General features: G+C 45.5%; 9 protein-coding genes across 13 annotated transcripts; 4 read left to right on the top strand and 5 right to left on the bottom strand.

Annotated features, from left to right (window-relative positions):
• Positions 1-13963: 13963 nt before the first annotated feature.
• mmp14b (matrix metallopeptidase 14b (membrane-inserted)) lies at positions 13964-30438 on the bottom strand (the record flags this gene model as incomplete). The annotated part of the gene is made up of 10 exons (XM_083659506.1): positions 29791-30438; positions 21537-21685; positions 20740-20862; positions 19665-19972; positions 18407-18571; positions 17725-17885; positions 17498-17636; positions 17163-17313; positions 15282-15397; positions 13964-14427 (listed from the first exon to the last, which is right to left on the bottom strand). The coding sequence occupies exons 1-10, from the start codon at positions 29887-29889 to the stop codon at positions 13964-13966; spliced, it is 1875 nt and encodes a 624-aa protein (XP_083515632.1). The 5' UTR covers positions 29890-30438.
• Positions 30439-33924: 3486 nt separating this feature from the next.
• sall2 (spalt-like transcription factor 2) lies at positions 33925-41057 on the bottom strand (the record flags this gene model as incomplete). Its single annotated transcript, XM_083659496.1, has 3 exons — positions 33925-34325; positions 34558-38432; positions 40982-41057. The coding sequence occupies 3 exons, from the start codon at positions 41055-41057 to the stop codon at positions 33975-33977; spliced, it is 4302 nt and encodes a 1433-aa protein (XP_083515622.1). The 3' UTR covers positions 33925-33974.
• A 5735-nt stretch (positions 41058-46792) lies between these two features.
• On the bottom strand, positions 46793-47791 carry LOC310796800 (C5a anaphylatoxin chemotactic receptor 1-like; the record flags this gene model as incomplete). Its single annotated transcript, XM_083659034.1, has 1 exon — positions 46793-47791. One exon carries the CDS (start codon positions 47789-47791, stop codon positions 46793-46795), a length of 999 nt encoding a protein of 332 aa, XP_083515160.1.
• Positions 47792-49328: 1537 nt separating this feature from the next.
• trim110 (tripartite motif containing 110) lies at positions 49329-54616 on the top strand (the record flags this gene model as incomplete). Its single annotated transcript, XM_083659517.1, has 7 exons — positions 49329-49808; positions 50038-50133; positions 51503-51736; positions 52426-52448; positions 52722-52867; positions 53875-54146; positions 54347-54616. The coding sequence occupies 7 exons, from the start codon at positions 49329-49331 to the stop codon at positions 54614-54616; spliced, it is 1521 nt and encodes a 506-aa protein (XP_083515643.1).
• Positions 54617-57356: 2740 nt separating this feature from the next.
• On the top strand, positions 57357-58814 carry cbln12 (cerebellin 12; the record flags this gene model as incomplete). Its single annotated transcript, XM_083659528.1, has 3 exons — positions 57357-57647; positions 58174-58293; positions 58617-58814. The coding sequence occupies 3 exons, from the start codon at positions 57357-57359 to the stop codon at positions 58812-58814; spliced, it is 609 nt and encodes a 202-aa protein (XP_083515654.1).
• A 3069-nt stretch (positions 58815-61883) lies between these two features.
• On the top strand, positions 61884-89730 carry chd8 (chromodomain helicase DNA binding protein 8). 2 transcript variants are annotated; one of them, XM_083659490.1, is made up of 40 exons: positions 61884-61993; positions 62782-62864; positions 63512-64545; positions 64709-65017; positions 65991-66104; positions 66242-66747; positions 66891-67002; positions 68838-69056; positions 69205-69273; positions 69381-69436; positions 69544-69661; positions 69856-69939; positions 70088-70225; positions 70360-70481; positions 70700-70943; positions 73018-73194; positions 74187-74330; positions 74521-74619; positions 75001-75160; positions 76051-76261; positions 76429-76624; positions 77496-77669; positions 77807-78097; positions 78237-78457; positions 78774-78976; positions 79202-79358; positions 79475-79564; positions 79674-79777; positions 80012-80135; positions 80801-80876; positions 81042-81316; positions 81573-81805; positions 82397-83068; positions 83159-83271; positions 83385-83606; positions 85422-85517; positions 85623-85736; positions 86157-86261; positions 86828-86932; positions 88818-89730. In XM_083659490.1, the coding sequence occupies exons 3-40, from the start codon at positions 63613-63615 to the stop codon at positions 89178-89180; spliced, it is 7749 nt and encodes a 2582-aa protein (XP_083515616.1). In that variant the 5' UTR covers positions 61884-61993; positions 62782-62864; positions 63512-63612; the 3' UTR covers positions 89181-89730. The 2 variants fall into 2 exon arrangements, with proteins under 2 accessions (XP_083515616.1, XP_083515617.1); XM_083659491.1 differs by lacking the exons at positions 61884-61993; positions 62782-62864 and having other exon boundaries at positions 64252-64329; positions 64411-64545.
• A 2091-nt stretch (positions 89731-91821) lies between these two features.
• Positions 91822-98750, top strand: tox4a (TOX high mobility group box family member 4 a). Of its 2 annotated transcripts, none has more exons than XM_083659503.1 (9): positions 91822-92225; positions 92316-92381; positions 92476-92778; positions 92950-93195; positions 93625-93954; positions 94244-94324; positions 94412-95131; positions 95459-95613; positions 97039-98750. In XM_083659503.1, exons 1-9 carry the CDS (start codon positions 92124-92126, stop codon positions 97094-97096), a joined length of 2061 nt encoding a protein of 686 aa, XP_083515629.1. In that variant the 5' UTR covers positions 91822-92123; the 3' UTR covers positions 97097-98750. The 2 variants fall into 2 exon arrangements, with proteins under 2 accessions (XP_083515629.1, XP_083515628.1); XM_083659502.1 differs by having other exon boundaries at positions 93622-93954.
• A 1545-nt stretch (positions 98751-100295) lies between these two features.
• On the bottom strand, positions 100296-107399 carry LOC310797173 (E3 ubiquitin-protein ligase TRIM21-like). 3 transcript variants are annotated; one of them, XR_014553714.1, is made up of 8 exons: positions 106888-107380; positions 106013-106330; positions 105391-105483; positions 105198-105279; positions 104553-104642; positions 104149-104205; positions 100904-101654; positions 100296-100434 (listed from the first exon to the last, which is right to left on the bottom strand). XR_014553714.1 is itself a non-coding variant. In XM_083659514.1 (8 exons), exons 2-8 carry the CDS (start codon positions 107143-107145, stop codon positions 101110-101112), a joined length of 1443 nt encoding a protein of 480 aa, XP_083515640.1. In that variant the 5' UTR covers positions 107146-107165; positions 107347-107399; the 3' UTR covers positions 100337-101109. The 3 variants fall into 3 exon arrangements, 2 of the variants coding, with proteins under 2 accessions (XP_083515640.1, XP_083515639.1); XM_083659514.1 differs by having other exon boundaries at positions 100337-101654; positions 106888-107165; positions 107347-107399; XM_083659513.1 differs by having other exon boundaries at positions 100337-101654.
• A 5284-nt stretch (positions 107400-112683) lies between these two features.
• On the bottom strand, positions 112684-118776 carry LOC310797163 (uncharacterized protein). The gene is made up of 4 exons (XM_083659501.1): positions 118440-118776; positions 117701-117825; positions 117464-117536; positions 112684-116001 (listed from the first exon to the last, which is right to left on the bottom strand). The coding sequence occupies exons 1-4, from the start codon at positions 118705-118707 to the stop codon at positions 114341-114343; spliced, it is 2127 nt and encodes a 708-aa protein (XP_083515627.1). The 5' UTR covers positions 118708-118776; the 3' UTR covers positions 112684-114340.
• Between the last annotated feature and the right edge of the window lie 841 nt (positions 118777-119617).

The raw sequence follows: 119617 nt of genomic DNA, 5'->3' as shown, positions 1-119617 counted from the left end.
TATTGTGAATAGAGGTTCTGGCTTCCATCACAGCACAGGTTCTTGACAGATTTGCAAGAGTGGGTTGTGTTGTGTTTAAGTCTGCTGTAACACTTACAGTCCACAAGGTGTCAGAAACGCACAAGTCTGGAGTTCAGCTCATTCTTGACAACACATTGTATTAAGAGGGGAAATCTCTCCACTCAGTTTACATTGAGAATGTAAGAGAAGAGAATGCCATAGTAAGATAAACTTGGCCTACATAGTCTAGACCGGATGTGTGCTGGTCTGCCAGCCACTGTCTGTGCTGGGAAATGCTCTTTTCACTCAATGCTGTATCAGGGTGATTGATTAGGCAAGGGTGTTATTACGGTAGCCCAGACGGTCAAAACACAAGACAGTGGGGGGGGGTCTAACCTAAGAGATTGCAGGCCTCCGCCATGGCCAATACAGTCTGCTATGATATGCAAATTTTGTGAGTCGGATCAGAACCCCTGGCCCAGCCACTCCCCCTACCCATGCCAGTGCTCGAACCCCAACTCTACGACCTTCCTGTCCCTAGCTACGGCCCCTTTTCGCTGACCACGCCATCTCCCACGACTTCCCACTTACCAGCTACACCTAGCCACTCCCCTAGCCCCTTTCAGGACTGTGTTGTCACTTTGCTCCGACACAGTTTTCTCGTTTTGGGTTTAAACCGAAAAAATGGGCCCGTTTTCTCGTTTTAGGTTTAAAATTGAAAAATGGATTATACTTTAGTACCCTGACTGATGTACACATCCCCCCCTCAGAATTCATGACAGGCCACTTAAGTTGGCCCGCAGGCCATAGTTTGGCCACCCCTGAGTCCTACCCACTCCCGGAGCCACCCCTGGAACCCCCAATCTTTACAACCTTCCTACGGCGCATTTTCCTTAGCCCCGCCCCTTCCCTCACCACATCCCCCCACCCACCCCTCGAACCCTGACTCTCTACGACCGCTTCCTGTCCCTAGCTACGGCACCTTTTCCCTAGCCTGGGTAAACCCAGCCTCCACGTGACCTCTATGTGCTATCAGTCACGAAGTCTTTGTGCTATCAGTCACGAAGTCTTCGTGACTGATAGCACATAGAGGTTACGTGGAGGCTGGGTTTACCCAGGCTACCTTTTCCCTAACCCCGCCCCCTCCCTTGACCAGAATTCGATCAGCCCCACTCAAAAATGTTATGGGTTCTTCATCGCTACACGTACCTTCCACGAAGTTTCATGGAAATCGGCCCAATCGTTTTTCTGTAATCCTGCTAACAAACAGACAAACTGGACTGAGAACATACCCTCATTGGTAGAGGCAACTAGTTTCCTTGGAAAAGAGTTGGCAACACTCTGGGCCATTTCAGTTTTACCTAGTCTTGTTTTTACAGTGGTCATGTATGCGGGCCACCCATGGAGTACCTCACCAGACCAGCCCTATTGTCTCACGTCAGACCCACCGTCGACGTCATCAAGCTTCCAGTGACGGAGGTTCATCGTCGAGGCTGGCACTGCAAGACTAGACCAGCCTCCACCTCAAAGTCCAAGATGGCAGCTCCCCTTCAACAGTAGGCTAGTGAAAGTTGTAGAAATACTCTTTAGCACTTATTATTTGTGTCTCATTAAATCAGTCGTACGCACAGTAGTAGAACTTCTATATGTGGACATGTTGCTAGGTGTTTGTATGCACAAAATACCACGTAGGGCGTATGCTAATGTGTGTGTGTGTGTGTGTGTGTGTGTGTGTGTGTGTGTGTGTGTGTGCGTGTGTGTGTGTGCGTGTGTGCGTGTGCGTGTGTGTGTGTGTGTGTGTGTGTGTTTTTAGGCTAATGGGTTGTTATCATCTCAATGGTTGTTATCAACTGTTATTGCTAACAATGGCCTAGTTCCCAGTGCAAGTGGAACATGGCTCTAGTGACGCCCTGACATCCTCCATCAGCTGTGCCGGTGAGTTGGTGACATACACGTGAAGTTTGCAGATGTAGCCTAGTAGCTAAATATGTGCATGGAAAAAAGATTATTATACACAGGAGTAGTGGGCCTACGTGACTATAGTTTCCAGAACTTAGTCAGGCCCCATGTTTTTCAGAGAAACGGAGATAACACTAGCAAAAAGTTTGTTTATTTGAGTTGAACAATTGTGCAGTTACAATGAAAGATAAACGGTACAAAACTTATAAAATCTGTTTTACAGTGTATGGCTGACTTTGAGGGCCTGTCATGACTTTCCTTAAACCATTTGGGTCTAAATGTTGGTGTGTGGAGGAAGTACACATAGGAGTGTTTTGACATAGAACTTGTGCGATTACTCTAAACCTTATAGGTGTCCAGTCAGAAATATCAAAATGTGTAGGCTAATATACAATATACAGCATTTGTAGTTAACAATGGCACATAATATGACATTTTTCATTATTATTTTGACATAAAACATTAGTATGAGTTTTCACTTATTGAATTGACAATTAAGTACCAAGTAATGGTTTTTAAAACAATATTTATACACATTTATAATATCTCAGTTCTATTTTGAAGGCTAAACTCTGAGCCATTGCTCTGATCTCACTTCCTGTTACCTTGAGTGACAACGGATACATCCAATCAGTAACGTCAAAGAAAGGACCTACCGGTACCTTTTTGCCGTTGTAGCTTATTTTGTGCTATGCACGCTCGATTCCTAGGCTCGCCTGCTATGCGGGCTCGCCCGTCCTGCAGCTCACTGAGCTGCCCCTGCAGCTTGCCAAGCTGGCCCTGCAGCTTTCATTCGCAGCTTGGGCGCTGTGCGGCCTTGCCCGCAACGTGGCTGCTGTGTGGCCAATGAGACCAGCATCACTGATGATGTCACCAGTGGGATTTATGACATCACTAATTATATCATCAGTGGGATTTTTGACATCACTGATGATGTCACAGTGGGATTTATGACATCACAGTGGGACAGAGAGACAGAGAAACAGACAACCTATTGTACATCATGTATCGCCCTCTCCCTCTCTTCAACCTATGTATCGCCCTCTCTCCCTCTCTTTCTTCAGCCTATTGTACATCATGTATCGCCCTCTCTCCCTCTCTTCGCCCTCTCTCCCTCTCTTTCTTCAGCCTATTGTACATCATGTATCGCCCTCTCTCCCTCTCTTCAGCCTATTGTACATCATGTATCGCCCTCTCTCCCTCTATTTCTTCAGCCTATTGTATATCATGTATCGCCCTCTCTCCCTCTCTCCCTCTCTTTCTTCAGCCTATTGTACATCATGTATCGCCCTCTCTCCCTCTCTTCGCCCTCTCTCCCTCTCTTTCTTCAGCCTATTGTATATCATGTATCGCCCTCTCTCCCTCTCTTTCTTCAGCCTATTGTATATCATGTATCGCCCTCTCTCCCTCTATTTCTTCAGCCTATTGTATATCATGTATCGCCCTCTCTCCCTCTCTCCCTCTCTTTCTTCAGCCTATTGTACATCATGTATCGCCCTCTCTCCCTCTCTTCGCCCTCTCTCCCTCTCTTTCTTCAGCCTATTGTATATCATGTATCGCCCTCTCTCCCTCTCTTCGCCCTCTCTCCCTCTCTTTCTTCAGCCTATTGTACATCATGTATCGCCCTCTCTCCCCCTTTCTTCAGCCTATTGTACATCATGTATCGCCCTCTCTCCCTCTCTTTCTTCAGCCTATTGTACATCATGTATCGCCCTCTCTCCCTCTCTTTCTTCAGCCTATTGTACATCATGTATCGCCCTCTCTCCCTCTCTTTCTTCAGCCTATTGTACATCATGTATCGCCCTCTCCCTCTCTTCGCCCTCTCTCCCTCTCTTTCTTCAGCCTATTGTATATCATGTATCGCCCTCTCTCCCTCTCTTCGCCCTCTCTCCCTCTCTTTCTTCAGCCTATTGTACATCATGTATCGCCCTCTCTCCCTCTCTTTCTTCAGCCTATTGTACATCATGTATCGCCCTCTCTCCCTCTCTTTCTTCAGCCTATTGTACATCATGTATCGCCCTCTCTCCCTCTCTTTCTTCAGCCTATTGTATATCATGTATCGCCCTCTCTCCCTCTCTTTCTTCAGCCTATTGTACATCATGTATCGCCCTCTCTCCCTCTCTTTCTTCAGCCTATTGTACATCATGTATCGCCCTCTCTCCCTCTCTTTCTTCAGCCTATTGTACATCATGTATCACCCTCTCTCCCTCTCTTCGCCCTCTCTCCCTCTCTTTCTTCAGCCTATTGTACATCATGTATCGCCATCTCTCCCTCTCTTCGCCCTCTCTCCCTCTCTTTCTTCAGCCTATTGTACATCATGTATCGCCCTCTCTCCCTCTCTTCGCCCTCTCTCCCTCTTTCTTCAGCCTATTGTACATCATGTATCGCCCTCTCTCCCTCTCTTCGCCCTCTCTCCCTCTTTCTTCAGCCTATTGTATATCATGTATCGCCCTCTCTCCCTCTCTTCGCCCTCTCTCCCTCTTTCTTCAGCCTATTGTACATCATGTATCGCCCTCTCTCCCTCTCTTTCTTCAGCCTATTGTACATCATGTATCGCCCTCTCTCCCTCTCTTCGCCCTCTCTCCCTCTTTCTTCAGCCTATTGTACATCATGTATCGCCCTCTCTCCCTCTCTTCGCCCTCTCTCCCTCTTTCTTCAGCCTATTGTACATCATGTATCGCCCTCTCTCCCTCTCTTTCTTCAGCCTATTGTACATCATGTATCACCCTCTCTCCCTCTTTCTTCAGCCTATTGTACATCATGTATCACCCTCTCTCCCTCTTTCTTCAGCCTATTGTACATCATGTATCGCCCTCTCTCCCTCTCTTTCTTCAGCCTATTGTACATCATGTATCGCCCTCTCTCCCTCTCTTTCTTCAGCCTATTGTACATCATGTATCGCCCTCTCTCCCTCTCTTTCTTCAGCCTATTGTACATCATGTATCGCCCTCTCTCCCTCTCTTTCTTCAGCGTATTGTACATCATGTATCGCCCTCTCTCCCTCTCTTTCTTCAGCCTATTGTACATCATGTATCGCCCTCTCTCCCTCTCTTCGCCCTCTCTCCCTCTCTTTCTTCAGCCTATTGTACATCATGTATCACCCTCTCTCCCTCTTTCTTCAGCCTATTGTACATCATGTATCACCCTCTCTCCCTCTTTCTTCAGCCTATTGTACATCATGTATCGCCCTCTCTCCCTCTCTTTCTTCAGCCTATTGTATATCATGTATCACCCTCTCTCCCTCTTTCTTCAGCCTATTGTACATCATGTATCGCCCTCTCTCCCTCTCTTTCTTCAGCCTATTGTACATCATGTATCGCCCTCTCTCCCTCTCTTTCTTCAGCGTATTGTACATCATGTATCGCCCTCTCTCCCTCTCTTTCTTCAGCCTATTGTACATCATGTATCGCCCTCTCTCCCTCTCTTTCTTCAGCCTATTGTACATCATGTATCGCCCTCTCTCCCTCTCTTCGCCCTCTCTCCCTCTTTCTTCAGCCTATTGTACATCATGTATCGCCCTCTCTCCCTCTACTGCTCCCTTGCTCCTTCTGCCCGCTCTTCTTCTTCACGTTCATCCTGCACAGCTCAGCAGTGCCGACTATGTAATTACAGACCCATGGTCGCTGAGCACAACATTTTTGTGCCCTGATGCAACTCGCTCTAACGGTGTGTGTGCGTGTGTGTGCGTGCGTGCATGTGTGTGTGTGTGTGTGTCTGGACTCTGCCAGGCCCAGTGAATCCTTCACCCTGCTGCCACTTCTCTGGCAACCCAAGAGCAATCTTCTAAGTAGAGCAACCAGGTTGGAATGAGGACGGCGGAGAAATGTTTCACTTGTGCTGCCGCAGGTACTCATCCAAGAGTTCATTTAGCACCAAGAGGTTACCTTCCCAAGGATAGAAGTGCGTGTGTGTGTGTGTGTGTGTGTGTGTGTGTGTGTGTGTGTGTGTGAGAGAGAGAGAGAGAAAGAGAGAGAGAGAGAGCCCCTGTGTCAGTGCGTGCTAGAGAGTTGGATCGTTTGAAGATAACGAGTTGAACTGTAGGGCAAAGTGATGATGTCTTGGGCGTATGGAAAGTTACGGATGATTGATTCTGTTGCCATGGAGGAGAGAGTCAGTTTGTTTCTCTATTCAAGCACAAGAGGGGAGGCAGGAGAAACGACAGAAACAGACAGTTAAGCCTACAATACTGTGGCAAGTTGACTTGAGTTTCCTCAAAATAAGCGTTGGTCCAGCATCTGTTGGAAAAAACCTTAAAGCAGCAATAGGCAAGACCTTTATGCAAGCATGCACACTAGCCTACATCACAAGAAGCAGCTGCAAGTGTCCCATTCCCCCTAATGGAGACACTGCAAATTGTACCCAAATTAAAGTCTTGTGTTGTTGGGCACCATCTGCGCGTGCACAAAAGTAATGAATCGTAAACCCAAAACACACTCTGTCCAGAGAAAGCTGGACTCATCAACGACACCGCCTCCACTCCCACCGGCCACTGAGACATTTTTCTCTGTCCAGGACAGCTCGCCGCAAAGGAAGGCCAATCGGGTCGGAGAACGTTCGTCCGCCCAGCCCCAACACCAAGTCCCCCTCGGGGGACGCCGGGCTCGGTGAACGATCCTCGAACCCAGCAAAATCTCTAGCGGTGAGGACTGACGGCACTGTTTTCTAGTCATGCAGAATGGACATGACTCAAAAACTGTGTTTCGACAGTTGTGGGTCTTCGAGAACCGCCATAGTGACCGCGAGGGGGAGCACGGCAGACCACCTATGCTCGGGGGTAGAGCCCAGGACAAGGCCCGTCTGCGTCTGATGAGTGGGCAGTAAAAACAAAAGGTTTCGGCCCTGTAAGCAGTCTCCTCCTCCTCCTCCTCCTCTTCCTCCTCCTTCCTCCTCCTCGGCGAAACCGCATCGGCCTTTGTGTCCTCCAGCGCACTTAGGAGCTCGGAGGCCTCGCCGAGCTCCGCTTTCAAAACCAAAGCTCTGATGTGGGCCTTCTGAACTCGCCCCGCACGTCCCGCTGACTTTACTCTTCTGACTGTCAAAGGCTTTTCCTCTCTCGGCCTGTATCCTATTTGCTCATGGTTTCCCTCACTTTAGCTCTCTCTCTCTCTCTCTCTCTCTCTCTCTCTCTCTCTCTCTCTCTCTCTCTCTCTCTCTCTCTCTCTCTCTCTCACATCCTTTCTCCCATACATTCTCCTTTATTCTTTATTGAAGGGAAGCGGGGCCGTGTCATGAAAACACTCGCGAGCAGCAGACGCCGGGTTTTTGCGAGACGATGAAAGACAGCGATATGTGGACAGTTCCTACGAGCTCACCAAACCTCCCTTGATATCTACACACCCTTCCTCCACCTTCCCCTCTCTCTCTCTCTCTCTCTCTCTCTCTCCCTCTTCTCTGCGATGACATGTAGCGCGCGCTTATGGAAACCAGATGTGGCCGCTTGGCAGATCATAATGAGAGGCGGCGGGGGGAAGAGAGAAAAGCCAGCGTGATTGGTTGTTTGGTTGTGTGATAGTTGATTATCAGAGGTGGGGGGGAGGGATGGGTGAGGAGGGTACGGGGGTCTCACGGCTTCTCTCTTGTGGTGCGAGTGGAGACAGATATAGATTTAGTCGCCAGATGAAACGTGTGTGCCCCCACCATCCTGGCCGGGCCCCGAGCGAAGCAGGGGGGTTTCCTCACGGATACGCCTGGGTCAGAGGGAGGGTAGCTGGGCTAGGGGTGGAGAGTCCTGAATCAGCATCTCCTGTCAGCAAAGGCTTTTCCTGCTTGCCTTGGGAAACCATGCCATATGTGACGGGCAAGCTAATGAGGTTAAAATGTTGATTGTTCAACTTTCTTGCACCTGTATTATTATTCTCGCCCACACACACAATACCTGGTTTCGCCCATTAAGAGAAAAAGACTACTCCCACTGCTGCACCACACCCACTCTAAAGTGCAGACTTTGTGTCAAAAGTGTAGCAAAAGCAGAGTCATGCAGCTTTTGAGGCTGATAGCTGTGTGGCTGTGTGCAGACTCAGCAGTGACTCGTGAGGGGGAGAGAGACGGGCCAAATAGCACGCGGCTAAGAAAACACAACAAGAGATCAGAAAGCAAATATTTGGCAAACAGAGGGGAAAGGGAGATTAGCATATCTAGGGCGCGCGCTACGCACACACACACACACACACACACACACACACACACTGGTGGCGAAAATATATTTTTCCATGCATTTTTCCCTGTCTAGCTATATGGAATAATACTGGTGTGAGATTTCTAGGTCAAAAATACCATTAGGTATTAATTATCCCCTATAACTCTCTTCCACTCACACTGTGTGTGTGTGTGTGTGTGTGTGTGTGTGTGTGTGTGTGTGTGTGTGTGTGTGTGTGTGTGTGTGTGTGTGTGTGTGTGTGTGTGTGTGTGTGCGCGCGTGTGTGCGTGTGTGTGTGAAGCTTGTCCATATACTGTACATACTGTAACACACAGGGAGCTCGGGCACGCATTGTGATTGGCTGTACGTCGGGCACGTGGTGGGATTAACGTGGGCAAAATGGCTGACAGCTTTAGATTAGCTAACAAGCTAACGCTAAACTACTGATGTTATCATACATGATATACATTAAAAATATGAATCCGGGTTAGGTTAGACCCCGTTGTGGACCCCCCCGAGCAGAGCACTTCCGGTAGGACGAGCCAAATCTGTAGGCCGAGTAGATCCTGTACCTACACCGGCAGCCTTCTGCAAAACAACTGAAGTCAATGGGGACCTGACTGTACTTTAGAGTTCCAAAACAAAATCAGACAAACAATCAATCCCACTGTGAATAGAAAGACCTACACACCATTATTTGTCGCAAATCAATCAGCTGTAGTTAAGATTTGCACTAAATGATGGGGTGTAAATGTAGGTCTTTTAGGAAACTGGTCCCCACTGACTTCACCTGTGTTTCAACTGGCATAAGGGTGAGGAGTAGATGATGGCAGAATTTTCATTTTTGGGCGAACCAGTCCTTTAAGTTCAGATAAAGGTCAACAAATGTTCTATATTAGGAGGAGGACTGAACACGGCAATGGGGCACAAACACAAGCCCCTTTGAGCCCAACATGTGATGTGTGTGTGTGTGTGTGTGTGTGTGTGTGTGTGTGTGTGTGTGTGTGTGTGTGTGTGTGTGTGTGTGTGTGTGTGTGTGTGTGTGTGTGTGTGTGTGTGTGTGCGACTACAGAGAACACAGATGGCAAGACCTCCTTTCCTGTTTGTTGTATTAGTGCTTGGTGCAGGATGTGGCACAGCCTTCTGATGCAAATGAAAACCAGGTGTAACCTATATAGCCTTATTAGCCACATACCAGCTCCCTTTCCATCAGCCCACATCACCGTTACCAGGCAGACTTGCAGCACCAGTCCGACCTCTCCGCGGGGAGAGTGATCGAAAAACCGCTCTTCTGCCCGGCCGTTGTAATTGCGATAACGTCATTGGGCTCGGCTATTATGTGGCACAATAGGTCGGAATAGGGACTTCCCCCATCCAAAAGTTTCCATTCATTATAGCCTCCAGGCTACACACACAGGAAGTGTCCAGTGCAGAAAGACAGAGAGACGGAGAAGGAATTTTCATGTGCCAATAAAGTTTGTTGAGTATAATGTAACCCAGACTGAGAGACAAGATGGATTGAGATGAGCAGATTTGATACGAGGCATTTGGCATGGAGGATGCAATGGATGATGGATAGATAGAGAGATAGAGAGATAGATAGGAAAGAGCATGTCTGCATGATATAGGTCACCCTTCATAAAGAAGACAGATTACAGAAGTGACTGATATACTGTAGAGCATTGGAATCGGGACTAGTGACTATTACAAACTTAGGTGAATGGAGAGAGAGAGAGAGAGAGAGAGAGAGGGGTGGTGGGGGTGGGTCTGGGGGTGGGGGTGGAAATGGCTGGGAAAAGCTAAGGCATTGTGGTGAAGTCTTTGTTGGGCTCTGTGAAAAAAAGGAGTGAGTCATTTCACAGACAGTGAAGAAAAGCTCTCTGGTTACACACAGAGAGAAGAGAGAGAGAGAGGGGGGGGGGGCTGTGGGGAATAATATGCTGAGGTAGATTTTTTTTTTGTTCTGCAGAATCAGCTGGGTAAGACAGAACACAGAAACATCAAATAGTGACACACAACTACATTTCTGACATAATGTATGCGGGTCATGGGGATGAGACAAGCAAGGAAAACACACTTGGACACACACACGCACACACACACACACACACACACACACACACACACACACAACACTGACAGGCAAGAAAACAATACAACGTTGGTATTGTACATTTCTGCAATCCACGGATATATAGAATGTCAATGTTCCTGAAGCAAAAATATGTTGCATATCACGTTTCTATACGCGTATATCAACATTATAGTCTGCTATGCTAGATAGCATGGTGACCAGTTGGGTGTTGTGGCCGCAGATGCAGTGGCTGGAGGGTGTAAACACTTGCCTTTCACCAAGAGCCACGTTTGCGTCCTGCCTTAACCAAGTTGTTTTACTTGTCTAAACATAACCAAAGTTGTTTTCTTTGCATTTAACGTTGGGAAGGCGGTGAGCTTTTCAAATTGACCACCGTGTTGTTTCAAATTTACGTTGAGATTCTGTGCACAGAACCGTAAAATGCCGACGTGTAAAATGTTGAGATCGTACGTATCCCTGCTTTGCAGACACGTAAAATGCCAACATTTTATTCTGGGTTGGACCTCCATATACAGCCTAGTTGAGACGGCCAATTAAACCTCCTCAAGCCGACTCCCATCCCCCGCCCCCCATCCCCCTGCCTCCCATCCCCGCTGTGCGTCTGGCCCTCAAGATGCAGTCAGAATTCCAGATGTTGCTCATGGAATTCTGCTCCATCTCTGGCCTCCAAATGTTACTTAACCCTCCTCCCTCCTCCTCGCCCCTCCTCCCTCGCCCCTTCTCCCTCGCCCCTCCTCCCTCGCCCCTCCTCCCTCGGCCCCCTCCTCGTGACTCGCTCCCCCGGCCCCCACAAAACTCACTGCAGCTAAATGGAAACAAATGGGCGCCCTAAATCATTTTAGCACAATAGGAAAATACCTCATCATTTTAATTGCCTAAACGCTGTTGCTGTAATCATAACATATCATAGTCACTAACAGCCCCCCCCCCCCCCCCCCCCCCTCTCTCTCTCACTCTCTCTCTCTCTCTCTCTCTCTCTCTTATTTATGCTCAATGCATGGCAGTGGTTCATTAGTGGGATCATTAAGTGGGAGTGGGGCGACGCCTTTTCTTGCTGTTTGATGACAGGTTTTTATTAGCTCATGGGGCATGGGTGTGCATACATATACAAATGCACAAATTAATTTACAGCTGCACACATGCAAACACACACACACACGCGCGTGCGCACGTGGAGACACACACACACACACCCGCGCGCGTGTGGACACACACAGAAACATGTTTGCATTACAGTATTTGTGAGGACCTTATGTCAGACATTCACTAACCCCAACTCTAAACTTAACCCTCCACTACATGCCTAACTTTAACCCTAAACCCAAGTCCTAATCCTGTTCTAACAATCTTAATCTGAACCTTTACCAAAACCTAAACCTAAACCCAAATATAACCGTGACCCTAAACTCAAGTTCTAACCCTCAACTAACCCCTTTAAGAGGTTAGGGCCATCAAAATGTCCCCACTTTGCAGGATTGTTCTCATCTTTCTATCCTTGTGAGGACATTTGGTAGTATGGAAAGACAGGAACACACATACCTTCTCCCTCTAATCCTACATCTGAGATATGTTTCCCTGCTGCTTTTATACAATCGTCTTCATCCCTGTTTCTACTTAAGCCTTGGATCCAGTCCGCATTTTCCGACCCAGTTTCGGGCCTGCCAGTTTCCGAGCCCCAGTAATGCGGAGCGGTGCGGTCGGGGGAGCAAGAAGCCTGGATGTCCAGGAAGAATGGGGAAGCCCAGATGGGAGAGACATGGTGATGTGGGCAACATCAAAGAAGAAGGAGGCAAAGGTGCAGAGTCCAGGTGAGAGCTGCACCACATGGAAGAAGTTGGACCCGGTCGTTTTAACTTCGTTTGAATGGTAGATCGCTAAAAATAAGTGCATTCTTTAAGCTTGAAAGAAGTGAATGATACCAGAAAGAGAGGAGAGGAAGAGAAAGGAAGAAAGAAAGAAAGATCATGTTTGAGTGGATTGAAAATGAAAGCACAGGAGTAGTTTTGAAATTACTTTATTTTGTAAGAAATGTAAAAAAAAAAAAAAAAAAGTGGAAAAAAGACAGGCACAATCTCATTTAGAAAACTAGGATGGTTATCATTATCATCATCAGCATTAATATCATTATCATTGTTTGCAAACTACTCATAACCCCTGACTGGTGATATAGGACACAGCACCGTGATTTGAAAACTGTAAACAAGTACAATGACAAAAAGGAGTCATTTTCAGATCTTCGATTTATTTTCATTTGAGATGGATTCAAGAAATAAAAAAACAGTCAAGTTTCAAGAAAACAAAAACCCCGTCCCATTCACTGTCCCCAAATATAAAATTAAGGCCACTTTCAAAGCTGTATGTCACTGTCCAGCAGGACTTTTGAATGACAATGTACAAAATAAAATAAAAAAACACATTCTATACACGGAGGACAACAACAACAACAATAGTAATAGTCATAATAATAATGACAACATCATTGGTAATAATAATTATTATAATCATTAAAGACATTGATATGACAAGGAAATGTTAAAGGCACAGTCGTATTTATCGGCTGACTCCATGAGTGATTCTCATGCTTCATAAGGACGTCAGGCTAATGTTTTCTTTCCCTTTTATGGTTCATACTGGCTCGGACATGTTGCCTTCCTGGAATAAACACAGTGACTAAAACACTGTGGTTTTCAAATACGTGTGTGTGTGTGTGTGTGTGTGTGTGTGTGTGTGTGTGTGTGTGTGTGTGTGTGTGTGTGTGTGTGTGTGTGTGAGTGAGTGTGTGTGTGTGTGTGCGTGTGTGTTTACGTGACTGTTTGTGTGCGTGTGTGTGCGCTAAGAAGGCGGCAGGAAAGAACAATCGACACGCTGTTTGTATGCTTACATGAAAGGGACCATGCTAGAATGGGCGACGTGAGGGTGCGGAACACGGCCAGTTCAAAGCTTAAAATTCACAAGGACACATCGAGACACTGACCACTGACAAGACTAAAAATGAGACGTTGGGGGAAAAATGCTAAAACAAACAGCGATGAGCTGGCGTCAACAACCACAAGGAGAAAGGGAGGGAGAGAGAGAGAAGGAGAAGAAAAGGCCAGACAGAGGGATGGAGCGATAGAGAGAAAGGGCAAAAATTAATCTCTTCAATGTTTTGTTGGACAGTGGTAAGAGTGATATAGGTCATTAGTGACATAGATAGTGACAGTGGTAGGAATATTTCAATATGGAACTGTGTCTCCCTCTCTCTCCCCTATTTCGGCTCTCTTTATCCCCTGTTCTCCTTTACATCTAAACATCTCTCTCTCTCTCCCTCTCTCTTCTCTCTCTTTAACACGTTCTCATCCTAGGGAGTCAAATTCCGCCGATTTGGGTTACGACCGCTTGGCCTCTCACCTCTTAACGCACTGGGCCTCATTTTTTCGACGCCATCGGTCACGTCCGTTAATTAAAAAATGTTGCCCGTTGGTTAACTTTAGGCAACTAAACGAACTTGGTTGGGTTGAGGCAACTAAAACAACTTGGTTGGGTTGAGGCAACTAAAACAACTTGGGTGTAGGCAACTAAAATAACTTGGTAAAGTTTAGGCAACTAAAACAACTTGGTTAAGGTTGGGGTTAGTTATGGTTTGGGTCGGGGTTAAAAAACTGAACACAGTGTCAAAAGCGTCGAAATTTGACGCGTTGGGAATGAGAACGGGCTGCTCTCTGTCTCTCCCTCCCTCCCCTCCTTCTCCTCCTTCTCCTCCTCCTCCTCCTCCCCTCCTCCTCCTCCTCCGCCTACACCTTGTCCAGTAGAGATCGTTGGCAGTAGAGGAGTCGGCGCGGCGTGCCGTACCGGCGGAAGAACACGAGCGCGGCCAGCGTGGCGATGACGCACACCAGCAGCATTAGTGGTATGACCACAGCCGCTGCACCGCTGCCCCCGCTCGCCCCCTCCTTGTCCACCTCGATGATGATCACTTCTGTATCCTCCTCTTTCTCCACATCCACCTCCCTTTCTCTGTCCCTCTCCCTGTCCCTGTCCCTGTTTCTGTCCTTGTCCTCGCGCTCCCTGTCCTTCTCCTTCTCCCGCTCCTTGTCCTTGTCGTGGCCACCGCCGTCCCGCCCTCCGTCCGTCTTGGGGTCCTCGTTGGGGCAGCCCATCCAGTCGCGGAGGGCCGACTTGGGGTATCCCGGCTCCACGCGCATATTCTGGTTGTTGAACTTCCAGTACTTGTTGGCTTTGTAGAAGTAGGTGTACGCTGAGGAGGGAAAGAATGGACGTCAGAATTGTACTTGAATAGGTAGCAGGGTTCCCACGCCTTCTTAAACATCAAATTCAAGGACTTTCCAATTTTTATGAGAACTAGCAGGCTCACAGATGACAATGAAAAAGAGAGGCTTATTAAGGCCTTGATTCCCCCTTCCTCAAATCAAACTTTCAAGGATTTCAAGGCCCCGTGGGAAGCCTGAGATAGTGTCAGTTTGACAGTTTGTTCAATCTGCAGGTTGGGAGCCAAGGAACTCAAAATCTGGATGATCACACAGAGTTTGATGGTGTTGAATATTCATGATTATGTTAACACAGAGGGTTAGGTTTAGGGTTAGGTAGGAATAAACCTACTGGTCAAAAGGTATAAGGTCATATGAACAAGACTGAACCAATGATAATTAGAGTTGTAGTACTTGAAGGAGATGCTTAATAAGAAGAAAACAAGTTATTTGGTCAATGTGTTCTATGAGATTTGGGCATTCGTACATTCCAGGCTCACAATTCAGTGAGAAACACACCAGATGTTACTTTATAGTTAAATCTTAACTTTGGTGAAGCAGATCCCATATTCTTGAGTTTTAGGCTCTTAAGCTGTAAATAGGGTCAAAGGTTACATAATAGGAATCTTTCCATTTCTTCCTCAACAATAGAAAAAGTGAAGAAACCTAAACATGTACCGTCACGCTGGGCTGTAAGAAAGAACTCTAAGCAAGAACGAAAGCACAAGCAAGAACGAAAGCACGCGCGCACACACACGCACACGCACACGCACACACACACACACACACACACACACACACACACACACACACACACACACACACACACACACACCACCCTTACCCTGGTCTTTGCTCATGAAGGCAGACTTGATGTTGTCCGGCACTCCCTGCCACACACTAATAGGTTTGGGATAGTCATCGTCGACGCTTCTCGACTGTTCGTTGAAGCGGTAATACCTAGTAGGCAGAGAATGAGAGGGAGGAGAACAAGAAGGGTGAACTTAGTGGCCGTACTTCCGCTGGCCTACACAGCACTACATTACATAGCACCAAGCTGAACACACAACCGCAGGCTGCACCGTGCTGCTCCTCCTGGAGCGTGACAGCTGCTGTGGTCTGGGTTCTACAGCCAGACTAGGTGGGCTGCAGGCAGACAAAAGCACTGGCGGAGGTGTTGCCTGGAGTGGAGCCATGTCCAAAGCCAGAGTCAAAGGGTTTGTTGAAACACCCGGGTGAATTGTTCTTTAATCGGCTATGATTAGGGAGGGGAAAACCACCAAAACTCACTTTACCCACTTTTGTATATGCAGAACAGACAGAAGGGACAGTTCACCCCATAATCAAAAATACATATTTTTCCTCTTACCTGTAGTGCTATTTATCCATCTCGTTTTGGCATGAGTTGAGCGACAGACAGACAGACACCGCCCACCCACCTAGGCACCATCGTGCAACTGTGTGCCATCGGCTCATACTACATCACAGTTGCACGATTGACATCACTGATGACATCACAAATGCCTGAGTGACATCACAGATGGGCAATCACAGTGCTCGAGTGACATCACTGATGACATCACAGTTGCTCGTGTGACATCACTAATGACATCACGATTGCTCAAGAGATATCACTGATGACATCACAATTGCTCAAGTGACATCACTGATGACATCACAATCGTGACTGATACCACCACAGACACTGCCACAGACACCACTTAACCAATTTTAACTAAGAATTGGCCATAGAGATGTCTGCATTCTCTCGAATACAGTGGAACTGCATGTCACTCGGCTTGTGGTGTTCAGAGCACCAAAAAAATAAATCATGACCCGGTTACTCACGATAATCCAAAGACCTTGTTGTGAACAGTTTCATGTAGGAACAATTTTCTTGGAGCTAGCTGCTGCTAGCTAGCAGCTAGCGGGTAGTTCAGTCGAAAGAAAATAGTACCGACATGAAACTGCTCACAACGAGGTTTGTGGATTATCTTGAGTAAGCAGGTCATGATTTCTGGAAAGAGACATTGCTGTTGAGTTTTTCAAATGTCTCTTTTTGGCACTTTGAGCACCACAAGCCGATTGTCATCATCCAGTTCCATTGTATTTGAGAGAAGGCAGAAATCTCCAAAACTCTGTAACTTTTTTGACTTTGGGGTGAACTGTACCTTTAACCTCCTTTTCAGGCTGACCAATCTTTGTCAAACATTCATGTATGCATCACAGTAAGTGGTGTTTTTGAAAGTTATTGGTGTTAGTGGAAGTTATATGATGAGGAGGATGAAGGCCTTTCAAGGTAAAAACTATGATGTACCAGATCGGTGATGTACAAATGAGGAGGCCAACAAGCTATGGGAAGGCTTGTAAAAGTTGAAGTTCTCTTGAGGCTTGTTCTCACAGTTTGACAGAGAAGCAGGTTTGCAATTCAAAGTGCTCAAGTAGTTCCAGTGTTCTGTACTTATTTGGTCAAAGCTGAAGCACGTCCTTTGATCAGAGTGGCTCGCTGACACAAATGGATATTTCATTTGTTCATCAGCTTATAAACATCTGCATGGCTTTGTCTTGGCATGTTGATGTGACACACACACACTGACACGCACACGCACACGCACACGCACACACACACACACACACACACACACACACACACACACACACACACACACACACACACACACACACACACACACACACACACACACACAGCAGGAATGTGACTGACTTGTTTGCTCTGAAGTAGTACGTCTGTCCGGTGGGGGTGTAGAAGAGAGCAGCATCTATTCTGTCTTTGGGAAGCCCAGTGCCCATTTCCTTCAGATTCCGAGGGTAACCCGAATCCAGATTAGATTCTGTAAACACCCAGTATCTGTCTCCTACAGAGAGAGAGAGAAAGAAGAAGAAAGGGGGGGAGGGGGGGGGGGGGGGTTAGACAAATAGCCAGAGACAGACAGGGAAAAAACAAGAGGATTATGATGTCCTGCCTGATCATGCCGATTGCCGTCCCGCTAAGTGGAAACAGCGTAAATGTTTTGGTGAAGCGATCAAATCCAGACTTACCTTTGAAGAAGACAAACTTCCCTTCTTCATTTTCAAAAGCAGCGTTGATGTGTGTGGGCAGGCCCCTCCAGAAGTGGCCAATCGGCATGGGGTATCCGTCCAGCACGCGGTTGTTCCGCACTCGCCAGAACCACTTATCCTGGAAGAGGAGAACGACGAGAGGTTTACTGATTGGTCTTCAAGTCACAGTTCCGCAGGACAGCGATAATCCTCCTGACTATGCTTACCTTGAAGACAAACATTTCCCCTCTGAGGATGCCGATGGTGTCAAAGTGCCCGTCGCAGATGTTGGGGCCGAAGCGAGGCCGGTCATAGGAGTAGGTGGGCTCGGGGCTGTGGTCAGGGGGCCCGGGCGTCACAGGAGGGGGGTCAGGGCCTGATCCAGACCCTGAGGCAGTTGAGGAGGGAAATATAACCGGTGAAAACAGTGGTGGATGTTAAACGGCTGGACCCTAACCATAGCTCTGTCTTTAACCATTACCTATCACCAACTGCCAATCATGTTAGATTAGATTACATTTAAATTATCCCAATGGAGAAAATGGGTTATTGCAGCAGCAGAGAATAGAACGAAACTACAGAGTAGTAAGTCATTACAATAATTGAATATATTGAGAGGCTTTGGTGCAAAATGTTGTATCATGGGAAAGCTGTTGTTGAGCTTTATCTGATGGTCAATAGAAGAAACATCGATGGATTACTGTACAGATTTGTTCCAAAACGGGTGTAAGTGCACTTAAAAACTTTCTGAGAAGGGCAATTTTAGTCTTACATGAATCGTTCCTATGCTTTGAATAAAAAAGATGGTTTTTCACTCCTATCGCTCCAGACGAGAATAAAAACGCTAAATAAAGGTACAGCGTCTTCACTGAGTGCCATTACAATAATAGTATTACAATAATAACCCACCACCGTAAAGCTGCTGTATCCCTCTGCGGTCGTCGTCGGGAAGCTGGAAGTTCTCGGTGTCCATCCACTGGTAGAAGGGAGCCATGATGGCCGAGGGATCGTTGGAGTGCTCCAGACCCAGAGCGTGGCCCAGCTCATGCACTGCCACCAGGAACACATCGTTACCTAGGAGAGAGCAGACCCAAACGCCACGTCAGAGCGTTTACACAGAGAGGGAGACAGGAGAGAAACCTCTGATGGGGTTTGATCCTATGCCAGCGGGGTTATACTTTGGGTTTAGCGGCAGGGGACCAATTTTCTATCATTTATAAGCTACAATTTTCTTTTGTCTATGGTCAGGTCACGGACAACAAAAGTCTGACAGTCAACATCTGATTGGTTGAATTAAAGTGGCAATAACTTGAGTTTCTGTAGGTGTTTCTCTTGTCTTTGTCTGTTTAGCCATGGTGGCTATCACTCGTCACGGCAACACCCAGTTGTTCTTCTTAGTTTATTCCAAACAAACCACTAGTGCTGCTCTCAGACACATAAATGATCACTAAAATCACTTCTTGCCAGAGGACTTTTACCCAGGAAAGACCTACCAGACACCGGGTGTTTAGAACAGCAAATGTAAAAGTTTCATGAATTGGTTATGTTGAATCAATATTGTGTTAATCTGCGATAAAGACGAGCAAAACATACATTTGTTTCCATGAAAATGTAACTTTAATGCTTCCTCAATTTTAAAGTGAAACAACAGCACACAAATTACATCAGTGAATGGAAAATAAAATGCACCGCGGGTCATGTGTGAAGATGTTTTTGACTCACACAGCTGACACTGCAGGATCACACCAAAGTCAGGTGTCTGCTGTACTCCAGAAATAAACCACTTCCCTGTTTCTCCTGTATCTCCGTACCCCGAGGACACGTTGCTCACTGACACAGGCTGGGACCTGTTGCTGCTATTTCGTTCTTGCTCACAACAGCAAAAGAACACACACTCCTGACTCCCCTAAACGCATGCGGGAACTCCAACAATTATCCTTTTCTCCTGTCATCGGGTTTAAAAGGGGGGGGACACACTTTAAAGTTTAAACATAAAATTCAAGAACTTTCCACACCAAATTCCCTCAAATTCATATTCAATGTTCCCTATTTAAATTCCCTATTTAAAAAAACTTTTAAAGCATTGATTTCCCCCCCCCTCAAATTCACAAACTTTCAAGGATTTCCAGGACCTTTGGGATGCCTGAAAAACACATCCACTGCTCACCTAGCAGATCCCGGTTTCCGATGGTCCAGGGTTCGGCCGCGTCGAAGTGAGTGTCTCCACCAATGCCGTTACTGGGGAAGTAGGCGTGCGCCAGGAAGCCTCCCTCGCCGTCGAACGGGCTGGCGTCGCCGTGGAAGCCCTCGGCGAAGAAGAGCATGATGTCGGCGAACTCCTCCACCTTGTCCCGTATGTAGCTGTAGGGGATCTCCCGGAAACGCAGCGGGGTGACGCTCTCCCACACCTTGAAGGCCTTCCTGATGGCTTCATGGGTCTCGTACTCGCCCACCTTAGGGGTGTAGTTCTGTATGCTGCAGGGTGAGGAGCGGATGGGGAGGCAAGGTGAAACAGGGTGATACAGTCTATGGTGAGGAAGAGGGCTTTTGTCAGACATGGTAGATAACGGATTGCATGAGTGATAAAGAGGTAACCAGGATGGTAGAGGCCAAAAGAGACGCAGAAAAAGAAGGCAGGTAGTCATTAATCCAACAAAGGTGAAGGAGGGGATTCCTGAGAGATGGGTATAAACGGGGGTTTATCATTCTATCAGTTTGTGTTGATTTTAGCAGCCCCTGTGGCCAAAAGCAGTAGTGGTAGGGGAACAAGCTCGGATAGCACTCGGTCAGTAAGAGTTTTGATTGAATCTTGTTCCTGGCTTAGATTTGCACTCAGGCTGTTATTGGCAAGCTTTGTTGTTGCTGTCGAGCACTTCCTGGTTTCACTCTCAGTATTAAATTGACATTGTTTCATCACCTGTCCTTGTAGGGGGTTTAAATTGGTCCAATGTATGTCATTGGTTGCTCAAAGGTTTGGGTTTTCCCTCATCGCTGGTACACTTTGCAGTCATAAATGTCATCTTTGTGCCTGGGTTTGAGCTCAGTCTTGTGTATTTGCATATTGATAAAGTAAAGTGGTAAAGGAAATGATTTAAATGAGTGATGAAATCCAAAAAAGAGGTAAAAACAAAACAAATTTGCGTTTGTGAGATAACAAATGACATTAAATAAACTAAAATAACTATTAAAACAATCTCAAATATCTTAGTTCAGCATGTTTACTCGGAGGAGCCCTGACTTACGAGAAAGTGACGTCTCTCTTGTTCCACTTCAGGCCCTGGATGGCGTATCGCTTCTTCCTCAGGTTGCTCTTAAGCTCGGCGCCAAACTTATCTGGCACGCCACAGCGCGGCCTCTTCATGGCCCTGCCAGACAGAATACACACTCCGGTCACGACACAGGGAAACACACACACACACACACATACACACACACATTCGACTTACCGTATTCCCTCTGACCTACTGGAGCCCGTTTGGAGGCTGCACATTGTTTTTTGTTTTTGTTTATTTTTTACGGATTTTCTCCCATTTTCTCTCCAATTGTACTTGGCCAATTCCCCCTGCTGTCCTGGTCATTGCTCCACCCCCTCTGCCAATCTGGGGAGAGTTGTAGACTAACACACGTTTCCTCCGATACATGTGCAGTCGCCAGCTGCTTCTTTTCACCAGACAGCGAGGAGTTTCACTGGCGGGAAATAGTATGTGGATGTGGGAGGATCACACTATTCCCCCCAGTCCTCCCTTTCCCGGGACAGGCGCCTCAACCGACCAGAGGAGGGACTAGTGCAGCGACCAGGACTCTCACCCTTAATCCGGCTTCCCACCCGCAGACACGGCCAATTGTGCCTTGTATGGATGCCTGACCAAGCTGGAGGTAACACGGGCGCTTGAACCTTGTGTTGGTAGGCAGCCCTCTGAGACATGCTTGTGAATTAGGGTTATACAAATCAACTTGACTTGACTTGTCAGCTTTGTTCTTTTTCACACTGCACCATCAAGACACATTGCGGCAGTCAAGTGCGTTCATCTCTCCTTACTCGATGGTGTTGGTGTCGATGGAGCCGGTGATGGTGAGGCCGTAGAACCTCTGCATGGCAGAAATGGCGGCGGTGATGGAGTGAGGCGAGCGGAGGGCGTGGGTCCGCATGTCCCCCGGTGGCAGGTAGCCGTACTGCTGCAGCCATGACTGGAGAGCAAAGAGAAGCAAGAGAACAATGCGACTCGTGAGAAATACTGCAAAAAGAAACCAAGGCAGTTCCATGTTCAGTTTGGAGACCGAGGCAAAAACAGGCTTATAAATTAGGAACATGGGAATATTTCACATGCCGTGAAAGAAGTAGTCTGCACACTGCGTACAGACTTGTCTGCACACTGCGTATACAGACTTGCTCCCAGTAGATTTATTTTATGAATTACGTTTCGGTCATAGCGACCTTCATCAGAATATTTCACATCCCACCTGATTGATTTTCATTATTGAAGCAGGAAAAAGGAACTATTTTGTATGATGGTGATGGATCAGCCACAGGGATTACATGTTCATCTAAAATTGCATCTCTAGGCAGTGGGATGTCTTCAGGTGACTGCAGTCAAAATACATTCCACCCTGACAGCGAAAAACAAGCTCTTAAATAAATTATGTCTTTCTGTGGTGTTGTTTCTTTTGGCCCAGTAGGAGTAACATCATCTCAAGTTGCCTGGCCATGACTCAAACACAAGCTAGTCCACCGTCAGTGCCTGGCTCTCTGCAGCAAGTGTGTGTAGATGATCAGTGGAGCTACACTCAGCCTGCACAGCTTCACACAAAGACAGCTCATGTTTCGACAATGAGGAAATTCCCTTCAGTGAGTTACAGATTAACCAAAGTGTTTTCATTGAAGTCGTTACTACTTGGCTACTTATTAGTGTTGTACTGGATTGCCACCAGTATCGGTAGAGTCACGCCTATTGTCTACCTCGTGGAAACCAAATATTTGTCTGCAGCATGTGAACACATATTATGAAGGTCGGTTCCTGTAGTGTTCCCAGATTTCTGGGTCTCGGCTAAACTTGACCTTACTTTCCCCTGGAAACCCATCTAACTGTGCTGCTGCTTTGACATCTGGACCAGCGCCAGCGGCTTGGTTCCATACCTCTCCCACACAGTTTCTCCTGTACTCTTTCCGCTCTCCGATGGGAGTCCGAAAAACAACACTGAGGCTATTGTGAGCGTGGAGAAAAAGGCTGCGACCGCTTTTGATATTCTCCTCCATACACACCCTGAGGTGAACACAGTCAGCGAGCTGGTAATGCACACCCAGGATGTGTTTTATGGCTTGTTGGACAAGCTTTTTGCACAACGCTTCATGCTGCACTTCATGCTCCACTTCATGCTGGTTGACATTTGTTTTGTTTGACAAATCCAATCCTGACTGAGGAGAAAGATATAGGGAGTGTCCCAGGGTGAGACGCGGAGGCCTTTGGCAACCTCAGCCAGTGTCTCCAGTCAAGCGTCAGCGTCAGCCAGTAATTTCACTGGGAATTTCTTCTCCGTCGCATCCAAACCTCAAACGTCCCCGTCTCTGTCCTCCCTCCTCCCCTCCTGTCTTCCCTTCTCCTCCTCTCCCTCGGCTTCCTCTTGACGGAAAACCCAGAGACTTGAGGGTAAATAGTTATGAACGGCCACACCCAGAGCGCTCCGTGCGGCTCGGTGAAGACAACAAATGGTCTCGTCCAGCCGCCAGTTGCTGTTTCAGCACTTTTTAGTATCAAAATTTGCCATTATTAAACTTCCCTAAGATTTCCGCTTAAACGTACAGTAGTGAATGTCTGTACGGCCTTGGGCTGGCTTACATGCATTATCCCAACATGTGCCTGTATGTTTATAATTACCGACCAGAGGAGGCACTAGTGCAGCGACCAGGACTATATGTTTATAATTACGCTTACTTGCATGGAAAGCCTTGATACTCTTCACTAGCCTGGTAAACGATCCTGATCACTTGAACTCACATAGAGCCAAACAGAATCGGAGATCATGTTATCAGGATGGTTTAAACCAGGCTAGCTTGTCGCAGCCTCGGCCTACAATGGGCGAGCTTAGCAGGAGTGAATGGCAGCTTAGGAGGCCCTTGACGGTCTAATCTCTCTCTCTCTCTCTCTCTCTCTCTCTCTCTCCCTCTCTCAGGGAGGCCTAGAGGTCTCAGTGTTTAGACTTCACCCCTCAATGAGCCCTTTCTGGTTCTGACTCACCCACCCGACACATAAAGGCTCACTGTTATGGCACATCCACATGAGGGGGAAAGAGAGGCGCGCGGAGGAAAGGTGGAAGCAAGTTGGACCGGGACCGCTCATCATTAAGACTCATTATGAGAGACGTGCGGCTACTGGACCCTCCGACATGTATTAGTGTGCTTTCTTCTCCTGAGAGCAAGTTTACAGAAATGCCTACATGAGTCAAGAGTGGATGTCGGTGTCTCAGTCATGACATTTATTTGACAATGAACAGAAAATAGAGGCTGTGTTCTGAAAACGTTGTTCTTCGCTCTCACCCGTTTGCTCGTTTTTTTCTCTGTCAAAAGATTGCTGTTGAGCGACACTGAGCGCTTGTTTCAACTTTAAGGGTCCCGCGCCTCGTACGCGGGTCCCTCAGGTGCCTTGACAAAGTCCTATTCACGAAAAACACAAGGCTATTTTTGACCCTAGTAATGAGTTGAGTAACCAAAGCGGTAGCCGAAAGCGGAAGCGACCACTTTATTTATAGTGGCATAGGAGAAGACAGTCAAAGCTAGTGCGGGTTTTTGATGTGGGCCGCTCAAAGCTGCGGCGTGTTTTCCTCCGAAATATTTTTTGCATTTTGAGTCATTAATCCAAAAAGGTTCATGACGTCTGACTTAGTTTTACAATATTAGATATTTCATGTGAAAAGATGTTATTTTTGTTTTTGTCATACCTGACAGTTTCGACTGCTTTGCTTCCTGCAGCCTTCTTCAGAAGAAGAAGCGACCACTGCAGCCTTCTTCAGAAGAAGGCTGCAGGAAGCAAAGCAGTCGAAACTGTCAGGTATGACAAAAACAAAAATAACGTCTTTTCACATGAAATATCTAATATTTTGAGTCATTGTTGTTTCCACTGATGGAGAACGAAACGGTGCCGCGGCCCGCTCGCCTACATGGACGTGCGGGTTTCTTGGAGGAACGGAAGATCTGCAAGGATAAAACAGTGGTTGCTATGTAGGTCGGGAGGCTGAGCGTTGAGTCTTTGCATAGGATGAGAGAGAGAGAGAGAGGAGGATTGCATTTCAGCAAAGAAAAAAAGAGTCAGTTGTTCCGTTTGGTGAGGGCCAGTGGAAAGTAACTCTGGTCGACAGTGATGGGAGTCCAACTGAGGCATATGCACTCATTACACGTCCACTCACTCATACTGTCCAAAGAGCTGCAGCATTATGTCAGATATCATAAAAGTAAGAAATTATTATGAGTCCCAGCTCACTTGCAATAATAACTCAGTACTGGCTGCTATACTGTGAATTTGTGAGTGAGAGAGAGAGAGAGAGAGAGTGTGTGGGGAGGGGGGGGGGGGTTCACTGCAACATTTTTTGACTCTCTTCTCTTTGCATTAGGGCTGCAAATAACTAACGATTACTTTCATTATCGATTCATCTGTTGATTACTTCCTCGACTAATTGTTAGGTCTAAGATGTGAAACTAAACGTTGAAAAATGTCAATCACTTTCTCCCCCAAAGACCAAGATGACATAATCAAATGTCTTCTTTTGTCTGGGCCAACAGTCCACAAACCAAAGATAATCAGTTTGCTGTCATAGAAGACTAAAGAAACCAGAAAATATAGCTGGAACGAGATAATGTTACGGGGGGTTTTTTCTTAAAAAATTGTCTAAATGATTATAAAGATAGTTGGCGATACATTTTCTGACGATTTTCTAATCAATAATCGACTAATCGTTGCAGCTCTACTTTGCATGCACATCTGCAGAAGGAGAGTGTTCTTCCTGTATGTAGGTGGACATGAACAATAAACCCCTCGGACCCTTCTAAGCACATGTGCAGAGAGAATATGCACGCTCCCCAGCTGCTGTCTCTGAAAACAGCCCTCCTCTGGCCAATAACAATAAGAGCCAAAATGGGAAAAACATGTGTTACTGCCAAAGTCATTTGAGCAATAAGTCAAATCGTAACGTCAGGGCTTTGTCTCTGTTACTGTTAAAAAGAGAGAGAGAGAGAGAGAGAGAGAACACTCCCTCGAAATGTGGCTAATTTGATTCAGTCATATGTTTCGCTTCCTATAGGAACAGGAAATGAGGTAATGACTTAGCGCATTACCTTATTTCCTGTAACACCTCCTATCTTTCTTCATGGATGCTGAGTTTATGCCACCCACTGGTGATGGACGGTAAGGATGTAGCTTTGTTTGTACTACACATCCTTCCTTCCTCTGAATAAGCATTGCACCCACATGAGTGGAGGGGTGTAAAAACCACTGATTTAAACCTATCCAAGTTCTTTTAGATCTACTTTATCCTCAAGGGGGTAGGAGGAAGGACACATGTATTCATGCAGGGTGTGCATTAGTACTGATGTGCTTTGCATCCTGTCCCATTGAGCAGGCTAATTGCTTCATTCTCAGACTGTCCTTTTCCCAGATTGCATCATAAGCATTGCCACAAAGCCTTCCTTTCTCAGCTTCGGTCTGCAACAGCCCCCTCTCTGTCTCCCTGCCCCGCTCTGCCCCCTCTCTGTCTGCCTGCCCCGCTCTGCCCCCTCTCTGTCTGCCTGCCCCGCTCTGCCATCTCCCGCTCATCTCATCATTGATCTCCTTTGGCAGTGAATGACCTCAACTCGTTGCCATGTTTCCATTTCTGTGCATTTGTCTGGGTGGATGTGAGAGAGAGAATATGCATCCTGGTGGACAAAGGTGAGTGAGTAAGTGTGTGCGCGCAAGCCTACGTGTGTGTTACTGTATGCACCGGTGACTGTGTGTGCTGTCACCGTCAGCTGGTCGGTGAGACAATAAGGTGTTTATTGGTGAGGAGGAAATCCCCTGGCCACTTCCTGTCTCTGCCACAAACCGCGGAAAATGACACGCCCACTGTGTCCTGAGTCTGACAACCCCCAACTGTCCACACACAGTGTGTGTGTGGGATGCGACACAGTGTGTGTGTGTCACACACACACACACACACACACACACACACACACACACACACACACACACACACACACACACACACACACACACACACACACACACACACACACACACACACTCAATTAAACCAACTGTTAATTTAAAGCATAAACACTCATCCACTAGCGGAATTGAGTGGGCAAATAGTGACTTGTAGGTATCAAAACCCCCCGCCCTCCTACAAACATCATTCGGTTGAATCACGCAAATTAATACGCAGGACGCAACGCCATGAAAGGCAGAGCAGAGGAGGTGAATCATTAAATAAATGCAATTGAACCAACTCATGGGCCAGAGCACTTAAAAGTCTACCGCTGCTCTGGTGGTGCGCTCTCTCACAGAAACTTGATAGTCCTTTCTACTTAACTTGACAGTCTAATCTAGGTCAGTGGAGCTGACTACAGTTTTTTTCCACTGGCACAGCTGGAAATATAATTCAGAGTCCATAGGCATGGATCAAATGATTAGAGAGACGTTTGGCGCCACCATATGTGCTCCCAAACTCATTCTGGCCTGACGCATACAAGCACATATTTAAAATGTTTGAAGAAATGCACGCATAAGCACAGCCCTGCACACGCGCACACACAGTTCACCAATGATGCCATTCCTTGCAGAAGGGAGCAGGTGTGTAGGAGTATCATAGCATAGTCCCTTCCTGCAACATAAACAAAAACTTCCTCTGATTGCTACGTTGACTATGGGTCGTTAGGAGCTTTGTTGACAGGACGGGACGGAATGGGAAAGAGCAGAACATAAGAGAGAACAGATCACAGAAACATTCAGAACAGAAAAATCAGAACAGAACAGAGCCTGTTGCACCATGCTGTGCGTAAGTTCTCTCTTGAGTTGTGCAAAGTCCACACTAAATGATACATTGAAACTAGCGTTTCCACTAGTTTGTTTGATTCTGTCATAATTCACTTACTTTATTCACAGGAAATTAGGTAATGACTTCAAATTAAACAGATTTAAAACAGTCGGACTGACAATCTGGGACAAGTTTGGTGCCTACCACAAATGAGGGCTTTCATATTTGATTAACACTAACCAAATTATAATGCTGTTGCTATTATTTAGGTTCATAGACTTACATCTGTGGTGAGCACTCTTCATCATCATTGCATGACAATTTACCACGTTATGATCCTCTCAGAAAATGAATACTTGTGATGTCAATCACTGTGTTATAGGCTACAACCTGTCACGCTCAATAATTGTGTGCAAAAACAAGTCTCTTGTGCATTTTGCTATGCAATAGCGGAGGTTAAACGGCTAAAATTAACAGCTAAAATATCTAACAGCCTACCAAACATCCTCATCCTCCAACTAGTTATACTGTATACCTTTCAAAAGGTGTGCCATGCCAAGTTGCCAACTGCGCCAACCGCTATTTTACAGAGGACTTTACTCCTATTAAGGGCTAGGCGTAAGAGTTCTAACTTTAATGCGAATCTTCAAACTATTTCAGTTGGTGCAACCATTAAAATGTTACTAATGCGTAAACTCAGACTAACGCGAAAATCGCTTTACTCACTCGAGTTTGACCACAAAGTTCTCCGCTCAAGTTGGAAAATTTCAACTCGAGCAAATAGCGGCTGAGGCCAATATCGCGCCATTCACGGCACCCGGGGCGAAATGTCGTCTGCTCGCGTGTTTGCATTGACTTTGTATGTAATCTTGCCGCACAAATTTGTGAAATCGCATTTGGTGTGAACGCAGCTTTAGGGCGCCTTTATGCTCAAACTAGGCTACGTTTGAACACAGCTGGTGCAATCCAGTACAGAGCAGATCAGATCAGATCAGATGATTGAAGTCTTCAATGCAAGGAGCCAGAGTTACGTGAGTGTTTTTCCACAGCTGACCTTGGCCTGAGATGCTGCAGCACCCCTCTCACACTGTATAACTCCCCTCCCCCATTCCGCCGGGCCCTAACTTGGGACAGATGTCGACAATTACATCTCTGCATCCCTCCCAATAGAACTCAACCCCCCCACCCCATCATCCCCACAGAAATTGCCTCTGTCTCTGCCCTGACCACAATACAAGCCAAAGCATTTCTCCTCAGTTTGCTTTTCTCTCGCTCTCTCTCTCTCTGCCGCTTCTGCCCCATCAGCATTTCTCCGTGTTTTCACGAGTGCTATCATCGTTATGGGCTGCTTCCTCTCAACCCAGGGTCACAGAAGCCTGTCCCGAGTGGAGCCAGGCCCTCTGCCAACTGCCGGCCTGCATGTGCTACATTACAGCAATGATTATCCTATTATCCTCATTCATCAGGCGGGATATACGTTTAACAAGTCTTTAAGTTTGCAATGTGTTTTTTGTTAAATAAAACCACTGTATGATCATGCCTATAAAAAAAAAGGTAACACTTTATATGAAGCCTGTGTACATTATAATCATACTTATGACACATCATTCCATCAAAATGCCTTATAAGTATAGTGATAATGCTGTATAACATTACTCATAATCTGTTAGAAAGCTTTTTCAGTTACAGTGGTAGTCTATTTGAAAAGTCTTATGTAGCAGAATGTAAGCAATGTGTTTACAATGTTATATACAACCTTATAAGTTCTGTCTATGCATGATTATACTATACTATATACTTGTACTTATCATTGTGATGGCATTATAATGTGTTGTATGTATGATTATAATGTATTATAGACTGGCTTCATAGCAAGTGTTACCAAAAATAAAAGAGGGAAAAAACAGTGAAAACCTAAAATGACAGGAATAGAAATCCATCTTTCTATAGACTATACCAGTGTGTCTCACACACACACACACACACACACACACACACACACACACACACACACACACACACACACACACAAAATGTTAAAATCCATGTGTTAACATTTATTTTCCATTACTCATTACTAATTGTAATGCTCTGACCCTTGACCTTGACCTACTGTTGTTTGCAATGTTGATAATCAAGAGATTATCAATCTTATTCTAGGCTACTGTTAGTAAGAGCATGAAGTGGATGCTTAAAAAGTAAATAAGTGCATATATAATTGATATCATATGAATGCTGTCATATTGAGCTGGAATAGAGAAAGGTGCTCTCGCCTCTCTGATTTCATCTCTCACCTCTGCTTTGATCTCTCGCGTGGCTCCCTGTGCGCTCAGCTCCCACGCCAGCGCCAGCAGCAGCAGTCGGACAAGCGCTTTCAACCCAGGTGCCATCATCTCTTGACGCTCCCCAAAAACCCACACCCCAAACAAAAACGGCCAGTTCCCCTTGTAACACTCAACACACTCTTGTCTTTGCTATGTGTCAAAACATTATCTGTCGAAAAAAGGACGAATTCCCGGGCAGCAGAGCAGAGGAGATGTAGCCTACTTGTCGCGCTTGTAGCGGGAGAAAGCGTCTCTCCAGATGTTTACAGCTGTGCGTCTCTGCGAGTTACACCCGGAGCGAGCTAAACGACGTCTGGCGTGCGTCCAACCTGTGCATTCTTTCCTTGTTTCGACGATTTTTAACCAAATTATCGCGCATTCGTCGACTTTAACGAGGGTTCAACTTCTCTGGAGTGGTGCGCGTCTTTCTGTGTCCAAACTTTGCAGCTCTACTCTTCGCTCCAGATGTTGCCAGCGACTTTTGTTGTCTTTAGCAAGCCTCTTTTTTGGTCTGCCAGCCTGTCTCTTCTCTTCTCCCCGTTGTCTTCCCCTGTCCTCGGTGTCCCCCGGCTTGTTTTGGTCCCTCTCTGCTCTCCTCTCTGGCTGCAGACGTGGTAGTTGGATATTCCCCGGGGGGAGGGAGGCCTTCGCTGGAAAATATAGAGGGTTGTAGACCTCCCCTTCTGCATTAGCCCGTCCCTTCTCCTTCTGACATGAGCCGCTTTTGAGTATGAGGGCTGGAATCAACTTGGTGACCTTGGCGCTGGACTTGGCACGGCTGCTGCTCTGGCACTGATGAAATGCCTTGTCAAGCTCGCCCAACTGTGAGGCTGTTATTGTTATTTAGAGGCAATGAAGCTAGGCTAATTATTGTAGTCTAATAGTCCAGCACCAGTACTGTAAACAAAAGACAATGCAACATTATAACCATAAAAGGGTATTATGAAAAGGAATGAGACATACATCAGCAAAACTTTAAAAGATGCAACTACAGGTTAAACATGTAACTTTTTGTCACTATAAAGTCACTATTTGAGTATCCCAGACAAACAAGTCAATATTAGTCTGTCTGTCTGTCTGTCTGTCTGTCTATCTATATATAGATGTATTAATTTAAATTATCTATATACTTATTTTCTTTAATACCCTCATCATTCACATAATGATTAAAGAAATATGGTTTCACACACTATTATTTAGGTCAGTGTTTCACACACATGACACATCATTTACCTAATTAGGTCATGTTACTTAAATATGAATGAATCATTGACATAAAATCTTTATTATTATTATTATGAAGGCTGAATTAGGCATTTAATTAATGTAATCCTCTTTACACTTTTTACACTGAAGTTTAGAACCCACTGCAGTAACCATGGGATAACCATGGATAGGTTTGTTATTTGCTGTCCTTACAATATAGGTAATGTCTTTTATACACACATTTCAGAAATCCATTCTACTTATCTCTAACTGATTCAGATAAGAAATAATATAATATTCCTTTGTTACAGTGAATCAGGAGAAGTGTGCCCTCTAGAGGTTACACACAGTACATACATTTCTGTTTAACATGTCAGAGGATGTTTAGTGGTCATGGATTAGCCTGTTTTGCCTTGCATATTGCTTTCAGTTTACTCTAAGTGGATAAACTCTAATCCAGAAATGTGTTGGTTGGTTTGGTTCCATTCTGTAGGTTGAATGTATTCACTCCCATGTTCTTGTTAGTTTCCATCTTCCTCACAAGCAGAAAAACACATTAGGCCTTTGAAGTAGAGGGAAGAAAAGAACAATGATTTTATGTTTATCTTTTTGCAGAGAACTTCATTTTACTCAACAACTTCCACCTCTCCAAATGTCAAAGGTGCTTGCTCAAAACCGGGAGACTGCCACCTGCTGTACAGCACACAGTGCCTTTTGACTTAGTGTGGTAATTGACATGCATGTGGCAGTGCTTATCCGTTGGTGGTAATGGCGGCTAGATCAAGAGCGTCACGTCACATGGAATGGCTGTTGGCTACCTGATGCGCACGCACGCACGTGTGTGTGTGCGCGCGCACACACACAGAGTTTTTCAGACCTATAAGTGAATGTGAGAACACTGTCTTTTGGGCTTGCACAAAGAATACACAGATACATACAGATAAATACACACAACACGTTAACACAAAAAACATTTCCTCTGTTGCTCTTTCATCCTTTACACGAGTGATTCTCAACCATTTTCATATCAAGGACCCCTAATGTAATCCACATTAGGGCCACGGACCCCCATTGGATGCGATTTTTGTCCCAAATCGGAGAATATTTATTTTATTGTTAGGTATGATTTTGTTCAGAATGCCATGACTAAGTATCTGTATTGTAGCGAGATAACAGTGAAACTATGATCAAAACAAATTGTTCTTCTACATTCTCTATTTGACACTGATGCCATAATTTTAGAACAGTGGTTCTCAACGTGGGGTCCTGGGACCACCAGGGGTCCCTGAGGGGGTTCCAGGGGGAAACAAACAAATTCCAAAACACTCCAAAATTGAAAACTGAATAATTTCTCTAGGCATATTATGAAATAATTCATGATCAATCATTTATGTTACTATTTTAGGTCTACTTTTGATTTTGATCATTAGGCCCACTTTTATCAATTTCAGCCAAATTATGGAAAATTCTGCAATATTCCGTGCACGTTTTACGGTCGATTCCATCTTTATTACCAAATTCCATGATTCCATCATTTTTTTTCCATTTTGCGGAAGTCATATGGCCCTACCTACAATACAGATTGTCATGGAATTCTGGAGAAAATCATATCCAACCATAATATATTATGATTTGGGTCAGAGAGACAGACAATCTCATCAAATGGGGGGGGGTTGTGGCTCTCCTTTATAGGAAGAAGGTTGAGATCACCGTTAATAGTAAGTCCTGTACACCAGTCACATGTTTTGTTGTGTGGCAATCCTCACAAACTAGGCTAAGCAAGTTCTTTTTTTGAAATTGTTTTTTAATAGGTATCTTCACCCCTCTTTTATAACATTTGGGGTTACCGAAAGTACAGCTTACAACAAACAGACATAGATTTCTTGGTTCTTTCTTTTTTTCATATGCAAAGATACAACATGACAAAATAATTAGTGAGTGGTAGTGTGTTACAGACATTACTTTTGGACCAAACAACAATCATATTATTCACAAAGCTAAAGGGCAAAGGTCACAGAAAAGACCCTGCCTTCATTGGGCTCACAAACACTGCCTCTGTGCTTCTGTGTTGACTGGAAGTTATATTGAAAAGTAAACCACGATGACATGAGTAGATTATCTGAACAACAAGATGGGGGACAAGAGACTCAATATTCTCCACAGAAATACGTCCAATTCCTTGGCCTTGTTTGCCGTGGCTCAGCATTTTTTTCCGCTGGCTTACCTCACGCATGTCTATTCCCTCTTTAACATTTGAATGAAAGAATTGTTTATTTATGAAACAGACCTGGGTCGAATAGCATTTGAAAAGTTTTGTATGGTTTGCTTAGGCCTCATGCCCTCATTTGGTACCAAATAGATGACATTTGCACCATAGGAGAATAAAATGCATTCCCAGATGCTTAGCTAATCACAGCAAAGTATTATTTTGAAAAGTATCTTTTAGTATACTTTTCTGTGATTTTAGTTACAGTAGATGACTGTAAATCTGATTTGTTTCAATGTGGCAAACCTTACCATCTGGCCCTGGTAAATTCAGATAAACACTAAGAATTATTATTTGACCCAGGTCTGGTATGAAACATTGATACTACAGGGATACTCTTTCCTCATATCCCAACATACATTTTTGTTAGAATTTGCATCAACCTATAAACAAACTCAGCCAGAGAAAGGTAGTCTTACCTCTACAAATCCAGCATTAACTGGACTCTCATTACGTCATGATTATTCTCATCTTTTTTTTCTTACTACATCTTTTCCTTAAAAATAAAATAAAAACACAAGACCAAGCTGGTTGGCTCACAACTTTCACAAACAAATTACTCTGACTACCAAACTGACAGGCTACTCGAAAATGTATTTAGGAAGCAATACTATGCAAAGGTCCATACAGTTTCACCAAAAGGTAAACGTTGATTGAAAACATCAGAACATCATCCAGCCAATCACATTGACTCAAATTTCGACCCTTCATCAGACTCATCCATTGTTTCCTCAGGGACCCTCCCAGTGGACGCCTCCATCTGAGATCTGACTGGTGAATTTGCCAATTGGGGGATCTCCACATTTTCTCCTTGGCTGCCAGTGGCTGCGCCCTGGCCGGGGTCATCAGTTGGTTCGGTACTGGTGTTGAGGAAGGCTTGGTACTGGTTCCAGAAGCCCACTGAGCTCCTGGTGGCAGGAACATTGGAGGACGTTGTAGGTGTGGAAGCAGGAAGTCGGTCAGAGGAGGAACGACTGCTCCGGGCTGGTGGACGTGTTTGCTTGGCAACCACACCATGGTGCTTCATGTGCCCCTGTAAAACATGATAATTAAGAAAATTTCATTGGTAATCATAATCATGATCATAGTTACAACAACTTTAAAAGGTACCCACGAACACTGTAAAAATACAGTTACAAAACAAAACTAAGAAAGCTTTGTACCTCAATATGATGTATATAATATACATCAAATATACACTCTGCCAACACATCCATATTCTGTTGGCAATTACTTAAATACCACACAAATTTCGTTGTCCTCACCTTCAGTCCACTGCGGCTGGCATACTCCTTTCCACACTCAGCACAGGAGTAAGTCTTCTTCTCCGGACGAGACATCGGAGGGGGCAGCGTTGGGGCGAGGTTTATGGGGACTGCAGCGTCCAGCTGTTCACTTGCAGCCGATCCACTGATGTTACTACTTTCCACGCTGTCTTCTCTCCCATAAGAGCCAAAATGAAGGCTCTGACGCGTCTCCCGTACAAAAGAGGCAGCTCTCTGTGATGCCATCCTCACTTCAGCACCGCTCGTTTCTGCAGTGTCCAGAGTGGACATCATTTGGGGGTCCTCGTCAGGCACAGTAGCTTGGTCTTGCTTTGGTGTTGCTGGTGGAGGGGACTGGACTTCTCCCATAGGTTCGGGAGATTGGAGCATTGGGGAGAGCTCAGATTCGAGGGCCAATGCTGCATGAGCGTTAGGGGGCTCTTGACTCAGGACGGGGGTAGAGGAGGAAATGGTGCTGGAACAGGAGTGGGCAAAGGGGGCACCACGGGTGGGTGTGCTTAGTAAGTCCTCCAGGTTTGATCTGGAGCCAGGAAGGAAGGCATCAAAGGAGGTAGAGGCTTCACCCTCTGAGCTGTCCATGATCATAACGTTGGATGACATTGTGGTTTTGGTCACAGCAGAGGAAGTAGGAGAGGGGAGATGCACCTCGGCTGTGGCTAGTTCCTCAACTTGTTTGTCTTTGTCAAGCAGGAAAGCTTCATCTTCCAGCTGGGTGGCTGGGGAGGGGGCACTGACACACAGGACAGGCGGTTCCACACTGCCTAGCGGTGGGGTTTGTGCAGCGGGATTTAAGAAAGGGTCTGGGCTGAGGTCCGACGGAGGGACCATGTCTGGGCTGGAGGACCGGGACTTGCTGGGATTTTTGGTGCACTCTGGTGATGTCCCACTGGCATCAGGGACAGAGCCCGCTGTTTGAAATTGTGTGTTTGGTGCTGGGCTCTTGGATTGGCTGGCTGCAGCTAGAGGAGGTGTTTTACTCGAGTCAGTGGGCTGTTCAGCGGACTGAGACTGAGGCTGTGACAGGGGTTTGGCATTAGAGTCAGCTGGCATCTCAGGTAGAGAGTCCTCTGTGCCATCAGGGGGAAGCTGCCCACCCAGGTGCATACGGATGTGGTGCTGGAGCACCAGGGCATTGGTGAACTTACGCTGGCACAGGGGGCAAGAGTTCTGGACGCGTGCGTTTGGCGGTCGGGCACGATGGGTGGCCAGATGTGACCGCAGGCTTCCTTTGGTAGAGAAGGATCGTCCACACAGCTTACAGGGGAAAGGGCGTTCTCCAAGGTGGGTAGCCTGGTGCAGACGCAGTGCCCTGGGACAGCTCAGCACCCGTAGACACACCCCACACTGGTTGTTTGTCATGTTACTAGCGGCACCCATGATGCTCAGTGATGGTAGCATGCCCCCTGCCAGGGCATTCGCTCCACTAGCACTCATGCCCAGGGCAGCAATCATCTCACGGGTGAAGTTTGAAACAGAGGTGTTAGCAGAAGAGGATGGTCGGGAGGCCATGACATAGGTGGTAGAAGTGCTGGCATTTGTGAGGCCACTGACTGAACCTGCTGAAGAGGTAGTTGTACTTCTAGCTAACATTTCAACCATGGCGCTTGAAGCGGAGGAAGAGGCCCATGGAGAAGAGGAGCGGGGCTCCTTTTCTAGCTTCTCCACCAGCCTCTGCAGCTTGGAGGTGTCAGATGTAAGGGTGGAGGAGGGCAGGGAGCCCGGGGTGGAGGTGGGTGGACCTGGGACTTTAGGAAAGGTGGAGAAGGGGAAAGAGAGCTGAGATTGGGTGGAAGAAGCGAGGTGGTGGGAGCCTGCAGAGGGACCTGTGGGACGTAGCAGTCCCAAGGCTGGATGGTGGTGGAGGGATGAGTGTGAGGAAGAGGAAGAAGAGGGGGTGGCCGCAGATGGGAAGAGGAGCTTAGGCAGGTGCGCTAGCTGGGAGTAGGCTGCAGGAGGAAGCATTGGGGCATGGGGAGGGGTGTTCTCATCAAAGTGCTGTTGCTTGGCCCCATTGAATAACCCTGTGATGGCGGAAGAGGAAGACAAGGAGGGGTTGGAGAGGAGTGAGGAAGCGAGAGAGGAAGAGGAGGCTAAAGAAGAGGAGGATGAGTGGGATGAAGCCGAGGCGATGGAGGCTGCAGCCGCTGCAGCTGCAGCCCTATTGAGCTGCAGGAGGGAGTGGGATATTAAAGCCAGGTCCACACTGGGGGGCAGGGGCAGAGTAGAAGGGGTAGGTCCTCCTGAGCCCCCCAGAGACAAGCCACCACCAGCACCACTGCCCTCCAAATTATCTCCGTATGGTTCATCCTCAGGTCTGCGTTTACGCCTCTTTTGAATCATATTCACACCACTAGTACTGCTGCTGCTACTGATGGACAGTCCCAGATCTGACCCCCCAGTGGCCCCTAACCCTATCCCAAACAAAGATGGTGGCAGGAGGGAAAGTGAAAGCTCTGGATTTTGCTCACGGTGGCGTAGGAAGTGCACCTTGAGGTTCCCTCGCGTGGTGAAGCGGCTGAGGCACACTGGACACTGGTAGGGTCGTTCGCCTGTGTGTGAGCGTAGATGAATCTGCAGCGCAGAGTCGCTGCTGAACATCTTCCCACAAAAGCGGCAGCCATGCGTCAGACGGACAGCGTTGGCGGAACAGGATGCAGAAGAAGAACCTAGTGAAGCTCCTCCTCCAGAAGCAGATTGTAGAGCATGCTGGGAGGGTGGGACAGATATGGACGTGGGGAGGGATGGGGTTAGGAAGGACAGGCCACTGTGCCCACTGGCTGAAGTGGTATTTGGAGATTTCTCATGGAGATAGCGGTTGGGTAGGGCCAAAGAGAGGGCTAGCGGGTAGTTGGAGGAGGCCATGCTGGAGATGGCAGATGAGATGGAGGGAGTGGTGGAGGGGCCTGAGGACTGAGAACTGACCCTCTGGAAACCATGAGCCCCTGTTGCCCCTCCTGCACCTTCCATCTGGGGCTTGTGAGGCTGCAGGATTTGAGACAAGGGGTGGCTGGGCTTAGAGGGCTTGGGTGTTGTCTGAGAGGGAAGCAGGGAGGAGAAACATGCCAGTAGAGGGGCTACAGAGGTCGGGGGCTGAGTAGCTGTGGCCTGGGGTGTTGGGCTGGAGGCCCTTTCACTGGCCTCCAGGCAGAGCTGAGGCAGGGGAGGGAGGAGATGCTGGGAGGACGAGTCTAAGGTGTAGGAGGCCCCACCCAGGCGGAGCACCTGTCTACAGATCTCCTCGGTTATCTGCATCTGGTGGATCTGCCTTTGCTGCAGCACCCGTAGCTCCTCCAGGATCAGGGCAATGCTCAGCTGCGCTCTAGAGGGGGCAGCTGAGGCAGAAGTCACTCCTGGGCTGGGGGTGGGAGTAACAGGGCTCGGGGGGCCCTCCGGCACAGGGCTGGGACTTCCAGGGTGGGGTGGGGGGCACATGGAGGCAGAGGAAGATGAAGAGGAGGAAGAGGTGGTGGTCGTGGCCGACACCCCCAACTTGGGAGAGGCCATGTGGGCACTGCGGGGGGTGTGGATGAGACCACTTGCAGAAGATGTGGGATTACAGTCAGAGAGGTGAAGGGCAAGTGGATGGTGAGTTTGGGAGGAGCGAGAGGAGTGAGGAAAGTCAGGGGAGATGGGGGAGTGGGCGTCTTGGAGGGTACGTTGTTGGCAGGGCGAGGGCTGGCTGGGCCAGTGAGAGAGTGGTGGACCCTCGGTGGGTAGAGAAGGGGCCTGAGAGCCCTTGAAAGAGAGACGGAGAGCCAGGGGCAGCTGGGGGCTCTGAGGAGAGGAGGATGGAGAGGATGAGGGAGAATCCGTGATAAAAGGGCTGGAGAGTGACTTCACTGCCAATTGGCCATCTAGGGAAAGGGAGAGAGAGAGAGAGAGGGAGAGAGAGAGAGAGAGAGAGAGAGAGAGAGAGAGAAAATCTAAATGTGATTTTGTGAAAGGCAACACAAATGTTTTACAGGTTCACAATCTCTTCTACATGGGATCAGACAAAAAATATTTCAAAATATCAGTCTGAATGTGTGCCTTAACCTCACATTTTACAAGGTATCTTTCCAGTAATGCAGGCCATGTACATGATGAGCAGAGATCCATGAACAAAAAGCCAGTGGTGAGAAGAAAATGCTGCTAATAGGTGGCACCTTGAACACTGGGGCCCTGAAGAGTTGAGGTATCCAATAGCTCTTTTGCTTTCACTGCCACCACCTTATCACGCACACTGCTTCCTTTTCCTCTTTGTCCTTTCTACCCTCGTCCACTGCCCCCCCACCACACACACACACACACACACACACACACACACACACACACACACACACACACACACACACGTTTGTGTGTCCACTTAGTGAGGACATTCATTGACATAATGCATTCCCTAGCCCCTAACCCTATAACCGTAACCATGATCCCAACTACATGTCTAACCCTGGCTAGGCCTTACCCTAACCCTGACCTAAACCCAATTCTAACCTAACCCTTTAAACCAAGTCTTATCCTTCTTATTCTTCTTTCCTAAAATGTCCTCACTTTACAGGATAAAACTCAAATTGGTTCTCACCATGGCACCAGCTGTACAAGATGCACACACACACACACACACACACACACACACACACACACACACACACGCACACACACGCGCACACACACACACACACGCACACACACACACACACACATGCACACACAAACACACACACACACACACATGCACACACACACACACACACACACACACGCACACGCACACACACACACAGAATGCCACTGGTCTGCAAGACTACACTGCTCACCAGTAGAGGAGCCTACCTTGTTTCCAGGGCAACACAAGACAATGGACTTTACCTCAGACTCTCTCATCAGAAAAAGAAGCCAGATACACACTTTAGACACTCCTCCTCTGCCCTCTTTCCCTTTCTTCCTCCCTCCATTCAATCTGTCTTTCATCTCCTCCAGGGCCCTTCCCCCAGTAACCCAATGGGGTGCTAGAGGTCAGGCCCTGGTTGGGTACTGGACACTGTACTGGGCCCCTGATTGGCTGGCAGACTTGACCTTAAGCACGCTGGGGTCGCATTCCTGGTATGGTTTAGGGGCAGGCAGAGGAAGAGAGGTGGCGCGCAAAGAAAACAAACAGGCCCGGCAGACAGACGTGATGACTCACAGGCCGTCAACAAGCTAACTTATAGCCCTGAACAGCTTCACATGGCCACAAAGGTGAAAGCACACACGCATAAAACACATTGCTCACACAGTAGAATGAACAAACAAACACGCCCACACAAAAGGCTAACACACATGTACACGCCGGTGCACACAGATGCACACACTGCAATTTGCTTGAAAGCTACATTTATGACACAATATGCCCCCCCTATCCCTGTAACTGGAGTCGCAGATGGACAGACACACATACTTAAACGTACACACACACACACACACACACACACACACACACACTCACTCACTCACACTCACACACACACACACACTCCTTCATGGGTATGCTCATGCTTCGGTGCCCAGCAACAAAGCCCAAAGGGGACAATGGGGTCTAATGCTATTGCAGTTACAACACCTTATACAGTGCCTCACCAAGTTTTCCTTTCCTTGACCTTCTCATGCCCATCCCTTGGCTTCTAGCAAGTCAAATACTTGTAAGTTGCCTTTAGTAACACATGTTTAATTGATTATATACTGTTTTTGTGTGTGTGTGTCTCATCGGTGTATTCCTCTGGCTCTGTGGATTTCTATCCCCCTATTCTGGGTGGTCTGTGTCTTTGAACCTGGCAGTATGGAGGAGACAGGACACTTGGGGGTTTATACATTGTGTAGAAAGCAGCTAATGACTGCAACCATTAAGAACAAATTAAAGACTCTGTATGCCCCCAGTAATTCCAACAAACCTTGTTTTTTGTTTTGCTTGAAAATGTGTCATGCAAATGCACATCTGCAGTGGGAAATGAACTGATGGACAGTTCAATAATTATACAATAACACGTTTCTAATAAGAAACATTTAGGAAATAGTGTTTTAGGCTGCATCTTAATAGAATAGAATCAAAACAGGTTATGCTATATCATCAGCAACTTTATAAGTCCATTACAAATTGCTACAAAGTTTAAAACTGATTGTCCCCTTAAGAAAAAAAGTCATTCTACTTCTACAATATATTTTTTTAAGAGGATACAATACAAATATCACAACTTTAAGTCATCATAGGGATAGGCTACTTAGTTATACCATAAAAAAAAAGTCACTATAAACTCACAAGCCCCTGTAAGAATATTATAGGAATATTACAGTGATTTTTCATTAGGGTCAAAACTGCTAGTCCAACTGCCCATCGGATGTGAATCCCACTAATCAGTATGCTTTTGAAATGTAGTCTATTTCTCACCATGCTCAAGTATCCCAGAGGCAGCGAGGGTCGGGCTCATAAGCTGCTGGGGTCGTTTCTGTTTCCGACGGGACATGCTTCTGCAGGACGGGACCGACGCAGGGGCGCATTGGCCAAGACACAACTTTTACTCTGTCTCCCTGCGCACTGAAAAAAGTAGGTATCTAAAATTACTACTTGGAACAAAACAAAAAAAAAGAAAACAAAAGAAAACAAATGCTGAAGTCTTTTAGGCCTATGTTTCACAAAAGTGTGACATTGGCCGGTGAGTCTTAATGATAAAGCAGGTCCACATTGGTGGCATCGTGGTGCAGAGGAGGAAAGAGGACAACTTGTTGAAGACTAAAGTGCCAAAGAGGCATGTGTGACAGTTTCTCTCAACAAGTCCCCCCTTTTCTCAAAACTCACCGTTGGCCCTCCTCTTCTCTCTTCTCTTCCACACACACACATACACACACACACACACACACACACACACACACACACACACACACACACACACACACACACACACACACACACACACACACACACACACAGCCCACTTGTTCATCCACTACTTTGCATTCAAATGGCGAGTGAACACCCCTTCTTTTGAGCCAAGAGTCCCTCCACTGCCTCTCTTTAGTAAACCCTCATACATTGACGCTTAAGTTCATCACATAATAGCCCTAGCCTGGGCCTGCGACTGGTAATATGAGTCTATAAAAACTCACAGTTGCAATCAGTGCTTCCTCCCCTCCCTCCCTCCCTTACCCCTCTCTCTCTATATGTGTGTGTGTATGACAGATGTGCGCACAGGTGGGCGCAAAACGCACCGCCAACTCAGTTCATTATATCGAGTTATGCATATATATTTTTGTGACATTGCTCCTCGCACCCCAGTGTCACATACAGGTCGGTCACCTTATCCCTGAAAAGGTGTGTGGTTTGCGGGGGGTTGGTTGGTGATACATCAGTGTGTGTGAGCTCAGTAAACAGGGCGGCTGAAATGAAGAGGAATTTGCAACAATGGCGCTGAGGGCGCACAGCTGAGTGAGCATCACCCTCTCAGAGCCTCTCCAACACATAAGGCCACTGACTAGAAGCACACAATGCTCCCTTTTCACCCTCATCCCGACTGCTTACCACGTGGAGAGAGAGGTAGGCTAGTCAGAAAGACACAGCCATAGTGACTGAGAACAATTATTTTTCGCTTGGGCCCTGTGACCCCCCCCCTCCTCCTACTCTGTCCCCTAAAGATTGAACAAAATATACTAAAATGCACCCAAGGTTCGATATAAAGTGTTATGCCTTTTGGTAATGCAGTTCTGTAATGATGCAATGATTTTTTTTAACCACGCATTGGCATATGCATATTGGCTACTTAAAAGATTAAAATGCCTTGTTAGTGGATATTAATTTATTAGGCTGCGTTAGTTAGAATGTTCGGCCTAATATTAATTCACTGTTTTCACACTGCCCTCATATGTAATTTCTATAGGCCAATATAAACATCAAGCAGTGGTTCCCTCGATTTACTTGCTAATAATGTGGCCTTATACGCTATGTGAACGCATAGCCTATACCGTTCGACATAGAGGCTTTTAAAAATATATAAACCATAAACGTCATTAACCTATAGCCTAATGCCAGCACTGTCAAAAAGAAAGAAAATATAACTCCAACAGTTGTTAACTAGGCAAAAATAGACAATAACATTGCTTTTCATTAGATTTCCATTGTGCCAACAAAGCAGTCGCATTTTTTCGTGCCATCTTGCCAATAAGATCGCCTCTATACGATGACCGGACATTTCACAGCAATGTTTGGGAACAAGCGCAAAAAACGGCGATATGGTTGCGCGTCCCCGCTACTGTACGGCGACCTGTTGCACGCCTGCGCGCTCCCCACATCATAACAAGTTATGATTAATAAAATATTATGACTTCTCAAAAATATAAGTCCCGGATGTCTATTTCACCCCCCATCGGTCGTCGTCGGCATAGCCCCTTCAAAATACAACACAAAAACAACTTACCATGTTTGGAAGGATGTTTTTTTTGGCAGCGTTTTTGTGAAATGACAGACAGGGGTAAAAGAGAGGCTTATGTTGGGCAAGAGGCTCTCCGTCTCTCAGCCGGGACATTGGCGCAGCATTTCCCGATTCACTCCCAGGGATGCGCAGTCGGACCGCCGCATTTTTTCAATTATTTATCTCCGTCGCCAATCGTGTCTCTTTTTCTCTTATAACTAAATAAATGGTGATAATGCATGGATGTAATTTGCTTTTAGTCCACTGGCGGGGGGAAGCGGGGGAGGTGAAGATAGCCCCGTGTTCGCCTACCGAACGGGGGCTTGAATTTTTTTCTCGGCCGTCCTGAGTCTCCCTCCCCTCTTTGTATTTGTCGGGGACGGCCTGCTCCTGTCCGGCCTGTCTGTCTGCACTCTCTGCGGTACTAGTCTGTCTGTCTGTCTATCTGTCTGTCTCCCTGTCTCTTATAATTAATGGCACTCGCTGCCAGACGGTCCTCGGGGAAGCGGTGACCACGACTACCTCCACATTGGCTCTGTGTGCATGATCTCACATAGCTTGGGCTGCGCTGCAGGCCCATGCAGACACTTCAAATGCAGGATTGAATATTATGTGATTTAGGCTATACAGGTGCGGAACGTTATGGACCCCAAAAATAACGCTCCCGTCACTTGGCTTGATTCAATCCAGATATGTTTACTGCTTATCTGGTGACGTGTGAGCTGTTCAAACGATAACAAGATGAAATAGACTGATTGAATGGGTTTGGCACTATACCATTGATTCCTCAATAGATATGCGTTCGTTTCGCATTTCATGTTAGCCGCCTACTGGGCCTACACAGACAAAGAGGCGCTTGTCAAAATAGGCTATAGCCTGTTTTCACCGTAGGTATAGGGGCGGTGCTTAACACTACTACCAAACAGTGGTTCTTTGGCTCTTAAATCTACAGGGAGCTGTTTGGTGCTACAGCCAATAACTTGAAGGCATGCCCACTATCTCAGAATCAAATGGGTCCATTGCTTTGTATGGAGATTCAACTGTGTGAGGGTTTTATCTCAAGCTGCCAAAGTCCAATGCCAAAGATACTTCACTGCCCTGCAACTTCTTTAGGCCAGCTAACCAACAGCTGGCTAAAAGTCACTGACAATTAGGCTAATTGCAATACTGAAGCTTATTATGACTCCATATATAGGCTACAGCCCCATGAAGAGCTGGGCTGTGGAAGGGCCAAGTGATATGACCCCGACTATAGAAACACTTGTAGTTTGTCAGCTGCTAATGAACGACTATTTAACGCTTCAAGTGATTCAAATTGTATACTGTATGCATAGGCGGATTATGACGGGCCCCTGGGCTTGCATGCACAAAGCCCCCCCCCCCTCATAGCGCACATATGCACAATTAAGGCCAGAATAATAACTATCATACCTGCACCTCAACAGGATTTACAGCACAGCCCTAGCACACTCAAAGCCAATAACAGCAAAACAACAATAAATAAATTCACCTGTATCTAACACAGGATTTACAGTGCAGGTAAAGCCAAAAGCACAATAACCCTCCTAGCTTACATGAACTCTGAATAGCTTGAATCATGTTGTGTTTAAATCAATCTATGGTAGATAATTACTTATCATTTGTCTGACCTCAAGGTCAGACAAATGTAATAGTTACTAAAGTCTACAGAGTAGGCTAGCCTTGTTTCTCTAGTTTAATTGCAGAGAGCTGTTTGTGTGCTAAATTGTTCAGAATTCCTAAAGTGTGTGTGATGCCCTCTATATAATAACCATTTTAATCCTTCTCAGTTTAACAGAGTTGCTAAGGAAGTTTTTATTTTATTTGACGCTATAGTGGTTTGAGCATCTGTGGATCATTTATTGGTACTTGTAAATTGTGCCAATGGGTGCTCACTGTACTAAAGGAGTCTGATATATGGCTTGAACAGCATGACTTTGGTCAACATGACCCAGTGCAAGCGTTGTCATGCCATCTCATAACCATGTGCGCACAGTCTCTTGGCCGACACGAGTGAGTGCCAGTGTGTCATAATTTATGTTATATAACCATAAAGCCACTAGGTGTCTCTCAAGGACAAAAAAATATAGGCATAAGGTTGAGCCAGGTTTTGCATCAGCATTTTTTATTCCCTTCAGAAATGATCAGGTTATAGATAAATTAATTGTTTGCCTCAGTTTTGATATTCATACTAGCATGAATTAATACCTACATGAAGCAGTCTATATCTGTAAAGTTTCAAATTGCCCTTGTGTGCTTTAAAACTGTGATACTGTATATCTACTCCCACATACTATGATGACTACTACTACTGCTAGCACTAATAATAATAGTAACAGTAATAATGAATTTAACTGATAATGTACATTTCATTTAAATCAAAATCTCATTATTTTTACTTCCAGGAAATCAGAAAATATGTAGTGGTTACTTCATTTACGACCAGGAGGCAACATAAATCCAATCAATAAAACGATCACAGATCTTTCTTTTTTTGAACAGTCCTACCCCTCCTCCCTTCCCATCAAATAAAACTGCTTTTCTCTCCCTAACTGGTATCCATTGATTTACAGTTTTATGTCCTATGTGCTATGTCCAACCCTAACATCCTGTTTCAACAGGAAATACATCAGATTGAGAAAGCAAGATGCTATCACAATGCGGTTTCATTGTGACTTTACGTAAAAGAAAGGCCTTGCAGCCTCAGTTTATGGGATAAGAAATTAAACAAAGCAGTTCAGGGCAGCATGTGAGAAACAGATTACTCTTGACTAAACATTACTCCGTACTAAACAACAGAACTCTCGTGAAAAACTCAGTTTCAGTTGCAGCTCTCACATTGCAGCCCAGTCGCCAGAATAAAATGTTGGTATTTTAAGTTTCTGCAAACCATGAATACATTGAATGTCAGCGTTTGTGAACCAAAAATGCGCTGCATATATAGTACTTGATTTTCCCATTTATTTTAGTGTAAACAAGTACAGGTAGCCTTTATTTTACACTAAACACGTTTTACAACTGACACCAACTGTGCAATTCTCTATATTCAAAAGTACTGAAAATAGTTGACCATTTTTGTGATGAATACAACATGAATAGGCTACTTAATATTTAACTTGCTCCTGAAACCTGGTACCATAGCCTTCACAAGTGCATCAAATTGGATTGAAGGACTTCTCAGTGCAATTTTCACACTGCAAAGTCATCCAGTGGGCGGGATTGGACCTTCTGGTGGGCCGGTTCAGGATGATTACAGAAGAACTACTGGCCAGATTTTCATGAAGCCTCATGGAGCGGTGTAGCCAAGGTAGAGCGGGTCTTCCTTACCTTTCAGAGCCTGTTACATGTTGGAGCGGACCTGGATCTGGCTCAAGTCTCACAAACAAGCTTACAAGCAAACAAGCTCCTTAATTGGCAGAGGTCCGCACTGTGCGCTCTGTGCCTTGCGCGAGCATAACCAAGTCATTACACAGTGCTTCCATACATCGCAAGGGGTTCTGACAAGTTAGCAAATTGGCAACACCGCTTTGGATAGCCGCGGTCTCACGCAAAATGTAGCATTCGGACTAGGAGGTGTTTTCGCAGCCTGATTGAAACAGATGCAGTGCTATTTAGAGCTTGGTTCACCACCAGCTAAATTGGCTAGTAACTTTACAATGTTACTCGCCACAGTAATGGTAGCTACATTTTTACCCGCATTTGGTAAGTGTTCATTTCAAGCCCTGATCGTATTGTATCGCATTGGTAGTTGCTTCATTATGTATCTTTACTGTAATCTATCAGATTATTGATTTCATCGAGATGGTTATCGCATTGGCCTCAGTGATGGAGACGGACATCCCTAGTCTTCTGTTTTTTGAACCAGTCTCTCCCTGAGTACTTTCTGTTAGCTCGCCCAGCCACTCCATGAGCTTCAGCAGCCTCCTACAGCAGGGGAATGCTTCCACTGTGTCCTTTCTGCCCATCCTCATGAAGATATAGATGAAAGGGCCCATCAGGGGGCTCAGGTAGACCAGCGCACTGGTCAAAACGGACGACAAATCCCTGACTGAGTCCTCTGTGTCCGTATTGCCTTTTAGAGAGTAGTAGAGGTTCCTGAAACTGAAGGGGAGGAACATAACTATGTATATCCCCAAAACCAGACTCAGAGTGCCAATAACTCTCCTTCTGTCCCTCGCTTTCTGCCTCATGGCCATACTCTTGTGAAGGACCTTCCACGTGGCTGCAGAGAAGCCCGTGAGAAAGGGGCCAGGGAGGAGGCAGATGGACGAGAACAGCAACAACGAGAACCTGGGGTTGGTCAAGAAGACGTAATCCAGAGTGGCATAGGTCAGCGACAGGGTCCAAAGACAAATGGAGATCAGGATGGGGAGCTTCACATTGTTCTTCATGCGATACCAAAATGGGCATCCCACCAGTAAATACCTCTCCAGTGAGATCAGCACCATGAAACCCAAGCTGGCGCACATGCCTGTGCGGACGAACAGCCGCGTGAGACAGCGGGCTCTGACGAAGGGATGGAAGGCATCATCAAAGAACCTGTTGACGATAAAGACGATGGTGATGCTGATCTGAAGGAGGTCTGACAGGAGCAAGTTTATGGCAAAGATTGGAGCTGCTCGGTCCTTCTTGAGTAGGGAGAGCAGGGCGTAGCCAGCCAGGCAGACTGAAGGTAGTCCAACGAAGAAGATCACCCCATCCACCACAATGCCTATGGTGCTTGTGTAGTAGGGAGGGTCCTTACCACAAGGAAACGTACTGTTATACATCCCATCCATCTGGAAGCTGTTGAGCTATCAACCTTGATGCTTCCAGCTGTGTAGTCAGAGTGAAGTTGCAGCTACAGTATTGGATTCCACCCATGCTGAATAAGCATGATGAGCTTCTGTATTGCCTAATATTAGGCGGTAATCAGATATTACACCCTCTTGTCAATTCCTGTGAAAAAGAAAGTCAAAATACCAAGCAAATGAAAATTCCCAAACAGGCCTTCCTGCCATCATGACCACCTAATCATACCTCGATATCTAATTGGCTCTTTCAGTCCTCAACTCTCCACCGTGATAGCTGATGTGTGACGAGCGCTCTGGTGCAAACTGGCTGCTGTGCATCACCCAGGTGGCTGCTACACATCGGTGGTGGATGAGTGGAGTCCCCCCATGTGAAGCATTTTGAGCACTTAGAAAATCGCTATATAAATGCAATCTACTACTACTACTACTACTATTATTATTAGTAGTAGTAGTAATATTATTATTAGTAGTAATAGTAGTAGTATTATTATCATTTTATTATCATTATTATTATTATTATTATTATTACACTTGTGAGCAGTGATTTAGTGGAAAACTGTTATCTAATAATCTGCCCCACCCCTCCTGCCCCCCACACTGTCTTGCAGGGTCATGAGTTCAGTGGGTTAAAGCAGGCATGGGAGGGGAGGTAGATCCCATGGGATTAGCCTCTACGATCAACATGCTAACACACTCAGACGACACACAAGATCACAGATGGCCACACTCCACAAATACTAGCACACCAGCAGGTAAGAAATCCTGTCTTCATTCTGGATACATTACAAAATACTACTGTAGGCCAGATTAATTTAAATATTCGGTGGTTAAACATGCGAGTCTGCAGCACATGGAGACAGTAAACAGGCCACGCAGCAGGCAAGGATGATCTCCTGATCCCTCCAATGCAACAGTGGAGTTAACACTGCTCTCTGGGTCAGTGTTACAACCTTTTGGCCTCCTGTGAGATAACTAGCAAGTCATTTAGTTCCCCGTTCATAAAATTGCCTGACAGAAAACGGAGGAAGGTTGTATCTGTATTTCCTACTATTAGCGCTTACATGGTAAGATATTCTATTCATAGACAGCAGTAGGCAAAAGCCCAGGAGACAGGATTAATATCTAAGAGCACAGTTGGAGTGAAGTGAGGGCTTCCCACTGGTTCAATACTAGAGCCAACACTTACCTCATTGTGTATGTCATCTGTTAGTCGGTGCTGCACAGGTCCACAACCTGACGACTGGTTAGATATGCTTAGCACCTATGGTTATGTAAGGATCACTAGCTGCAGTGCAAATTGTGCTGCTTGAAAGTTGAGTGTCAGACAAAACCATCTAGAGTAGACCATCTTTCTATGTGAATGTAATCTAATGTGGGTTTTTGATGTCTCTCTCCTGTATACATTCTTGAACCATTACATATAATAGTCTTGCGTAGCAGACACAGGTGCCTTAATTGTATACACAGAGCCACACACACTATGAAAGGGTCCATCAGGGGGCTCAGGTAGACCAGCGCACCTATGGCGTCCCTGGAGGAGGAGCTGACGTGTTCTGTGTGCCGAGACGTCTTCAGCCAGAACCACCCTCTGCCCTGCGGCCACAGCTTCTGTCCCGCCTGCATCCGCGAGGTCTGGGCCGGGGGCAAAGGTCACTTCACCTGCCCCCAGTGCCAGGAGGAGCACGGCGAGGTGCAGTGCGACTGCTGCCCCCCTGAGGCCAAGGGAAGCCGGGCGCCCGCGGCCGTAAAGACCTGCCTGAGGTGTGAGGTGTCGCTATGTGCCCAGCATCTGCAGCCCCATCTGGAGAGGCCGGCGTTCAGTACCCACCTGTTGGTGGATCCGCTGGGGGACCTGGCTCAGCGGAGGTGCCCGGCACACACGGAGATGTTCCGCTATTACTGCACCGATGAGAGGGTGTACATGTGCTCTGACTGCCTGCTGGAGGGAGGCCACGCTCGGCACAAAGTGAAGGCACTGAAACAGGTGGAAGAAGATCTGAAGGTTAGCTGGAAAAATGATTAAGTGTGCGTATGTGTGTTTCTGCAAAGGGGTGTGTGTGTGTGTGTGTGTGTGTGTGTGTGTGTGTGTGTGTGTGTGTGTGTGTGTGTGTGTGTGTGTGTGTGTGTGTGTGTGTGTGTCTGTCTGTCTGTCTGTCTGTCTGTCTGTCTGTCTGTCTGTCTGTCTGTCTGTGTCTGTCTGTGTGGTTGTTCAAATATGTGTATTTCTGAAGATCATTCTCCAGACCCTGCTCCGGAAAGCAGAAGAGAAGCTGCAAGATGGAGAGCGAATCCTCAAAGAGCATCAGAATGTTGACCGCATCATGGCTGTGAGTGAAAACACTTCATTGCATGTTTAAACTGTGTACAGGCCAAATATGCAACATGAAGGTTTGCCCAAAATTCAAATGGGTTGGAGGAGGGCCTCATTGTGTCTGACAGAAAGGAACGAATCAAGCCTTACACCTATCTAGACCTTACCTGTGGTGTCCCCCAGGGAAGCATAATCGGTCCTTTATTATTTTTATTGTACATAAACGACATGGAGGCTCCATGTATGTCCTTTGTTTCTGTACGCGGACGACTCTGCTCTGCTAGTAACTGGAGACTCCTTAGATGCAGCTGGAAAGTCTCTAGGTGAAGAGCTGCAGTGAGTAAGCAGCTGGCTATGTGACAACAACTTGTCCCTGCATCTAGGAAAATCTGAATGTATTGTTTTTGGATCTAAGTATAAACTAAGGAACCAACCTAGTTTTTCTGTAGAATGTAATGGTGTCATGTTACAAGATAAGTGTTTTGTAACACTGGATCAGTGTATGACGAGTGAAGCCATGGCCCTCTCTGTCACTGGGAAAATTCAGTATTTAGCAAGAATATCTAAGTTCCTGGATCAGAAGACAATGAGGAAGTTAGCTACGTCCTTAATTCAATCTCACTATGACTACACCTGTATATCCTAGTACAGTGGCATCACAAAAAAATCAAGACAGGCTCTAAAAAGGCCAAAACAAACTAATGAGGGTCATCCTTCGCCTCAGTCCAAGAACACACATTAGCCCATCTCATTTTAACGATTTAAATTGGCTCCCCGTACAAAGCAGAGTACAACAGTTTAAACTTATCGTGGTTTATAAAATATGACATGACCTCTGTCCTAATTATTTCACTAAGTACTTCCAGTATGTTCCAGTATCCATAGCCGGAACACAAGAGCCAGTGTAGCAGATTTGAAACTACCCAATCGAAGAGCAAAGTAGGAAGAAGTACATTTCTCTATACGGGGGGAGAGGAGTGGAATAAGATCCCTAATGAAATTAAGTCTACTAATTCTCTGAATGGTTTTACAAACCTTCTGAAGAAATTCTTATTGAGCAAACTAGAGTAACACGTGAGTCTCCCGGTGTTATGGTATGTTGGTTTATGTCTCCTGTTCCTCTTATCCTTGATTGTTCTGTATTGTTTACCTGATGTTATTATGTTATTGTATGTCATGTTTTTACAAGACCAGGGACCATGATGGAAACAAGTGTCACACTTTTCCATCACACTTATCACACTTATCCAGAATAAAGTAATTCATTCATTCATACAGGGAAAAACTCCACCCATCTGAAACTCGGAGCAGACTGAAACAAGCGCTTCCGGATTTCAGTCGACAGCCGAACAAATCTAATATCCACCACTTCTTCCGGCCCACAGGACTCTTGGGAGGCCCACGACGCCCAGGTGGAGCGGCTGGGCTCGACCCTGCAGGTCCAGGTGAAGAGGCTGCTGGCAGCCCTGAGGGAGCTCACCCAGGGGGAGAGGCAACAGGCCACAGAGCGCACCCAGGAGGAGTGCTCCAAGGTCAGGGAGGACCTGAGCCACACGCAGAGCATCCAGCACTACCTGGCCTCGCTGCTGACAGAGACAGACCCCTTCCTGCTCATCTGGGTAAGGCTCGACAAGCAGAAAGAGACCGGGGTCATGTACTGCTTGTAACAAGAATTCCTATTGTTTACTTTGATATTAGGAGTATTCAATTCATGATTGAATTGAATTGACAATGCATGGTAAAGTCCAATTCAGTTGCTGGAGTTGGAGTTGGAGTTGGAATTGGAATGACAAGAAAAAAAAATTAATTCCATGAAGTTCCACTTCTAAGAGAGGCTGTCTTGACTTGCTAAACATTATTAATAAAATCCACGACAGAATATAGAATAGGGATTCAAAAAAGAGAATAATTGAGTATTATTTATGCTGTAAATGGTAAAAAGCAGCTTATTGTTAAAAGGTCTACCCACCTGAAGTGCATAGATTCAGTTTGATCTAATGATAAATCTGCAGACCAGGTGTCAGATATACCTGTTTACCTGTGATATTACAATTGCCTTGGTTTTGTCATTTGTAATGTATTAGCTTGCATGCAAGAAAAAACAATAATCAGAGACATAAATACATCTTTCACAGAGGAAAGAGAGAGAAACATTATATTTCACTAAATTGAGTGAGGATTTAAACTTGTAATCTGTTTGCTGTTCTGTCTACCTGGGCAGACACATGGGGCCTTTATGCTGTAAATCATCATATTTCTGTGAATGCTTCTTTTCTCTGCTGTCCTTGACACTTTCCTCTCTCCGCAGGCTTTTCAAGCAGATGACTCGAAGTAAGTATAAAACGAATTAATTTGACTGTGCGGGGTTATGTTCTTGGCTGTGTTTGTGTGTGTGTAGGTGTGCGTGTTAGGAGAGTGTCCATGTAGGGGAGAGGGAGAAAGGGGGGGAGAGAGAGAGAGAGAGAGAGGGAGAGTGAGTTTGAGAAGAAATGCAGTTACAGTATGTCATTGCTCTAACCAGTGACCTTGAGTAGGCTATATGGTTTATTGTCAAAAATGACAATGCAGTGTTTTTTTCCTGTGTGTTCTGCTGTTGCCTCCCAGGTTGGTAGCAGACCTGAACTGCCCCCTTTTCACCCCTGACCCTGTCAGTCTGGACAGGAAGTACATTCTGGAGGACGTGGAGAGCAAGTATCGCGAGTTCATCACCGCGACCCTGCGCTGCCTCAGCGAGCTCAAGAGAGACCTATGTGAGTGGAGACGGTCGATGCATCCATAGCCTGTTTGGTTTACTCTCTTATCAATGGCCTGTTAAGTTTGACTTGATCAGGTACATCAATTACCGCTGGGCGATATGGTTGATATCAGCATCACAATAATCATAAGGATTTCCCCCCGATGTCGATATATACATGGTTCACATTATGCAAAATCACATGTTAAATCAAATTCGCAACATCCCAAAATCACCATATGATTCCACTGAAAGACAATAATATTGAGCCCTAACATCAATTAAAAATTTATTTTAGGCATCTTCTTTCTTCATCGTATGTTATGTATGTATGTATGTATGTATGTATGTATGTACCGGTATGTATGTACCTGTATGTATGTATGTATGTATGTATGTATGTATGTATGTACTCTATCTATCTATCTATCTATCTATCTATCTATCTATCTATCTATCTATCTATCTATCTATCTATCTATCTATCTATCTATCTATTTTAATGCTTTATTTGAGTCCACAAATTATATTAAAATTACAGGGAATCAAGTATAGCGGGTCTAAGGGTACACATAGCACCTTCTCCTACATGGGTGTGTTTCCTGCAGGTTGACCTATAAAAAGTCACCTACCATCACTGTGTCAAAGGCGTTTCAGGAAGTAAAGCTCTTGTTTACACTAGTGTCCTCTAGAGAGAGAGTGGCGTCAGCGGAGGACCAAAATGCAAGACTCATTAGCCAATGAACAGCCAGGAATGGGTCTCGCGCTACTTTTGCATGTTAAAATAAAGCTGATGATGTACAATTTGATTCAAGGGGGGGAAAACCCTTTCAAAGTACAACACAAACTGTCTATTTTGCTGCAACTCGACAGTGCTGCTTTTTTTTACTCAAGAGTTCCACTTTCTACTTCCTGGAAAAAAACTGGTCCATTGGAGTGAATGGAGATGTGGGAACTCTTCTATTATACGGCTCTGGTTTACACCATAACTGGTTCTTCTTCTGTTGTTTTCCTTCGACACAGTACCCAGCCCGTTGACTCTTGACACCAACTCTGCCCATCCTCTCCTGAGCATCTCTGATGACCTGCGCTCGGTCACGCGGGCTAAAGCCCGCCTGCTCTGTGCGGCTCACGCAGAGCGTTTTGACCACTGGGCGCAGGTCCTCACTGTCCAGAGCATCTCCTCTGGGACTCACTACTGGGAGCTGGAGGCTGAGGGATTCTGGGATATTGGTGTCTGCTACAGATGCATTGGGCGGAAGGGGAAAGAGGGCAATGCCTTTGGGAACAACAAGGTATATTCAGATTTGGATTCACTCCGTTTATAAATGGTTAATAATTGTATTGTGGTTGTATAGTTATGTGTTAGCTGGTTGGTTTGGTGGTAGCGCATAGCAAAGTTTGTACATACTGTATAACACACAGAGAGGTTGCTCTTTAAAGGTGCAAATGGAAAACTGGTTTCTTGATTAAAATACCTGTCTTTAACGTGCAGGTGTCATGGAGCCTGACACAGCAGCATGACAGGAAGCTTGCGGCCTGGCACAACCGCAGGAAGACCCGCCTCGCCTACCAAATGAGCGGCAACCGAGTGGGCGTGGCTCTGGACTACGACGCAGGCACCGTCACCTTCTCTGAGGTGGGGCCCTCTGGCGGCCTGGCCCACCTCCACACTTTCTCCACCACCTTCACCCGGCCTGTGTGCCTGGGCTTCGGCCTCTACAAACCTGAGCTCCACAGCCGCATCGCCATCGTCAGAGTCTGAGGTGGAGGATGAAGTATAGATAGCGAGGATCAGGCTGATGCCGGGCACCATGCCGGTTTGAACCTCAACTAGAGGCAAGGCCATGCCAAGAGAACTCAACTATGGAACTTCTCTGGAGATTACTTCCAATGGAGAATGTTCAGAATAATAGCATTCAGCACAATTAGTAGGGTTGTGAATTTGTGAGTAATAATTTGAGCATCTTGTTACAATTGGTGAGAATGGGACAAATGTTTTGTTTTTTAAGCTTTGGCCTTTTCTTGTCATCTGAGAAACTATACAGCTCTGAAACAGAGTGCCGCTGGTGATGACTTGAACTGTGGGGACGGCGACGCCAGTCATGTCTACTTCCCCAGCCTCACCACAAGGTGGCGATGATTTCTTAACCCACTGTGGGACTTCGATAACTTTGCTGAGTGTGTGGATGCATGCCGGCTGAGTTACATCCATTGTGCTTGTCAATAACACAAGTGGCTCAAGGCCAGAGAGCAAATGAAGGGTTAGTAGTCTAACAAATCCTTTTTGGAATAGGATTGTAAGATTGCTATCTGATGCTCATTCCACAATGTTGCAAACCTACAGATGACTGACAGCTCCAGAATATTGCTGTTTTGTAAGAAAAGGTCTTGTGATTGGAGTTAACTTCAGTATTATTTCATAATGAGCTTTACTTTTATGCCAGAAATAGTTTTGTCAGCTGCAACTTTTTTTGTGTGAATAGTGAACTGAATTATGTCCCATGGAAGTGTATCTAGGTCATTAGCTTCTCATCAGGTGGCTTGTCCATGACTGGACTTTGTTCATAATGCATTCATCTGCTCTAACATTGAACCAATTTCTACGTTGAGCAACTGATGCATATACTGTAAGCCTAGTCTAGCGTTATACCTTAACACAGTACGTACACGGCTTTATATTGTAAAGGAAATGAACAAGCTATGGAAAGCACTGAAGCTGGAAATGTTTTCATTCAAAGGTGCTAAAAGAGCAAGAGGTTGATCCATTTAACTCCGCTTGAAGGCGCACAAGCGTAGAAGATTCTTTGATTTGATTGCATATCACTGGGAAAAAAAGGCTTTTCCAACTGTCACTTCAACTTGGTACATTTCCTCTTTGAAGCCGCTCAGATGCCTCGTTTGTCTGCCTATTTTCTTTATTTCCCTGTAAAGGTGAGTGGGCGGATGTAACAACCCGGGCGAGAAAGAAGCACAGACAGAAAAAGAGAGGGAGGGGAGAGAGAGCGGGAGAGAGAGGGAGAGAGAGAGAGAGAGAGAGAGATATTAGAACATACTCTGGCATGGTTATGCTAAAACAGAGTGGCATGTTGTGAAAGAATGTGAAAGAAGAGCAAGACAACAAGGATTTTTGAGCGTATTACTCCGCCTCCGACAAAACAATAATTTTCACCTGAAATGGAATACTAGAAGTGCATCGAACACATGGAAACAGGTGATATAATTTTTTTTCTTTTTTTATGAACTTAAATGCTAGGATTGTACTGCAAGTAGGAAATACCTGTCTAGTAATTTTTAGTAGATATATTATGGCAATAATTTGACCAAAAATAGCATGGAAACAATGTGAATTCTGCATTTAAAAAGACAGAAAGGGGGAAAACAGCTATAATTGTGTGTCTTTAAATAAGTTTTATAAGAGTGAGAAAAAAAATATTTGTACATATGTTGTTGCTAATCTTGGAAAAAGAAACCCTCGCAGTATAAACTATACTGAGCTGTATTGGATTAAATGCTTTAATTTAGTGGCATCATCTGAAGGCACAAATGGCTCTGTTCTAGATTAACATTTCATTCCAATTACTGTAGGCTTAATTGAGTGGGGGGGGGGCAATCACCGTGGGAATGTGCATAGAAAATTAAAAATGAAAGGGAAAAATAAAAATATGCATGTATCGTGAGTGTGAAACAGAAGAGAGAGCGAGGGGGAGTGTGTGTGTGTGTGTGTGTGGGGGGGGGGGGGGGTGCATGTTGTGCAGCATTGGGAGGGAGGGTGGGGGGACGTGTAAAAGACAGATGGTCACTCAGTGGAGTTGTTCCCCCACTCCTTCTTTCTCGCGCCCTCCTGGATGCTACATCCTTCCCCTGACAGCCGTCCAAAGCCTTACCTCATCTCTTTTCTCTCGCTCACGTCTCCTCCTTCTCTACCAGCCTGCATCAAAGCTCAGTGTCGGAGCCCAGTGTGATGTCACTTGACCTTACCCTATCTTCTCTAACCCCCCCCCTCCTCCTTCCCATACTGTCTCTCTCTCTCCCATGCCTCCCTCCCAGGTTGTGTTTGCTGAAGAAGTCGACTTCCACACCCAGGCACAGTGCCCAACCAGCACGTAATCTACTGTAGAGAAAGGAGAGATAGATATTGCGGGGCACGGGGGGGGGACAAGAAAAAAAGGAGAATAGAAGTGGAATAGCTGAAGTTATGGCCAATGAATACTTCTGAATATTGTCTGAATATCATTTGATTGTTGACCTGTTAGATTTACTGTTGCTGAGACACATGTTGACTAACTTTTGTTGGAACTAGGCAAAAAGTGACTGAGTGGAGGTTAGAGTTGGAGTTTCTATCGTAACCTTGTTCGGAATTTGCTGGCATCATCGCTGAATCGTGACAGAATTATTTTGAGACATTTCAACAGTTTCTCTTCCCATAGCATGTCTATTCACACCTCCGGCCTTCTAAAGTAGAATCTATTAGAGAAATACGGCTAAACATCCCAGGATCCGCCATGCATCCCAGGTCACTCCCTATAGTCAGCTTTGACCTCACTGTGCTGCTGGGTGTGCTCCTGCTCTGGGGCCCTCTGGGGTCCAGGGGGCAGAACGACACGGAGCCTATCGTCCTGGAGGGGAAATGCCTGGTGGTGTGCGATTCCACCCCGTCGTCCGAGCCCGCCGGGAACGCCCTGGGAATGTCGGTCCGCTCCGGCACCGGCCGGGTGGCCTTCTCTGCCACACGGCAGACCAACCACGAGCCCACAGACATGAGCAATCGCACCATGATCATCTACTTCGACCATGTGAGTGTGTGACCGCTGATGAAAGTGGCTAACAACTTGTCACTGCTTTGCATTCAGTTTGTGCCATTTTGCATCCCTGATTTAAGTAAACCCCATGCTTTGCTGGAGAAGTCAAATGGCCATGGTAAAATTTAAGTTAAAAAATTATATAATAAGATGAAGTATAAAACAAACCAATAAGAATAGTTCACCCATAAAGGTAAACAGAGTCATTATCCACTCACCCCCAGATCATTGAAAACTCCATTGAAGTTGGTTGCACCACCAAAAACACAGTTGGCCCCCATACTTCCATCTCAGCCTTAATCCAAAGTGCACAATCAACCAGAGCATTGTCAGTAAGGGGGAAAGGAGATAGTGAGTTAATTAAATATTGGACATTTGGACCCACAGTGCAATCTTTGGACTACAAAACGCTGCAGAAACTATTTGGATGATCTCATAAAATAATCTTTTCTTTGTCATACACCTTTTTTACAATTTCATAATTTCTCATACCTTCTTGCCTGCCTCCAATTTGCATCAGATCTTGGTGAATGTGGGGAATCACTTTGACCAAGAGAGCAGCGTCTTTCTGGCACCAAGGAGAGGAGTCTACAGCTTCAACTTCCATGTTGTGAAGGCCTACAATAGACAAACGATCCAGGTATGACACCTCACGCACGCACGCACACACGCACACACACGCACACGCACATGCACGCGCACGCACACGCGCACACACACACACACACACACACACACACACACACACACATACACACACACACACACACACACACACACACACACACACACACACACACACACAATGTTAATGCTTTAGGTCAGGACAGTTCAAAATCATATTTCTCTCAACATTTCTATCTATGAGCTTTAGTTCCACAATAATTAAATGTAGGATTTACCCAATGGACAGAAACAAATTCCCTTCTATACATTTTAAGCCCTCTGTGTCTTGTCTACCAGGTTAGCCTGATGCTGAACGGCTGGCCGATGATCTCAGCCTTTGCGGGCGACCAGGACGTGACCCGAGAAGCTGCCACCAACGCCGGCCTGGTGATCATGGAGAGGGGGGACAAGGCCTACCTCAAGCTGGAGAGGGGCAACCTCATGGGGGGATGGAAGTACTCCACCTTCTCTGGGTTCCTGGTCTTCCCCTTGTGAGGAGACGGACGGACGGACGGAGGCAGGTTCGAGGGCAGTGAGGAAGTGGGACCCAGAACGAGTTAGACCGATTGAGTGGAGAGAGAGAGAGAGAAATAGCCTACAGTATATAAAGAGGGAAGGGGTAGGAGGAAAGGAAGCCTCTGCATCAAAGGCAGAGTAAAAAAAAAAAAAAAGATTCAGAAAAATTGGAGGGAAGATTGTGCAAATTAATTTTATTTCTCACCTGAGGGGAAAAGCAACACGTTTGGAAAAATAATAGGTGAAAAGATTGAGTGAATGTTGATTTCTCTGTGGATTCGGATTTCTCTGTTTCTGTGCATTATTAATATTTGATAGGTTTGGGATGCAAGAGACATTGTTGTTGTAATAAATTCCTAAAGTAGCAATGTGCAATGTGGGCTTAAAGAACAGCTCACCCAAAAATGAAAGATCTGTCATCTCCTCACCCTCACGCCAGTTGAAACACAGGTGACGTTTGTCCATATAACACACAGGGAGGTTGCCAGCACAACTGGAGAGAAAACCAGTCACCATTGACTTTAGTACAACTGAAGTCAATTGTGAGTGGTTCTCTCAAGTTGAGTAGATGGTGACAGAATTTTCATTTTTGGGTGAACTGCTCCTTTTGGTGCAATGAAGAGCCTGTATCTTAGTTTTGTTTTTGTCTTATTTCAGTTGAAAATGTTTGAAACACCACTGTGTCCCATAATGGCATCCTGTCTCACTTAAAACCTTTTTTTGTTCTGCTGTGTCTTGTGACTGATGTTCCTCTATTTGCTTGTTAGTCCCCTGCAACAAATGTACATTTAAAAGATTTATATCAAAAAGCATTATATCAAAAATATTAAAATAAATACAGATACCAATTTGCCTTTGTATGTTGCTCTAAGTGTATAGAAATTGGCCACATTGGTAAAAATGTCTATAATTAGTCTGGACAAATGTGTTTCCAATGCAGTTCCACCTTTTTGGGCGCGGGGGGGGGGGGGGGGTGACAACTCAAAATAAAGCACATCACACTTGTAACAGGTTTCTTTGAATAATCTTAAAATATTATTTGAAGATTAGTCAGACGAAAATATGATTTTTTTTATAGTGCAACTGCAGGTCCCTCATCAGTACCTTCAGCTTTCCTTTTCTTACATCCAGCCAATTTGGAGACAAGTAAGTTCACACTCGAATTCATGTTATTGGTTTGACAGTTTTATCTGCTTATGCAATATTTCCCCCCATGGTATTCTACCCAGTGCCATGGCAGCTGTTTGTAAATATAGCTCTCGCCAGCAGAGTTGGCGCGGCCTGGGCAGACACCAGCATGGGCCCGAGTATCAGTGTGGTGAATAGCGGATACTCCTCACAGGGCTGCAGGCAGATGGAGGCTTTGGCGAGCGAGCAGGCACATCACTGCAGGGCTGCCATGGAGAAAGTGTGGTGTGCTGTCACATCCAGTCACTTACGCTTCCATGGTTCATGACCACCATCTCTCTCTCACGTGCGCACGCGCACACACACACACACAGCCACTCTCTCTCACACACACACACACACAAATTTTTTATGGTTTAGGACAGTCAAAAAATCATTCATGAAAAAAGATTCTAATCCATGGTGTCATATTAATGTAGACGGAGGCAGCTTCATTGATAATAGATTGAGGATTTTGTGAATATACTTCTCTCAGCATTTATATCTATGAGCTTTAGGTCCACAAGAATAAAATGTAGGGTTTGCCCAATGGACAGAAACAATACCCCTTCTTCTCTAAGTTAAAATTGGCTAAGTGGTGTCTGTGGTGGCAATGTGTGTCACGATTGTGATGTCATCAGTGATGTCACTTGAGCAATTGTGATGTCATCAGTGATGTCACTTGAGCAATTGTGATGTGATTAGTGATGTCACTCGAGCAATTGTGATGTCATCAGTGATGTCATAAATCCTTCCTGGCTGAGGCTTTTATGTGGTGGGAGTATAAGCAGGGAGAAGAAGACAAGTGGCGCATCATCTCCAGAGTAAGTGGTGGGAGTAAGTAGGGAGAAGAGGGCAAGTGGCATCTCCAGTCTCCACCCTAGGAATCTAGCGCCATTCCTTTCTATAAATTATTTTACACTTTGTCTTTGAAGCTAGTAGCCTACATAAATGAAATCAGGGAGTGGGAAAAGGTGTTGTAATAATATTTGTTTGGTAAGGTATTGTCAAGTATTGAAGAAAACACACACACACACACACACACACACACACACACACACACACACACACACACACACACACACACACACACACACACACAAACAGAAACACCCCTTGGTAAAAAAAAAAAAAAAAAAAAAAACAGAAAAAAGGGATACAAAACTGCTAGAATGACTAATAGTCAGTTTAGTCACACTCATGGACGTATTTAGTCTGGGAGCCGAGCCGAAAAGAACGGTCACACTTCACTGTCTGCTCCCACCAACTAGGGGGCAGCAAAACCCCGGTCATACACCAGTTTGGAGACATGCTGTTGGTCAGTCAGGCCCACTAAAAGCACAAAAGCCATCAGAGTAGGCTAGTACCTAAAGGAAAGCTGGCAATTTCTTTGTATCTCAGAATAAACCCCTGAATGTAGATTAGTTTGCGCACGGGACTGGGGTGTGTATTTTTAGTAATGGCTTGGCTATGCCACAAGATCTTCCCATTCATTGTTGATATGGGCTCCTCTGGCTCTGTGTAAAAAAAATGCTGGGAAAACCGATGGGTTAGATAAGGGATAGCATAATGATTCACATGTATTCGGATATGCACTGCGTCATCCTTCAGAGATGAACAAAACAACGTATATTCCCTCCATTCAGATTGATTTACAGACTACACACTGGTTATTTGGGCGTCTGTGGCAGTAAAATAGCAGGAACGATCCCAGCTAGGCCGCATTTATTGTTTTCTCAACCTAACTATGCCTATTGCTCACGTCCCGCCCAGAATCGGTCTTATAATATGAGGGAAAGCTCCTTTGGCCAATGAAATCATAGTGTGCTGCCGGCTCGCGGAAATGTGGACCAATCATATTGCGAGGACATTCGAGGGGCATGCTTTCTACGCTTTCTCCGACAGGAATGTTAGTTCCTGCTCTTCGCTGGCCGTTTCCTGTAATCGTACAGTGTTGTGAGACGGAGAAAGCCATGTGTGTCGATGCAAAGGTAAATTTAGCACCCCGAAATTATAACTGAGAGACTTGGGGCAGTGGATGGGATGGTTATTTACAGGTATTTTTGCTAGAAAATAGACGTAGACCAACCCAAACAGTATTGCGGCCTAACCCGTGTCTGAACGTTGACGAGCAATGGTTATTGTGGCACGTTGCTTTGGTTTGGTCCGGTTTGTTGATGAGATTGAAGGAGTCCAGTTGACTGAATGGTTCCTTGAAAATGACAGAGAATATAGTTATCGACTGAACACATCGAATCATATATGTTTACTAGCGCAATTAGATGTTTCTGACGCCGAACAGGCTGTTATAATAGGCATTTATTGCTAGCAGTACAAGCTAATGCTAGCTCTCGGGTTTGTGAGAAAGACTGCAGAGAGAGGGAAGCGTCTAACGTTACCAGCATCAGTATCATCCTGGCTTGTGCGACTTCACTACCAACTGTTTCCATTCATTGGGTGTTCTCAAAGTGTTCTAGCTTTATATGTGGCTACTGAAAATACCAGTTTAATTCAAGTAAAATGTCTACATCGCATTTGATAGCTTTAATGGACAAGCTGCCCACGAGTGGTCACATATCCAGCTATGATAAATTAACCTTAAGTTATCTGGTGTTGGCTCTTTTTTTAGGGGAGATAGGTGGGTGCCACTTAAAATAATTTCACAGCTCTGTCTAGGAGATAACTAACTTAGGTCTGGAAGTGGATTTTTCTGTCTGTGTCAAACAAAGTTGTTGGTGATGTAACCTGAGTAAACTAAACGTGTTAAATGTGTTTTTAGGAATAAAATCTCAAGGAATTACGCTGTGCATGGACGTCTCATACAGAGAAGAGAAGTAGGAGCTGAAAAGGAGACTACAAAAGGTATACAGGATTGGCTTGTGGGAACCTATTTCCTAAGCCTCTCTCTGCTCCTTATTTTCTTTACACCATCTTAGGCATCCTAGTACTGTATTTCCCATGGGGTGATGCAGACCAAACGTATGTTAATTTCATTTATTTAAACAGGTAAGCCCATTGAGACCAAGATCTTGTTTTGAAGAGAGACCTGTGTACACAAGCACACAAAACATACAAAAAAAATCACAAGTTATTTACAGACAATATATGCAGACAATAAGAAACAAGTAAGAGAAACAGGAGCAATCCCTATATAATGTGTCACCAAGCAGCATCCTGAATGTCTCCATGGAGACCAGTCGGTCCAATTTGAGGGCGTCCTGAAGCCTTTTCCATGTATTAGGAGCATAGAAGATGAATGCGGCCTTCCCTGACTCAGTGTTCATATGTGGAATGTTCAAATTAATGAATGGCTGTGAAAGAGTATGCCATCCTGTAATACTTAAACTTAAGAGTGAAGGCAAATACGAGCTGGTATTTGTTGGTCAAAGGTCAGAAACAGGCCATGTCCTTTTTGCTAAGCAGTATAGCATTTGGTTAAGTTATAAATGAATGTAATCTATACAGTCGTACTTAATTTTCTTCTGTGTTTCTGCTCTGTATATATCCAGTTGTTTGCTTGAACGTCGAGAAGAACTGGACACGGATTGTTTAGCTTTCATCTCAGAGCGTCTGGAAGGTTGTGCCCGTCTCCCTGTGTGGAGGGGGCAAGATGGCAGATCCCATCATGGACCTCTTTGAGGACACGCCTCTGTTCAATCTGGACGCCCTACCGGATGACTCCTTCTCTCAGGGCTCCTCGGACCCTGTGGAGGAGGCGCTCAAGCTGGCCCTGGGCCAGATGGACCCGCCTGCCGACCCCGAGCCCACCCCGGAGCTCAGGGTCACCGCAGGCCTTGGTGTACCCGTAGCAGTCCCCACCATCCCAGACCCTGTCCCAGTTCAAGTCACCATACAGCAGCCTGCCCAAGTGGCCCCCCCTCAGACTGTTTCCATAGCTGCAGCTGTTGAGACTGTACCTCAGGTCCAGGCCCAGACCACCATCGCTGTTGCCAGCAACACCTGTGGGGTCACTACTGGCACTGTCCTACTGAGCTCGCCACTAACAGTCTCCAACTCCCTAGCCGCCACCACCACCACCACCACCACCACACAGCATCAGCTCACACAGCAGCAGCTCACACAGCTTGCTCACCAGCTCACTCCACAGCAGTTAGCTGCCATCACCCAGCAGGGCGGAGGTAAAATCGTCATTCTCAAAGGCCCCCAGGGTCAAGCCCAGGTGCTCCAGACTATTTCAGGAGCCACGGGCTCGCCCGGCGGAAAGGTCATCCGAGTGTTGTCTGGCACTCCTCTGAGACCCGGCATGTCCATATTGCCTGGGGGAACAGTTTTAAACCACGCCAGCCCAGGCCAGGCTCAAGTCAAGGTGGGTGTTGCTGGGGTGCAGAGGCTGGTGCAGTCTCCCAACGGGCCGCTCAAACAGGTTCTACTGACCTCCATGCCCCAGCAGGTGCAGCAGACGCAGAGCCAGCCGCTTCAAGTGCAGATCGCCCAGAGCCAGATCCAGCCCCAAGGCCAGACCATCCAGATCCAGCCCCAGGCACAGGTGCAGCTCCAGACAGCCATGCAGTCTCAGACACAGGTCAGCACCATCTCTCCTGCCACCATGCTTAGACCACAAGGGGTCACCCTGACAGCTGTACCACAGCAGGTGTGGTTCGGAGTGGTTCTGTGGTTTATCGCTTCATACATTTAAGGCAGTCTAAGCCATCATAATGAATCTCTTCCTGTGTGTCCGATTCTAGGGTGGCGAGCCTAAGCGGATCACCCTGGTCCTCCAGCAGCCTGGTTCTGCTGTGCACGGTCAAACTGTCACACTGGGAGCTGGTACAGCCCAGCAGATTGCACAGGTTCAGACAGCCCAAGGAGGCCAACAGCCGCAGCAGCACAGGCTAGTGCTTGGCCAGCTCCCCGGAGGAAAACTGGTGCTCCAGGGAAGCCAGCTAGCAGCCCTCACCCAGGCCCGGGCTGGCGGCCAGGCTGGAGGGCAGCCCAAAGTGCTCACCATTCAACTGCAGGTGCAGCAACAGCCCAACCAACAAGGAGGAATTAAGGTAAGGAAGAAGTCTGTTAGTTTGGGTTCACCTGTTTGCACATCAGGAGTTTTCCTGCATAGAAATGGGGCAGCCCCTTGATTTTTCTGCTTAGACAAATAACTCAAACAATGGCAAGTTTTTATTGAACTTTGATTTTATGCATCTGTTTGTTCTGTAATGATAGAAGTTAATGTATGGATTCAGTCAAATATCAAAAATGGAAAGAAGGAGCTGTTAGGAATTTAAATGACGAGATTTAATGGGAAGTAATTGTACCTGCGTTTCAACCGTTGGGTTTTCGTCAGCCTGACGAAAACCCAACGGTTGAAATGCGTTGCGGTATTGTTCTTGCCCTTATCACCTTTTTGAAGATGTACTCTGTTTGTTAAACTCTTTGCAGTACACAGGTACAATTACTTCCCATTAAATCTTGTCATTTAAATTCCTAACAGCTCCTTCTTTCCATTTTTGATATTCTACTGTGCCTGCTGAGCTGTTTTGGTCCACACATTGTGTGTTTTTCCTGGATTCAGTCAAAGTCATTGCTGGCTTCAGTAGATAGACACGTCCTTTAAATATTCTTTGGCCTAACCTGTTTTTTCTGGGGTCCAGATGAGATTTTGCATTCTGGGATATTGTGAATTACACCAATCTGGAAAAATATTTACAATTATTGTAAAATTATGTTCAGATTTTCACAGCATCATTCATAATCAGTGTAATTATACCTTTTGCAAAGACTTCCTTTTTTTTTTATTACATTTCATACTGAATCAGATTCCCGCATCACGTGGAAACTGATCTTTGATGTAGTGGTATGTAACCAGACATTGTACCATCTAAAAGTCTGGCAGAGATAGCTTCTTTGTGGATAATTTAAAACACCATTTTCTTTTAAGATCCTCTTGTGGTCCCCTTTGTTTTTGATCAAATGTGGTTATTTTCAAAGAAGAATGTGATGTGACCTGTCTTTCTCTCTGTGCTCTTACAGTACCAGTTGGTTTCAGGAGCCGGCAACACTGGCAGCCCGCAGATGATCCAAATCACCCAGGGCCAAGGAGGACAGAGAGTCGCTGTACCACTCAAAATGCTGCTGCAGCCACAGGTAGACCTCCAGAAGTGCACTGATATGTTCTGTACCTCGGAGAGAGCCTCAGGGTCACACTTGATCTTTCTTATAAAGTCTTAGCAGAATCCAGAATAACTTTTTTGTTTGTTTTTTTACACTCCACAATTTCCCAGACAACCATGGCGACCTCGGCCGGTGGCACGGTCTCTGTGGTGAAGGTCATCAACACCTCGACCGCCGGCTCCTCCACGACCACCAGTACCGCCTCCCCCCAGGCCATCCGCATCACCAAGGCGGGGGGCGAGCCCGTCACCGTGCGTCGCCTGGAGACCCTGTGCAAGCAGGAGAAGGCCAACCGCATCGTGGCCGAAGCCATAGCCCGGGCCAAGGCGCGCGGCGAGAAGAACCTCCCCAGAGTGCTGAACCAGGACGAGCTTCCGGCCAACCAGGCCACCACAGAGCTGGGGGGCACTGTGACGGTGGTGACCACCACTAAGAAAAAGAGCAGCGGAGGAGGGAGCAAGAAGAAGAGTCCCATCGCCGGAGGAGCAGTGGCCAAAAGTGCAGGCGGGGCCGACAAGAAATGCAAGGCGAAGGTGGCAGGAGGAGCAGCTGGAGGTGCTGGTGGCACAGGGACGCCTGGCACCGGGAACAAGAGTAAAAGCAAGACCAAGACTAAGTAAGTTTATGCGCAGGAAAAATGAGAGAGAGGGAATCATGCGATGATTTACTGTATGTCTCTGGAAACTTACCCTGCCCTTGAGGAATGCCATATTAATTACTGTCCTTTTGTTCTCCTGTTCTTTTTTTGGCTTCCATCAGCACCATTACTCTGGTTGGAGCAAAGAAAAGAAAGAGAAATGTGTCCTCAGACCACTCTGATGGAGAACTGAGCCCTGCCTCGCCCACCGCTCTGGAGGAGGACCTGGCTACGGTACACACACAAACGCACACGCACACAAACACAAACGCGCACACACACAAACACAAAACATGTCAAGCCTAAGTTTTGTTGCAAAGTCATTCTTTATTGTTGACTGCTAATTGGCATTGGCTAATTGGCTGGCATTTGTGATCTCTGTGGCTCTTCTTGTTTTTTGTTTTGTTTTTGTTGGTTTTGCTGCTGAGAAGTCATGTTATTTCCAAAAACCTAAAGTAGGTCTCCACAGCATTCTCACTCGGTCAAAACTTGTCACAATAAACAATGATTTGGATTAAGAATGCGGTGTGGACCTTTTGGAGGATCAGCTGTCCCAACCCCTAGAGATGAGCTGTATTCCCTTGTCTGTCTGGACCTACTTTGAGTTTCGCAGTTTAATGCTTGTGCAGCACCAGTGAAAGAGGTGGATGCATGTACACGTTTGATTTACTCAAAGTAATATAGTCAGAGTGCACAGAGTAGTTCACTTAAGCAATATTACACGAGAGGGGGCCAATAATGATGGTAAAGCACACCCTCGAGTGTAATGTTGCGATTATACAAGTGTTGCCAACAAAATACAAGATATAAACAAAAGGTGTTAATATTTTGGGGCAATTTGCTCTCAAAATAGACACTTTTTGCTAGTTCCAATTCTATTAGACAAGGAATAGCCCCCGTTGACTCAGCCAGGCTGAGCCAGCCAACATTGGCCTCTCTGCAAACACCTGTGTGGAAACCAGCAGCTAGCTTACAGCATCGATGCAAAATGGATCGTTTTGTTGTTAATTTTGATTTATTTGGCGCACTTACTGTTGAGGAATGGTTGGAAGAAGAGGACGCTGTTATGTGGTGTGCTGTTATGCTGATTTGAGAACGGTCCAAATGTCTAGTTGACCAATCAGATTGCTTGGTCGGAACTACGTGTTGTAAAATAGGTCTTTGGGGTCGACTGCATTTATATGGGACTGCAATAAGTAGTGCGGAAATGATGGAACGGGTTCATAGTGATTTAGTTGGCGCAGATCTTCAATACGATTTACAATGTCTGCTTTTGCTTCTTGTCAGACAATATTTTCACACAGCCCAAAAGTTGAACGATGGACTTTGGTGTCGCTTTCACTTTCATTGTGAAGGACTTTGATGGCATTCCTTGCTAGCCTACTAAACATTAGAAAGCATGTGCTGTTACTGTGCAGCCTCCCTCCCCTGATTACAACAAGTGGCTGTTTGTGTGCCACTTGTTGGCTTGCTGTCATAGCCTGAAAAATACATTCTGTAAACTTGTATCTATTTTTTCTTAGATTTATATTGAAAAACATCTATTCATACAATCATCATTATTGTTTTGTTGCCCAGCCCTTAGCTCACATACCTTAAACCAGGGATACTCAACTTGCTTTGCCCGGGGGCCACTTTCGTGAAATGATAGAAGGCCAGGGGCCAGTTAATAAACAAACAATATACATTTTTCTGTAGCGGATTGTAGGTTTTTGGGGTATCAGCCGGAGTTTAGTCTGACAATGTTGTGCACACCGGATAGTTAGTTAGGTTACGTTAGTTAGGTTAAGTACATGCATAACTGCCTGGATAGCGAGCAGACAGCAGTGTTTGACAATTTAGCAGCTAAATAATAGATTATTGAAAGATATTCCATATTCCAGACTGAAATGCTATAACAGAGTATTGGCCAGAATGACATGAACATTTGGACACTTATTCAGCGGGTATCTTGCATGTTGCGTTCAGGTGCACTTTTTTTGCAATTCCATCGCGTGCCACACGGGGGGGGGGGGGGGGGGGCGCAAGTTGAGTATCACTGACTTAAACCAATCTCTTTTGGCCAGCAGAGGCGCTCGGGTCGGGTGCTGAAGAGGAAGAAGTACACGGAGGACCTGGACATCAAGATAACGGACGACGAGGACGAGCAGGAAGACGTAGATGTTACTACGACCGCGGCGGCCGTGGCCTCCATCAGCGGAGGCACAGCGGCGCAGCTTATGGGACAGCAGCTAAAACAAGAGATGGAGCTGGATGGAGACGGGCAGCCCAGCATGCAGTTCTTTGTGGTGAGAGTGTGGAATTATTGTAGCGTAGCTGTTTCTTTATTTGTGGTGAGAGTGAGGGAGGCGTTATCATGGTTATCATACTACACTGCACCAGCATAGGGTGTGTAGTTTTGCAGTTATTAAAATATAGCTTTTTTCATGTTTACAGGAAAACCCCAGTGAAGAAGATGCTGCGATTGTAGACAAAGTTCTGTCCATGAGGATAACCAAGAAGGAAGTAGGTTTATTCCATTTCATATATTTACATTTCTTTAAATCTCCCATTTGATAATGTACTGTATGTCAGAGGCTAACAAAAAACTATTCTCCTCTCACAATTCCAAGCTGCCTACGGGCCAGTACATCAACGTTGAGGAATTCTTCGTAAAATACAAGAACTAGTAAGTCCCACTATCTTTACAAATAAGTTTGCCCTCTCAAAGTCACTGAGCCTTTGTTGAGAAAACATCCAGATGAGTGAAAACTCGTCCTCCCCTCTTCTTCTCAGTTCTTACCTGCACTGTGAGTGGGCCAGTCTGGAGCAGCTGGAGAGAGATAAGAGGATCCATCAAAAGCTCAAGAGGTTCAAGACCAAGCAGGTGCAGATGAGGCACATCTTCCATGAGGTGAGAGACATTTCATAGACGCTTACCCACAGACTGTAGCTCCGTGATTTATTTTTATTTTGCCCCTCAAATTGAAAAAGGCTATAATCTTGATTTTCACAGAGCCATCTCCATGTTTTTGTTAGTACACTCGCTTTACCTAGTTGCAAATAGCCTTGTTTTTCTAGTGTCTCTGACCCTGTGTCTGTCTCCAGGACGAGGAGCCGTTCAACCCGGACTACGTGGAGGTAGACAGGATCCTGGATGTGTCCCACAGCGTGGACCAGGACAACGGAGAGGTAAGAGTCGAGAACACCAAGCCTCATCTGGATTTCACCTCAAAGCTGCACCCATCAGCACCCACCTTCCAGCTCCCTTGCACACACACACATATACAGTATATATATAATTATCTTTTTTTCTCTGGCTCTGTGTCCCCTCCCCCAGCCCCTTATCTACTACCTGGTAAAGTGGTGCTCTCTGCCGTATGAAGACGCCACTTGGGAGCTGCAGGAGGACGTGGATGAGGGCAAGGTCGAAGAGTTTGGCAAGATCCAGGACCGACCAGCCCGCCTTAAGAGAACGGTGAGTGGCCAAGAGGGAGTCAGCCATAGTGTAAACAAGAACTATAGGTTAAACCTGTTGGGAGCCTGTGTGTTACCACTTACCGTAGTTTCTTTCTTTTTTGCTGATTTTTTCATTTTCTCTCCTCTCCTCAGCCAAGGCCCCCATCTGGTCAATGGAAGAAGTTGGAGGAGACCATAGAGTACAAGAGTGGCAACGTCCTCAGAGAGTACCAGCTGGAAGGAGTCAACTGGCTGCGCTTCAACTGGTACAACAGGTATTAATCACACACGCACACATCCACGTTTGATTGGTTAGTGTGTGCATGTTAGTGGAAGTGCAGAAATGAAGGTCTTCTAGATCCTCTAGAATTGACAAGAATGTAAAAATGACGGGACCTTCCCCAGTAAAGATCTATTTTGATTGCCAGTTGACATTGATTCTGCCAGCTGGAGCCTTTTGTTGAAGTCAAACGTCCTATTGCTCGTCCCTCAGACAGAATTGCATCCTGGCAGACGAGATGGGTCTGGGGAAGACCATCCAGTCCATCTCGCTGCTGTCAGAGATGTATGATGCCGGCATCCAGGGCCCCTTCCTGATCATCGCTCCCCTCTCCACCATCACTAACTGGGAGAGGGAGTTCTCCACCTGGACCGACATGAACGCCATCGTCTACCACGGCAGCCTGGCCAGCCGGCAGATGATCCAGCAGTACGAGATGTACAGCAAGGATGACAAGGTGGGGTGCTTAGAGTGCACAGTAGGGATGCAGCGGTTTCCGGTTTGAAAGTATTCACCTTATTCCTGGACCTACGTTTCCCATGATTCTCTGTCGACTTCCTGTTTACATTTTTTTCACTAGCAAATAGGTGCGCGCCGCTGTCAAAGAGTGGGAACGTTTGGCTTATTTTATCCGAAATGGCTAAAAATAGTAATGTTGTGTGGTTGCATAGCGGCGATATTTTTACAAAAACAAGGTGAATTTTCAATTCACTCGTACTGTACGGGCTTATTTTAGCCGAAATGGCTAAAAAGAGTATGTGGTTGCATAGCGGCCACTTTTGTTTTGAAAGCTAAACGTCCAAACCGGAACTCTTATTATTTGGTCATTGAACGTAGCTTTAGCGGTCTCTCTCTTTCAAGATTCAAGATATTGTCACTCCGTTGTAAAATTATGCACGTGTGACATTATTGTGCTGGGGGGCATCATTACAAGACATAGGTAGGTACAAAGTCACAACAATTATGATGATTATTTTCAGTCTCTTTCGCTATGAACGGTCCTGGGCGGAAACAGGCAACCGGCAGCTGGAAACAGGGAGGGAGGGTGTCATGGAAGCGCCCCCGGTCTCACCAGGAAACTCGTGAATACCACGGTTTGAAAAAGTCACGGTATCAAAACCACTAAGATTTGCCGTCATACCTTCCCCACGGTATCAGCTGTTTCTCAGAGATAAAGTGCCCAGGTCGCTTGCAGAGTGCAGCTTTCGCGGCCCCTCCCCCCCCCCGCTGCATGTATACCTGGTAGGCCTACCTACCTACAGTAGTGGAGCCAGCTCAGCTGTCCCTGTGTTTACAACCATGAGTGTGATAATGGCTGAAGGAGGAGAACGCAAGAAGCCCCCTGAACTTTTCCCTCCTCTAAAAAGACACAGTCGGCTGTATGGGAATATTTCGGCTATCATAAAAACACAGATGGCCAGGGCTAGATCTGCAGGAGCACCACCCATCGTTATTTGTCAAACTCAACACATTAAAACGTTGTCTTGCTTCAACATACATTGTATCGGACATAAACCATTTCCACCCGCAGGTTTGAGGAGTAGCTAACATAAACGTCAGATAAATACTATCTCTAGGCTAACGTTAACTACCGAGGCAGATAACATCGCTAATTAGCTAGCTATAACGGCTATCTTTCTCCTCTAACGTTAGCATTAGGTTACTTGACTGAGCGAACGTCTTGTGCAGGCCAACAGGTTGTTATCAAAACGTATTGCACTGAAGAGAAAGTAACATTAAATGACGAGAAAGCCCGCTAGTGGAAAATGAGGCACAAACTTAAAACTTTGTGTGAGAGAGAGAGACACACACACACAGTGAAGCGCCGCTGAGCACAGGGACCGACTCAGTGGGACGGAGGCTGTGTATAGCCTACTATGTGTGAGACAGACAGACAGACAGTGAGTGTGTGTGAGAGAGAGAGAGCATTAACATTGAAACGATCATTATTGGTGTCCAGTGTTCACCCTATCTTACAAAAGAGAAGCATTTATTTGATATTATGATGTTTTAGTTTTACATCAAATTAATTAGATGAACTAACGGTTTACATTTATAAGTAAGAATAGTACTATAAAAAGCACACACATATTTGCCACATTTAACTGTCATTACAGATGTAGGTTGCATTAACATGTCAGCCCACAATTCAGCAAACCATATGTTATTTAAAAAATAAAATACATTTTGTTCAATGGCAAAAAATATATAAAAAAAATTTATGCCAGATTTTACAACACAAAGGTCGGTGATACCGCAATACCGTGAAACCGTGGTATTTTTGTCCAAGGTTATCATACCGTCAAAAACCGTTGCATCCCTAGTGCGCAGACATCTTTAACTTTACCATTGCATCTCATTTATGTACACAGGCGTCCCTGTGTGTGTGCGTCCACGATTATGGCAGTTATTGTGACCCATAAATAAATGAACAGACTGTGGGATTATTTGGATATGTCATTTATTCTTCTCTGATCCTGTTCCGCGCTGCACAGCACAGCACTCACATGAAAATTGTCATTGTCTTTTAGGAGCATCTGATCCCAGGTGCGTACAAGTTTGACGCCCTTATCACGACCTTTGAGATGATCTTGTCCGACTGCCCCGAGCTGAGGGAGATCTCCTGGCGCTGTGTGATCATTGACGAGGCTCACCGCCTCAAGAATCGCAACTGCAAGCTGTTGGACAGCCTCAAGATGCTGGACTTGGTGAGTGGTCCACAGCTGAATGCAGATTTTAGAGGCAGTGGTCATATGTGCACTGTCTAATCAGGCAGGGTGTCTTACAGCCCCTTTAACAAAGGGTTCCCACAGACCCGTGAAAGTTTGTGAATTTGAAAAGAAAAATCAAGGTCTTAAAAGTTTTTGAAAGTAGAAATGAATAGACATGAGAAGAAATTGAAGTTCTTTTGAGATTTTTTTTTACTTGACGTGTAACAGTTGAGCACAGTTGAGCACAGTTGAGAAGTGTTCACACATTCAAGCCTCTCTCTTTTTAATGGTCCGTGAGCTTCTGTAATGCCTGCTAGTTCTCATTATAATGTTTCTGTGTTAACAGTAATTAACTTTGATCCATGTATCAAACTATGCCGTGCTGGATCTTTGAATTTGAGGGAATTGGGCCTGAAAGTCCTTGACGTTGGTCTAAGAAGGTGTGGGAACCCTGTTAACAGTCTTCATATGTTTTAAGGGGAATTTTTTAATTCAAGTCTTAAGTATGATTAAATGATCTGTGCCTTTTAAATATGGCTAGAGAGAGAGCTTTTCCTTGTGCACTACTTGTCTAATTCTAACCATAAGAATTTGAAATGAGGTTTCACAGTCACAGATGCATACTTTTCACAGTCACAGATGCATACTTTGGTTTTCTTTTACCTTTCGCATCTTTTTTTGTTATTTAATTTGATTATAATTGCACTGAAATGATTAAAAAAAAACTTAATTTGAACTCTCCTTTCCTCTCCTTTCATTACCTGTCTGTTGTGCCCTTTCGCATCCACTCGTTCCACTTTTCCTCCTACCTGTTATATTCTTTTTCCTCTCCTGGTTCTCTTCATCACTCTCCTCTCCTTCCTCTGCATCCCTGAATTGTTTCCCCGCTGCTCTTTTGCTTTATCCCCCCCATCCCCCTCTTCCTCTACTGCCTCTCCCCCCCTGTGTCCATCCGTCCCCTCCTGCCTGTGTTGTGTGGGTTTTCCCAGGAACACAAGGTGCTGTTGACAGGCACGCCTCTCCAGAACACTGTGGAGGAACTCTTCAGTCTGCTTCATTTCCTGGAGCCTGCCCAGTTCCCCTCTGAGATAGAGTTCCTCAGAGATTTCGGAGACCTCAAAACAGAGGAACAGGTACACAATATGCATTCATGTTGGCACACGCGCACACACACACTATCACACATTCACACTCTCACACCTCTCATGCCCACTCTCCTATTTTCTCTCTCATCTACATGTTGGCTCTTTCTTGGTGCATATCTGTATATTTTACTGGATATGTTCAGGCCTCCCTAAACACATGCCTTTCTTTCTCCCTCAGGTCCAGAAACTGCAGGCGATCTTGAAACCCATGATGTTACGAAGGCTCAAAGAGGACGTGGAGAAGAACTTGGCACCCAAACAGGAGACCATCATCGAGGTAAGAGCGTCCATTAGCGCAAATTGTAGCCGAGATCTCCTCTCACATAAAGAAGACGGCCGTTTGAAGACATCGCCTGACCGGCGGCGCCTACAAGGAGAGTCTGTCGCTGGGCGCTGCGAGGAAAGCTGCCCACCGCCCCTGGCCCCTCCCCTTGCAGGAACGACGAGCCAGGATGGGAGAGAGGCGGAAGACAAAGTTTCACTGCACCATATAGCATGCTGTGTGTGTTGTGCTGCATAACGTGTGTGTCTGTGACTTATAAAGACGGGATTTGTCGGTCCGGTTTCCTCTTACGATTACTACTACATAGAAAGATTGGAAGAATAAATTTGTCTGTGAGATTATAAATTCATTATAAAAACATGACCTCCCTCCCAGGTTGAGCTGACAGACATCCAGAAGAAATACTACCGTGCCATCCTGGAGAGGAACTTCACCTTCCTCAGTGTAGGAGCCAACAGTAACGCCAACGTCCCCAACCTGCTAAACACTATGATGGAGCTGCGCAAGTGCTGCAACCACCCCTACCTCATCAATGGTACTGCACCTCAACATGAACTTTTCCTTTGATGTTGCTGCTGCTACCATTTCCAACCCATTACCTCGTACTGTTCCGGCTCATGTACTTTCTGAGTATCGTGGTAGTAACGTTATTGCATGGTGTGAAATCACCGCTCCTCCCCCACTTTTTGAAGTCTTTCAAACTTGGAATAAAATACAATGTTCCTGCTTTGGATTCACATGTAAAAAAAATCAATCATGTATCTTTTAACAACACTATTTAGTGGCACTTTGCAGACTGCTGCTTAATGGTTAATCCAAAGGTGCAATTAATTTAATCCGGAGTTTCTACCATAATGGAATACCAGGAATAGTCAGGGCCATTGTAATGTGCAAATTTTGAGAGACTTTTGTACGTATAGAAACATTTAAATGTCAAACAACTAAGCTTCAGATTACATTTTATAGAGTTAGCTAGTCAGAAAAGAGAAAAAAGGAGCTTCTTGGATACTTAGACAGGTTTTAATTTACGAAGTAAAGTACATGTCTACTGCAATAGTTAAACAAACAATGTACATCTTCAATAGACAGGGGCACAAAACGCAACGCGTTTCAACCTCTCTGGTCTTCATCAGGCTGTATCTATAGATTTAGCTAGGCAAGAAGCCCTGCCGCTGTTTATTTAACCATCAGTTAGTTGATCATTTAACAATGTAACATTTGACCCGACAGGCTAAGATATATATACTGTATATAGTGGTCATGGAGATGATGCTCTGTGTCAAGGAGCAGTCATGGCTTTTGATGATCACACATGCATTGGAATCCTGTTGAGCAACGCGGGTCATCAAACCCACGCTATCCTGTGACGGGCAGCTCAGAAATGCCGGCCAGTGCAGTAAAATGGCTTGTGTCTCTCTTGTCCAGGCGCGGAGGAGAAGATAGTAACAGAGCTGCGGGAGGTGTACAACCCGCTGGCCCCTGACTTCCATTTACAGGCCCTAATCCGGTCGGCAGGCAAGCTGGTGCTGCTGGACAAGCTGCTGCCACGCCTTAAAGCTGGTGGCCACAAGGTGCTCATCTTCTCCCAGATGGTGCGCTGTTTAGACATCCTGGAGGACTACCTCATCAACAAGAGGTATCAGAGTCAACGCTGGCATTGGGCTTTTCTATGTAAAACAGTTTGTCTTTGATCGATATGCTGAGTGAAAGATATTAGTCTGGAAGGCGCTCGTATAAATGGAGTATTACCTGAATGTTTATGTAGACTTAATTTGATGAGTGAATATTTGCTGTTTTGTCCAGATACCTTTATGAGCGTATTGATGGCAGAGTGCGTGGAAACCTACGCCAGGCTGCCATCGACCGCTTCAGTAAGCCTGACTCAGACCGCTTCGTCTTCCTACTGTGCACCCGTGCTGGAGGTCTGGGTATTAACCTCACTGCTGCTGACACCTGTGTCATATTCGACTCTGACTGGAACCCTCAAAATGACCTGCAGGTACACTACTTTACTGTGCTGTCTGACAAAATGATCAGCAGGTACACTACTTTACTGTGCTGTGACAAAATGATCAGCAGGTACACTACTTTACTGTGCTGTGTGACAAAATGATCAGCAGGTACACTACTTTACTGTGCTGTCTGACAAAATGATCAGCAGGTACACTACTTTACTGTGCTGTGTGACAAAATGATCAGCAGGTACACTACTTTACTGTGCTTTCTGACAAAATGATCAGCAGGTACACTACTTTACTGTGCTGTGTGACAAAATGATCAGCAGGTACACTACTTTACTGTGCTGTGTGACAAAATGATCAGCAGGTACACTACTTTACTGTGCTGTCTGACAAAATGATCAGCAGGTACACTACTGTGCTGTGTGACAAAATGATCAGCAGGTACACTACTTTACTGTGCTGTCTGACAAAATGATCAGCAGGTACACTACTTTACTGTGCTGTGTGACAAAATGATCAGCAGGTACACTACTGTGCTGTCTGGCTAAATGACCTGCAGGTACACTACTTTACTGTGCTGTCTGACAAAATGATCAGCAGGTACACTACTTTACTGTGCTGTCTGACAAAATGATCAGCAGGTACACTACTTTGCGTAAAGTTAATTTCACTCATGTGAACTCCTACACACACATTTTATAGACTGTTGCTAGGGAATAGTTTAGACTCTAGTTTATTTCCTGTCCTTAGGATTAGCAAACACTGGAAGTAAGCTAGGGCCAATTTAGAATGTTCATGTTGTCAAGTTGATACAGTCTAGACTCTATAGCTCCCAATCAACACGTTCAACATTTCTTTCCTTACCTTTTAATATTAGCTTTTTTTGCATATGATCCTCTCTGTCTCCAGGCCCAGGCACGGTGCCATCGTATCGGCCAGTCTAAGGCTGTCAAGGTGTACCGTCTGATCACCAGGAACTCCTATGAGCGGGAGATGCTGGACAAAGCAAGTCTCAAGCTTGGCCTGGACCGGGCCGTCCTGCAGAGCATGAGTGGCAACAAAGAGAGCAATGTCAACGGAGCGGTAAGAGAAGAGAACCTTCTGATCATAAACTGCCAGGTTATGTTTTAGGTTGGTCATTTATGAAGCATCTTGTATATGTTTTAGGAAAATGTTAGTTTCCTTAACGCAATTTGGAACACTATCCATGTCTCCTTCAGATCCAGCAGTTCTCCAAGAAGGAGATTGAGGACCTGCTGAGGAAGGGCGCCTATGCTGCCATCATGGACGAGAATGACGAGGGCAGTCGCTTCTGCGAGGAGGACATTGACCAGATCCTGCAGCGCAGGGCGACCACCATCACCATAGAGAACGAGGGCAAGGGCTCCACCTTCTCCAAGGCCAGCTTCGTGGCCTCCGAGAACCGCAATGACATTCAACTGGACGACCCCGAGTTCTGGCAGAAGTGGGCCAAGAAGGCAGACATCGACTATGACTCCATCAACCGAAAGGTAATGGTGATGTGTCCAAAAGCCTATAAGTGTTCTTCTTTGTGAGAGGAAGTCGAGGATTTTTTAAATATATATCCACATATATATATTGGAGCTTAAACAATTCTTGATTGACATAGAGCCAACTCCCTCCCAACAGAACACCCTGGTGATTGACACTCCCAGAGTACGCAAGCAGACCCGTCAGTTCTCCACTTTGCGAGGCGAAGGCGGTGAACTCTCTGACCTAGAGAGCGACGACGAGTATCCACCCGCCAATTCCAGGCAGTCCCGCGCCTCCCGGCGCTCTGAGCGCCACACCGGAAGCGGGTACGGTCGCACAGACTGCTTCAGGGTGGAGAAACACCTGCTTGTCTATGGGTAGGTGGACCTTGCTTATACTGATTTGCACCCCCAGTCCATGTGTCAGTTATCTCAAGGCTTAAAGATGAGTTTTTATCCTGTCTCCTCCTCATGAAGTGGATTCAATGGATGAAATGTATTGGTTATGGGATCATATCTTTGATCTGACTTCAGCTGGTCTGTCTATTTCATGGAAATTGAATCGAGGTCTGGAGTTAATTGGTTGTGATTAAAGTTTCTTGTTAATTATCATTTTGGCAAGAGAGAATTCACTTTTCTGTTGACCCTATTCACTCATCTACTTTCCTTTCTTTGCGTCTTCCTCTCCTCCAAGATGGGGTCGCTGGAGGGACATCCTGTCCCACGCCCGGTGCAAGCGGCGTCTGGCCGAGCGCGACGTGGAGACGATCTGCCGCGTCATCCTGGTCTTCTGCCTGCTGCACTACCGTGGAGATGAGAACATAAAGAGCTTCATCTGGGAGCTCATCACACCACCGGAGAACGGCCGCGAGCCTCAAACACTACTCAACCACTCTGGTAGGGAGAGACACACTCGCACCATTTGAACTATAGTTGCAAGTGAAAACTATGTTCTCATCATCAGTCACCTTTTTGATCCCAAAATAGGGCACTTAACTGAATGATTTTGAGTGGTTTTGTATCTGCCCTTGTATCTGTCACCTTTTTCACTCTCCATGAGTTTGCATCCCTGTAAATGAATGGGCCAATATTTTTTTTTTACATTTTCTTTCCACCACCCAGGCCTGTCCATCCCTGTGCCACGAGGCAGGAAGGGGAAGAGAGTGAAGGCCCAGAGTACCTTTGATGTGCAGAAGGTGGAGTGGATCCGCAAGTACAACCCCGACACCCTGCTGCTGGACGACAGCTACCGCAAACACCTCAAGCACCAGTGCAACAAGTCAGTGTACCCCCGGCAGCTACGTGTGTGTGTGTGTGTGTGTGTGTGTGTGTACGCATATCTGCATGCATTCTCACCCGTGTTTGAACCAAACCACCTCTCCTCTCCCTCTCTAGGGTGCTGCTGAGGGTGCGTATGCTCTACTACCTCAAACAGGAGGTCTTTGGACGACATTCCGATGCCGTCCTGAGAGGAGCAAACATCAGGTATTAAAGGCAGCCTTATTTGACATAATAACATTTGACACTCTTGATCGCTCATTCACATAGAACTTCACTGTTCACCTTGACACAATAATTGTCCTGTTTTTTTTAGGGAGGTTGATATCTGGATGCCTGAGATGGAGCAACAGGAGGTGCCAACAGGGTGGTGGGACACACAGGCTGACCGCTCCCTGCTTGTTGGAGTATTCAAACATGGTATGTATCTTCTTTATGTGTGCTCATAACATTCATGCGAAGAGAGAGCTTGGCTTTGTAGCACTAGGAGCAGTTAACAGGTTCAGTTCCTTGCTCGGTGATGTTTTGGTGGTGATGTTGTATTACGTGCCAGGCAGGCTCCAGTCGCCTGCTGACATCTGGAACTTGTCAGTAAGTGCCGGCGCTTTGTGGTTAATTGCATGTAACAGCCTTGCATTTATCTCTGTGGACCAGGCTATGAGATGTACACCACCATGCGTGCTGATCCCTGCCTGAGCTTCCTGGAGCGAGCTGGTCGGCCTGACGACAAAGCCATCGATGCCGAGCAGCACACCGGTGATCCTGAGCTGGGAGACGAGTGAGTGATGTCACAGCACAACATTCAGCATCTCCTCTGTTTTCATGATCCAGTGGTGCTAAAAAATCCCACCACTACTAGAAGAAATGTGACATGAAAACCCTGCACCCCTGAAGCCTTCAATATATCGACTTCATCTACTTCCTAAAATGACAGCCGTAACACTGTTATTAAGACTGAATAGCCATTACAGTAGCTTATTGGTTGCTATCCTCAATTCTAAAACAAGGTGTTTAGACCTAGTGTTTTTTAAATTAAGAGCTTTGAACAGATCTTAAAATGTTAGGACACTGGAGCCACAGTAGCTTGCTGCTTGCTCATGTCCACCAGTCTTAAATAGGTCAGAATAGAAAAGACGGGCAGATGGGCAGGGTGTCTGCAGGTTGTAAACCTCTTTAATCATATTACCTAAAGTCAATGTGTAAAAAAAAAGAGAGGTCTTGAATACAAGCTTTTTACGTTTAAACTCAATTTAAAAATGCTGTGACTTATGGTGTGGTGTTTTTTCTTTTCTTTTTGTTTTTGTTTACTGTATTTCAGTTAGTAAATTTCTATTTGGAATGAAACGGGTCTTAAAAAGTCAAACCTTCATGAGACAAGGAGTATGGCCTGTCTGTGGACAGATTTCGCCTGCTTGATGGTGTTTTATTGTTTGTGTTATGCAGAGCTGACTATGATAAGTACTCGGAGGATCCAGAGTTCAAGCCTGCGTCAAGACACGCCAAAGATCTTTACGACGAGGTAAGACTCTGAGCCCTCGTGTGCTTCTGTCAGCACTAGGATATTTATTCACATGGACTTGCGTGTATATTGTTATTAACCAGTTACACACTCATTAACACAACGCCGTACACTCTTTGATCATCTGCCTCTGTTTGACGCGGTTGTCTCCTCGCTGTCCTGCAGGCTGACTCTATGAACATGGAGGATGAGATCTCTGTGGAGGACAAGGTGGCTCGGCCGGTCAGCAGCGAGAGCGCCCCGAGCCAGAGCGGAGCGTGCGAGTGGCCCAGCAGCTCGGCGCTCACGGCCCGCATGCGTCGGCTGATCACGGCCTACCAGCGCAGCTACAGGCAGGAGCAGCTGAAGCAGGAGGCCGAGGCAAAGGGCGACCGCAGGCGGCGGCGCTGCGAACAGGCCAGCAAGCTGAAGGAGATCGCCCGGCAGGAGCGCCAACAGAGGTACCCTCGCTTTACGTTGTGCTGGCAGGATTAGCTTGGTTTATTTGGTCAAGGCTTTCCCCATTGCAAGTGTGCTCAAAATAATTATTAATAATGTCAATAGTATTAATACTCTCATTCCTCACACCGTTCTGTTTTGTATGCCAGCTATGAATTTTTCACATCAAGGGACAATCATGGACTTGCTTTAGGGAGCACAGCTACAAAAGAATACAAAGTGCCTTACCCCACTGGCCCACTTTCTTCTTTGTCCCAGGTGGACACGTCGGGAGGAGTGCGACTTCTACCGCGTGGTGTCGACTTTCGGTGTGGAGAAGATAAAGCAGGAGCCCGGTCTTCCTGAGAGCGAAGAGACAGACTTTGAATGGACTCGTTTCCGTACGTTTGCCCGTCTGGACAAGAAAACGGACGAGAGCCTGAGCCGCTACTTCCGCTGCTTCGTGGCCATGTGCCGGAGGGTTTGCCACCTGCGTCCAAATCGAGGGGAAGGTGAGCACTGCTGCACACGCTGCTGCCAAGACATTATATGCATGTTGAGTTGGCTGTTGGCCAGAGATTACCAGGGCTGGCTGTTGATCTTCAATGGGGTTTCACCCTATTCATTCATAGCATGTAGTTATTGGGTTTGCTGACAGCTTGTACGCTGTCAGCACACTACATCTGCATACTTTCTGCTAAAGACTCCATTCCAAGTTTAAGATTTTTGGATACTTTCGAGAATGTGCAGTAGACTCAGTTTTTTCATAATCATAATAATAATAATAATAATAATAATAATACTTTATACGTACATTCACACTAATCCTCTTTTTAATGTGCTGATGCAAATGGATAAAGGAATGGGCACACTTGGTCTCCATAACAAGCTGTAATATCTGGCACTATCAGCCAATAGTACTTATGTTAAAGTCTGAAATACTTATCAGTAACTCCCACAACACAGCTGTTGCATTGTGGCCTTGCAGCTGCTCCCCATTCACTTGAATGCAAAAAAAAGAAAAAAGGCAGAATAGTGTGAACATGACATAAGTGGGTTTACAGGCAGATGGTTGTAATTGTCTTCACTCCCTTCCTCTCTAGAGTCATCAGAGCTTTCCCAGACCCTGGCCCCCATAACGGAGGAGCGCGCCTCCCGTACCCTCTACCGCATTAGCCTCCTGCGTCGCCTCCGTGAGCGCGTCCTGCCCCACCCCTCCCTGGAGGAGCGTCTGCCCCAGGCCCCGCCCAGCCCGGAGCTGCCCACTTGGTGGAGCATCCCGGACCACGACCGCCAGCTGATGCTGGGCGCCGCGCTGCACGGCGTCAGCCGCACTGAGCAGTCCATCTTTGCAGACCCGCAGTTCACCTTTGCTCAGGCTCGCCAGGAGTTCCTCCAGAACCAGCAGGCCCAGCCAGCCATTCCTCCGCCCCAGCCGCAGGCCATCACGCCCCTCGGTCAACCGAAGACTGAGGAGGAGGCGCCCAGAGTGAAGGAGGAGGGACTCGAGGAGGACTCCCGCCTGCTGGCAGGTGAACTCAATCCACAGCTCCAGAGCACGCCGCTGAGTCACCACGAGGGCAAGGTGCGAGCGAGGGACTGGAGCTTCAAGAAGAGCAGAGGGAGGGGGCCCAGAACCTCAGGAGGAGAAAGGAAGGAAGACAGAGGAGAAGGAGGGTCTGATTCTGATTCTGATTCTGACTCTGGCTCGTCTTCCTCTGAGCGATCAGGCAGCACTGACGAGAGTGGAGAGAGTGATGCAGAGGGGGATCGAGGTAAGTTGGTACTGTAGTCTAAGGGGGGGGGGCTCAATACTAAAGAAAATACTGAAAATTCAACCAATCTTTTGATTTTGCTTCTCTTAGCAGCCATGAAGATGGGTGACGGGGATGAAGAAAATAGTTTGCTCTCCATAACTACCTCTCAAGATGGCCTACCGCCCCCTGATCCTCTCAGAGTGGTAGTGGACTGGCCCAAGGTAACGTACAGCTGGTGCAACTATGAGGCTGGTTTTTGAGGAGTAGTAAAATCAATTTCATGTGTTGATTTTCTCATGGTGAATGATTGATGGGGCTCCCTATTTTGTCTCAGGACCGCGTGCTGATCAACCGCCTGGACAGCTTGTGTACACTGGTGCTGAGTGGCCAGTGGCCATCAGGGCGGCGCTACGTGTCTGACGCTCAGCTCGCCCCGGGCTCCTTGCTGGGCGCAGACGAGCTGGCCTACAGCAAGCTGCTGCGTAAACCCAACAGCACGCCCGGCGGCCCCGCAGCCGAAGGAGAGGACGGAGAGTTCACCGTCAAACTCCTCAAGGTGAGAATGTGGTCAAATTAATTGTCTGTTATTGGTAGCCTTACAAAGACTGAAACCACACTTGCATATGCCATGAGTTTGAATAAAATATATTGACATGTCTTTAGCTAATATTGGCTAATATTTATTTATTTATTTAACCTTTATTTATACAAATACCATCGGTTCACCTGTCAGTCTAAATCAGGGGTGTCAAAATCATTTTAGTTCACAGGCCACATGCGACCCAATTTGGTCTCAAGTGGGCCAGACAAAGAAAATCAAGGCGTAATAACCTATCATAAATAACACCTCCAAGTTTTCTAGTTTCCTTTAGTGTGAAGAATTGCAGGTACATTTTAAGAACATGTTTTATACATCTACATTTACATATCTTATCTCAGCTACCATAGGCCTATCAAACAAATGATCAAATCAATAGCCTACTTAGCTCAACAGTCAAGTGACTTTCCGTGACGTCATTGCTCTGGAAGAGTATTTTCTCATTCATAATGGCCATTGAGATTTAAATTATTAGCCATAATGTCGTAACCACCCAATGTAGACTTGCCACACATGATCCAGTGGTGAAACGATGCTATATCTTCATGTAAAGCCACAAATCTCTAAGATATCATCCTTTTTCTATGTTTAAACATTCAAAACTTGATCTGCCGACACTACCCACAATCCTACCGTGTAACGACGACGTCTCTGATTGGTGGAGCTCGCTGTATGGTCGTCTGTGATTGGTGGCCTGCATTAATTTCCTTCTCTGGCTGTTGTCCCTAAGCTACTAACAATGTAGATCATAACTTGCTGAGTAAAGGGCTAAAACTGCCACTGAGTGACTGAAACTATTAACCAGATTCAGATTCAGATTCAGATTTATTTCGCCCCCCACACACACAAACAATTGACATGTAGATAAACATCAAGATACAAATGTGTGGAGTGCCAGGTCTCCAAAGAAGCTACTTAAAGCTTATGGCAGGAGCCTGAGCAATGACTTAAAGCACAACTTAAATACAAGTTACTGCGTACAGTATAACAAAACAACAATTACACAGCAGGACAGGTAACAAACAAAACAAACAAAACAATCCCAGATCAATGGATAAGTATAAGTATACTTATAATACATATCAATACCATATACCATGCTATATATCATATACATTATATATTATATATACTATGTATTATAATATACTATATTACTATACCATTAACCACTACGAGTCACGCTGCTTTCAGCGTTATGTATCGGCTTGAGATCGGTTTGCCGTTTCATTCACATTACTGCACGGAAATGCGTCTACCTAGCATTAGCCCATGGAGCTAATACCTGTAATGGCCACGGGTCCTGCCCACTGCCGCTCATAGTGCTCTCCCATTGGCTGAAATGCCATGTCACTCAATCATCCGCTAATCTGATTGGCCAGAAATGCCGGGATGCATTATGGGGTGAAGAGATACTTCACTCTTAAGAGCAGTTTATGCCAAAAAAAAATCCTGGACCTTGTGATTGAGAAAACGTGATTGAGAAAATGAATGGGAAATACTCTTCTGGGGCAAAAGGTGACTGTTGAGCCTCACAAGTGCATCAAAAATTTTCACACTTTGCAAAGTCATCCGGTAGGTGGGATTGGACACCGGCGGGACGGTTCTGGCCCCCGGGCCATATGTTTTGACACCCCTGGTCTAAAACTATGGGGCCCTATTGCATGTCGGACCAAAATGCAGAAATCATTGTATAGGCAGGATGAGGTGTGGCTGTGATGCGTAGTTCATCGTGGCTAAATTAGAGGCGCCCTCTGTCTCTCACCCTGCTAGGAGGAGGGGCTGAAGCTGACCTTCTCTAAGCAGTCCCTAATGCCCAACGGGTCAGGGGGAGAGAGCAGCGGCCGCAAGAGGCGCAAGGACCACGAGGTACACGCGCCAGGTTTACATGTGTTCCTCTGTAGTACAGAGTCACACGCACACTCAAGCTGGGTCTAGGTTGCTAATCTTTATTCCGACGTCTGTCTCTCTTAGTTCTCAGACCCAGACGGAGTCCACGACCCGATGGAGCGCACCCCTCGACGCAGGGACCCGCCCAGCTGGCTGAAGGAAAACCCCGACTATGAGGTGGAGGGAGACATGCTGGAGGTAAATTCACAGCAGGACACCATCGGTTACTGAGTAACACCAAATATTGTGTCAAAGTATGAAATCTGAATGTAAATTACTGTGGTTCATGAGCAAGCTTTTGTCTGAAGTAGACCGAGAAACTAAGTGGGGCTGTAGAATGATATTAATAACTAGTGCAGTGCCCGTTCGTCCTGCTGCCGCACAGAGTTTGCCTGTTTATTTAAAGTTTATTAAATATGTCCAAGTTGCACCAAATCAGACATCGGGTCGCAGCAATACACCCTCCAAGTGTGATGTAGATTGGAAGAATGGTTCTTGAGATATGCGAAGGACACTCGCTCATGTACTCGCATACTCAGAGATTACTTGCTTTATAGTATGATCATTTGAACTATGTCAATTGCTGAGTTCCTTTTCCTCATCACATCTCCTCCCCAGCTTCTTGTGAACAGAAGCAAGAGGAAGAGGAGGAGGAGGAGGGCAGACAAAGCCCTGACAGGCAGTGAGAAGGTCAAGCTCATTCACATGACGACAGGAAAGAAGGTGAGACATGACTGGCATGCATGGGGTGCACTGTATACAACTGTCTCTATTCCACTTGTTGACTGTATACAACTCTCTATCTGACTTGTTGACGGTGTGGTAACACTCTGTTTGACTTGTTGACTGTGTGGTAACACTCTGTTTGACTTGTTGACTGTGTGGTAACACTCTGTTTGACTTGTTGACTGTGTGGTAACACTCTGACTTGTTGACTGTATACAACTCTCTATCTGACTTGTTGACTGTGTGGTAACTCTCTATTTGACTTGTTGACTGCGTGGTAACTCTCTATTTGACTTGTTGACTGTGTGGTAACTATTTGACTTGTTGACTGTGTGGTAACTCTATTTGCCTTGTTGTGTGGTAACTCTCTATTTGACTTGACTGTGTGGTAACACTCTATTTGACTTGTTGACTGTGTGGTAACTCTCTATTTGACGTGTTTGCTGTATGGTAACTCTATTTGACTTGTTGACTGTGTGGTAACTATTTGACTTGTTGACTGTGTGGTAACTCTATTTGACTTGTTGACTGTGTGGTAACTCTCTGACTTGTTTCCCCTCTAGGTTGGAGCTTCCCTCTGTCCCATACTGCAAGACCTGAGGGAGTATCTGGAGGAGAATCCGGATTACGCTGTAGCACCCGACTGGTCTGAAACGGTCCGCAATTCTGTACGTGCTGAAGCCTGATTTACTCCGCAATCTTTCTGTGCAGTACTGATCATAAAAATGACCAATTCTTAAATTTTATGTAAGAATTGGGTAAGGGTTGCTTGCGTGACATGCACTGTTTCCATATCGAGGAGCTGCCACAATCACCAATCAATGTTTAGGTTCCCACATTCAAACACAGCCATGTGCTCCATACTAACTTTTTATAGTCGGAGTAAAACTACTACAAACTTTTCTACTCCATTTGGTTGTTAACGGTCATCTACCTGCACAGTGAGGAACAGCGGCTCTTCTTCATTGTATTTGCTTAATTAAAGATAACGCAAAATGTCCACTTGGACTCAAGCATGAACTGATTAGATTTTGGTGGTCAAATTTCAAGGTCACTGTGACCTCACAACCGCTCATTTAATGCTCGTTAACTCATTGAGTGCCAATGACGACAGCTGTCGTCAATTCAAATACTGACGTAGAGTGCCAAAGACGACGATTGTCGTCAATTGCGTTTTTTGACGGGGGGGGGGGGGGGGGGTCCATCGAAGCCAGATCTATGTCCTGTAACATTTTGGGACATGTTGAATGTCTATAACCTATTTTACCGAGCCATTAGGTGGCGACAGTGCTCTCCAGATGACAGAAGTGTCAAGGAATACAGCCTGACAAAGCCGTGATCAAAGACAAACCGCGCTCATGCGGCAGACAGAGCCATCATGTAGATGGCTCTGGGCTGCTTGCCAACAGCAATCAATCCGCGCACACAACTGCAGCTCCTCTGCCTGTCTGTCTGTCTGCATAGTTTCTTCACACGAGTACCCACCAGAAAGGCAGCACCCAACGCCGAAGGGCCAACCCTTACCTGCAGTCGCGTTGGGCATTTCCTCATTGCTGCCAGGAGCCGCGTGGCGCAAAAACAGAGGCTCCGAATAGACTTTGTGCGTGTGGGGAGGAGTTGGCAGCTGACTCGGGGAGAGGGGGGGGCAGGGGGGTGGGGCGCGCATGCACCACAGAACTAAACCAGGTCACATCATCAGAAAAGATTAGCTAGAGTCAGTGAATGTGCTTGAAATAATGCATTTCACAAAAGGCTGAATATCTCAGCTTCCTGATAGAAAAGCATATTTTTGCTGTTTTTGACCTATCTTCTCCGGCTGATAACTAAAGAACGGAAAATGGTATCAATAAACTTTTTTTTGCTGATGATACAATAGAGTCTCCTTGTTCTTTTTGCGTGTTCGGTGTTTACATAGTAATATCACACAATATTCTGTGGGCCTCGAGAAATCACTGAAAACGCTCTGAAACTCTGGCACTGGGAGCGTCCGTTCTCCAAAAGTGGCTGGCACTCAATGAGTTAACGCGATATCTCTGGAACACCTTGATGGAATTTCATCAAATTTGCCTCAAACGTCAAAGTCTGGACAGGCATGGATGTCGACTGCTCACTTGTTTGGCGGTGGCATATACTGTCCACAGTGCAGTCGTTCTAGTTGAATCAAGTACAGATTCTGTACAGTCCCAAAGTGTGCTTGTGGCAATGATATATTGACCTAATGTATAATCTGTTCTATCAAGAATACAGTGACATGCTACTTTGCCTGCTGGCAACTCAACCTACATGAAACATAGCTTATAGCCCATTACATTCGCACATGCATGGAAGCACTTCTCATGCGTTACTTCTTATGAAATGCCAGAGTAGGTGTTGTCTTTGTCGTAAAAAAAAATATATACGTTTGTGTGAAGTTCTAAAATATTTCTCTGTTCTCGCATCATTAACATTTATTTTTATATTCTTGAGAGGATTATGGCAACAGGCTCTTGGTCGTCTGATTTAGTTCCCCCATAATGGACACGGTAATAAACAAAAGATCTGTTCTCCTCACAGGGTTTCCTGCCTGAGAGCTTCTTCGACCGGCTGCTGTCCGAGCACTCGGACATCCCCAAGAAAAGCCGGCGCCGCCATCATCACCACCACCACCACCACCACACTCCCGAGCCCGTCCCAGAAGACCCCCTCCTGGGCGCGGTTGAAGAGGAGACCCTGGTCTCCGACGGTGCCTACATGATGGACGAGGAGGACCTGGAGAGCTCCCACCACTTCCTCACCAGTCCGGACTTTGATGTTAAAATGGAGGGCGGCGACAGTCTGTCCCAAGGCGGCTACGACAGCTCGGATCAGGAAGCCCTGCTGGACGATGTCATCATAGTACAGAAGGACTCCGACTCCTCGTCTAGCTCAGACGATTGACTGACCAACCTCCACCCTTCATCCCATACCCCATCTGACTTGGTCCCCTTCTCAAAAGAGAATCATGTTATTCCTCATTTATTTTTATCATATGTATCAAATCATGGATGAATGTGTTTTTGTTATTTTTATTCATTGTGTAGGTTTTTTCTTCCAGGAAAGGAGCGCATTTGCACCCATTTGTTTTCATTTACATCATTCAGAATTATCTTCCACCTTTCTCCCCAATATCATCGTCCCTTTCTCACGCAACCTCCGACAAAGTGGCATAAAGCCGAGCTCTCGCGTTTTCATGACTCTCTTCCTCCAAACCTCCGAATTCCCATTGCATTCCCAGCCGTGACCAAAAGGAAAGCCCTGCTGTACAGACGACCCTTTTCATATCCAACCACCTCAATGCTGGTCCTCTAGTGCTACATGAAACTGGACGAGCGGACACACGTACTGAGCAAAATCCAGATCCCACAATTCCCCCTAGAGTCTGATCTCCTTTGGCCATGTCGTCTGTGTCCAGACGAGTCGATGAACTACAACGGGATCCGACGTGTGGATGAACTTTTTTTGTTTTCACTATAGGGGTGGGGTGGGAATTGAGAGGGAGGGAGGGAGACGGGCAGGGGTGTATTAGTTACTGAAGCAGTGCTAGGAGGATGGGTGTATTGTACAATGTAGAGCTGCTCAGTTGTGTGCTATGGTGCAAAGATGACAGCTACAGTATGAGTAACTATTATTGTTTTATGACCTGACTGTATCTGTGATATGAAATAACAGCAATCTACACTGTCGCCTAGTCCGTGTGCATTTTCTTTTCTACAATACATTTAACATACTAATTACCACCATGTTGAGGATGTGGCTGCAGGAAATTGGTGCATATAAAGTTAAACAGTTGCATATAAAACCCACTGATTGTAACGGTTGGTACTGTCCACAGTGTTTACTCCACACACACTACTTTAGTAGACGGGGGAAGTGATGGGTACTACACAGGGGCAGAGCTAGAGAACTATTCATGGGGTGGCAAGAGGGTGGCATGGAGATTTTAAGGGGTGGCAGTCTGACAGAAATATATCCTATATTTGCTTATTAAATCATAAACAATTGCATATCAATACTTGCTTGATTAACATTGCTGACATGCAAGGTCAGATAACATTTGTCATAAAATGAAACCAATAGAAAACGAGTTCTTATTCAAGCATGTTACAATGATAGATGCATGAGGAACATTTATTGCTACATCTGGGAGCATCCACAAGGTTCTAGGTGCTTATCTCTGGGAAGACAAGTATTTTCTCATCAGGAAACCAAATTCTGAAAGATGATAGAATGTTACAGGCTGGCCTGAGACCTGTAGTGTGATGTGACTGTGAACATTGACATTTCTTTGTAGTGCTGCTGGCATTGTATATAGCATGGTACCAATGATGCCTTAAGCCCATGGCACAATCAAAAAGTACCCAACCAACACGTTTGTTTGGTGTAACCATGGCTGTCTGTCCTTGTTTGGTCAGATTCAACATGTTCCATCCTTGTTTGTCCGTGTTTAGCCTGCCATGGCACACAAAGCAAACATTCTCTAACAACTACCAACATTTGTTGGCAGTTATATTTCTGACAGCCATGGAAGGCAGCATTAGCCCCATCTCTCCATGCATCCATAGATATTATTACTATAGATGGGTCACGTCTTGCTTGAATCCCATCGTCTTTGATGCATCTCATCTCTCCAATAGACCCTTCTCACGGGGGCCATTTTGTGTCGAAAAGGCAGGGTAAACACAGGTACAAGCAAAACACTAATGAGGGTTTCAAACTTCCAATCATGGAAAGTGGAAACCCTCATTAGTGTTTTGCTTGCACCTGTGTTTAGTCTGCCATTTCGACACAAAATGGCCCCCGTGAGAAGCGCCACCCGGTAGATCCGCCCCTGCAACCGGAACTGGCAAGTATGGCGCATTCAAATGTTCCTCGTGCTCTTGCAGGTTCGAAAAGTTCAAGTAGCAAAATGTAAACAAACTGAAGCATGTATGCCTAAAAGCTGCAAAATGGATTTGAGTGGCTATCGTTTCGTTTCACAATTCAAGTGACACACGACGAAGAGAAAATGGGCATCCGATATTTCCAAAAGTTGTAATGTTACTGTAATTATACATGAATTTTACCAACACTTACTGGATGAGAGGGGATCATGTCTATGTTCCCCGGGTTCTATATTCCCCGTTTTTCACTAACCTCTCCCAGCCCCCACGCCAAACCTAACCTCCCCCCATGCCTAAAGCTAACCTCCCCCAGACCCTAACCCAAAACCTAACCTCTCCCACCCCCACGCCTAAACCTAAGTTCATAGAAAGGGTTCTATGTTCCCCGGTCCCACAAAAACGGGGAACATAGGACCCGGGGAACATAGGGATGACCCCGATGAGAGCATGGATGAGACGGCTTCCAGGCATGCACTCATTAAACAACATATCACTAACTAATATCACAGAAACTCAACAGTTTGGTCTTTCCTCATGTTGAACTTGTAGTTAAAATATTTTCGACAGCACTTGAAGGCAGCACTGGCTAATGCTAGGCTAGTGTCCGGACCACCATACATGTTTTAGCCTGCTAGCATAAATCGATGGCTGTTGCCCTTTTAGGCGCCCTGAGTCCGTGGCTAGATAATATTTCGTTATCATTGTAATAATTTTGGTGCTATGAGCCTCGGAAGAGGTGGCCCATGTTCTGAGTGTCCGTAGAGTAACATTCCTAGTAACGTAAGCTGAATCAGCTAGCGTTAGCTAACCCATGATGCTTGGCAGCAAATAACTAACAGTTTGTAGTCACTACTGTTAGCGGGTAGCTGTCTGATGGTGCGCTTAATAGGAAAACAGGGAAGTGAATAACTTGTGCAATAAGCGTTACATTGCAAGGGTGCCAACTTAAGACCTTCCAAGAATGGACCTTAATTTTTACTCTGACCTGACGGATGGTTGTCCTCAGAATGTTGATTCTGAGTTTTTGGACTCGCAAGCATATGGTGGATACACTGAGACAAAGGTAACGTTCAAGTATATTGGAAAAAGGCTATTTCAGGTCATGGAAATGCACAAGGTACACATTATTTAACCGCCTGTGGTCTGTTTTCAGTATCCAGGAGGCACCGAGAATTACCTGACCATCAGTGGAGGGGGTCATCCCTTCCTTTCCGCTGAGGTAAGACCTCGTAATTAGATAGTTGTGTATGATTACTTTTGAATTGCACGAGAGTTGCTCATTCATAACTCTCTTCTTCTTTCCCCATATTTAGCAGACATTCCATACTCCCAGCCTTGGGGACGAAGTGTTTGAGATACCCCCCATCTCTCTAGACCCAGACTCTGCACTAAGCGTTGGTGATGTAGTGTCCCATTTTGGGGAACTGTCCGATGGGTCAGAGGGTGCTGGGGGGCCGTCGGGCCCCGGCAGCCTGGTTAGCAACCTGGTAGTGGGGGCCAATGACCCGTCCTTTGCCTCCACCTTTGTGAACCCTGGCTCCCAAGGCCTGGAACACTTGAATCTGGGAGTGATGAGCCAGGCCGGAGGGGGGGCTCTGCTCAGTTCCTCTGCACTGGTGAGCACTCTACCGGTGGAGAGGTGTTTGTAGTGTATGCTAGTGTTCACTATCCTAATATTATCTGTTGATTAAGTACAATGAAGTATATTTGTCTTGGTGACCAGAACATTCTGTCAAAAATTTGCCTCGGCCTGTCCCCCAACCCTCTTTCCAATCATCCCTCTGCAGGAACTCGGCAATTCCAATGGGTCACATTTTAGCAGCTCCTCCCCCATGACCATTGACGTCCAACTTGGCGATATGGGACATGGGCTTTTGGGAAGCAGTCAGCTGTCCACTATTAACCAAACAGAGCTGGCACTGGGTCTTGGGAGTGGGAACATTCTACCTCGGTCAAAGGCACTTGACCAGCCATTGTCCGCAACACCGTCTCCAGCTGGCTCCTTGCAAGATGAAGACATGGATGATTTCAGGGTGAGGGTTCACACCTATAGAGCTCTCGACAGTCATGTGATGTTTCTCGCCCCAGAAGTGAATTCCCCATTCATTTTCTCCATAGACATTTTGAAAAATCCGTATATAACGAGTTTTAAGGCTTGAACCAAGCCAACCAGTCTTCCAGAGAATCGTGAGTGACCATAAAACATTTCACTTCCAGCAAAAACAAAAAATAAAGTTTTTTTTTTTCTGAAAGTGAAGTGTTTTATCGTGACTCATGATTCTCTGGAAGACTGTTTGGCTTGGTTCAAGCCTTAAAACTCGTCGCATGACTGTTGAGCTCTTCGGAGACGTTTGCTCGGTCGGTCTTGCTTAACTGTATTGAGTGCAAGTCTTGCAGCTAATATGGGTTGTCTGTCTCTCTCCCACTTGTTCACTCCCTGCCTGCACTCTTCCGCTCAGAAGAGTGTGCTGGTAGACTCTCCCATGTCTCTCTCCTCTGCCTCTGTCCTCTCCCACATGTCCTCCCATCCAGCTCCCCCGTCTTCTGTCTCCATGGCCGCAGCCAGGAGGGGTGGGGGCAAGCCGGCCACCGTAGCCTCTGCGCCAGTGGGCGCAAAGAGAGGGAGGAAGAAGAAAGACCCCAACGAGCCCCAGAAGCCCGTGTCGGCCTACGCCCTGTTCTTCAGAGACACCCAGGCAGCCATCAAGGGCCAGAACCCCAACGCTTCTTTTGGAGAGGTGTCAAAGATCGTGGCCTCCATGTGGGACAGTCTGGCTGAGGAGCAGAAACAGGTTTGCGCACATGCACTTAAAGGCATTGTTTATTGTTGGTGGTGCCCCCTTGTGAAAGGTCTCATTCCAAAATGCTATATATCATTCTTGAACAGATGTCTTTCAAAAAACAAAGACTATTCTGTCATCTAAAATCTAACCACTGTCAGAAAATGTCTTAAGACAAGTCAACTTCAATGTATAATTTGCTTTTAGACTCTCTTGATATCTACAACCCACTTTGAAGTTGAAAGTTGGTGAAAGATAATGACTAATGTTATTTATTTGTAACTCGTTTTTTCACCACTAGGTGTATAAGAGAAAGACGGAAGCAGCAAAGAAGGAGTATTTGAAAGCGTTGGCAGCTTATAGAGCCAACCAGCTCTCACAGGTAACATTATCTTGTCCTCCAAAGAAAACATTTTTCTCTCTCCATTTATTTGGCTTGTCTAACTCATCTCCCTTGTCTTTACCCCAGCCTTCCAGTGAGGTGATGGAGACTGGTCCTCCTCCACCAGCAGTCAACCAAACTCCTGCGGCCCCATCCTATACTGCTCACCAGCCCATCCGTCTGCCTCTTTCCAGCCCTGAAGAGAACACCATCACAAACATTTGTGCCTCCAACATAATCCTGGACGTCCCAGAGGTGACCACACGTTCCCGGGTAAACAAAGTCTCAGCTACGGCGGGCGAATCTCCCCCGGCCCAGCCCGCCATCACCAAGATCATAATCTCCAAGCAGATGCTGCAGGTTGGGGGCCAGGTGGTGACCTTGCTGCCAGGAGGGGTGCGCACCTTGCAGCCCGCGGTCTTTGTGTCAGGCGCCTCACGCCAGCCCCCTCCGCTGCAGCAGATGCATAATGCGCCGCCTCCGCCGCGGCTCCAGCTGATGGCGCCCGCACCGCCCCCTTTACAGGCCAAGCCGCGCGAGGGAAGCGCCGCGCTGGGCCTCCCCGCTTCCGTCACGGCCACGCCTCCACCTCCTCTCCAGATCAAAATCGTTCCCGCCTCCTTGCAGGTCAAAGAGGCCGTGCCAATTATTGTTACCACTACAGCGGCTGCCAACTCAGTCGCGTCGTCCACTGTGCCTACATATGCCCAGTCCGCACCCATGGTGGCTGTGCAGTTGGTGAATTCCAATGACTTGCCGGGAAATCTAGAAGAGGAGGTGGATGCAGAAGTGTTGCCTTCAGAAGAGGTAAATAGTGGAGCAGTTTTCTCCACAAATTAAATATGGTAATGTAGTGTGTCCTGTAGAATTGTTTGTATTTGTGGAGGTAATTTGGACTCCGTTTTGTTCTTGCGTCGAAATCAGAATCAGTCCTCTAGTATGCTAGTGTTGCCTGGCATTGTTGTGTTTGTGTTGACTAAGCAGACCAGACCAGGAAGAACTTTCATCTATTTATGTGTTTCTAGTTGTGGGGTGGCACTAAATCAGTGCACAGGCTATATATAGGTACTGTATATATGCCTATTATATATATATAGCTAATGACATTAATTCTGCTTTTTCAAATAATTTCAGGATGAGATGGAGCTGAATGAGTCCAGTGGACTCCAGTCCAGCGCCCGCTCTGTCCTGAGTGTGTGTGTAAGGGCCGGCTGTAACAACCCAGCAGTGGAGAGCCAAGATTGGGACAAAGAGTACTGCAGCAACGAATGTGTAGCCACTCACTGCAGGTGTGTGTGTGTGTGTTAGGGGGGGTTGAAACTCTTATTTGGAATATGGAAATTATGGAAATAAGACTCTTTCAACAATAACCTGACTGTTATTGATACATATTGGCCATTTGACACATAATCTTCATGTAATTCTATAATACACAAAAGACCACTGCACTTATTTGGTAAATGTGTTCACATTTTACTAGTACGAACATTTAAGAACAACTCTTGGTATTATAACTCTTGGTTAGAAATCTTTGTCACGAGAGTGCTGTGATCATGATTTATGGCAAGTAACAATGGATTTTAATTTAGGGATGCACCAATCCACTTTTTTCACTTCCGATCCGATTCCGATACCTGAATTTGGATATCTGCCGATAATGATATTATGCCGATACCAATATTTTTCTTGAATATACAGTATAGGCAAAGATTTGGCCAATTAAAGATTTTTTTTTAAATATACCTTGCAAAAAGCAGACAAAATTAAGAAAATATACAAGGCAAAGAAGGATACTATTATACATGGGCAAATTACGGCCTGCGCTGGAATTGCAAAAAAAAAAAATATATTATATATAGGTATATATATATATATATATATATATTCTTTTTTTCTTTTTTTCTTTTTTTTTTCAATTCCGATGCGATCCGTGAATTAGTGCCATATCGGCTACTGATATTGGATCGGATCGGTCCCATCCCTATTTTAATTGTAAGGATACATAACAATCAAATGTCTACCTACAGTTAGGTCCATATGTATTTGGACATTGGACACAATCTTCATAATTTTGGCCCTGTACACCACCACAATGGACTTGAAATGAAACAATCAAGATGTGCTTTAAGTGCAGACTTCCAGCTTTAATTTGAGGGTATTTACATCTAAATCAGGTGAACAGTGTAGGAATTACATTACATTTTAAGGGACCAAAAGTAATAGGACAAACTAACATAATTATAAGCACCATCCATTTGGCTGAATATGAGCAGATAATATTGCCTGAAACACTTCAGAATTCATCCTGCTGCTTTTGTCAGCAGTCACATCATCAATAAATCCATTGACAGCCATACATATGGCAGGATAAATTCTCAAGTGTTTCATGCAATATTATCCGCTTATATTCAGCCAAATGCTTCAGAACTTACTGGACGATGTTTGATTATTAGTTTGTCCAATTACTTTTGGTCCCTTAGAATGTAATTTCAGTCCCTTAAAATGTAATGTAATTCCTGGACCTAACTATATTTTTAGGCATATACCACAGAAAATAACCCACAGGATATTGTAAATTTTCCTATACAAGTATTGATATTTGTATTAGACCCAAAATATTTGTGTTGGTCCGGCCCTCTTGCAGCCAGTGATCATATTAACCATGATAACGCCTGAACAAGAACCTTTTCTTTCTGCTTCTTTGTCTGTTTCAGGGATATATTCATGGCCTGGTGCTCCATCAGGAATCTGAGCATGGGAACAGTGAAATAAACAGCAGAGCACACGATGCTCATCGGAGATAAATAGGGCACCTGTTTTTCACAGGCACTGGGTGTTAATAGTTCTAGGATGGATGCAGTGAGGCAGAAGATCAATAGCTTCATCCAGCAGTATGTATGTCAACTAGACTAATACATTCAAATGAGTAGGCTTTTAGCTTCATCCAGCAGTATGTATGTATGCAAACTAGACTAATACATTCACATGAATAGGCTTTTAGCTTCATCCAGCAGTATGTATGTATGCCAACTAGACTACCGTAATACATTCACATGAATAGGCTTTTAGCTTCATCCAGCAGTATGTATGTATGCCAACTAGACTAATGCATTCACATCAGTAGGCTTTCTTTTCCCAGCAAAGTTCAATCAGAAATGGTTGTCAAAACGTACATTTCACTGCAAATACCTGTGTCATAGTTCTTTCAATGTTTTGTACAATGTACATATCCCATATACTGTATGTATGTATGTGTATATATGTATGTATGTATATATATATATATATATGTATGTATGTATGTATGTATATATATATATATACACAATCAGGGTATCCACGGGGTCGTCAAAAGTATTAAAAGTTGATCAATCAATTTAGACAAAATTAAGGCCCTTAAAAAGTATAGAAAATTCTTATTATATTTTGTAGCTATTGTGCAGATGGCGTTAAAAAGAGCATATGACGTCCTACAGTATATCGATCGCAGACCCCTGAATTTAATTTAGTGGCAGACTTTGTGATATCAGCAAATATCGTATTTTCGTCCAAAGAAGCTATACAATATTGAATCGTGATGAAACTTGTGATTTACAAGGTAAAGGTCTTAAAAGGTATTGAATTTAACTTCAGGATACCTGGGCATATATATATATATGTATATATATATATATACATACATACACATGTATATATATATATTTATTGCTGGTGTTTTTGGCATACATACCATTCTTTTAACTAGATTGCAGGTACAGAACTGTCTGGAGTGTGGATTATGTTGCAGCTTTCAGTCAGGCCCCAGTGGACTGAAGGGCTGCTACAGAAAAGCTGAGCCCAATCATGGACTGTGAAAGACTTTCAACAGACCGGAAACGCATTCATACAAGGACTCATTGCGTTAAGGGGAGTGGAGGGGCTCTTTATTTTCTGATAGAACAGCCCATACAGGTTAGTTTATCCTACTCTTGTACTGTACAAGTCTGTTACAGGAGTTAGTTATATTTGTACTTTTTTACAGCAGCTAAAGGCATTGATGGTATAACGCAAACTGTCAATTTCAGCCCTTTTGTACATAACAAAAATATAGGTCTTTTTGTGCCTCATGTCCCTTATATTCAAGCATGAGAGATGGACTCAGCATTTCAATTGAATTCGCTTTATTTTTTGAAGCAGAAACAAACTTTGTATCATAGAACATCTGGTTTTTGTACTGAGGTTATTTGCCTTTTAGGCGTAACATTGCCTTGAGGTTTTTGTAAAAGCAGTGTTCAGTTCATTGTCAGTTGATGAAGAATAAAGTTTACTTTGACTTTCATGGTTTCTTAATAAATGAGCAATAAATGCTCAAACTAGTTTTCTCATTTTCATTATTTTTCTCTCAGTCGGGCCGAACTTCCACTATTGGACATCTTGAGATGAATAAGGGATGCAATGTAATTAATTCCATGTAGTGTTAATCATTAAGAGAAGACTCCAAAAACTGAATGTGTCTGCTCCAGGGACGGCGCTACACCGGGGCAAGGGCGGCTATAGCCAAGCCAAGCCCCAGTTAAGCCCCCTCAAGCATTTTAGTATATTTTTTATTAAACAAATGTGTAAAGTTGATAACCAGCCATTCTTGATTGATTGATTTAATTTATTTGATAATTGTTAAAAAGATACGTATACAGCTGCCCAGCAGGAATACATACATTTAAAATATTTAGTTTGTGAACACTTTTACTTTTACATGCTATCCCTTGGATCTTTAGTCTCTATATCCATGAATAAAGTCAATCAATCAAAAGGCTTATTTCCATTGTGGACTTTTTCTTACCCTGATATTAACCTAACCAATCATCACTCCTCATACCTAAACCTAACCAATAATCACTCATGCCTAAACCTAACCAATCACTACTCATGCCTAAACCTTTGCATGTGAAGGTTTTTGCTCAAAGATTGTTTAAATAATCAGACTGCATTCATCTTTAAGTCAGCAGGCCAGACCATATGGGATATAGATGGCATTTATCTCTATGGCATATAGATGTGATAGAGATAGACAGTTTATCTCTATGGCATATAGATGTGATAGAGATAGACACTGTGTTGATCTCTATGGCATATAGATGTGATAGAGATAGACACTGTTTATCTCTATGGCATATAGATGTGATAGAGATAGACACTGTTTATCTCTATGGGATATAGATGTGATAGAGATCTCGATGGCATATAAACACGGCTTATTTCCATTGTGGACTTTTTCTTACCCTGATATTAACCTAACCAATCATCACTCATGCCTAAACCTAACCAATCATCACTCATCATGCCTAAACCCAACCAATCATCACTCTGCATGTCTAAACCTAACCAATCACTCCTCATGCCTAAACCTTTGCATGTGAACGTTTTTGTCATTGCCTTGTGGCCCCTTGTAGTATTACAGCTATATACTATATATATTTTATATTCTTTGGCCAAATTCATTTAAACACATTTATTTTGAATGTGCCATATCCGGTTTTATTTGGGGGCGGGGGAAACTTCATTATACACTCTGAAGTCATGAAAATCAACTATTTTCTTAGCACCCCCACATATTGGTCTAGCCTCCCCCGGGGCAAACACCACATACTGATACTTTAATTCAAATACATGTCACTCTTGTGTTAGAATGAGTAAATGGGCATTGACACTGTTTTTATATAACCCTTGATCAATTCTCATTAATCTTTTATTTTTTATTTGTCTATAGGCTACATACGTGCACTGCGAAAGTAGCGGCAGCATTAATAACCAGAGACCAGACTATATCAAAAACAAACACACAGTGGCGTTTTTCATGCATGCTAGCAAGCGAAACTGCTGTCTGTCTGACCACAGACTGTAGAAAGAGATGCAGGATAGCCAAGCGAATGTGATTGGATGCACGTTTGACGCTAGGCCAATCACAGGCAGAGAGGGTGCCTCCAGCCTTCGCCATCATCCGGAAAAAAATATTGCCTCACCCAAGCCCCCCTTAGAAAAAAATCCTGGAGCCGTGCCAGGTCTGCTCCCAAAACATAAAGGTTGTTGGGTGAAGTCAGTGAGGTGTTCTCCTTTGTTCCAGAAAGTCATTCCTTTACACACAGAAATTGGGGAAGATAAACACACCAGTTAATGGCACTTACAGGGTTCCTAGGCAAGTGTGTAAAGTATGGAATTTATATTTTCCGAGTATGGAAAAATATTTGTTTCCAGACTTTTTCTATTGTGACTGACTACTAATTTTTCTAAATAATAAAATTCTGAATTAGACAAAATAAATTGATAATACAAGCAAGTGTTTTATCATGGGATCAGAATGTAACATACATGTTAACAGTTGGATTTTAAAACCATTTACATTACTTACATAAACATCTAGCTGTACTCCCAACCCGGTCAAAATACACCAATTTGTCATGCCCCCTCATTCTGAGATTTCTTTCTTTGTCACACACACACACACACACACACACACACACACACACACACACACACACACACACACACACACACACACACACACACACACACACACACACACACACACACGGAAAAATATACCTGAGATAAGATTAGTTTGCAAATATTGCATTCTTTGTTGTCTTTAACTTCCCACAATTACATCCACTTTCAATGAGGCTCATTTATTGTACTGGATCTCATGGTCAAACTGAGATGTCATCCATGCAGTCTTGTAGCCTGGTAAACCAGCCGTCACATGAAATCTAGCAGTCTTGGTCCAGTGCTTGCTAAGTTATCAGGGTCATTCAGGAGACTTTGACGATGGAGGCTCTGCTAGGTGGATCCACGCGGTAAAGCCCCAAGCCCAGGCACACCGGTTGAGTCAACTCAGCCTGGAACTCATGCAGCTGGGTAAATGTGCGACCCACTGCAGTAAAAGTGATGGTGCCTTCCCCAAAATTCACAACTACCACTATTCGGACCACTATTCGGTTGCTCTCCAAGGTCGCAGAGAGAACTTTCTTGGATTTGTTATGGTAGGCAAACAGTTGGCCCTTGTCGTTGCGCGTCAGGCTCCAGGACTGCGCGTTGGTTCCGAAGGCGCAGTTGTCTTTGCCCTTGCGCCGGATACTCTCGTAGGACACGGCGATGTCCCAGTATCCCTCCGCCTCCACCTCCCACAAGTGGGTACCAGAGGCGAAGCACTGGGTGGAGAGGACCTGTGGGGCTTCATCAAAGCGACCCCGTTGGCTGGGATAGTCCATCTTGGTTTTCACTCTCTCTACCGAACGGAGGTCAGGGGAGATGCCAAGGAACGGACTGGCAGTGTTCAGGTCCAGTGTGAGAGTACCTGAGAGACACATACACACAGTATTGATACTACCCCAATTTGTAATATTCAAAAGTTAAAGTGCTAATCCAAAAGACTCTTTGTGACATCTTTGGTGATAAGCAGTAATGTGTTGTTTTTTCACCAGATTTTCACCAGATTTTTCCCAAGAAAGGCCGACCAGCCACGAGAGGTGTTTAGGCTATACAGTTAAATGTAAAAACTTTAAAGGGGAACTAATACCCCATTCAAGACAACTCGGACCACCGAAAGAATTTGTTCTGACCTGTAAAAAGTGAATTGAACGGTCGTCCAGGCCGGAATTACAGCTCGGAAATTCGGGTATCATCCAGAGCTCCGCTTTGTCTGAGTTGACGTCATAGTCACATCAAAATGGAGACTTGTATCGTTAATGGTAATCACAGAATTATTATAAAGACATTTGTTAACATTTTAACACAACATTTGATGTCTCAATTATGTAATGTATGTTTGTGTCATGTACGTTTCACTCTGATTAGAGCAATATGTGAAATTCAGCATTCGGTTAGCATTGTTAGCTAGTAGGTAGCTACAATGCTACACGGGTTGCTATAGCAACCTGTAGCCTGTGTTCGGTTTCCTCCATGGCCCCCCCCGTCCCATGGCGCTATTCCCCTTAGTTCCTGTCCTCGCGAACAGGTGCCCTGACCGACCAGAGGAGATGCTAGTGCAGCAACCAGGACTCATACCCCACCGGCTTCTGACCTGCAGAGACGGCCAATTGTGTCTGTAGGATGGTCTGACCAAGCCAGAAGTACTGCTATCGGGAATTGAACACGCATCTCTGCGGTGGTAGACAAGTGCTTTTACCGCTACACTATACAGACACCCGAGCCTGGTTTCTATCACTGTTCAGTTTGACATCCGGTCTAGAGACCGCCCGCCTGTATCAAGCAATTTCTATCCAGTTTTCGAGTTAGAATAAAACAATTGAGAATAAAAAATAAAGTACCGTAATTTCCGGGTTATAAGCCGCACCGGAGTATAAGCCGCAGCAGCAAAATTGCCTGTTTGTTACATATATAAGCCGCACCGGACTATAAGCCGCAGGTGTTTTAATGTTTTTTTTTTTTTTTTTTTTTTTGAGTTTTAATGTTTAATTACCATATGTAAGGGTTCGTGCACAGAGGGGATTGTCGGGAAAGAGATGGCTGTTTGAGGAAGCTCCCATTTATTAACATTTCAACAAAACAACATAACACAACACCACCTGTGTTTTTTTTTACAGTGCACACAGTGTCCGCGGTGTGGTGAAAAGAGCGCAAGAGAGGAAATTAAAACAGAAGTGGATTTATAGTTAGAAAGAGTGCTAAAGAAGAGAGAATTCCGTTTTTTATTTTTTTATTTTAGTTACTCACAGTACTATTGACCAGTCCAACTCAAAAGATATTCGGCAGTTTCACTTTGAGCTCTTGTTCCGCCACTGTCCATCAATGGTTATGACGAGTCTCGCTGGGTACAGTACGCCAAAGCGATATCCATTGACTGGATGGACTTCTGCACGTTTTCAAACTTGTTTTCAAGCTGCTCAAAACCTCTGAGCGATGTCGGACTTAATCGATAGTGTTTCACGGAGTAAAAGTTAAGCCCAAGCCGTGTATCTCCAGCCTCCAGCAGGTGAGTCATTTCCTCATTCATGGCGGTGATTGCTTCGTCTCTTTTCTTTCTGCTTACTGGTTTTCAGTCTTGTGCTTCTTCCAGCAGACATTCGCCCCACTCTTTAAAGTTATTCAGTTGGTTCTGGTCACCTTATTCATTTTAGATCAGATCGCTAAAACATATTGTTTGGTCTGGTGTAGCAGCTGTCTAGCTGAGCGCCATGTTCACCGTGATGCCGGTTGATTTCCGCCAAATGATGTCAAGTCAAGTCAAGTCAAATTTTATTTATATAGCACCTTTCATACACAAAGGCAATTCAAGGTGCTTTACAAAAAAATAATCGAAAAAACAAGCAGCAAAGCAATGCACATAAAATGTGCAGATGAAGCTGTGTAACCTGTAAAATCCATCGATTTTGGAGGTCACCGAGTGGCCGTTTGCTGAAAAAATCCATAGATAAGCCGCACCGTTATATAAGCCGCAGGGGCCAAAAAACGGGGAAAAAGCCGCGGCTTATAGTCCGGAATTTACGGTAAACGATTTAGAATAAAACATGGACATACCAAACGATGTATTCCAAGAAGTACTTGAAGAAACTTGACAGATCCATAATGTTCCATCTTTGAAGCCACCACAGAAGCTTTGTACCAGAAATGTAATCGACAAAAGAGACATTTCTGTTTCCTAACCGTTTACGCATCCAACTGAAAAGCGAATGGGCGCAGACTAGTGCGAAGATAGCCTCCAGGGTCCCACCCCACCAGAGAACAATTAAAGGCAGAGACCTTATTGTTTGTGAATTGTGATTGTCTTTACCTACCAATAAAAATGCCAATTTGACTGGATGTTTTCAACAGATGACAAGTTTGCTTACCTAGTTCTTCTATCTCTGGAACTGTGTGCTCTTGCAGTGGATGATCAACCAAGAATCCTATGTAGGGATTAAAAAGAAAATGTATTTCTATATGGTTTTTCATCCTAATAAAACAGACAATGCATCTAGCAGGTTGGTCTAGTGCTTAAGCTGTTTGCCCTGAAACTAGACAGTCACAAGTTTTATCCCCAGGATGTCCAATTGTCCAAGTTCTGTTGAAAACAACCGTCCTTGCTCCCATGCAGCATTCCTGCACTTTGACCCCTCTGGTGACCTAAAGACTAGTAAACAACCCCACCATATTATGGCAACTGACGTGTTTAAAAAAATCCTAGTAAATGCTGTGTCATACTATGCAAATAGCAGGGGGGGATTTCAGGCTTGCAGCCTGCACTCATTCTTACCTGCAATGGTAGAATAGATATGGTGCACCCGCGTGTTCTGCTTGTCCAGTGCCTCTGTGAGCGTCTGGTTCTCCACAGAGTAGCTGTAGGCTGGTTGGAAACAAATCATCCAGTCAGACAAGCACAGGCATCATCACTGACCTGCCGTCACACACTCGCACCGTACAAATACAAACACATGTGCACACATCAGTGTTTCCCGTGGGTTTGCTGCCTTGTGGAAAGGAAGGGGGGGGGGGGGGGGGGGGGTTGATCAACCTAACTAATGGATGTGTGTCAGGCTTGTAGGTTGCTATCTTCAGCTCACTTCTCTGTCTTGTCTTTTGTCTGCCATTCGTGAAGCATAGGGAGCAGAGAAACTAGTATGACAGCAAAACCCGAGTTGAAATGAAACAGGTGCACGTGAATTAGGCCAATAACATAAATAAACTTATTTTGATTATTTATTATATTATTATTATTTTATTTATTTATTTATTTGGGGGGAGGCAGCACCCTTCCCCAAGGCAATGGTAGGGGAGACCCTGCATATGTCCAAAACTAGGCTGGGTCATTGACATACCTAGAGGTGGATAGAAGTGAAGATAATATTAGATGTAATGACTTGGGAATCTTTTCAAATGTCTATCATTGTCATCTGCTTACCATAATACAGAACAATGAACCACAGGCAGAGCAGGACCACTGTGACACTGTTGAGGGAGTTGCCGGGGTTCACTTTCTGCTTCTGTCAAGATCCATATGAGATGCATGACATGTTAAAAATGAACAGAATCTAGATACCCTTTGAAATGACTGAGATTCCATTTTTAATGAGTTGGTGATAAATGTGGCTCACTTCACGCTGGATGTCTTCTTGCAGTTTTTTGATGGAGTCTTTGGATTCCTTAATTTGTCCTTCAAGTGAGCCGAAGTGCTGGTCCATGTAGTCCTGTTTTCGCGCACGCACGCACGCACGCACGCACGCACGCACGCACACACACACACACACACACACACACACACACACACACACACACACACACACACACACACACACACACACACACACACACACACACACACACACACACACAAATACATTGGATTTCTGTAAGCATTGCCTTTATTTTGTGCTGCTATACAGTGTTTGCAGGGGAGGAAATGTGTGTGTCTGCCAATTGGTCCGTGTGTGCGTGCGTGGGTAAATACTTAAAGTATTTGTCAGAGTCTTGAGGACCAGAAAATCCTGTTTCGCCACAACACAATCAGAACTACAATCAGGCATGTGGATTCCCTTGCCGTGTTCCAGTCCACTCCGTTTACAAGCAACTGTGGCTACCCTACCTTTGAAAAACCAAACTGATACAATGTACAGCTCCTGAGAATGTCGATTTACAGTAGATTGCTACAACAACATGATTTACATTGTGTCCAGTAGGGTAACACAGAGGTACACAAGAGTAGTACAGCAAACTCACCGTCAGCTTCCTCCCCAGGACGCTGGAGGCCTCTGCGGCCAGGGTCAGCTGCTTGCTCTCCAGGGCACAGAGGTTGCAGATGTAGCGCCTGGTCGTGCTGCAGTAGTACTTCAGAACCTCGTCCTCGTGCTGCGAGCACCTCCTCTCCTGGAGGTCGGCCAGGGGCTTGACCAGCGGGTGGCCCGTGAACGCCGGCAGCTCCACGTGGCCCCTGACGTGCTCCTTGCACAGCGACACCTCGCACTTCAGACACGTTTTCTCCGCCAGCGTGGTCTTCTCCGGGCAGCAGTCGCAGTACACACGTTCTTTCTGCTTGGTCTGCAATCAAAAATCAGAAAACATTTTTGGAAAAGGGACAAGGTGTGCTAGACATTTGTCACACATCACATGTAAGGACTAATAGGTCACACTCCTATTAAGTTTGGGATTCACATATATGATCTAGACCAGTGATTCCCAATCAGGTGTACCTCTTGGGGTACTTGAGCAGCTTGCAGGGGGTACTTAAGATCGGGGATTACAAATTTATTTCCAAAATGATAAAAAAAAAAAAAAAAAAAACATCATTTCATAGGCCCATCTATCTTGGTAAAACTGATGACTTTTTCCAAATGAAAACTGTCAGAATTGTATTAAATGGGAGTTATTCAAATGATTTCCGTTTAATAATCAGATGTGATAGAGAGGCATATTAAAAGTTTAATGAGTTCAATAGAACAAATGTAGGGGAATCATCAACATGCATGAGTGAGGTGGTACTATTGGCATAGCAAAACAGCTCAAGGATATAGGACTAAAAAGTTTGAGAATCACTGATCTAGGAGGATGTAGGTGGCAACTCGCAATATGATACAAGAAGTGTTCACAACAAGTACCCTCCTCCTGCAGATCTCTTTGTAGTCGTCTGCGATGTTGGCCAGCGCGTAGCCCTTCTGTACCCCGACAATCCTTCCAAAGTTAGCCCTGCAGTCCGGGCAGCGGAAGGGTATTTCTGAGGAATGGTCTATCATGCCCTCCAGACACACTAAGCACATGCTGTGGCCGCAGGGCAGCTGGCGAGGCTCAGTGAAGATGTCCTGACAGACTGGACAGGTCAGCAGCACTTCAAGCGGGCTCTTCTCCTCACTTGCCATCTTGTTCCAAGCACTTTTTCCTTCAAAGAAAGCGAGTGAATCACACAAGTGGACACAGGGAAGGTTTCTGCGGAGAGCTCGCACGGTGGTGGCTCACTCGCTCTCTATGCAAACACATTCCAAGTCGTTTGTTGTGAATAGCCATGAGCAAAACCAGTGTTAGTGGGAGCATATACACTCAAATGACTGCCTAATGCCTACCTTAAAAGCCCTTAGTTTTGCTTGTCTTCTGTCGTATGTGTGCACTCACTGTCAAAAGTAAAAGCATTGCTGAGTTTATGCTTGTAGGCTACTTCCTGGTAGGGCGGGGCACAAGAGGAGGGATCAAGAGTCAATTATGTGAGAATATTGTACTGTCAATGGTGAGAACCCATTTTCTTACAGAGAAGCTATAAAACGAAAACCACATTAAATATGAACAAATCAGCATATATTTGCTTAAACTTCTTTTTCAGGATTTGAAAAAGAGCAAATAAAAAATATGAAATGCATGTCATGTAAGGAAATGTTTCAGAAAATACAGTGTCTTTCTGAGGCAAAATCCATCAGTCAAGTTTATCAAGGAACATTTCACTTCACAGTAGTTTTTCCACTGTTTACTGTGGATATGAGCATTCCAAAACTGTGTTGTGTTTGAGGAAGTAATTTCACCTTGCTTGAACTTACCTACAACAGAAGCCATAAAACAATTAATCTTGAAGACCAAAGGTGATTACTGGGTCTGGCATGAACCACCACCATCGTTATGAAGGCATGACCTGTATGGGAGGAGGTTATGAAGGCATGACCTGTAAGGGTGGAGGTTATGAAGGCATGACCTGTATGAGTGGAGGTTATGAAGGCATGACCTGTATGAGTGGAGGTTATGAAGGCATGACCTGTATGAGTGGAGGTTATGAAGGCATGACCTGTATGGGTGGAGGTTATGAAGGCATGACCTGTATAGGTGGAGGTTATGAAGGCATGACCTGTATGGGTGGAGGTTATGAAGGCATGACCTGTATAGGTGGAGGTTATGAAGGCATGACCTGTATAGGTGGAGGTTATGAAGGCATGACCTGTATGGGTGGAGGTTATGAAGGCATGACCTGTATGAGTAGAGGTTATGAAGGCATGACCTGTATGAGTAGAGGTTATGAAGGCATGACCTGTATGAGTGGAGGTTATGAAGGCATGACCTGTATGAGTGGAGGTTATGAAGGCATGACCTGTATGGGTGGAGGTTATGAAGGCATGACCTGTATGAGTGGAGGTTATGAAGGCATGACCTGTATAGGTGGAGGTTATGAAGGCATGACCTGTATGGGTGGAGGTTATGAAGGCATGACCTGTATGAGTAGAGGTTATGAAGGCATGACCTGTATGAGTAGAGGTTATGAAGGCATGACCTGTATGAGTGGAGGTTATGAAGGCATGACCTGTATGGGTGGAGGTTATGAAGGCATGACCTGTATGAGTAGAGGTTATGAAGGCATGACCTGTATGAGTAGAGGTTATGAAGGCATGACCTGTATGAGTGGAGGTTATGAAGGCATGACCTGTATGGGTGGAGGTTATGAAGGCATGACCTGTATGAGTAGAGGTTATGAAGGCATGACCTGTATGAGTGGAGGTTATGAAGGCATGACCTGTATGAGTGGAGGTTATGAAGGCATGACCTGTATGAGTGGAGGTTATGAAGGCATGACCTGTATGAGTGGAGGTTATGAAGGCATGACCTGTATGGGAGGAGGTTATGAAGGCATGACCTGTATGAGTAGAGGTTATGAAGGCATGACCTGTATGGGTGGAGGTTATGAAGGCATGACCTGTATAGGTGGAGGTTATGAAGGCATGACCTGTATGGGAGGAGGTTATGAAGGCATGACCTGTATGAGTAGAGGTTATGAAGGCATGACCTGTAAGGGTGGAGGTTATGAAGGCATGGCCTGTATGGGAGGAGGTTATGAAGGCATGACCTGTATGAGTAGAGGTTATGAAGGCATGACCTGTATGGGTGGAGGTTATGAAGGCATGACCTGTATGGGTGGAGGTTATGAAGGCATGACCTGTAAGGGTGGAGGTTATGAAGGCATGACCTGTAAGGGTGGAGGTTATGAAGGCATGACCTGTATGAGTGGAGGTTATGAAGGCATGACCTGTATAGGTGGAGGTTATGAAGGCATGACCTGTATGAGTGGAGGTTATGAAGGCATGACCTGTATAGGTGGAGGTTATGAAGGCATGACCTGTATAGGTGGAGGTTATGAAGGCATGACCTGTAAGGGTGGAGGTTATGAAGGCATGACCTGTATGAGTGGAGGTTATGAAGGCATGACCTGTATGGGTGGAGGTTATGAAGGCATGACCTGTATGAGTGGAGGTTATGAAGGCATGACCTGTATGGGTGGAGGTTATGAAGGCATGACCTGTATGAGTGGAGGTTATGAAGGCATGACCTGTATAGGTGGAGGTTATGAAGGCATGACCTGTATGAGTGGAGGTTATGGAGGCATGACCTGTATGGGAGGAGGTTATGAAGGCATGACCTGTATGGGAGGAGGTTATGAAGGCATGACCTGTATGAGTGGAGGTTATGAAGGCATGACCTGTATGGGTGGAGGTTATGAAGGCATGACCTGTATGAGTGGAGGTTATGAAGGCATGACCTGTATGGGTGGAGGTTATGGAGGCATGACCTGTATGAGTGGAGGTTATGAAGGCATGGCCTGTATGGGAGGAGGTTATGAAGGCATGACCTGTATGAGTGGAGGTTATGAAGGCATGGCCTGTATGGGAGGAGGTTATGAAGGCATGACCTGTATGAGTGGAGGTTATGAAGGCATGGCCTGTATGGGAGGAGGTTATGAAGGCATGACCTGTATGGGAGGAGGTTATGAAGGCATGACCTGTATGAGTGGAGGTTATGAAGGCATGACCTGTATGGGTGGTTATGAAGGCATGACCTGTAGGTGGATGTTATGAAGGCATGACCTGTATGAGTGGAGGTTATGAAGGCATGACCTGTATGGGTGGAGGTTATGGAGGCATGACCTGTATGGGAGGAGGTTATGAAGGCATGACCTGTATGAGTGGAGGTTATGAAGGCATGACCTGTATGGGTGGAGGTTATGAAGGCATGACCTGTATAGGTGGAGGTTATGAAGGCATGACCTGTATGGGTGGAGGTTATGAAGGCATGACCTGTATGAGTGGAGGTTATGAAGGCATGACCTGTATGGGTGGAGGTTATGAAGGCATGACCTGTATGAGTGGAGGTTATGAAGGCATGACCTGTATAGGTGGAGGTTATGAAGGCATGACCTGTATGGCTGGAGGTTATGAAGGCATGGCCTGTATGGGTGGAGGTTATGAAGGCATGACCTGTATGAGTGGAGGTTATGGAGGCATGACCTGTATGGGAGGAGGTTATGAAGGCATGACCTGTATGGGAGGAGGTTATGAAGGCATGACCTGTATGAGTGGAGGTTATGAAGGCATGACCTGTATGGGTGGAGGTTATGAAGGCATGACCTGTATGAGTGGAGGTTATGAAGGCATGACCTGTATGGGTGGAGGTTATGGAGGCATGACCTGTATGGGAGGAGGTTATGAAGGCATGACCTGTATGGGAGGAGGTTATGAAGGCATGGCCTGTATGGGAGGAGGTTATGAAGGCATGACCTGTATGAGTGGAGGTTATGAAGGCATGACCTGTATGAGTGGAGGTTATGAAGGCATGACCTGTATGAGTGGAGGTTATGAAGGCATGACCTGTATGGGTGGAGGTTATGGAGGCATGACCTGTATGGGAGGAGGTTATGAAGGCATGACCTGTATGGGAGGAGGTTATGAAGGCATGACCTGTATGAGTGGAGGTTATGAAGGCATGACCTGTATGGCTGGAGGTTATGAAGGCATGACCTGTATGGGTGGAGGTTATGGAGGCATGACCTGTATGGGAGGAGGTTATGAAGGCATGACCTGTATGGGAGGAGGTTATGAAGGCATGACCTGTATGAGTGGAGGTTATGAAGGCATGACCTGTATGGCTGGAGGTTATGAAGGCATGACCTGTATGGGTGGAGGTTATGAAGGCATGACCTGTATGGGTGGAGGTTATGGAGGCATGACCTGTATGGGAGGAGGTTATGAAGGCATGACCTGTATGGGTGGTTATGAAGGCATGACCTGTAGGTGGAGGTTATGAAGGCATGACCTGTATGGCTGGAGGTTATGGAGGCATGACCTGTATGGGAGGAGGTTATGAAGGCATGACCTGTATGGGTGGTTATGAAGGCATGACCTGTAGGTGGAGGTTATGAAGGCATGACCTGTATGAGTGGATGAGTGGAGGTTATGAAGGCATGACCTGTATGGGTGGAGGTTATGAAGGCATGACCTGTATGGGTGGTTATGAAGGCATGACCTGTAGGTGGAGGTTATGAAGGCATGACCTGTAGGTGGAGGTTATGAAGGCATGACCTGTATGGGAGGAGGTTATGAAGGCATGACCTGTATGGGTGGTTATGAAGGCATGACCTGTAGGTGGAGGTTATGAAGGCATGACCTGTATAGGTGGTTATGAAGGCATGACCTGTATGAGTAGAGGTTATGAAGGCATGACCTGTATGAGTGGAGGTTATGAAGGCATGACCTGTATGAGTGGAGGTTATGAAGGCATGACCTGTATGGGTGGAGGTTATGAAGGCATGACCTGTATGGGTGGAGGTTATGAAGGCATGACCTGTATGAGTGGAGGTTATGAAGGCATGACCTGTATGAGTGGAGGTTATGAAGGCATGACCTGTAGGTGGAGGTTATGAAGGCATGACCTGTATGGGTGGAGGTTATGAAGGCATGACCTGTATGAGTGGAGGTTATGAAGGCATGACCTGTATGGGTGGAGGTTATGAAGGCATGCCCTGTATAGGTGGAGGTTATGAAGGCATGCCCTGTATAGGTGGAGGTTATGAAGGCATGACCTGTATGGGTGGAGGTTATGAAGGCATGCCCTGTATAGGTGGAGGTTATGAAGGCATGCCCTGTATAGGTGGAGGTTATGAAGGCATGCCCTGTATAGGTGGAGGTTATGAAGGCATGACCTGTATGAGTGGAGGTTATGAAGGCATGCCCTGTATAGGTGGAGGTTATGAAGGCATGCCCTGTATAGGTGGAGGTTATGAAGGCATGACCTGTATGGGTGGAGGTTATGAAGGCATGCCCTGTATAGGTGGAGGTTATGAAGGCATGACCTGTATGGGTGGAGGGCTGTGGTGTCAAGTGTTTCTGTGCCAGACTGATGTGTCACTAGAATTCCCACATAGCCTGTAGGCACTTCTAAATCAAGCTTTAAATAGCTTCCTGGGAGACCTGGCACACTCAGTGTTAACCTGATGTTAGTGATGATAATGTACGGTGATGATGACGATGATGATGTGTATGTGTGTGTGTGTGAATACATTTCAAATTTCAAGTGATCAGAGTTCAAATAACAAAATAACTGCATCATCTATGGGCCAGAACAAAATTGCTTTTTTATTAATACACAAGAGGCATTCTAAAAATGTGAAAAAAGACATTTGTAAATTTACAATATCAGGGAATGTTGAGGAATATAAAGCTCCCACTTGGGCATGGGCTTAAAAAGCAAAAAGCAAACTCCCTTTAGGTTTTGATCATGTCACTGTAAGCCTATCATAGTTCACACTTTTATCCCCAAGCTGTGTTTTTGTTTTACATCAAAAATGGAATTTCTTCTCTTAAACATAAAACTAATTTTCTTGAATAAAAAAGAACTAAAAATACAAAGATGGATAAAAGGTCCTTTTGAGTTCACCACATAGGCTACATTCAGAACATACTATTTAAAAACGTAAACAGTTTTGGTAAGACATGAAGGAAGGTAAAGAAAAAAGAAAGAAACGGGGGGTTAGGAACAGATGGACATATACAGTATAACAAACATATCAACACTATACACTCACCGAGCTCATTATTAGGAACACCTTACTGGGAAGATGTCAGCTTTCAGTTCAGTGTCAACCAGAGCATCGTTCCAAGATGCTTTTCAGTTCACCAGTTATCTGCCTAATTCAGTGTGGGAAATTTTAAAAATACTTTGGGGGCAACTTTTGCCCCCACTGTCTTAAAGAATTGTGCCAACTACAACATTTTGGGGACACTTCCACGCAATGCAAACTAATAATGCAGAGTGAAAAGGGTGACAAACACACACACAAAACCACTCAAATCATAAGTGCCCTGTTTTGGAATAAAAAAAGGTTGACTGGTTATCAATACACAAAAATGAATACCTGTCTGGCACAAACAACCATGCCACGGTCAAAGTCACTGAGATACAGAAAATGGTCTCCATTCTGATGTGAACATGAACTGAAGTTGCTATGAGCATCTTATGCACTGCTGCCACATGACTGGCAGATAGGATAATCGCATGAATAAGCAGCAGGTGTATAGGTGTTCCTAATAAAGTGCTCGATGAGTGTACGTATATACTGTGTGTTTTTATATATATACACATATACATATGTATATATAAACTGTCACATAGAAAAAGCTTGACAAGTACAATCTGTATTTGACACTAAAAGAGAAGCCCCATCATACAATCACAAGGCATCTCCTAACTGCAAAACCCCATATAACTGCCTGTGAACCAGCTGTGAACAATGTGCATCTATTAAAATAAAAGAGTACTGATGAGTTCCCCAATGCAGCCTGAGACCAGATCTGACTATTGCTGCTTCTCTACAACATTCGGGGTACTGTATTGAAAATCCTTGCTGCTAGGACATGAAGGGGACCATGACATGAAGCCAAAAGTCTTCAGTAGCTGAAAGGTTCACTCTGGTACATTCACTCTAAAAGGCTGGTCCACATTTACAGAATGCGGACCTAGAATGTGGACTTTTTTTTAACAAACCAAAAAACATCAGTAGTCAGTATGTGGAAAAACATAGCTTTCTTCATCAATAACATCTGAACCTTTCAGTCTCCAAAATGACCCAGTAAGCAAACTTAAACAGGATAATGGATTCAGATTACAGTCTTGCAGTCATTTAACTTTTCGAAATCAGCTTTATATTACAGTTGTCTACAGAAGCAGTAGTGACGTCAATTTGAGGTAGAACTTTGTGCAACCTGTGCCACCAGTCAACAGTGGCTGCTTTACACGGCGTTTTGTTTTCTTCTTCTACAAGCCAGCAATTCTCCTGAACGAAGGGACGAAAACTTGACACTGTGTAAGATTATGTTGCTCAAGATTCCTCAAGATCCGGTAACTCTTTCCACATAGGGTGCAGTTAAACGGCTTTTCGCCACTGTGAAACCTCAGGTGAGCTTTTAGATTGTCCCGAAGGCGGAAGCTTTTGCCACACTGGATGCAGGTGTGTGGCCTCTCGCCCGTGTGGAACCTCTCGTGCCGCCGGAGGCTCTTCCGCAGGGCGAACGTCTTGGAGCAGTGGGCACACGCGTACGGCCTCTCGCCCGTGTGGAAGCGCTCGTGCCGCCGGAGGATCTTCCTCCGCTTGAACATCTTGGCGCACACACTGCAGGCGTACCCGTCGCGGGAGTGGGCGACGACCTGCTCGAGGCGCCACACACCGTTCCCGATCTGGGCGAAGCAGCAGAGGCGGTGACCCGTGTGGAGGCCCTGGTGGTGGCGGAGGTCTTTGGGCAGGGGCCAGGCCATTTTGCGGTCAGCGCTGTCGTGACCTTCATTGGCGACGGCGGCGAGCGTCGTCCCGGCTTTGGGCGCCGTCGACAGGTTCACCAGCTGTACCGCGCAGGATCTCATCAGCTTCGGGTCCGTAGAGCTCAGTTTCAGTTTCAGCTGGAGGTGGTTCTCCGTCTCCGTGTGGATCCGTTCCCAAACCCGGATCGGCGGAGGAGCCGCGGCTCCGTCTGAAGGGGACGGGCTGTAGGCCTTGCCCTCGGCTGTGCCGACACTGGCATGCTGAGGCTCCACCTGAACCGGTTCCTCTAAACGTACAAGTTCTGATGTCGGGTACTCCGCTTTCAGGATCAGTGGGCAAACAAACTTAATTTGGCTCCCAGCAGTCACATCACTCTTCCCTGGTTGGATCAGGAGAGGCTTCTTCTTAACTGGGGAGCTCTGTGGCGATCCTGGCTTTACTGGGGAGCTCTGTGAACAGCCTGTTCTTTTTACTGGAGCGCTCTGTGATGATCCTGTTTTTACTGGAGATCTCCATGAAGATCCTGGCTTTACTGGGGAGATCTGCGAAGATCCTGGTTTTACTGGAAAGCTCTGCGAAGATCCTGGTTTAACTGGAGAGCTCTGTGAAGATCCTGGTTTTACTGGAGAGCTCTGTGAAGATCCTGGTTTTACTGGAGAGCTCTGTGAAGATGCTGGTTTTACTGGAGAGTTCTGTGAAGATCCTGTTTTTACTGGAGAGCTCTGCAGTGATCCTGGTTTTACTGGAGAGCTCGGTGAAGATGCTGGTTTTACTGGAGAGCTCTGTGAAGATCCTGGTTTTACTGGAGAGCTCTGCAAAGATCCTGGTTTTACTGGAGAGCTCTGTGAAGATCCTGGTTTTACTGGAGAGCTCTGCGATCCTGTTTTTACTGGAGAGCTCTGCAAGGATCCTGGTTTTACTGGAGAACTCTGTGAAGATCCTGGTTTTACTGGAGAGCTCTGTGAAGATCCTGGTTTTACTGGCGAGCTCTGTGAAGATCCTGGTTTTACTGGAGAGCTCTGTGAAGATCCTGGTTTTACTGGAGAGCTCTGTGAAGATCCTGGTTTTACTGGAGAGCTCTGCAATCCTGGTTTTACTGGAGAGCTCTGTGAAGATCCTGGTTTTACTGGAGAGCTCTGTGAAGATCCTGGTCTTACATCTGCAGAGACAGAAAAAGATAAGATACAGTTTAATGTAGATTCCCTTCTCGTCATTCAGATTCCACATTCCTCCACCTTCTCCCAGCTGTGCCATGGCCCTCCCTGAACTAAATTAGATCAGGACTTGTCAGGTTTGTATTTGAGGCAATAAAGGAATTTATATTGTTTTATTGTGGGACACAGAACATAGAATAGTTACTGAAATTGCTCAGCTATTCTCTCAGGTGAGGTAATATTATTATTCTTATTATTTTACTTTAGGTTATTTTGTTGTTAAATTTGGTCTTGATGAAAGCTAGAGTCGACTCCTTGTGTGTTATTTCTATAATGATGTCATTGATTGGCTGCTAAACACAGATTCATTTATGGGTACAGTCAATTAACATAATAATAATAATAATAATAATAATGTGGAGTTGTATGTTTCTTTGTCAGATAGTCTTCATCCAATATAAGTTTACCAGTTGTTTGGCAGCTATATTTAACTGACCAAAAACAGTGACCCCTGCTGCCCAAAGGCAATAATTCATCACAATATTGGAACTGAGATTACAAGTGAAATGATCATTTTTATCATGAAAAGTTTCAGTAGGATAATGCAAATTTCTACACATTACATGCATACAAATATCACTGGCTATGAATCCGACAGCAATTTGGAGCTAGAAGTGTCCCAGTCCCAGAGAGAGATCTGCAGCATGCAGTAACGTATTCGTAAGGTCACTCTGGAGTTACTTCCAGTGTTGTTGCTGGGGGTACGAGGCTCGCTTTCTTATGGGCTACGCCCACTGACGCCAAACTCAATACAAAAACCTGTCCGTTTTACTGTTGTCTTGCTTGTCACTAAGTGCGCCCGACTGCTATAACATGACTTTAGACATGTTATGAATCAGTGTGGTCTTTTGTAATATCCGGGCTAAAAACCGAAGCTCAGATCACGTATGTGTCTTGTTTATTTACAAAATTCACATCCGCGCTTATTGTTTTGAATGGCGGGTTAGCCCCAGTTCTGGGTCCCGTGCTGGCCCCCTTGCTCACGTGACATCAGAGTGACCTTATGAATCAGCAGAAGAACTCTGATGGGTCTGGCATTGAGACTATTTACTTCCTCATACAATCAAGCAGAGAAGATAAAGCCTGTTTGATTGAAGATGGAATGATTGATGGAAAACACACCATATAATTTAAAGTCCAGTGTAAAGATCAACCTGTGACTCCACCTCTTAGTGAATGTCCCAAAGTTCACTAAAAGCTAATTAATGACAGAACAAAGAGGATCAATCCATTTACCTCATCACAATAGCAAGTCTGATCTTAATAAGTAATAGTACGCTTTTTAAGTGTTCCTTGAAACGTAAGCGTGTCACGATGCATTTGTGTTAATACATTGATTGATTTACAGAGATTTGTGTTATGTTGACACACAAATGTCAACATACACCCTTCATCATTCTTCCTTACCAGTGAAGGCAACTTCTGTTTTGGTTGGACACTCAAATACTTCAAGGCTACTGTCCTCCAACAACGCCACACCCTGAAGGACAGACACAACAACATGACCGGTGAGGAACTGTAACAGTGGTCTGATATTCCAGCATTTTACATCCATGTTTGTGCTTATGAATATCTTGCTTCTAACTTTTTCTGAAACTTCCTCCACCTGTGATTTAAACACCTCTACAAGCCAAGCCCACTCACCTTCAGAAAGTCAACATGGTCATCATCTACAAACAGGCAGAAGTCTGCTGGAATGGGATCCCCCTCTTCACCCCCCTCCTCGTCACACTCTTTCAAACAATCGCCATCTGATAGGAAGTGGGGAGCTGTGGAGAAGAGGGGGATGGGCAAAGTAAGGACACAAACATTCCTTTAGGTAGGAGGGGTCTACTACGATGACCCTTATAACAATTAAAAATCTTAACAACTCAGAATCAGAATCGTCTTTATTGCAAAGTAAGTTTGCATATACAAGCAACTTACTTTGGTATTTTGGTGTATAGTATAATAACAAACATAGTGGAGAAAATAATAGAATAAAAAGTAAAGAGCAAGTACTGTCTGCAAGTCAAGAAAGCTAAATAAAAAATAAAATGAGAGAATATGTACAAGATGCACGCATTTCTTTAATGAAAGAGCTGTGCAGGAATGTGCAAAAACAACTGAGTCTGCAAATGTTCAAACCATGATTGTAAGGACTTGAGTACCAAGAATAATTGTATGCACAAATGCATCTGGCAACATGCAAAGTATAGCGTCTTGGTTGCATCAAAATGACGCAACACCGTGTTGCTTGGTTTCAACATATCAAACACCTCGTAAGTTAACGTGCACGAGCTGCAACAAAGTCCACAACAACAAACCACCACAGCCGAGCGGCTGGAACAAGGAAGTAACGTTAGCAGCCAGCTGGCTACAAAGTACAAAATACAAATCATACCTGAAAGCTCGAAAGGCGAGTCAGGCTTGTTGTGCTCGTCCACTTGCACCCCGACGCTGCGCAGGACTTTGCTGTTGGCTAAACAAGCTAAACAGCACAGCCTCTCCACGGTTTGGCCCGGGTCGTCCAGCTGGTAGGCCGAGGCTCGGTATCGGCTCTCGAACAGTCGCGTGAGCTCCAGCGTGGCCGTTTTGAGCAGCGCGCCCAGCACCGACTCGACCTGGGTCTGCAGGTTCACCTCGCCGCCCGACATGCTGTCAACACTCATCAAGCTACGGCTCTCAATTTACACGGAAACAACAACAACAACAAGGCCAAGCCGATGAAGCCATGGAGGTTTAACAGAAATCAGTGGAGAGCTGACGACCACATGGTCTAGTGAAAATGGGGGCGTGTCACGTCGCTCGACGCAGGCGCGCCAAATGCACAGCAGCCTGGGAGGCGGGGGTCACGTGATGTAACATGGGCGTTTTGTTGTTTTGTTTTTTTACACGGAGAAAAAATATACAACAATCCAATTCTTATTTTTGGCACTGTCTCTTATGCCCAGCTAACTTGATTGTTCGTATTATATTTGTATTTCCTCTGTTTGTTCTTTTTACATCTTGGAAGAAGGTCGATTTGAGATGTTATCCATGTTGTTATTTCATTTCTTTAATAAAAAAAAGAGAAGAAAACTGTGGGGTGAAGTGCACCAAAAGGTTTCACTTCTGTCTTCTGTTCTTGTTTTTCCTACAAAACCTCGGGGCCCAGTGGTTGTGACCTCTAAGTAGTAGCCTAGTTTCCCCCACCAATTCCAGAAAAGCCCCTGGCGTGTCCATCATTTTCAAATGTATTCCAATTGTTTAGCCAGACCCTGCAGATGTTTTTGTTGTTTGTTGATTTCTTTGTTTAACAATTAGGCTATTATTCTTTCCATTCTTTCTTGTTATGTGTTGTACAATTGTATTTATTACAATACATACTATTTTATGTTGTGAAGTAGGCTAATGAATATGTTATATTGGGGGGAAATGCACTCTTTATATGAACAACAATAATTTAAAAAATAAATCATCTATGTAGCATGTATGACACATTTGGGACCATTTCATGATAAGACAAAACTAACACACACTAACAACAATAACACATTTTAAAGTTTTGTAGTATTCAGTGATCATACTGAATGAAACCAC

Source organism: Poromitra crassiceps (genome assembly GCF_964638095.1).
Source record: "Poromitra crassiceps genome assembly, chromosome: 23".
NCBI classification, from domain to species: Eukaryota; Metazoa; Chordata; class Actinopteri; order Beryciformes; family Melamphaidae; genus Poromitra; species Poromitra crassiceps.
The sequence above is the reverse complement of the archived record's forward strand: the minus strand, read 5'-3'. Positions and strand labels throughout refer to the sequence as shown.

Excerpts from the sequence above, each read along its gene's own strand:
- chd8 (XM_083659490.1), top strand. The coding sequence starts at position 63,613 with ATGGCAGATCCCATCATGGACCTCTTTGAGGACACGCCTCTGTTCAAT. Across the intron at positions 75,161-76,050 it reads CCACCCCTACCTCATCAATG|GCGCGGAGGAGAAGATAGTA; the intron begins GTACTGCACCTC and ends TCTCTTGTCCAG. Across the intron at positions 83,272-83,384 it reads TGGTAGTGGACTGGCCCAAG|GACCGCGTGCTGATCAACCG; the intron begins GTAACGTACAGC and ends ATTTTGTCTCAG.
- tox4a (XM_083659502.1), top strand. The coding sequence starts at position 92,124 with ATGGACCTTAATTTTTACTCTGACCTGACGGATGGTTGTCCTCAGAAT. Across the intron at positions 92,382-92,475 it reads ATCCCTTCCTTTCCGCTGAG|CAGACATTCCATACTCCCAG; the intron begins GTAAGACCTCGT and ends CCCCATATTTAG. Across the intron at positions 93,955-94,243 it reads TGGCTGAGGAGCAGAAACAG|GTGTATAAGAGAAAGACGGA; the intron begins GTTTGCGCACAT and ends TTTCACCACTAG.
- LOC310797173 (XM_083659514.1), bottom strand. The coding sequence starts at position 107,145 with ATGGCAAGTGAGGAGAAGAGCCCGCTTGAAGTGCTGCTGACCTGTCCA. Across the intron at positions 105,280-105,390 it reads AAGAAGACATCCAGCGTGAA|AAGCAGAAAGTGAACCCCGG; the intron begins GTGAGCCACATT and ends GGATCTTGACAG. Across the intron at positions 101,655-104,148 it reads TCCAGAGATAGAAGAACTAG|GTACTCTCACACTGGACCTG; the intron begins GTAAGCAAACTT and ends TGTGTCTCTCAG.
- LOC310797163 (XM_083659501.1), bottom strand. The coding sequence starts at position 118,707 with ATGAGTGTTGACAGCATGTCGGGCGGCGAGGTGAACCTGCAGACCCAG. Across the intron at positions 117,826-118,439 it reads CTCGCCTTTCGAGCTTTCAG|CTCCCCACTTCCTATCAGAT; the intron begins GTATGATTTGTA and ends TCTTCTCCACAG. Across the intron at positions 117,537-117,700 it reads ACCATGTTGACTTTCTGAAG|GGTGTGGCGTTGTTGGAGGA; the intron begins GTGAGTGGGCTT and ends TCTGTCCTTCAG.